Source organism: Carassius carassius, chromosome 1, assembly GCF_963082965.1.
Source record: "Carassius carassius chromosome 1, fCarCar2.1, whole genome shotgun sequence".
Taxonomy (NCBI): Eukaryota; Metazoa; Chordata; class Actinopteri; order Cypriniformes; family Cyprinidae; genus Carassius; species Carassius carassius.
The window spans coordinates 27,824,654-27,967,072 of record NC_081755.1 but is presented as its reverse complement, the minus strand read 5'-3'; the positions used below and the strand labels follow the sequence as shown (position 1 = coordinate 27,967,072).

Genomic DNA, 142,419 nt, shown 5'->3' with positions numbered 1-142,419 from the left:
ACGAATGTCTGAAGCCCTATACCATCCCGCCAATCCTATTGGCCAAATAGCGCGTGGCACCGCCCAGCATGCGTAGGCATATATATACCTGGTGCCGCGCGCCATTTACCTCAGATTTCATTCCTTCAGTACGAAGCGAATCTTCTGTGCCCTATTGTCTCGCGTTCTCAGCGATCGTCTACGAGCAGTATACTCCTCTCCGCGGACGCGATGAGTTTCAAGAAGTGCAAGGACCCGTGTACCAGGTACATCGTTCAGGGGGACACTCATGACAGGTGCGTAGTTTGCCTAGGCTTACACCACGCACAGGAGGCGCTTAGCGGCCTTTCTTCAGGCCCCCATTGCGATGGCCTGCGACTCAGGGTGCTTCGCTCTAGGGTAGATGTGTTCTCCGATGTTGCCGTGTCTAACCCCCGCCACACCACTTCTGCGACTGCCGAGGCACCGCACGAGGTGATAGCTTGGGGTGACACGTGTGACATGGAGTTCGAGGACAGTTCAGCGATGGAAAATTACTCTCCACATCGCTCGCTCTCCCCTACCCTAATACACAGGAAAACTTTTGAACCTGTCTTTTCCTGTGAGGATTTACGGCCCACACCGGGGGCATGTAGTGCCATCTCCTTCGGTTGTGACCGCCATGATGACGACGTTCTTTCCACTGCGGCCTCGGGGTCCGAGGACTTCGTGGCCGACACGAGCCCTCTCCCTCCTAGTGGACAGGAGAGGCGTGTTTCCCCCTCCTACAGTGAGCTGTTGGATGTGGTTTCCCGTGCAGTGGGTACATTGGGGCTGGAATGGGAGGTTGAGAAGGCCGAGGCCCAACCTTCTTCAAAGCTGGACGACCGTTTCCTAACTAGTCGGACACCTGCGCAGCCCCGGAGGCCTTTACCCTTTTTCCCGGACCTCCACCAGGAGGTTTCGAGGTCCTGGAAACAGCCGTTTGCGGCGCGCATCACGAACACTGCGGCCGCGGATTTCGCCACCATTTCGGGCATGGCGAGTCATGGCTATACAGTGATACCGCCGGTGGAAGAGACTCTCGCCGAACATCTTGCGCCTAATTCGGCCGCGGTGTGGAAGTCCCGCCCCCTCCTCCCCTCGAAGGCGTGTCGAGTCACGTCTAGTTTAGTGGGAAAATCCTATATGGCCGCTGGCCAAGCGGCTGCTTCGCTTCATTCTATGGCGGTCCTTCAGGCCTACCAAGCGGAGCTGTTAAAAGGATTGGACGAGGGGGACAGCATTACACCTGAGGCGGTCAAGGAACTACGGCGAGCAACTGATTTGGCGCTTCGTGCTACCAAACATACTGCTCGAGCAGTGGGCCGTTCCATGGCTGGATTAATTACGGTTGAGCGCCACCTCTGGCTTAATCTCACCGATATAAAGGAAAAGGATAAATCTTTCCTCATGGATGCCCCTGTGTCTAAGGACGGTTTATTTGGAGAGGCGGTCACTTCAGTGGTGGAGAAGTTCAGAGCAGCGAAACAGCAATCAGCCGCTTTCCGCCAGCTGATTCCCCGCAGACCCAGAGAGGTTGAACGCCGTCAGGCGCCCGCGCGTTCTCGCTCAACCTCCTCTCACCGCCAGCGAGTGCCTTCTCGGGAAGAGCCTTCACCTATGGCGCCCCCTCGCAAGGACTGGGGCCCTAGGGTTGTTCCACCAGCTCAACAACGCCAGCGAAAAAGGTTGAACCTGAGTTCGAAGTCCAATGCCTCTCGTTCTCGGGCACCTAACAGCAGCTCCTGATTTTTTTTGCTGCCTGCCAGGGACTGTGCCCTCCGCTAGAGAGCGCTGTTGGACCGCTTTCGCACATCCAACACTCTCATTGCAGTCCCCACGCTCAAACCCTGACTGTTTCGCCGCAAACAGCGCCTCGAACAGCATTGGAGCGAACTGTAACACCAATCGCTTCCTCAGACACTATGCACGATCCAGTTTTCAGAGCTCGAGGAGCGCTTCAAAGGGTCGTCATCGAACGGCCCGTCATGACGGCTCGCACAGCCGCCGCTGTTTCGCTAGCGGCAGAGCCCGATGCTCAATCTGTTGGCCTAATTCCTGCCGTGGACACGTTTCAGGATTACGTACAACGAGATGCAACGCCTGCTATGCATATACTTCCCCTGTGCACGAACACCGTGAATCTTTCGTGCCCGGACATTTCTATGTGTGCAACAGCGTTGCAGGAAACAAACATGTTGAAACCGCTAATATTGTTTCGGGCCGCGTGGGAACGCTTGCCCGGCATTTCTCAATGGGTGTTACGCACAATTTGTCACGGATACACCATTCAGTTTCGGAAAGGCCCGCCCCCTTTCCGCGGAATTCTCTCCACGGTGATGAAACCGATGGACATGGCGGTGCTGAGACAGGAAATGTTAGCTCTATTGAGCAAAGGGGCTATAGAAGAAGTACACCCCTCTCAGATGGAGTCAGGGATTTACAGCCGTTATTTTGTGGTACCAAAAAAGGACGGCGGATTACGACCCATACTGGATTTACGCCGTCTAAATCTTGCACTCAGGTCGAGCAAATTCAAGATGTTGACGATAAAATCTATTTTGTCTCAGATTCAACCAAACGACTGGTTTGTCACGATCGATCTGAAGGATGCTTATTTTCATATTCAGATCATCGAGAGACACCGGAAGTTCCTCAGATTCGCTTTGGAGGGCAAAACGTATCAGTACCGCGTTCTTCCCTTTGGCTTAGCGCTAGCTCCCCGTACATTCTCAAAATGCATGGACGCAGCTCTGGCCCCGTTGCGGCTCCGGGGCGTCCGTGTGTTAAACTATCTGGACGACTGGCTGGTGTTAGCGCAATCTCAGACTCAAGCACACTCTCATCGAGATATTGTGCTGAATCATTTACACAGCCTGGGTTTACGCACAAACTTCCAGAAAAGTGTATTAATCCCCTCTCAACGGATTACCTTTCTGGGAATAGAATTGGACTCTCGCGCGATGACAGCAAAGCTTTCTGTCCCGCGCGCTCAGTCGATTACGTCATGCGTTCAGCACTTCAGGGCGGGTCACACAGTGACAGTGAGACTGTGCCTCAGACTACTAGGTCTAATGGCGGCGGCGCTTCCCGTGATTCATCTGGGTTTGCTTTACATGCGCCCGTTTCAGTGGTGGACGAAACAACAGAATATTTCACCCCGTTGTTCTCCGCATCGAACGGTCTCGGTGACGCGGAGGTGTGTGATGTCGTTAAAACAATGGACATCAGCCGAATTTCTCCTCACCGGGGTTCGGCTGGGAATTTGTGCTTCCCGAGAGACTGTCACAACAGATGCGTCTTTGACCGGGTGGGGAGCTGTTTGTCAGGGGCGCCCAGCCCACGGAGTGTGGACAGCGGCACAACGCAGCTGGCACATAAACAAATTGGAATTACTGGCGGTTTTTCTGGCTCTCCAGTATTTTTCGAGTCTACTGACCGGCCGTCATGTGCTTCTCAGAACGGACAACACTGCGGTCGTGGCTTATCTGAACCATCAGGGAGGATTACGTTCTCGCCCTCTGTGCAGACTGGCGAGGCGTATTCTTCTTTGGTCTCACGACAGATTTCTGTCGATCCGGGCTGTTCACATCCCCGGACGACTGAACTTCGGAGCGGATTTATTATCCAGGCAGGCTCTGGAACAAGGGGAATGGAGATTACACCCCCAAACGGTGAATCACCTATGGCATATTTTCGGGGAAGCGAAAGTGGATTTATTCGCGTCGAGCACGACTACGCATTGCCCGCTATGGTTCTCCCTATGCCCTCCATCACCCCTGGGTCTGGATGCGCTAGCTCACAGCTGGCCCAGGACCAGTTTGTATGCGTTTCCTCCGATTCGGCTGGTCCCAGCGGTATTATGCAGAATACGGCGGGACAGAGTGGGACAGCTGTTGCTGGTGGCTCCGCGATGGCACACACAGCCGTGGTTTGCGGATCTCATCAATCTGTTAGTGGGCTCTCCGGTGGAGATTCCCCTCAGACGGGATTTATTATCGCAAGCACAGGGACGGATCTGGCATCCGAGGCCAGATCTGTGGAACCTGTGGGCGTGGCCTCTGAGCGGTGTGAGTTGATATGTCCCGGTCTTTCTGCTGAAACTACCGAGACTATACTGAACTCTAGAGCAGTTTCTACGAGACGCTTATATGCTTTCAAGTGGAAACTGTTTATGACATGGTGTGAAACTCATGATGTGGATCCAGTTTACTGCCCTGTGGCTTCAGTACTGGAGTTTCTTCAAGACCGTTTTTCGGAGGGATTGACACCAGCCACCCTGAAGGTTTATGTGGCAGCTATCTCAGCTCACCATGAGCATATAGGTGGTGTTTCAGTGGGTCGTCATCCACTGGTTTCTCGCTTTATACAGGGTGCGCGACGGTTGAGACCTTTCCGCCCTGTGCGAGTTCCTTCATGGGATTTATCCATTGTGTTACTGGGTTTGTCAGGGCATCCGTTTGAGCCCCTGGAAACTGTATCGGATAAGCTCCTGACTCTGAAGACACTTCTTCTCATGGCTTTATCCTCCCTCAAGAGAGTTGGGGATTTACAGGCTCTCTCTGTCTCACCCTCGTGCATGGAGTTTGCACCAGGCTCTGTGAAAGTGTTGTTGCGACCTAGGCCTAATTATGTTCCTAAGGTCGCGTCTAATCCTTTTCATTTTCAGCAGGTGGTCCTGGAGGCTTTTTCTCCTGCTGCGACAGAGTCTGGAGATCTAAGTCTTTGCCCTGTGAGGGCGTTGAAGACTTATGTGGATCGCACTGCCCCATGGCGTGAGTCTGACCAGCTGTTTGTCTGTTTTGGACATAAGAATAAGGGCCATGCAGTTACGAAACAGCGCATGTCCCATTGGCTGGTGGAGGCTATTTCCTTGGCCTATGAGGCGCGCGGGCTCGCTTCGCCCTTAGGAGTAAAAGGTCATTCCACAAGAGCAGTGGCTTCTTCTCAAGCCTTTCTCAGTGGATCTTCTTTGAATGATATCTGTGCTGCGGCAGGCTGGTCCTCACCGAGCACTTTTATCAGGTCTTACAGTCTGGATGTGAGGATGGCTCCTGGCTCCCGGGTTCTCTCCGCTTGAGCAGATGCTTCCTTGGATCCAAGCTATCAGGTACGTCAGGCGTGATGGTATAGCGTTCCCATACGTGGTGACGTCACCGCAGCATCGAAGTGACCTATGAAAGGGAACATCTCGGTTACGTATGTAACCTTGGTTCCCTGAATAGGGAACGAGATGCTGCGGTTCTGGCCGTGCCATACCTTGATAGCTTTCTTCTCTTCTTCGTCATGAAATCTGAGGTAAATGGCGTGCGGCACCAGGTATATATATGCCTACGCATGCTGGGCGGTGCCACGCGCTATTTGGCCAATAGGATTGGCGGGATGGTATAGGGCTTCAGACATTCGTCACACCGAAGGTGTTCCCATACGTGGTGACGTCACCCCAGCATCTCGTTCCCTATTCAGGGAACCAAGGTTACATACGTAACCGAGATGTTTTCAAAAATGTTCGGTTTCGGTGCCCTGAAACTGCGTTTTCATGTACGAAGGGCCGAACCGCGTAAAAAAAGTCACGGTTATAAAAATACCCGTGTCCGTGTGGACAGGGCCTTAGTATGACAATATTTACACAACCATCAATACTTTGTTGAGCAATTACCAAGCAATGCTTAATTTTTTTTTTAATCAATTTTACTGGTAGTAATGTTTGGGTATAATATGTCACAGTTTACTGTTTATTTTGCTATTCTCAGTTGCATAAATGAACTATAGTGTCTTGCACCCAATTATCAAACATTATGTCTAGTGTCTGAATGATTGTTGGTTTGACTGTTGATTCTTGTTAAAACTAAAAAAGTGATTAAGTTGAGAGCAGTGAGTGATTTTCTTTCTTTCATTTTCTTGGAATAACATAACAGCAGCTAGTAGCTAAATTAGGCGCATTCAATTAAGAGACAATGCATCATCCATTATAATGATATTTCTTAATCCACTGTTTACTTTCACTTAACCAAGTTTTTTTTGAGGATACTCTCCAAAACGGGGATTTTGGCATATTTTGTATGTATTTATCTGTACATGAGCAAGAGGCAACTTCGGTGTTGAAGCGTGCGTGCACCCTGAACACTAGGTGCTGAAGTGAGCTCATGCATATCTTTTTCTGTTTGCATGTTTAAACTGCGATTTTTGTATTTGTTCCCTCAGGTGCCGGAGGCTACGGCCCTGCATGGGGAGCAGGTGTTGGTGCCTGTCCTGCCTAAAAGGCCTAAACAACAGGCACAAAGAAAATGTTGCTGACATCTGAAGTGCTCAAGCTCAGTCAAGTGTTGCCCTCCAACACATATCTGCGCCTCCAAAAGTCTCCGGGCTTCCTCTCAGGGGAACACAGAGAAACACTTCCTCCTGCTGTGTTAGAGAGTTAGAGTCCTGATTGCAAATGTGATGTAGTTATTGAATGTAATCTAAATTCAACTTTCCCTGCTCTTCTTAGAAGTACTGAGCCCAAGCCCAGATCAGTATTTCTATTTATTTCAATCGGATACACTATGATACACATATTCCCATACAGGGTTATTGAAGTCTAAGTTGTACAAGAGAAACAAAATCCTGCAAAAAAAACCTCTCAGCATGTAATATATGTACAACATGTGTTTTCTGTTTTGAAAGGCACATTCTTTAACCCAAGAAAGCCTTTGAGAAGAGCATTTTCACTCATATAAAGATTAACTTGACTATACCTCTTTTTCAGTTGGTCCTTTGTCCTAAAGAAATGGTTACCAAAGTATCAAAATATCAAGAATGAACAAACATTCTCAGTCACATTCTCAGTTCTCAATGCATGTTGCACTATGCCATAAAATATATATATTTATTTTTTACTGTTTACTCTTTTTTTTTTTATTTTTTTTTTTTATGGTTGTCAGGATATCAAAGAGATCTTCCCTTTTTAACATGAAGCCATAAACTGTGATTTGCTAGCTGATACTCCTAGTCAATGGCACTTGGCGTATGTATTTGTGGGAGGGACATTTTTATTATAATAAATATGAATGTTTATATTATAATATTATTATATTATAATAAAAATAAATGTTGTCCACATTAAGAACTTACAGATGACTCAAAGCCATCAAATATAAACTAAATAGCAAAAATAAATAAATAAAACTTATTAAAGACACAAACTAGAATGGCATAAAACAATCAACTGACAAATCCAAGCATTCAAATAACATTTTTGTAACATTGTACATTAAACAGATAGTTTACACAAAAATGAAAATTCTGTCATTAATTACTCAGCCTCGTGTTGTTCTAAACCCATAAGACCTTTGTTCATCTTCTGAACACAAATTAAGATATTTTTGATGAAATCCGAGAGCTTTCTGCAACGCAGCTAGGTAGTAGTAGGTAGTAATGACATCATTAAAATAGTCCATGTGACATAAGTGGTTCAACCGTAATTTTATGAAGCTATGAGAATACTTTTTGTGCGCAAAGATAAGAAAAATAATGACTTTATTCAACGACTTCTTCTCTTCTCTGTCAGTCTTTGCATGTTCATGGAAGTACCTGACGCAGGAGCCGGTGTTCTACTGTAGAACCTGGCAAAAAAATATTCTCTTCATAAATTTAAGAATGAACCACTGATGTCACATGGACTATTTTAATTATGTCCCTACTACCTTTTTGGTCCTTGAATGTGTCAGCTGCTTTGCTGTCGATCGAGGCTCAGAAAGCTCCAGGATTTCATAAAAAATATCTTAATTTGTGTTCTGAAGATAAACAAAGGTCTTTGGGATTTGTAACGACATGAGGGTGAGTAATGAATGGCGGAAATAAAATTTTTGGGTGAACTGTCCCTTTAACTCTTTCCCCACCATTGACGAGTTATCTCGTCATTTAGAAAACAATGCTTCCCCGCCACTGATGAGTTTTTACGGCTTTTCATGTTTTCACTGTTATACACTTGGGGGCGCCATTACACCTATTCTGAACGAGTACAAAACCTCCCGAACAAAAACACACGTGAACAGGACAGAAAAACTAGCTTATCTCTTATGTAACAGATGCATTTCGTAAATAATGCGATCATCAGCAATAGACAGCATATAAATGAAAACTGCATAATGTTATGGAGTAAAATGATCCAGGAAGTGGTATATGGCTGTGCAAGCTTTGGAGGTGTTGATGGAAGCGATTTACTGGAATTATGCTTTGATAATCGTATTGAATATTATCCAGATGTAGTTCTTGATTAAGTGTGATTTTCTCACCTTTTTGCTCAAAATTATACATTTTATTATACAGATTTTTTTTGTTTAAAAGTAGAGGCTTTGATCTTTATTTTGGTTTATTGGATAATCAAATTTTCATACAGCAAAATATATGATAGGCCATCAAATTTTAGTGAAAATCATCAAAATCGCTGGTGGTGGCTGGCAACTTTTTTTTTAATGCTAGCGGGGAAAGAGTTAATGAGCACAATGTAAGAATCTTTATGTTTCATCTTCTCACTATAAAAAAGTTTTAAAGTAGATTCAGTAATTTTTTTCTTATTTACGTTACAACCAGGTGCTACGTGTCAGTGACTCCCCAGACCTGTCCTGCCTGTTTGGGAGAGACTTGAGATACGCTAGATGGCGGATGGCATCTTCTTGGTTGTGCCTTACATAGTACACTAAATAGGATATAACCATTGTAAACCAGCCAAACATTGTTACTAGCATAGCAAAGTCAGTGGTCCTCCGGAGTGTTGCGCAAAAGTCAAGATCAGTCGCTACCAGGATGAATGGCATACCTTGAGCTCCCAGCTCCTCGGGTTCAGAAGTGTTGCACACCACCTCAGCGAGGGAGGAGGGATCTAAGAGCAGCTGTGGCATAGCAAGCTGCAGACGGCAGTCACACAGCCAGGGGTTATGAGAGAGGTTAGTCTGGGCTCTGAGGTCACCAAACGCCTCGGGGTCCAGTGTCTCCAGCAGGTTAAAAGAAAGGTCCAAGCTGTTTAACGAGCCCGCTTGGTCTCGAAAGGCTCCAGGCTCCAGATGCACCAGTCTGTTGTGGGAAAGATCTAGTTTGAACAGCAATGGGAGCCCTATAAATGAATCAGATGGTATAGTAAAAAGCAGGTTGTTGTCTAGGTATAGATGTCTTGTGTTGTTCGGAAGGCCACGTGGCACCGCTATTAAGTGCATGTCTCTACAACGGACCATCAGCCCACCGTCGACACTCTCTGAGCAGACGCAGCTCTCTGGGCATTCTGACACACACACATCCAAGATGTGCAGAAGAAGCATGAAAGTGAGAGCAAGGCAGCTGGCCACAGCATGACCCTCCCAGAGGAAGCTTAACATCAGGAGGAGGAAAAGCACACCAGCTCAAGACTCCAAAAACAAACAGGAAACAGGAAGAAAACGAGTCATTACAACTGACACCCTGCTATCATTATGCTTGCGGATTGCAGAGTTATTTTGAGGATAAATGGGCACTTATCAAGCAACTACTGGTTTTCTTACAACACAGACTTGTCTGTATTTTTCAAATGTACAGGATGGATAAGAAATAATAGAAAACGATTGGTACACATCTAATTTGTATATTTGCTTGGTTCAGTTTATCATTCTTTCAGTCCATTGATGTCATCGTTCACTAATAGCCTATCTCTATACAAATACTAATATATATATATATATATATATATATATATATATATATATATATATATATATAGGGTATATATATATATTTACTATCTTTAATTTTTATATTCAATAAAAATGTTTGAATAAGTTTAGGAACTTAAAATGGAAAAAAAGGCGAAAATACTTACCAGACAAAAAAGGTGAAAACTCGCCTCATAAACGCTGGTGGTTTTAAGGGCACAAACACGTTTTGTTTACATTGATGAGATTTATTTCTTTCAATTTTTTCTTTGAAAATGTGCTCACCCTTGTCGTTTATTCACTTCTATCCTCCTAGTGTCGGAATGTGAACGTTTCTTCATTACCCAAACGGCGCATGATGTTTCCAAAATCTTCATTCACGTATTAAATGGGTACAAATTCAATCCTGTCGTGAGGACCGACTTCTTCGCACAGAAGCTTCTCAGGTCTGGTGTGATTTTGGGGCACTGAATCTTTCCTCTCATACACAACTCAAGATAAACTACAGATGGCGCTATGAGAACCGTTGATTTTTCTTGACGCAGCTCTATGCACCCTTCATATATCACTGAAGTGTAGAAGTTTTTTTGTCAATAACATATAATTTTCATAATAATTTAGTCTCCAAAACATTAAGATATTTTTTCCACAAACTAGTAAAATCTTGTTACTTTGTTGTTATTTTACAAATTCTATTATAAAAATGTATCACCAATGGTAATAACTAATTTTAAAAACACACACATTTTAGAATTTCTCTCTATGCTTTTATTTTATATTTTTTAAAGTGTCCTCCGACTTTTGGAAGCCATTGCATTCCACAAAAACACAACAACATTCCATGATTAGCCTGTACTATAATATATTTATTACATAAAGTTGACAGAATTACATTTTGACATTTTTCTTTTGCCTGCAACTTTACCATGAACGAAAGTACCATGAATCAGTCAATAAACACAAATCTGTAACACTACTGTGACTTCATGTGCTTTATTTCAGCACAAGTTCGACAGACTCGTCTCTGCTCTAGAAACTAGCAAAGGTTCGTGAAGCATCTGAGGATGAATGTTTGTGTTGGACAAAAAAGATTCAATATGTTTAGCAAGTGCATGTAATATTATTATCGTGAGATACCAGTTTCAAAATCATTCTGAAGGTACACTGATTTCTAATAAGTCAAAATAAATTATGTTTCTTTCTCACAGTCACCCGAAATGTCTGTTCTGGGAATAATATGTAATATTTTTGTTAAGCGGGTACGAAATTCTGCAAAAAGGGCAACAACAACAATTTCATTCACAACATTTGGGGGCTCCAAATTCTCATAATAGGCAAAACTGCATACAGTTGTTTTAAATGTAATCAAATCAGTTCAGTTCAGCACAGAGCCTGTTAGGCCAAGTTCATCGGCTGTAGTGAAACACACTGTAGTGTGCACACAGTAGTTGTGTGTTTACTGTGAAAAGCTTTCACTGAACCAACATCAGTCATCGACAGCAGTCTTATGATCTCTTCCACTTGTGGATATCATCAGCATCCTCCTCCAGCGCTGCATTCACATCTCCCAGTGCAATCATCAGCTGTGCCAGGTAGTATGTTGTCATAATAATGTGCTTTTTGTATTCGACATCAAAGACATTGAACTTTGTCAGTGCAATCGTGAGGTCAGAGGCCATGAAGACCAGGCTGCCCAGCAGGATGAGAGGCCGCCGGGTACGAGCAGCCAGTGTGGCCATGATGACAATGAGCAGCATGTAGCCCCCTATGGCTGGGACGAGAAGGTCAGCTTCTGGATCAAGACGTAGGAAGGGCACCAGGTAAACATACATGCCAATGCCGAACAACCACAGGATGAGGTAGAGGATAAAGAATGAGAAAGACGAAGATGTTGCAGAATATCGAGAGGACAGGAAGGAAATAGAGTAAAGCAAGTGGGCCAGTGCAAAACAGCCCATTCCTAAAAAAAGAAGAAGACAGAGATAAGACTGTAACGCAGAGCTATTATAGTTAACCAAAACTACAAACCATAAAAAAACTCAATGACCATAACACAATAAAATGATCAAAATTAAATTAAATTAAAACTATTAATACTACATCAACACTGCCATTAAGAAATTAGTAATTCATATAAAGTTATCAGTTGTTATATATTAAAATGGAAATGTAAAGAAAACCAAAATGAAAACATAATAACAAATGTGAATATACATTTTTGGGGCAAATCCCATTATTCTAAAAGGTGTTTCTCATTTTATTCTTATTACTGTTATATATGCACACACATAGGCTTGAAAAAAACAACAATGTGATACACAAATACTTCACAATTTAAATGATAATAAAAATAATATATTATTGTGCCTAATGGTCTTACAATAGTTTAAAAAAATTGTGAAAAGTAAGAAAAGTTTTTTCCCCTCTTGATTTCATAGTGAAATATGACCCTGGAAGTTTTGGTAGGCTTTGTATCTGTAACCCTGATCATCTTAAATAAAGACATGGGACAGGAAGAAATAATCTTTACCATGGATAAAAAGTTCTGGCCAAATAAGGCAACAGTCTCCGCCCGCTGAGAGCAGCAACCCTCCAGCCACGCCCACTAGACTCCGCCCCCCATTATAGCTGAGCACCAGAAGGACCAGACAGAGGATGGGAGTAGCCTTAAAGCCAGCAGCCAGAAGAGAGGGGGCGGAGTCTGGGATCCACAGGTAGAAGTATATCATACAGGATGCAAAAAAAGGGAGGAGATAAAGAAACAGTACACAGATCTGGAAAAGAATGAAAACAATACAGGTATGATTTTTATTAAAAAAAAATACACAGCTTGCACTTATTGTGCGCTAAACAGAATTCAATCAATATTACAACGCTTTCATTAAACATTAAATTCAAATATCTTATTATAAAAGAAAATCACATAGGATATGAGTGTAATTCTAAGCTAGAAAAATCCTTTTGTGGCTAAATGTGGATCTAAATGAGTAAACTGGGTGTGATAGAAGTTGACAAGTAAGCCCACAAGAGCAGAACACAGGTGTCTGTGTTTGTGCGCAGGTGTGTGTGTGTGTGTGTGTTTGCTGAGATTACCGTGTTCCTGTGTTGTCTGCGGTCGTAAGCATTTGTTTCCAGGATGTCCATCTCTGTCTTCTGGCCTAAACAGTCTCACACACACACACAGCCTTCTCAGATGTGGGCCACCTATTGCACAGCTGGGAGATCTGTAATGCCTCTGTAATACCAGTGTGTTTCACTGGCTGCGGTAGGTCTGGACTTTGGACCATTATGAGTGATGCGTTATCTGTCAGATTGTTCTGTCATAAACAACGTACACCCCTCACTCTCTCTCCCTGTTTTTGTGCCTGTCTCTCTCTCCGTCTATGTTTCTCTCTGCATTATGGCCTATTACCCCATAGTGACATCATCGCCAAGAGCAAAGGTTTGGTGATTGAGACACAAGTTCAGAGAGATAAACTTTTATTTTTATTTTTTTTATTAATGCTATAAAATTACCTTTTTTTTTTTTACACTTTATTGGCTTTTTTGATGTACATGTAGGTGTCAGTAAGGATAGACAGCACATAACATTTTTATATATATAATGTATATCTTTTACATTTCTCTGATAATTGCTATAATACTTATTCATTCTAACTCTTATTGATCATTAGCTTCTCAGTTGTTAGTGGTTTGAAAGGCAGCATGGTTGGAAAATCTGTTGCAATTCTGGAGATATTGCCATTTACCCCACTTGAGGGCGCTTGAATTATTTTCATACTTTTCTCATTTAAAATATACTGTAACATTTTTGTCATACATTTGTTAATAAGTGTGATTTGAGACGTGTATGTATTTAGATTTTTGTAACTTGAAATAAGCTTATGTAAACGTAAAAAAAAGTATTTAAACTTGATGCACTAAAATAACTAAATTAAAATGTAAACATTAAAATAATAACAATAGACATATATTTTAAAATAAAAATTATTTAACAAATTATAAAAACATTAAAATTACAGAACCATTAACAAAAATACAATAAAACGATAATGCAGAATATACAAATTAAAATGAATCAAACTCACAATAAAATTTAATAGTATCTCAAAGACACTAAAACAACTAAAACTAAAATATCCTGTTTGAAGATCACTGTTTTCATCATCAACAATACTATAGTGCTCCTTTAAAATATCCAAAGCCAATGGATTCACACTGAGTCTAATCATTAACAATCCTGGACAACATGCACTTTAACCTGCTCTGTCCCACTGCCTCTCAAGTTCAAACAGTGAAGAGAGAGTTCGACGGACATCGGGAAGAGAAAAGGCGAGGAATTAACAGGTAAGTGAAGGTTGTGAGGACAGATTGTATCGGTGTGATCACTGTGTTTGAGATAAAGGACAGTATATAGTTGACATAGAGGTGGAGAGAAAATGAAAAAGGGGAGGAGCCAAAGATTGAATCAAGAGCATGTGTGGGGCAACGTAAAGGCAAATCTAGTGCATGCTGGTTTGATGTTCTAGAGTTTACAGAATTACAGTTGTTATTGTGTAGATGTGGATAAGAATAATAATAATAAGCTCTCTTGATCTACTTTAGCAGACCAACCAGTGAGAAATCAGCTGGATCCCTTATCTCACTAGATATGACTGACAGAGCCTTAAAGGTTGGAATTGTGGGATATGGACATTTAGGTGAGTTGTCCAATGAACACTTCTGTTTCAAGAGTCGTAACTTTCTCTACTTTGATTAAATTTGCACTCAGAATCTAATATTGCATAATAGCATTGACAAAATAAGAACATCCCATACTGATAGTCAGAACCACGCATGGTTGCCTAGGAAGTATCAGGGAATTTTAAAATGTGTTTTCAAGGCATTTAAAATGTGTTTTCAAAAAGCATGGAAATTCACTGGTCAAGAAGAGCAGAAGAGCTTTAATCACTCTTATGTTCAGTATCAGTTCATGTTCTTCCAGACCATGAAGCTTGTATGTAATCCTTTCTCTTTTTCTCAGGCCAGTTTCTTGTTGAGAAGATCCAAAAGGAAGGGCCTGAGGCAGGACTGCAGTTAGCATTTGTTTGGAACCGAAATGCAGACAAATTTAGAGATTCATTGCCAAAAGAGCTGATTCTACATGACCTCTCAGATTTCACACGCAGGTAAATTTTGTATTTGTAGATATAAAGTTTGCATACACTTGTTGAATATTTGTTTGAATGGAAGAGAGACGGCAAAATGTAGTGTATTACTGTGGCACTTACAGCTGTTTTATGTGTGTGTGGTGTTTCAGAGACACAGATGTAATAGTGGAGGTGTGCCATCCAATGATAGTTAAAGAGTTTGGGGTCAGATTTCTGTCACATGCTCACTTCCTGGTAACTTAAGTCCATCCTTTAGATTTTCACCTGAAATCCTGTCTGCCATAGTACTTATGTTTATTTCATAGTAAACTGTTAAAACTGTATCTAATCGTGTTTTTCCCTTCCTCAGGTGGGCAGCCCTTCTGCCCTATCAGACCCCCAGCTGGAGCAAGATCTTCGCACTGCTACGAAACAACATGGGAAAACACTTTATGTGCCCAGTGGTGCATTATGGGGCGGCCAAGATATTCAAAAAATGAATGACAGTGGAACTTTACGGGTAAGACAATTACTTTTAAATACAAGGAATTCAAGCACTGTTTAAAATTAAATCTAACTGTCCATAAAAAAAAAGTTATCTCCAAGAGGTGGTCTGCCTGAATAAAAAATACTGAATATTATCCAAAACTTAAGTTCAACGAGTTTCATTGTCCCTGCCACATGAAAATATATGAAAGTAAATTACAAATGTCTCTCTTCTAGGCTCTCTCTGTCCGAATGTCTAAACATCCCTCTTGCTTTCGGCTGACTGGTGGTCTGCTCTCTGATTGGAGGGAGGGAGAAGGGAGGCGGGTCTTGTACCACGGCTCAGTAGCAGAGCTCTGCCCCATCGCCCCAAATAATGTGAACACTATGGCAGCTGCAGCCATAGCCGCATCAAAGCTGGGCTTCAATGGGGTTACCGGAGAAATCGTTTCAGACACTGCGTGAGTCGCAAACTGGACCTCAAAAAAATCTGACATTAACACTCAAAACCTTTCCTTTACACAGAAAACTGCCTTCATACATAGACTAGGCCACTTTTAAAGTTAGGATAATATTAAACCATTAATCTTACTATAAATGACTCATTCATGCATGTTTGTATTTTTCTTTTTTATTCGAGCTTATCTCTCTTTGCCCTTCTCTCCAGATTATCAGACTACCATATTGTGGAGGTTGAGGTAACTGGTCCAGATGGGTTCACAGTGAAAACAGTGAGACAAAACCCCGCCAAACTGGGAGCTGTAACAGGAAATGCCACATACAATTCCTTCTGGAGCAGCTTACTGGGTATGTATAAGAAAGACAGATGGAGTAAACTGATGCAGTGCATTGCCTTAAACCCCAGTCTGCACAGAACATCCTCAGCCAAATCTGGATTTACAGAGAGAATGCAGGCATAAAAAGACTTTTTTTGGAATGGTCCTTTTTGCTTTCTGTTCTGCTCAAATCTAACAAAAAGTGCAAAATGGTACATGAATACATGGTTACATATTTTTCGGTCTTATCTGAATTTCTGTTTGTCTTTTTTCAGTCTGCAAGGGTCATGGAGGGAGGGTATATCTCTGTTGATAACAGTGGACTGCTGCAGAAAGTGTACAAATTAACCGAAGAAAAACACACGATGAGGCACATGATGAATTAATAAAACAAGTGTAATAGTAATAATGTCGTAGACTTTAATTTCAGTTTTACAGCTGTGATAGACATGACAAAATCTAACAGTGCTGGTTTATACTTGTGTATTACAGTAACAATGATGTTCCAGTGTATTAGTTTAGCTGGTTTGCTTTAGCTACATCAACTGCTTGTCATTTAACTTACACTTATTTTTTTTTTAAAATAACCCTTGAAAATTTCTCGTTAGTCACCATATTTGTGAGAGTACATAATACTGTGAAGGGAAATCTATCCGTGAGTAAAGAACTGTAAGAAAGTTTTCATAACAGTACATTTATGCAATCCAAAGTCTTCTAAAAAGATTTTTGTTAAACACAAAGAAAAAGTTTAGCACTTTAAAATTAGCACAGTGAAAATGAAGAATTACTGACTGTCAAATCATTATTTAAAGGAAACGGCTTAAATTTAGGTCTGTCCTTTATATAAAGATACTGTAGGACTTTAGAAGACCCAAAGTGTCAGTTTTGAAGACTATTTTAGAATTTTTTTGACCATGATCACCCACGGTGTTATTTTCGTTATTTTATATATATATATATATATATATATATATATATATATATTTATTTATTTATACAGCCTTTTTAAAGAGTGTATAAATAATTATTTTTTTCTTAAACTATTATTGTAAAGAGTTTCTAATAAAGATCTATTTAAAGTGCCCCTATTTTGGTTAATGAAAGGTTCATATTTTTGTTTTGGGAGTCCCCAACCACAGGTTGACATGCATGCAAGGTCAAAAGACACTTTTATTGTCTTATAATATGCATTTATTTGTAACTTATTTTCTCAAATATTCCCAAACGATTCATATTTCCAAACCCCTCTTTTGCATGATGGTAATCTGCAATGATTTGGTCTGATTGGTCTCATTTTCATTTCATCATGAGCCTGTAATGCCTGATAAAGCAGTGTTTGTGAGCGCAGTGCTGCTTTGTGTACAGTGTTACCGGGGAAAACGCTATTTTTACTGCTCCAAAAGTGGCGTCTATTAGCAAAAAATGAATTAGCATTTTCATTCGGATCAACGTGAAAAGACCAACAAGTGTGCGGCAGTATGCTAATGTTTCATGTTGACATCTACACTAAACGGCTTGGGATTCATTTTAAAAACGACACGTTTCAATGATTGAGAGTCGACTCTTTCTTATGAGAGACAATAATTTATACACGGTGCACTTTCAGATTTAATCAATTGATTGTTTCAATCAATTAGAGCTGTGTTACACACTGCATGAAATGTCATTTTCAAAAATCCATAATAGGGCCACTTTAAAAAGAATGTTTGTAACATTTCGTTTTATCATTTCACATTTATTTGTATTGTCGTTTAACTGAATGTCAGTGGCACACAGCTAGATGACAATTTGGTATGAATCCATATGAATTGTCATATGCATAGCTCTAGCTACTATTTAATTTTTTGCCCTCTGTTGTTTTTTTTTACTAGGCTTCCTATGAAAGACACCAGAGAAATCTTTCAACAGAAAGTCTTAGAATCACATATGGCTCACCAAATACTGAAATATCTTATTTATTTCTCTTCAGAATACCAACATGCAGACAGACATACTGTTTGCAGGCTTTACTTTCACTTTTATGGGATTGTTGTGTGTGTGTGTGTGTGTGTGTCACACAGTGTATATAAGTGCCTTATAGTATAAGTTACAGAGTGTGTAGGTATGCATGTATGGGTGTTTTAGTTTTTCTCAGGAAGATCAACCGTCTGATTCTTGTTCCGGTTCGGCATGTTTAAAGGTTGGCGGATATTGACCCGGTCTTTCTCTGCCTCCAGATCTTCATCATATGGTTCCTCTTCTTCCTCACCCTCACTGTGATGAGGAGACGAGTGAAGCGAGTGGGCGGGAGACGGGGGCACTGAGGCGGGCCGTGGGTAACGGAAGCCTGTGGCCTGAATGATGTAAATGAAAGTATAAAACGTCAACAAATATTTACATCTAGTTTTTAGACAGCTGTCCAGAGCAGTCAGAGGTCCTCTTTTTTTGTGAGGTTTTTTTATTTTTTATTTTTTTTTTTTTTTACATCTTGGCATAATTAAATAAAAATTCCTTAAACACATTAAAATTAGCACTGAAATAAGACTTTATAAATTTAAATGTGATTAGATATCACATTTATAAAATCTCATATCCAGGGTTTTCAAAGGAAAAATACATTGAGGAGGTGAACTAAAACAAAGAATCTTGATTTATAGCTATTTTAGCTTATGGTAATGGTTGCGTTGTCTTGTTTTAAATAGCAGCTGTTACTACACAGAGCCGTTGTTAACTGAGAAGATGTGCAAATAAACACTGAAAATGAAGTGGATTTGCGCATCTTCTCAGTTAACAATGGCTCTGTGTAGTAACAGCTGCTCTATGTGAAATCACGCACCTGAGGGAATTTACCGCTGATTAGAGAACCGGCTTTACTGACGAGATGCGCATAACGATCGACCGATCGTGATCGGAGCAGCCCTAGTTTTAAATTATTTTAAGTCATGCTGAATCTAGTGGGCCCTGGCCCTCTGGTTGAGAATCACTGGTCTAGATCATTTAACTTCACACTTTATTACAATAAAAAATACATTTCAAACTATTTCATTTTCAGCCTTCATCATTTTAACTTACCGAAGTGGGTTCTTGAGGCTCATAGATGAATGTGTCCGGGAAAGCTTTCGCTAAAGCCATATGACGGGCAGATACGTAATACTAAGAAACAGAAATATGATATATTAGTTCATGAACAATAACCTCAACAACCTGTTTTGATACAGAAAGTAAACTGGACACAACTTGGTTCTTTGGTGGTCAGAAAAGCATTTCACTGTGTGTTTTGTGTGTGTGTGTGTGTGTGTGTGTGTGTATTATCTGACCCTGCCCAAATATCTCCAATCTAGCAGGTCACTGAGGCGCTCTGTTCGGTTCCTCTGAATGATCCTCTGTCTGCGGCTCTGCTGACAGAACTGAAACAGGAAAGATGTCAGCTGATTGCAGGACTCATCCACCCCACGGTACCGCCGATCCAGAATATAGATACCTGAAAAAGAGGAGTTGAGAAAAATGTACATTACGCAATGAAACTAAAGCAGATTCAAACTAAAAGAGAGAAAATCTTGTAACTGCTGTTCATTATTTCCAGTGTATATGTACAACTCTCACCATAAGCTGACGGGTCAGCAATGTGCTCCTCCATGAAACAGCCAAACCCAGACAGGTTAGTCGAGACCGAAGGGATACCCAATACTGTACACTCGGCTAAAAAAAAAAAAAAAAATGTACGCATTGTGTTGAGTGGATGTTTTTAATACAGAGCTCACAAACTATCATTCAAAAGTCTGGGGTCGGTAAGTCCGTTTAACGTTTTTGAAAAGAAGTCTCTTTATGCTCACCAAGGATGCATTTATTTTATTTAAATATACAGCAATACTGTAAAATAATATGTTTTTAAAATATCAAATGATCATTCAGAAATTATTCTTACATGCTGATTTGGTGCTCAAGAATTTTGATGCTCATTTCTTATTCTCAATGTCAAAACTATAAAACAAAAGTGATGTATTTGCTCTCACTTTGATAAATATAATGCATGAATTCTGAAAAAAAAAAAAACTATAACAAACTATATAATTTCTTGTTTGTATACCTTTTTTTTTACCACATTACTGACCAAACTTTAAAAAAATATATATATACACCGGGAGCATGAGTGTACATATATACATATACACATACACACATATACACACACACAAACATACAGGGAGTGTGGGTAGTTTTACCTGGTGTGTATCCCCAGGGCTCATAGTAGGATGGAAATACTCCAAGATGGCAGCCTCTCACAAACTCCTCGTAGTCCATCGGCAGGAGAGGAGAAGTGGAGGAGAGAAACTCTGGATGGAAGACCACCTAGCAGAAGAATATGAGGTATTAGAGGTGTATTAAGTATTTTTTTACATAACAAATGACCTGTGAAAACATCCATTATAGTGTATGGTTTGTGTGTGTATGCCTTGATTCTGTCCTGAGCGGTATTGAAGAGGCCGATACGGCGGATGCAGTTGAGGATGGGGTCACTGCTATCCTCCAGCATGTTGTGACTGCAGACGGGGGGCAGGCACTGGCGCTGGGTGGCGAAGATGGCACGTTTCATCATGGTTAAGTCCTCTTTATCTAACATCTTAGACACATCAGGCAGCTGCCCTCTAACATCGAGAAAGAGAGCACTGTCACTCCTCAGAAGAGATGACATAATACAGTTGAAACACAAAAACCAACTCACACTAAAAGTGATTCGTAGAGTCTCTTCCCAAAGCGCTCCTTCACAGTATGAGCAGTGTCCCTGACAATACGACAAAGATGCAATGTCACAACATCATTCATTCACTGCTTCAACAGTCCCTGAGACAAAGCAAAAATTTTGAGGGGAAATTTCAATCAGGTGAAATTATGAGTACTGTTTATTAAACAAAAATAAATAAATATGAATGAATGAATAAATAAACGAATAAAATTATTTTCTACATCATCACACATCCAGTGTTGTAACTATTAAGTAAAACTAAATAAATAAATGAATGTATGAAAAAATAACTAAATCACATATCCATCATTCACTGCAGAATGGCTAAAGAAAACAGGGAGTTGTGTTCGGATGCTCTAGGCCAGTGTTGTTATTGTTAATTAAACCTAAAACAAAAAAAAGATCAAAAATGGTTTTCCTTCATTTAATAATAAAAAAAAAAAAAAAACTGAAAATATTTATTAGAGGAGACACTTAAACTTTAAAACCTGGCAATTAACTGAAAATAATTTGACAAAAAAAAAATAATAAATTGTAAAATTACTCAAACTAAAACAAAACTGAATAATTTTCAATTTTCAATACTTTAACAGAACATAATTAACTGTAAAATAAATCTGCTTTCAACAGAACTTGATTGAACTTGGTTGTTTATATTAAGCGAGTAGGCCGAGCTAAACCGTGTCATTCAGGTTAGCAGTCCTCACAGTGCAGTTTTCATGGTTACCAGAGCTGTTTCCGTACGGCTTGGCCCTTCAGGGTCTCCACGTTGAAGTTGTTGGTACGAGCAGGCATGATGAAGAATGCTATTACGGTCACATCGCTGTGATTCACCTGGACATACAAGAATCTTGTTTCAAATCAACATCGAATTTAAACTTTCATCCTTACAACATTTGGTGTTCATATTGTGACTTATCGAATGCACATACATCCTAAAACACAAATACTGACCCTCAGCAGGTAATTAAGTCTGGCCAATGCCTCAAGAAAGATATCAGCCCCTTTATTTGAGAATTCATAGCGTCCAGCAATGAAGAGAAACACTGTCTTGTCAAGGTTAAAATCTAAATGCCTGCACACAAAACGAGAAGAGAAATTTGGATTCAGTAAGATTTTCAATCTTTTTAAAGAAGTCTCTTTTGCTCATATGAGATGTGTAGCTGGGTGTATGTGAGGTGTGCATCTGTGTGAGTTCGAGTGAATGCGTTTATTTATTATACTTATCTTTATTGGTGCTAACTGGTTTCTGGACATTTCATTGTATTCGCTGTAATTTTTTTTATTTTAATTTTTCCTTCCTCATTATCTTGACTGTTAAAAGCTCTTCTAGGGACAGGTGTTGCGAATTAGCCATGGCTATAAACACTGTGATACATGCATCAGATTGTTCTTTATGTAATAATCTATGTTTATTTTGTATCTGTCCCTATTCAAATAAACAACAAATAAATCAATGCTGCATTCATTTGATTAAAAATACAGAGGAAAAAAAATACTGTGGAATACTAATACAATATAAAATAACAGTTTTACTTTAAATATGTGACCTTGGCCCACAAAACCAGTCTTAAGTGTCAACTTTTCAAAATTGAGATTTAAACATCATCTGAGTTACAACTATTTAAAAATCTGGAATCTGAGGGTGCAAAAAAAATCTAAAGATTGAGAAAATCACCTTTAAACTTGTTAAAAATGTAATTCTTATCAAAGCATATTACTGATCAAAAATTAAGTGTTTATATATTTAGGGTAGGAAATATTTTCATGGAACATGATCTTTACTTAATATCCTAATGATTTTTGGCATAAAAGAAAAATTTATAATTTTGACCCATACAATGTTTTTTTGGGTATTGCTGCAAACATACCCCAGCGACTGTTTTTGTGGTCCAGGGTCACATATAATTTATTCCTGTGATGCAAAGCTGTATTTTCAGCATCATTAGTCCAGTCGTCAGTGTCACATGATCCTTCAGAAATCATTCTATATGCTGATTATAATCAATGTTGGAAATCGGTGATACTTTTTTTTAGGATTCTTTGATGAATAAAAAGTTCAAAAGAACAGCATTTATTCAAAATAGAAATCCTTCGTTACAATATACACCACCGTTCAACAGTCTGGGGTAAGGACTTTTTTTTTTTTTTCCCTTTTTTGAAAGTAACTAATATTTTTATTCAGCAAGGATGTGATAGTTAAAACTTATATTGTTAGAAAATATATACATTTCAAATAAATGCTGTTTTTTTTTGTTTGTTCGTTTTTTACTTTTTACTTATCAAAGAATCCTGAAAAAAGTATCACAGGTTCCAAAAAAAAATTAAGCAGCACAACAGTTTCCAATGCTGATATTAACGGATTAGCAAATCAACATATAAGAATGATTTCTGAAGGATCATGTGACACTTAAGACTGGATTAATGGCTGATGAAAATTCAGCTTTTAAATCACAGGATTAAATTCAAATTTAAAATAGAGAATTGCTATTTATACATTTGTTATAATATTTCACAATATTTTCTTCTGTTTATTTGATTAAACAAATGCAGCCCTGATGAGCAGAATAGACTATTGAAAATCTTATCCAAAACGTTTGAACAGCAGTGTATGGGAGAGTGTTTTGCAGATGGACACATGAATAGGATTGTCTTTTGAGCTCTGACCCGTAGAAATGGCCTCTGACAAACTCCTGGATGCGCGCTTTACTCTGAGCGTGGAGGTTCTGGAACTCGTGCATGGCTGAGAACTTCTTCACATTCAGGCCGTTCGGAGTCACAATATCTGACAGAGAAAGATGGACGTGGGTATCTTTAGCAAACAGACCAAACAACAAAAAAAGCAGCAGCTTCCTGGCAGAAGTCCAGTTCTGAACCAAATCAGGAAGCATGTAATAATGAAAAGAAACCAGAATCCCTTTCTAATACTAGATCAATCTCCAATGATGGCATTTTAAATTCTGTCATCTGACTGATTCATGACTGTATTTTGTTGCCATTAGGATGTAGAGAAAACAGTAAAAAGCAGGAACTTAAATCACCTGGTTTCCGCTTTAGTAAGTGCTCGGCCTCAATGGCGGTGATCTGAGAGACGGTGGTGAAGACGTGTGCACAGCGCACTGCTGCGCGCTCCAGACAGTACCGGTGATAGATCTGCCGGTCACCTGCCTCTTTATCCACATTAAACTACGCATGGAGAAATAACCACAGACACTTCAGGAAGCTTTCTTTAAATTAACTCCATGAACTGTTTATCCACTTAGAGCATCATCTGGGTGTCAAACCAAAATGTGCTTAAAAAACAGGTAAAGTTTTCTAAAGAAATCTGATTCTATCTGGCGAGGAGGTGTGGGATAATATACATCAAATATCTACATTCTCTCACACAAACCTTAGCAAGGTTGTTGTAGAAGTCAACATTCCCAGCACACAGGTATCGGCCAAGCAGTGTGGCATGTGTGGTGAAGATGGTTGCTACAGGTAACTGACGCTGCCTGCATAAGACGAGCCCCAAACCTGCCAGCCACTCGTGAAAATGAGCTACGATGTGAGGAGGTTCGTCACACTGAGCTGCAAACTGAAACGTATTCAAACATATGCAAATTATAATTCATAAGATTCCACAAGTTTGTGTGTATGTTGAGGGGGGGGTTCCAAGTTACAAGGTGATTTTTCTAATTTAATTCACCGGATAACCAAAATATAGGGAACATGCATTTAATATTTACTATTAAATAACTACAACTTTTTTTCCCCCATTGAGTTTTGTTGGAAAAATAACATGCACATTTACACATCCCATGTTGCCATTGTTAACTAAAATTAAAACTCTTAAAAAGTTGTTATAAATTAAAATAAAGCTGAGATAAAACCTGATATAAATTTTAAATGAACATCGTAAACTGAAATAAATAATTTTATGTTAAAGTACTAAAATTACTACAACTAAAAATCTATAAAAGCTTAATAGAAATATATAAAACAACAAAAAGGACAAAACAAAATAAAACAAACAACAATTACTGAAAATACAAAAATAAAAGCAATTTCAAAATATTAATAAATACTAGAACAGTATATACATAACACTAAAACAAAACTGCACACCTCTCCCAGTAGCCATGCAGTGAGGAAGCCAAAGAGAATGGCGTCGTTAGCCTCTCTATCGAACCAGGGCACACCAATACTGCAATTCTCCCAGAGTTCAGTCTTCCAGCGGTCCAGAGACCAAGCCGTGAAGCCCACATCTAGCAGAATCACATATGGAGAGCCTTCAATCAGCCATCGACCAAAATATACCTAGAGAAGAAAGCAGAGGAAGGAAGGAAATTAGAAACTTTTTCACTTTGCTAGAGATTTATCATGATAACATTAAACAGAAACATCATTCTGAAAACTGAGGTTGCACATATTGACACGACCTTCATACAGTTTCACCTAAATTTTTCAATGATCACAATTCAAACTATTGGGAATGCAACTCCTGGTTTGTTAGTCTGAAGACACCACAGTGTATCCACTACAGATGAAGCCACTTGACCAAGCTAGCAAATATTTTCAGTTAATACTTTAAGAAAAACCTGGATGTGTGGCTTTGATTTTTACAAACTCGTTTCTGTTCATGTTGACCACAAAGTGACTCTGCAATAACTCGGGCACCAATTTACACAGCGTCTCTCAGGGGAAATTTCCTCAAAGAACTGAAATAGACCTCAGTGTGGCTGTTGGACACTGACATAGCCTTTAATGCAGACACACACACACAAGAGAGATGTGATACAAACACTCTCCAGAATGAAGGTTTAGGGTTTCACTGTGGATAAGAGCAGATTAAATCAGGCTGTGTGTGTGTGTGTACGTTAGTGTGGATAAACGAGAGGTGAACAAACCTACAGCTAGAAACTGCCTTTCTTTTTCAATATTCATTGAAGTGTGTGAATGTATATACCTTGCACCCACTGCTGTTCATTTTATCAATGGTTCTCCTGAGTGCCGCATTGCAGGGTTCGATCAGCTCCACTTGCGTCCTGACACTGGACTCCATATACGGGCCCACCAGAAAGTAGTTCTCACCCCATTCCTCGCAGGTCAGACGCGCCTTGGTCTGGATCACTGTGTAAATGCCACCAACTGCAACCCAAAATGAGAGTGATTAGTTAACCTTTAAAAGATGTTTAGGTCCAGGAAAGAGAAGGCCACCCAGGCCTTCGAACTCGACCTTCCTGACCTTTAACTAATCTAACTGTCATGAATATATAATATTCACAGAGTGCAGCAAATACCAACACCAGAGTCACATGACTATTGCACCCCAGAGTATGTGGATACCGTATCGGTGAATGCTTGGCGGTTGAGTCATGTGGAGTATAGGTTTTTTTGTTGTGACAACAACAACAATGTCTCAGTTTCTCCTTTCCAAAACTGCAGATGATTGTAGACTGTGTTCAACTTAACTCTCATGAAGTCCTTCAAAATAATTAGGATTAATAATACATTGTTTTTATCATGTTTTTTTTAATACATTTTATTGTTGGTTAATACAACATAACAGGTGCATCTCAATAAATTAGAAAGTCGTGGAAAAGTTTATTTATTTCAGTAATTCAACTCAAATTGTGAAACTTGTGTATTAAATAAATTCAATGCACACAGACTGAAGTAGTTTAAGTCTTTGGTTCTTTTAATTGTGATGATTTTGGCTCACATTTAACAAAAAATTTAATATCTCAACAAATTAGAACACTTCATAAGACCAATAAAAATAAACAATTTTAGCGAATTGTTGGCCTGTCTCAATTACTGCCTCAATTCGGTGTGGCATAGAAGTGATCAGTTTGTGGCACTGCTGAGGTGCATTTTTTGCAGATGACCTGAAAGGCTATGTGTGTGGGCTATGAGCTTCTCCACCCTTCCTCCAGACTGTAGGACCTTGGTTTCCAAATGAAATACAAAACTTGCTCTCATCTGAAAAAAGGACTTCGGACCACTGGGCAACAGTCCAGTTCTTCTCCTTCGCCCAGGTAAGACGCCTCTGACGTTGTCTGTGGTTTAGCAAATTCCTCGACACATCTGTGTGTGGTGGCTCTTGGTGCCTTGAGCCTCAGTCCATTCCTTGTGAAGTTCACTCAAATTCTTGAATCGATTTTGCTTGGCAATTATCATAAGGCTGTGGTTCTCTCGGTTGGTTGTGCATCTTTTTCTTCCACACTTTTTCCTTCCACTCAACTCTCTGTTAACATGCTTGGATACAGCACTCTGTGAACAGCCAGCTTCTTTGGCAGTGAATGTTTGTGGCTTACCCTCTGTGTGAAGGGTGTCAATGATTGTCTTCAGGACAACTGTCAGATCAGCAGTCTTCCCCGTGATTGTGTAGCCTAGTGAACCAAACTGAGAGACCATTTTGAAGACTCAGGAAACCTTTGTATGTGTTTTGAGTTGATTAGCTGATTGGCATGTCACCATAATATAATTTGTTGAGATATTACATTTTTTTGTTAAATGTGAGCCAAAATCATCACAATTAAAAGAACCAAAGACTTAAACTACTTCAGTCTGTGTGCATTGAATTTAGTTAATACAGAAGTTTCACAATTTGAGTGAATTACTGAAATAAATTAACTTTTCCACAACATTCTAATTTATTGAGATGTGTATAAAAAAAAACCTGTATATAAAAAAAAAACTCTTTTCTCAAATATTTACGGAGTATATTGACACTTTCTGTGGAATATTCAGTAGGCTTTGTAAAATGCAGAATCAATTGTTTACTAGTCTGGCTCTGGTTACTGAAGCTTAAACCTTTAATCTTTCATGAAACAGAAGATAAACTGCAAACAGTCAAATATTACACCCTTAATGATTTTAAGTGCATTACTAACCTCTCTCTCAAGTGGACCATTGACACTCTATCTACAGTCTCAATTAGGAGTGTCGATGGTCCACTTGAGAGATAGGTGGCGGTAATGCCATTAAAATCATTTAAGGGTGTATAAGTCTGCGAACCGCTATAAAGCAAGAAGACGACAACGCCTCAGGAGGACACTAGTGGTGGAAATGTTGATTCTTTCAAGAGATTCGTTTATTTTCAGTTCATTCACCAAAATGATTAGTTCACCGATTCGTTCAGTGACCATTTCGTCATATTACACAAAAAATACGCCAGCAGGTGGCGAAAAAGAGTGTCTTATGTGTTATGTCTTAAGTCAACGAATGTATTTACTTGTTACAAAAAATGATTTGGCTTTATTAAAATGTGTGCATAATCGCATTAAATAGTCTAAATAAGTTGTTCATATGCTTGTTCATTGTTTTCTTGCATAATTAACATTTTAATTGTTTGGTCAGACAGTTCATATATATATAAATAAATAATATATTCACATTAATAAATAGGGGATTAAACGTGGAGTTATGTTCTGTATGCTAAATATGAAAACAAGCATACCTATAACTGCGCTTTGCATCTGCTGATTGTTGATAGAGATTTACATGCTAAATGGCCGACTGACCGTGTATACTCTCATTCATTTCGATCATGAATGAGATGTACCAGTTCCTTTAACTCATTCACGAACGAGAAGATCTCTCGATCTCGTTCAGACTCAAACGAAACTCATTCAGTGAAAGGCATATTCGTTCACTACATTTAACAAAATCACATGCTCCGTGAATATAAATCAGTGGATTACATGAACGAGAACAATTCGTTCATCTAAAAGATTCGTTCAAAAAGAACGATTCGTTCACCTAAAAGATTCGTTCAAAAAGAATGATTCATTCATGAATGAAACATCACTAGAGGACACTCTCAGGAGAGGGATATAAAAACATGGACGTAGTGTCCGTGATCTCACCCATATGTTTCCGAAGAGAGTTTTTGAAACCAAAAGTCACCATTTTAGCAGCGCGTCACCTCGCGTCACTCGGGTGTAATCAATAAGAGGCAAAAAGGCGGGAGCTGGTTGATGAAACCACGCCTACCTAACCCGACGGCAGTGACAGCAGCGGCAATCCACCTGTCACTCTAGTGGCCACGCCCTTAATTATGCAGAACTTTAAGGCTTAATATAATTGAAACGGATGAGTTATAAAAAAAATTCACCCCCCTCACAGTTGTCATGAAAGGTAAAATCAGCTATATAGACCAAAATAATTTTTTTAACCAGGCTGTAAACATGTTTTTTTCCTGCTGTAAAGTTGGGCATTTTAAAATGGGGAGTCTATGAGACTGATTCCCTTTTGCAGCCAGCCTCAATTGGCCAGTCGATGAATTACAGTTTTAGTCACTTCCTTGTTGGCTTCATGAGAGAGAGCGGGAGGTTGCCGCTCGCTTGAATCAGAGGTAAAAAAAAATATATAAATACTGTTCAGTTTCTTGCCCAGAACGATTGTTTTGTGTCTTCACAGTTCACACATCAATGTATCGTCACGAGCCGCAGGGTTTAATTTGGTTTTGTTTATGTTTTTTGTTTTGGTTTCATTGCATATTTTAGCTGTGATTCCCATCTAATTCCATTATAAGAGTGATAGACTGCAACGATTTGACTTAAAAATCTCTGTTTGTGTTCTACTGAAGAAACAAAGTCACCTACCTCTTGGATGCTGGGGGTAAGCAGATAAACATCAAATTTTCATTTTTGGGTGAACTATCCCTTTAAGCAACAGCACGACAGTTTTTAATACTGAGAATAATATTGCATGTTTCTTGAGCAGCAAATCATCATATCAGAATGATTTCAGAAGGATCATGTGACACTGAAGACTGGAGTAACGATGCCGAAAATACAGCTGTCCCATCACATAATTAAATTGCATTTTAAAATAGAACTCATTTATTGTTATGAACAGTTATGACATTCATTTCCCAATATTAAAACTTTAATGAAATAAATGCAGCCTCGATGATCATTCTCGAAGAGAATTCTTTGAAAAACATTTTTAAAATCTTACAAACCCCTAACATGAATGTTAGTGTAGGTATCTTTGAACGTGTGAGTGTAAATGTCTATGATGACACATTAGCAACGAAACATCATATCCAAGAAAAGAAACATGCCTTTATTACACACCTTTATTAGCGACCTCCCATGCGATCTCAAACAGGACTGCATCCTCCCGATCGAACTCTTCATCCCATTCATCCAGGCCGGACAGGGAGGTGACCGACAAACTGCGCGCCAGTGGCATGCTGGTAATAAAATAGAACTATGATATCAATCTCATTATCAAGTCTCATTTGTATTGAACTAATATGTAGGCCTAGCTTACATCCATCATAAAAGTGTGAACCTTACATGATGAACCACTGCCAAAAGCCATCTACATCAGTATATGACCTTCAAGCAAACACCTCACACACAAACACACTTCCTCATTCTCTCCTGACACAAAATTATTTCAAAAGAAATTCATCAAAGTGACTCATCTTCCAGTTTTACTCATTGGCTCTTCCTTTCTCGGATTTACACACAAACACATTAGATAAAGCTTATTTAGTACGATGAGCTAGTGCATGTCTAAATCATATCATGGGTTTAGATGTCTACAAATACATTGTCCCTTCACTTCAAGTTTGGGAATGACCTTGTTTACATCACAACATCATGTATTCATTCATACCATCACTTACACACCCTCCACTTACAACATACCTTGAGTAACATGAGGCCTGTTTTACGAGAAAGACAAAGTGATTGAGAGACGAGGCTTGAAACGTTAGTCCCTATAAACCCAGAGAGGCTTCATGAATGACATAACGGTAGGTTAAGGTCCTCCAGACAACACAAACTAACCTTCAAACAGTGCCTACGTGAATTATTGAGCCCCTGGGTTTTATTGTAGTGAGTTGTGAGTGTAAGTGAGCTGTCATTCATAATTGAGACGCAGTATATAATAGTGTCTCTCCCGCTTGCTCTCTCATACGCAGAAGCGCGTACGTGCGCGCCGACAGGAACAGTCAAACGCAGAACGTCACAGACACCATAACAACAGAACAAGTAAAGCGTTTCCTGGACATAATAATAAAAAAAGAGAAAAATACACGGGTGCACACGATCAAAAAAGCTTTTCCTCTGTAACGTTACGCTTGAGGAAGGACGAACTGGTCATTCGAGCGCAAAAGTGGGTTTGACCACCCAGTTTGACCGAAAAGCACTGCGCTTGCCAGGAATCACGGGCTTTGCAAATGGACGATAACGTTCCTCCACGGGTTTTAAAACACACAGACACGTAATTTCAGACTGACAGCACACACAAAAGCAGTAGGTTACGCACTCACCCTGCGGTAGCGTCTCTTCCTCGCTCAACGGCGCAATCCTCACATCTGCTGGAGTCAATCAACAGGAGGATGAACTGACAGTGGGCGGGGCTCCTGCGCAAATTAGCCTTGTATTATAGGACTGTTTGGTTGTCCGTCAGGGTGACAGGGTATGTAATAACGTGTGGGCATGTCTTATCGGACGTTGACTCCTCCTCCTTGATCTCTCGGTTAACGAATGAGCAGCGTCTTCTCCTCTATGGCGTGCGGTCCGGTCCAAAAATAAGGCTAAGGGAATTCACGATACAATTGCCAGTAGCCACTGAGTTTACCACTGATAGGCCGGCGGTGCATCAGTATATACACACTCACCACACGCAGCGAACGACTCAATTTCCTCGCGCAGCGAACGACTCACTTTCCTCAGCGAATGACTCACTTTCCTCGCGCAGCGAACGAATCACTTTCCTCACGCAGCGAACGACTCACTTTCCTCGCGCAGCGAACGACTCACTTTCCTCAGCGAACGAATCACTTTCCTCACGCAGCGAACGACTCACTTTCCTCAGCGAACGAATCACTTTCCTCACGCAGCGAACGACTCACTTTCCTCAGCGAACGACTCACTTTCCTCGCGCAGCGAACGAATCACTTTCCTCATGCAGCGAACGACTCACGCAGCTAACTACTCACTTTCCTCAGCGAACGACTCACTTTCCTCAGTGAACGAGTCAAGCAGCGAAAGACTCACGCTGAGTCCCAATTCGCCTACTTATACTACGACCTAAAACCATACTTTTGAGTGTGTAGCAAAAGAGTATGCAAGTTCTGGGACATACTTCGATGACGTCATGCAACGTGAATGACAACATGGTTGCCTAGTTACGCACACCACAATTGTTAACGTTTCATTCATTCTTGTATGTCCAATAAAATTTTATTTACTATTCCCATCTTTTTTCTCATCGTTTTTTTTCACAATACATTTTACAATGTGTTCTTCTACCAAGTTGAGGAGTGAAGAAGCAGGGCGGCGTCGTCGTAGAACCAAACGCAGTTCGTTTTTGAGGCGGCTGGTTCTGACGTTCATGTGCAATGTGTGTAACGAAAGCTACTTATTTTAAAGTTCAAATATTTAAAGTTTATAGTATAACTATTGTTTAACGTATTTTATACTTAATTTTATACTTATGTATATAACCCAAAAATACCCAGATGAAAATGAACCATGCTTTTAAAATATAACTTTAATTAGTCTTAAACATTTGAATTCTTACACTTAAAAGCTGAGGGCGCATCTCCGCTGCTGCATCCGGCTGCCATGTTTACATCACCGCAAAGCCATCGCAAAGCTCCTCCCTCCCGCACGCAATGGGTTGTGGGCAATATTAGCACTTAGAGTGTGCATTGATCTGCACTTCGAATTCTAACCGGAAATAGTAGACCTTTGGAATACTCTTTTCAACATACTACGATTTGGGACGTACTAATTCTAGTTTCGCATACTATTTAGGACGGATAGTATGCGAATTGGGACTCAGCGTCACTTTCCTCAGCGAATGACTCACGCAGCGAACGACTCACTTTCCTCAGCGAACGACTCACTTTCCTCAGTGAACGACTCACGCAGCGAAAGACTCACTTTCCTCAGCGAATGACTCACGCAGCGAACGACTCACTTCCCTCACGCAGCCGGCGACTCACTTTCTGCAGCTGGAGACTCAGCCGGAGCAGGGCCGGCTCTAGGTTATTTGGTGCCCAAGGCGAGAGAGCCCCCCACCCCCCGGGAAAAAGAAACTCCACAGTTATTCCATAGTTATACATTTTTTTATTTAAATGTTCACACAACAACTCTTTAAAAGCAACAACCTGAAGGATACAGTAAAAAACAATAGAGAAGCATTAAGATCTCACCTCAAGGAAAAGCAGTTATAGTGTTTTCCTTTTATTACGTGTTTTCATTTACCCCATCATTTAAAGCGCTAAAACCAGCTGTCAGATGTTTTCGCGCCACTCCCGGTTGCTGAGCAGCTGAGTTTGACAGCTGCCTGTCAGAGTGACTCAGTCGTTTTTTAGGATTGTAAATCTAGTAAAAGAAATGGACAAATACAAGCAGTGTGTGGACAGTGCACAGTAAGTGTACAGCGTGTGCGCAGCTTTCATAATACGATACATACATTTAATTAACATTTTTTTTTAATTCTGCAATTTTGCGCCCCGTCCAGCAGATGGCGCCCCAGGCGGCCGCCTGTGTCGCCTGTCGGCAAAGCCGGCCCTGAGGCGGAGACTCACTTTCCTCACACAGCAGACCACTGACTCTCTCTTCATGTAGGGACCGAATATTATAATTAAAGTGACTTCTATATTACATCCAAAAGAATATTTAGATATAATAATATTTAAATATTAAAAAATGTGTACATTTCAATAAAATGAAATAATTGCCTATTGCAAATTTATGAATGCATGGTTAACTTTTTTTTCTGTAGTCACTAGGCTATATGTACTGAGACATTTAAAAAAAAATCTATATTTTGTAAAAAATAATAAAAAAATAAACCTGAATTAAAATCTAAACATCTGTATTTTCATACAATTTCATAAATAAGTAGGCTAATAAATATATAATGTTTACAAAAATATGATATAAACTATTATAATATATAGTGAGAGCTAAGCTAAGCAATATGTAAATCTTTACTGGATTGTCTGTACTCAATCCTTATCCATCTTCAAGAATCAGCTTAAAACGCATCTTTATTTGATCCTCTTACTTTAACACTCACTATTCTAATTCTATTCTTTTAAAAAAACTAGCTTTCTAATCTTTTTGTATTCTATCGATTTAATTTATTATACAATTAACAAAGGCAAAAAAGACCTCTAACACTAGCTTGCTCTATTCTTTTTCTATTCAATCTGTTTTTTTTCCTTTATTATATTATTTAAAATCCTTTGTTATGTGTACTGCGTTTACGCTAACTGATACTTCTTATAGCACTTGTATATCATTGCTCTTTTGTTGTTTTTGATTGCGTCCATTGTCCCTCATATGCTGTTTGAGACGGATTGAGAGACGATAGAGCTGACATTTGGAGACACCGACTTCGCAAAAAAAAGAAAAAAACAAAAAACAAAAAACCCGTCCTGAGAATCCAAAAGCATTCACTCAATGAAGTCTGTTAGAATTAATAAATAAAGTTAGAATGTCCTTATAATTTAAGAAATGAAAAAAATGTTTTACGTTTTTATATTCATTGCACATTAAGCAATGCTTGAGTATCAGCACATCCGCGCGAGCACAAATGTGCTATTAATTTTATAGCTACAACAGTGCATAGTAAAACGGTGTTTCGTTCCTTGAATTCATCAGATTCAACAGTCCATTCAGATGCAATCACTTGTTTCCTTTCTAATGGAATCAGCCGTTTTGAACAAAAAGGTTGATTTGAACGATTCAATAAATACTTAAACCATGGATTTGCTGTCACCGTCTATGGCTGTCACCTACTGGCGGTTTTATTTGTCATCGTTATTTATCCATGAAAGGCCTAAACCAGACAAGGTGCCAGCACTAGCCTACCAGCTGTAAGGGAAACAGGTCAATTTAGCTCAAAGGGAATCATTTAAGATTTTAAAGGGAATTTGAACAGAATCACTGTTTCACGGCTGATCACTGAGACGCCCTGCGATTCACTGAACGAGCCGTTTAACATCAAATCTGCGCTGGATATTAATATCCAAAGTATAGTGAAAACACTATCAATTAGCACAGTAACAAGATCGGCAGTTTAAGACATTAACTTGTAAGCACAAAACACAAGATACTTCTCTTTTCAATATGAATAAGGCTTTAGTAGATAAATCTAAGACATATAAACTAATCTAACACATAAACGCACGCACTCATACATTCACACAAGTTGCAGAAAGATCGCAAGTTAGGGAAGGATGAGTTTAAGAGAATGAAAATGTGAAATCCCAAGTTTACAGCAATACGTTAAATTGCATAGACATGAACAACCATCAATCACTTAATTAGCCCTCGCATTGAGTTACTCAATGGGGTTAGAATTATATTAAATACACCGGTACAAATGTCTGGAGGTAGTACTTGTGTCTCCTGTGTTAAGTTGTCGTTGAAAGGGGGTTTTTCCCGATGTCGCTGATTGGCTGGAAGTTCAGTAGTCGTTGAAGTGACGTTTTGGGAAGCCCGTGGTTGGGCGTTGGCTGCAGACGCAGAGTTGTGTGGCTGGTTGAAGTTGAACGGGCAGTCGAGGTCCGACACGGCGTTACAAAACTTAACTCATAACACGAAACTCTCAAACGGAAAAGAAAAGAAGTTAAGTTTGATGAGACTAGGTGGTGTTTCTTCTCATCGTGGCTAAGTAGCAGCAGGCGTGCAGGCCGAAGCATGCTGAAACCGCGCTCAAAGAACAGTGATGACACACAGCATGGCTAAAAGCTAAAGCTAAGAAGCAAAGCTAAAAGCAAACTAAAAGCTGGCATGACTAATAGCAGAAGCTAAATGCATAGCTAAAAACTAAAAGCAAGATTTTATGGTGTCCTAAGTATTTAAACTGGCCTGTTGGCCACACCTCAAATGTTGTTTTGACCAATCAGATATTGTCTTGGCTCGGGCGTATCATAAATCATATGTTATCTTACCAAGCATGTGGTCCGAATTTTCCCGTTCTTGCAGGGTCTAATTTTGGACATGATTCCTATAACAAGAATATAATACATTTGACAAATAACTGATGGTCAGGACTATTTTAAGCAAGCAGATTCGATTACATAGATACTAGACATGAATATGTGTCCTTAAGCTATCCCATAGTTATTAAAAGACATACACAATAAGCCACAGCCCTGATCGACTCTTTAATTTGTCTGGTCAATTAGTCATTTCTGCTACACAGCACAAAAACACATTTAGCAAAATATTTACCAAAATTAATCAGTTTCATTTAATAAGTCAAAATTTTCAATAAAACGTTTTTAAAAATTATGATTTTTTAAATTTGTAATCATTATGTAAAATTAGCTACAGGACCAACCCCCCCCCCCCCCCCCCCCCCCATTTGAATATATAATATTAATATACATATAAATATAAATTAAATTACAGTAAAGATTAAAAGCTTAATAATTTATTTTTTAAGTAACGTTTCCTGTCGCCGATTAGTACTGGGGTTTTAGCTGTTTGCTGTACACCTCGACCTAACCTGTGCCTTTTTATTTTTTTTATTGCTTAGCTTAGCTCTCACTATATATTATAATAGTTTGTATCATATTTTTTTAAACATTATATATTTATTAGCCTACTTATTTATGAAATTGTATGAAAATACAGATGTTTAGATTATAATTCAGGTTTATTTTTAATTATTTTTTCAAAATATAGATTTTTAAAAATGTCTCAGTACATATAGCCTAGTGACTGCAGAAAAAAAAAAAGTTAACCATGCATTCATAAATTTGCAATAGGCAATTATTTCATTTTATTGAAATGTACACATTTTTGAATATTTAAATATATCTAAATATTCTTTTGGATGTAATATAGAAGTCAGTTTAATTATAACTAGGTAACTAGGATTTACACAAGCTCCAGTCTGGATCAAGAACACCTGAGAAGATGATGCTGACCCCTCAGAGGACCTCAGATGATGCTAACCCTGAATCAACAAACAGAACTAACAAATATTGCTACAAGTTTGCATGCTGCGTGAGTTGTTCGATGCGTGAGGAAAGTGATTAATTCACTGAGGAAAGTGAGTCGTTCGCTGCGTGAGGAAAGTGAGTCGTTCGCTGAGGAAAATGAGTCGTTCGCTGCGTGAGGAAAATGATTCGTTCACTGAGGAAAGTGAGTCGTTCGCTGCACGAGGAAAGTGATTGGTTCGCTGAGGAAAGTGAGTCGTTCGCTGCACGAGGAAAGTGATTCGTTCGCTGAGGAAAGTGAGTCGTTCGCTGCACGAGGAAAGTGATTCGTTCGCTGAGGAAAGTGAGTCGTTCGCTGCACGAGGAAAATGATTCGTTCGCTGAGGAAAGTGAGTCGTTCGCTGCACGAGGAAAGTGATTCGTTCGCTGAGGAAAGTGAGTCGTTCGCTGCACGAGGAAAATGATTCGTTCGCTGAGGAAAGTGAGTCGTTCGCTGCACGAGGAAAGTGATTCGTTCGCTGAGGAAAGTGAGTCGTTCGCTGCGCTAGGAAAGTGATTCGTTCGCTGAGGAAAGTGAGTCGTAAACTCAGTGTATCGAGTGAGAATCATGCCAGAACAAAATGCATTAGTTTGTGAGTGATGTTTTGTATTTGCAAACCACACTGAGTTTGTTTGTGAATCGTTGGGTGTGAGTAAAACACATTTTGTGTGTGTGTGTGTGAGGTTTTGGCATGATTCTCACTCCATATCAGTGGCTACTGGCAATTGTACGGACAAGTCAGTAGCCTTATTTTTGGACCAGTCCGCACGCCATACTCCTCACCCAAAAGAGATAGGCGTTACCTGTATGAAGAATTTGATTGGATAAACAGAATATTGGGGAAAACATTGCATGTCCGCTATTTTCCTCTTGCAGCTCGAAGGGAAACTAAGCCGCTGGCTTTTGCGGTTTTTGCGCATTTTACAATAGTGGCACACCCTCAGAAACCAACTACTTCATTAATCAGTATAACCACATACTATGCATGCACAGTACATATATTACATATTTTTAAGTTAGGTCTCGATGAAGATTTATTTTATATATATGTTTAAAGACGTGTGATCCTAGACCATAAAAACAGTCATTAGGGTCTTTGTTTATAGAGATTTATACATCATTATTATATCATTTATTCCATTGATGTATGGATTGTTAGGATACAACTATTTGAAAATCTGGGAGTTCAAAAAATCCAAATATTGAGAAAATCACCTTTAAAGTTGTCCAAAGGAAGTTCTTAGCAATGCCTATTACTAATTTAAAAAAAACGTTTTGACACTTCTAAATCAGCGAGAAGGGTATATAACTGCAGCCTGAAGATCTCCAAATAGGGGCGGGAACTCCAAAACTGGATGGGCGCTCCAAAATAGGGCGTGGCTTTCTCCGAATTTGAGACCGGTGCATGACACACATGCACAATATTTCCCCCAATCCACTTGAGTGCAAACTCCACCCCAAAGCTGATTCTGAAGTTTTTATTGTTGTGTCAGCTGAAGTGTTTCCTACACTATGCATACAAAATGCTTACCCCTAAACCTACCCCACACCTTACCTTAACCATTGAAATTGACTGAATGGGGGGATTGGCGCTGAAAAGTGTGGTAAAGAAAGTTGCAATTCAGGAGATAAACAGTTAATAAGATTATGCAATATGAGACTAACCGGACAATGGCACCTTTTTAGTTACACTACAAGCATCACTACCCTCTCCTAGCCTGCGAATTTTGTGCCCCGGGACAGCCCTGTTGCTTGGAATAACACGATAGAGTAAAATCTTTCCCCTCGACTCCTGAGTGATTCCCGTTTACATCATGAAGCAGAGGTTCAAACTTGGGTCCGAACAACACTGGCCATGAGCCTTGGGCTCTGCTCTCATGGAGAACATTTATATATAGCATATTTTATTTTAGATGAACTAGAAACCATGTTTAATTTATAAAGTTTTATTTTTAAATGTAAGTCAGTAACAATTAGCTAAAGCCACAGCCAATTGTGAAAGTCTTTGTAAAATGAGACTCCACCCCATTTTGGAGGTTCTGCCCAATTTTGGAGTTCACGCCCCATTTTGGAGAGCTCCGTTCTGCAGTTTTACCTTCTTGAAATCAGCTACTGGAAGTATGTTTTGCTACCTTAGAGGTTAGACAGATAAAGATTAATGCCCTGCCTCCTACATCAGTCCATCCTTCATTTATAAAAAGTGGGTTCATCCAAGAAGGTGTAAAGACAGCTAAAGCCCATATACCATGGGACATCAGCCAGTTTGCAGGGGCTTGGGATTGGAAGTTGGAGGCAGATCTGAACCAAGGCTCTGTTTCCCTTCAGAAATCACCATAACGAACCTCAGACCAGTCCTTGTGCTCTGGTCCTTCTTAATCCACATTGTGTACATCATAGAACTTACCGTTCCTTGGGAGGCTGCTGTAGAGGAAGCATTTGAGCGCAAGAGACTTAAGTACACCGAACTGGCAGCTGAGGCTGAGCAAGGCGGATGGATGCCCCAAGGTCAACCATCAGGCTGCTTAAGGAATTGGGAGTGAGAGGCCAAACTCTACGCCAAACCATCAAAGCATACTTGCCAACCTTGAGACCTCAGAATTAGGGAGATATTAAAAAGGACCGGGGGGGGGGGGGGGGGGGGGGGTTGTGTGTCGTCATATATATCACATACACAAACGATGTGTCGTCATATATAATATCACATACACAAACGCAACGAAAAATGTAATTCATTTATTTGACAAATTCAATTCCTTAAGGCCTCTCCTCAGGAGGTTAGACCCTAATTTGTTAGCTACTGTAAATTAAGAGATATGAATTAGCTAGATCTTATCAATAAACATTTATTAATTCATAGCCTAATGCAACAATTACATAAGTAAACTCTCAAAACATTATAATTATGACATTTCATTTTTAAATTTTCATGTAACAGTCTAAAGCTAAATAAATAGCTGTTCTTGCCTTTCATTTCAGACGTCTGCTTCTAGGGGCTGTTCACATATCGCATCTTTTTCGCGCTCAAGGTCGTTATTTCAACCGTAGGTGCGCGGCCGCGGTGAGCACGCTCATAATGGAAGCAACGTGGTGCGCTACTTTTTCCAGGCGGGTTTTTCCTTCTCATCTTCAGAAATATATCTAGTAGTAAAGCTAATGCGAGCCGAGGTGAGGCTAGAAATCAATTAATCCTTTGCTGATACTTCTTCGTCGTCATCATGGAGAGCGCAGTTTGGTTGCATAGCAACGACAGACGCCATGGGAGCGCAAGCGTTTGGTCTAAAACTCTAAAACGGCGCCCAGTGACGGATGGTGTAGCAATATTGTTGTCCGGGTGGAAATCGGGAGAAATTCGGAAGAAAGGTCGGTTCGGGAGGGGCTTTGAAATTCGGGAGTCTCCCGGAAAATTAGGGAGGGTTGGCATGTATGCATCAAAGCCCTCGCAGGTGCAGCAGAAGCAGCAAGTCGATGGCTATGGGTGAAAAGGAGACAATCATCAAAGTCTCTAATAACACTTGTAAGGGTGAAAGCAGAGGGGACACAGCTGGGATGCCAGGTGCTGCCGATGAGCCCTCTGGAGGTGTCGTGGGCTTATTATTGAAACACCAGAGAAGGAGGGTGCCCACCTGATGACCCCAATGAAGCTTAAAACCCACATCCCCTTTCTAATCTCACTCTACCAGACTGGCAGCCATTACAGCAAGGAAACCAATCAGAGGGATACATCGTTACCACTCATACCTCAGGTTTCATCTAGTCCTAAACATAATTGAAATTAAGTATTCGCTATTGACTGTTCAAATGCAGAGTTTTGCATGTTGTGTGTGTGTGTGTGTGTGTGTGAGAGAGAGAGAGAGACAGAGAAAATGTGTAATGCAAACACATACAAGCTTCATCACTGTGTCTATGACCTGACTCTGTTCCCCTTTTGGGCTTGAACCGATGGTCTTTACATTTACTTTGAAAGATAAAGCTCGCGATTGTAGAGAGGGGCGTAACATTTGCAACAAATGCTTGCAGTGTTCGGCCAATCACAATGCACTGGGTCAACTGGCCAATCAGAGCAGACTACGCTTGTTGGAAGGAGGGACTTTGTAGAAAACCACACACGTTTGAGAAAGGGGGTCATAGGGCCTACAATACTGTATAGTATTTGAAAAATAAGCGAAGCACGTCAACATATTCTGTTACACCAAATACACCACATAATGATCTTTAAAAAAAAGAATCATATGACCCATTAAATAAAAATTAAGACTCGTCCACGCCCTGCTAAAATGCCTCATTTAAACATGCCCCCATGTCTACGTTACAATGTGAAAGATTTGCATTAAGATTTGCATAACACAGATATTCAGATGTGCGCAGCTCATTTTAGCTGACTCTTTCCTGTTCCTGGGAGAGAAGACTACAATGATGGCTGTTCTGACTTACAATCTGTAAAGTTTTCATATTTAAAGGATTTGCCACCAAGTTTTGAGCAGTGTAGAATAGAGCTTGTTGTTTGTCATGCTAAATAAATATATATATTTAATGACTTCCATGGTATAAAAAAGAAGTAAATATTTGTAGTAATTATTATGTACGACATATTATTTATGTATTATTTTTTATAAAATGGAATGTAATATTCAACCATTTCATAATCAGGTATGAAAGCATCATCAAGTATTCCAATAAATATCTAGATAAATATGGGAAAAAGTACAAAGAGCTATTTGGCTGCATTAACATTTTAAGTTTATTTTGTAGCTTATAATTTTGACTCACATTCGATCTATTCATTTATTAAAACACTGTTTTTTTATTTCTTTATCGCGCTTCTCAAACACGACCTTCTCAACATGGCTATAATCGTCATCCATACACAAGCGATTCACTTCCTACATTTAGACCAATTGGAGTCCTTCGTGGGCCCTACGCAAAATTACCGGGAAAGCGGATGTTGCTCAGAACCGGTGGAAACTGACACTCAACACTGTGAAGTGGCGGGAGATTTTTGAAGTACATATGCGGAGTAATAGCGATCGAGCTGGAATAAAAGGTGAAAGATTATGCATTTGTTCAGTGGCTAGAGTTCACCATGATATATTGCATTGCCTGATGCAGCTCATTTTGCAGTGTAGCATGCGTTTTCTGCCTCTCTTTGTTGTTTTGCATGTTGCTAACATGTTTTTGTTAAGTTTCTTGTTTGTCCGGTTCTCTTAGTGTAGCATTTAATAATACTGCGGTGTGATCGTAAACATTATCAGCATAAATCTTGTTTATGCGATCGGTCCCTTGCTGAAGTAATGTTTATTTTGATTGCTGAATTATCCGTTGAGATTAATTATAAGTTAAAGTATAACGTTAACGTTACTTGTGTTCATAAGTTAAACTGTAACCTTACTCTGTGTATGTTGCTTGCTAAATAAAACATTGTTGATTGTGCACAATACAATAATGATGTTTGCCCAAACTAAAGATGCCCAGATCATTAAAAACATTAGTTTCTAAAAAGTTCCAAGTAGGACTAGTGAAAGCTTACAGATCACTACTGTTTTATACACCACGTGTCTGTCAAACTTAACAAACCTATGAAGAAACAATTAAGCAGCTAATTTTGAAATATCCTTTTATTTGTTTATACACCTATTTTCTTAAAGCTGCAGTCCGTTACTTTTTTGCGTTAAAATGATCCAAAATCAATATTTGAGCAAGTACATAACCAGCCAGTGTTGGAAACTATCTCATTACTTTTTTCCGATTCACAACAGTTATTTATAATAATGTTTCCTAATTTGAGTGGTTCGGGTAGGTTTTCGCGGGAAATTCGAGCATGGCACTGCGTCATTATGTCACATCTGTAAACATGAAGAGGTCCTGGCTACTAGGCTGAGGACCCTGCAGGTGACGGATCGTTTAATTAAAGCCTATTTCCACACCAGCTGGAATAATTAAATGTCAAAAGTCATTTTAATGGTGGATTGTAATCAAAAAAAGATTATATGAAACGCATGTGAATTAAATGTGCTTCTGATTACAGATAGCCTGGCTTTACAAAAGATGTGTATTTTAAAGACAACCTATGGAATGATATCGCGGACATTATTCAAAAGGCATTGCAAATTGTATTTGCAATTGCGTTTTCAATTTGTGGACGCATAAAATGTGACATAATCCAAACGCAAATGCAAATCGCGCATTACCGTTTTAATTTTCGATTAAGTGAACGCACAGTGTCTGCCAAATTTAAAATGTAAATGCAAAGTCCGTTTGCAATTGTGTTTTCCATATCTTACGAGCTATGAGCGTGTCATATTTAAATAGCAATATTAATTACCACATTTGCCTTTTCACTCTCTCTGCACTGTGCATGTAAACTGCCAAAACTCAAATGGAATCGCAATACCTTTTGCATTTGAATTTCCAACGTCTACATGGAAACCTGTCAATCAAGTGACAGGGGTGGGGCCATTTTATTGGGCGTGTTTGCATTGGGAAGTGACGATCGTACTAAAATGTACCATGTTTTTACTAGGGTAAATATGAGTTAACGATAGTGTTTATAATTAAGCCACAGTAGCCACAAATGTACAGTTGTCTGAGACGTTATGAAATGTTCTTTAATATAATGAACCATAAAATGTAGTCCGTGTTCTGCTATTGTTTGTAACCGGTTTTATTGATAACCGTGATAAAATGTGCTGAAGGTTAGTAATATCGTTTAAAAATGAATTATCATTAAAACCGTGTTTGATTATCGCGGTTTTAATAACTCACTATTAAATCATGTCCAGCCAGCAACAGTCTGACGCAAGCGCAGCGCACAATGTTTTTTTTGTTTTTTTTCGAGAAGGAATGGCAAAAGTCAGTGACTTTTCTATGCTTTTCTATGCTTCTACACTTTTCATTGTAAGGAAGGAAATGCCACAGAATTTAATCTTTCTTTAAATTAAGTGCATAGAGTTGCTTGTTTTATTAGTTGTTTGTTGATTATTAAATATAAAACTTGCTGAAATGTTTTCAGTGTGAGCATCAACTATTTTTGAACACTTTCATCTCGTTTCAACAAAACCGTGATAATATTGATAATCGTGATAATTTTAGTCACTATAATCGTGATATTAAATTTTCATACCGTCCCATCCCTAAGTCACGCAATGCTGATGTTTTTAACACTGAATAATTTGAGAATAAAGTACAACGATAATAATAATTTGCAGGGTTTGATGTGATATGAGCTAATCTATCGTTAGATTAAATTGGTTGAGCGATTTATTGGAATGACTTTTTTCCTCAGTTGGTCAGAACAAAGCGTGGCAGACTTATTACTTGTTCAGCTGGATCACAACCCACTCATGGAATATAATAACACAAGGAACTGGAATTGCAGGTTTTCAAACATAGATGGCGACAAAGAGGTAAAATTTAGGGACTGCAGCTTTAACCCCATACTGTGCTCAACACACATTCAGTTGGCAAGATCGAAGTGGGTGTTTGTAAGTGTTTGATTTGCTAATAAAAAGCTGATATTGTTTTTGCAGGGCTGCTTCAAAATGGAGTTTAAAAGGCGCATTGGAGGCCCTGCAGTGGGTGGGGCTTCACAGGCCAAGAAGGGGAAAATGAACACAGACTGGGAGGATAGTCCCTCCCAGTTTGAAGAAGAACTCGCTCTATTTGATGAAATGGAAATGGAGGCGGAGTCAGGCGAGGGGCAAGCAGGTCATGATGTTGTTCCAGTGGGTAAGTGTGTTTTGTGTTTCTTTGTAATCAATTAAATTGCATTTATTATTTCACGCACTAAAAAACAACGTTAATACAGTTATATATTAATATTAATCCAGTTACAGTACAAAACAAAAAAGAAAAATTAAGCAAATCCCATAATTATCTTAAAGAAAAAAAATCGAACAACTTTCTAACATATGCATACTTAAAAACATGCATACATGATCTGCCCTCTTTTGCTCAGGTGAATTATTCTCTACTGATCTTAATCCACGTTGGAAACGACCTCACGCACTTCCTCTACAACCAAACTCAGACACACTCATTTTCCAGCAGATAGACCTGGATTACTACTTGGGTGAGACACACATGCGCTGTCAAATGCACACATAGAAATCCATAATCTAGGCCTTTCCCTCAGTGTGTTGTTGTCCGGTGTTTAGGATCTGCAGTAGCAGGAATGCCCGGGCAGGTACAGGGCAAAGTGCCCATAGTGCGCATGTTTGGTGTGACAGACAGTGGAAATAGCGTGTGCTGCCATGTTCATGGATTCGCCCCGTATTTCTATGTTCCTGCCCCCAACGGTGAGCTGCCAATTACAGGAATCTGCTCAGTGTCATTGAGATGTATTAAACACATTTTTCATGATTTCAGTGGTTTGTCTGTGTCTCTTTTTCAGGTTTTACAAATGCACACTTGGCTGAGTTTCAGAGAGAGCTGAACTCTGCTGTATTAAAGGATATGCGGTCCAATAAAGACAATATAGCAGTCACTGTTCTGGCAGTGGACATCACCAAGAAGGAAAGTAAGTAATTTTAGTGTAATGTTTTGTGTGTATACACTATCATTCAAAAATTTGGGGTCAGTTATTTATTTATTTATTTATTTTTTTGTTGTTGTTACAATTCAAGTTATAATATTGTGAGAATTTAAAATAACTATTTTCTATTTTAATAACTTACTCAAGTGCAGTGTTGGAGAAAGTTACTTTTAAAAATAATGCATTACAATATTGTGTTACTCCCTAAAAAGTAACTAATTACGTTACTTCGTTACTTTTTATGGAAAGTAATGCGTTATGTTACATTTGCATTACTTTCGCATTACTTTTTAAATATGAGCAGAGCTTGATTGTTTTTTATATAATACGTTCTATTTATAGCAAATGTAAAGCCCTTTCACACCAAAAAGTGTAATGAATAAACCTCAGGCTGAAGGAAAAGTAAATTCACGTCTGTAGAGTAGAACACAGGATAACACTCACAGGTTCAACACTCTTCAGCAATAAAAAAAAACAAAACCATTTTTGCTTATTAGTTTGGTTGAACTGGATCATCAAAAGTCAGCAGCAAGGACATTAGTCCATAAAATGGGATTAAATACATTTGTGTTATTTAACATATATAATTATTGTAGGTTTGCAACATATTCTGAGTTTGCATTTTACTGTTTTAATTTATTTTGATGAATACTAAATCAGTTTTTTTTTTGAGAGTGGGATGAATTAATGCACATTCACATTTAGTCTAGAACTACATAATAATCACACAGCGCACACAACACCTCTGTACTTCTGATTTCTCCCAATATGTCGGTCAATAAATGGGGAAAAAGTAACTCCGATATTCTCTTGTAAATTAAAAAGTAATGCATTACTTTACTAGTTACTTGAAAATACGGTAATCTGATTATGTATCTCATGTTACTTGTAATGCGTAACCCCCAACACTGCTCAAGTGTTCATTGTCCCATGCTTCAGTAATTATTGTAATATGCTGGAAACAGTGTTGGAAACGGTCGTGCTGCTTTTTTTTTCTTCTTGAAACCATTTGGTTTTTCATTATTCTTTGATGAATAGAAAGTTCGAAAGAACAGCATTTATATGAAATATAAATATTTTTTACATTAGAAATGTCATTACTGTCACTTTTGATCAATTTAATGCATCCTGTTGAATAAAAGTATTTATATTTTAGTTAATAGTAATTTGGTTTTTTATGTTTCTTTCTTTCAAACTAACAATCTTAACTGGAAACTGCTTTTTAACTATTTCAAGTGGCTTTTCTCTATTTGTGCTAAGGCATGTATCACTATCATGGAAACAAACCTCTTGATTTCCTGCGCATCACCATGGCAATGCCGCGTCTGATTGCCCCGGCGAAGCGTCTTCTGGAGCAGGGTTTTAAATTTGCCACCTTCGCCACCCAGAGCTACCAGGCCTATGAAGCCAACATTGACTTTGAGATCAGGTGTGTGTTTGAATGTTTCTGAAACTGGTGATGTGTGGTGGACATTGTTTGCTCAACCCGATAAAGCATGTGAGATTTGCTGTGTGTGTGATGGCAGGTTCATGGTGGACAGTGATGTGGTCGGTTGCTGCTGGATTGAGCTTCCTAAAGGAAAGTACAGGCTGAGGGTGGAGAGGGGCGTAGGACAGACAGACTCAAAATATCCAGGAAAGGTATAAACATAAGAGCAGTCAATTACGGCATTAGAGTGATGGAAATGGGTACTGAACTGCCACACTCATGTGGTGTGTCTTTAATTGTGTTTCTCTCAGGTGTCGCTGTGTCAGTACGAGGTGGATGTGGCCTGGAATCACTTGATCAGTCATCCAGCTGAAGGAGAGTGGCAGAGGATCGCTCCTCTCAGAGTCCTGAGCTTTGATATTGAGTGTGCAGGAAGAAAAGGTGTGCAGATTTTTGTTTGGGCTCTTTTAGTTTAGCTTATTCTGCGTTTGATGTGTTTGTTTCAGTGGTAGCCCGTAAAACCATGTGGTAGAAAGTTGTGAATCTGAGACACTGATTGTGTTGGACCACAGTATTTCTGGTGGAAATTTTGGTATCCGTATCATCACCCTTTAGCAGGCCACAAGGTCACATTTTTATTGTTTTTAGAAAATATATAAATTTTAACAATCAAATATATTTTTTATATTTATTTACAAAAACATTTTAATACATTTTTGTTTTAAATAATAAAAAAAAGTTGCAATTGCTTTTTTTTCTGAATCAAATAATCTAAAAACTCATTTTATGCTATTGAAAATGTTATATAACTAATAAATATACTTTAGTATATTATTGTATAGTCAGAAAACTAATGTTATACTTTACACCCAACTATATTTCTACCAAACTGGGTTTTATGACTTTTTGAATTTGTCCTTCAGCCTTTTAGTTTTTATATATATATATATATATATACGCATTGCGTTAGCAGCGCAAGGTTGTGGGTTCGATTCCCAGGGAACAAATGTTGGGTAAAAAATGTTAGCCTGAATGCACTGTAAGTCGCTTTGGATAAAAGCGTCTGCTAAATGCATAAATTTATTCATTTTAATTTTATATATATTGCCAAATTAACTTAAGTAGTGAGTAGTAGCCACTGTGCCACTTATGTGCTTGCTCTTTTGTATTATAGCCGGCTGTGTAAATAACTGAACTGTTTGTGTGTGTTACAGGTGTGTTTCCGGAGCCAGAGATTGATCCTGTGATTCAGATCGCCTCTATGGTGCAGCGTCAGGGAGAGAAGGAGCCGTTTATCCGGACGGTCTTCACCTTGCAGAGCTGTGCCAGTATAGTGGGCTCCCAGATTCTCTGCTTTACTCAAGAGAAACTGCTACTGCAGGTACATAACGCACAGATTCTCACAACTATACTTGCACCCAAATGCTTACATGTGCATTTTTTTTTACATGTACATGGTGCAATAATAACGATGGAGTATATGTGTGATTGTCTCAGAGTTGGGCTGAGTTTGTAAGGACAGTGGATCCTGACATCATCACTGGCTATAATATCCAGAACTTTGACCTTCCGTACCTCCTCAACAGAGCTGCAACCTTAAAGGTAACCTGTTTTTTTTTACTAAGATTTATTTATTTTGATCTTTTTGTATGTGTGTGTTTTGTGATGGAAAGTGAACACAAACCCAGTAAAAAAAAGTGGTGGTGCATGTCAGAAGGTTTTATATTAGAATTCAGGCAAGTGAATGGTATTGTGAGCCACTGTTTTCTCTCCGTAGGTGAGTTTGTTCCCGTATCTGGGCCGTGTGTGGGGCAGTAAATCGGTCCTGAGAGACTCTACCTTCCAGAGCAAACAGATGGGCCGCAGAGAGAACAAAATAGTCAATATGGAGGGACGTGTGCAGTTTGACCTATTACAGGTACGCACACTTAAACTCTCAAACTGGCATTATATTGAAACATGACTGCACATGCTGTGACTCACCAAGTTTTCTCTGTGTTGTAGGTGTTGCTGAGGGATTATAAACTACGCTCTTACACACTGAACGCCGTTAGTTTCCATTTTCTACAGGAGCAGAAGGAGGATGTGCAGCATTCTATCATCACAGACCTACAGGTGCAGCCAATCAGAGCGCTGTCCTATTCTTATAGCCAATCAGATCTCTCAACTACATCTAAAAAAGATAAAACCTGTCTTTCCTTTCTCTTGTTTTATTTGTATTTTTTTTCCCGATTAGAATGGGAATGAGCAGACCCGAAGGCGTTTGGCTGTGTACTGTCTGAAGGATGCATATCTGCCCCTGCGCTTGCTGCAGAAGTTAATGTGCGTCATTAATTACATGGAAATGGCCAGAGTTACTGGGGTGCCCCTGACATACCTGCTCTCTCGTGGACAGCAGATTAAAGTGGTTTCACAGCTCCTGAGACAGGTCTGGTCTCTTTGTAACACGTGTTAATATAACAAAGCTAGCCAACATTATGCTTCAGTGAATTTTCAATGGCTTGCTTCTAGGCTATGAAGCAGGATCTGGTGATGCCAGTGGTGAGGACAGAGACCGGAGATGACTACACAGGAGCCACTGTCATAGAACCAGAGAAAGGGTTCGTACCCGCTTCCTTTGTGATCATATTTTCACTCTCAAATCAGAAAACATTGTGCATATTGAGGACAAAAATAAAAATTGGTCATCTAAAATAGTTTGATGTATGTGAATTGATAAAGTGATGGTCACACTGTTAAAAGACGTTTATAAAGTTTTTAAACGTTTTTATTTTGAACATTCCACAAAAATATCACACTATTTTCAATATTAATAATAAAAAAAAACGTTTCTTGAGAACCATATCATCATGTTAGAATGATTTATGAAGGATCATGTGACACTGAAGACAGAATATTGGTAAAGAAAATATTAAAATAGTAAATGGTTCTTTTAAATTTTTATTAATATTTTACAATATATTGTTTTATCCTCAGTTGGCATATGGAGTGTATTTCAAAAACATTACGAAAATCTTTCTAACGCCACAATCACTTGTGGTGTCAGTAAATGCAAGTGCTTAAGAGAGATTTATTTATTAATTCCAAAGACTTTCTAGTAGCGGTCTTTTCTTTCTGATAGCTAATAAAAAGACCTTAACTAGTATCTCGTTGTATTATGTAATGTAAAAGTGCGATAATAAGGTGGGAAAGTTGAAGCAACATTTAGATTTTGCAGATGATTTGCTTTGTAGTTGGTTCACAATGTGGAAACTGTGTGTGTTTCCAGGTATTACAGTATTCCTATAGCAACTCTGGATTTCTCCTCACTGTATCCCTCCATCATGATGGCTCATAATTTATGTTACACTACTCTCCTGCAGAAAAGCCAGGTGGAAAAACTCGGGTGAGAGAAGTTTATGTATGTGTGTGTGTGTGTTATATAAAATATTTATTTATTTATTTCACGTTTTTTTTTTTCCTCTATTTATTTTTAGTCTGGTTCCAGAAGATTTCATCAAGACCCCGACAGGTGATCTGTTTGTGAAGAGCTCTGTGAGGAAGGGCCTTCTCCCTGAGATCCTGGAAAACCTGCTGAGTGCCAGGAAAAGGTGAGTTCAACAATTAAAAAGAAATGGAGATTGATAAACTACTCACTCCTGAAGATAAATAGTCTACTGTAATTAAAAATTTAGTATTTTGGCTAAAATTTGTGTGTCTTCTGTATTTATATACTTTAATGGGATAGTTAACCCAAAAATGAAAATTGTGATTAATTACTCACTCATGTCGTTCCAAACCCGTAAGACCATCTTCAGAACACAAATTAAGATATTTTTGATCAAATTCGAGAGCTTTCTGATCCTCCATAGACAACAATGCAACTGACACATTCAAGGCACAGAAAGCTAGTAATGACATTGTTGAAATAGTCCATGTGACATCAGTGATTCAACCATAATGTTATGAAGCTACAAGAATACTTTTTGCATAATAGCGATTTTATTCAACGATTTCTTCTGTTCTGTGTCAGTCTCTGCCGCCTTTTAAAAGGCGCATGCGTGTAACGATGTCACATGGACTATTTTAATAATGTCCTCACTACCTTTCTGGGCCTTGAGCACATCAGTTGCATTGCTATCTATGCAGAGTTAGAAAGCTTTCAGATTTCATCAAAATTATCTTAATTTGTGTTCCGAAGATAAACGAAGGTCTTACGGGTTTGGAACGACATGAGACTTGAGTAATTTAATGACAGAATTCTCATTTTTGGGTGAACTAACCCTTTAATATAATATTCAAATGTTGACTCTTGATTGTTTGGTGTGCCTGTAGGGCGAAGGCAGAGCTGAAGAAAGAGACAGACCCCTTCAAAAAGCAGGTGCTGGACGGAAGGCAGTTGGCTTTGAAGATCAGTGCAAACTCCGTTTACGGGTTCACCGGGGCTCAGGTGGGCAAGCTGCCCTGTCTGGAGATCTCTCAGGTCAGTTTGAGCACTCACACATGGACAAATACCCTCAGATGGTTTCAAACAGAGATGCTTTAAGAGGCTGTGGTTTTGTCTTTATCTGCAGAGCGTCACTGGCTTTGGTAGGCAGATGATTGAACAGACCAAACAGCTTGTGGAATCAAGATACACGATCTCTAATGGTTACCAGGCAGATGCAAAGGTATTTAATCACATGAACGTGTTTCACCTTGGAATAAAACATGCAGTGATGCAAGTCAAATGTGTTTCAGGTGGTGTATGGAGACACTGACTCTGTGATGGTGAAACTAGGTGTGGCCACAGTGCAGGAAGCAATGAATCTGGGAAAGGAGGCTGCCGATTGGGTTTCCTCCCACTTCGTTCCACCAATCAAATTAGAGTTCGAGAAGGTACAGAAATAACTCCCAAGATTTCACAGCAGAATCCATCTGTGGAATCATTCCTAAGAAGCTTAATAATCTCTTTTTCGCACTTTTTCAGGTGTATTACCCATATCTGCTGATCAATAAGAAGCGTTACGCCGGCTTGTATTTCTCTTCTAATGCTGAACATCATGATAAGATGGACTGCAAAGGAATTGAGACCGTCAGACGAGACAACTGCCCTCTAGTGGCCAACCTTATCAACACATGCCTCCAAAACATCCTCATTGACAGGTACAAACATTGGCTACGTTCACACTGCAGGCTGAAACGACCCAATTCCGATTTTTTTGCCCCTATGCGACCTGTATCTGATCTTTTCATGACAGTCTGAATGACACAGATCCGATCTTTTCAAATGCGACCCAGGCCACTTGGGTATGTGGTCCTGAATCCGATACGTATCCGATCTTTTGAAATGCGACCTCCGTCTGAACGGCCAGGCCACATGTATCCGACCCGTACATCATTGATACGCTACAAACGTCATAATTCTGTGTTGAAGTAGGCGGGAACGAGAAGATAAACTGATGAATTATGTATTAGTGAAGCCATTCACATCAGTATCCCACCACTCCTGGCTGCGACTCCGCACCCACACGTTTCTCTGTACCGACGTTGCTAACACTGCTCCACAAAACGCCATGGCCAAAAACCTTGCTCTCCTCCTTTTTAATTTTCTTCTTAAAACGAGAAGATTGTAATTTGCTCCGTTGGGAAAATAACTTTAATATTGCAAAAAGAGCTCCGCTGTTGACTACACTGTTGTTGACATCCATGTTTAACGTTAGCTACTTCCGCAAACAACGAGTGACGTCGTTGATCGTTGAGTACTCTTCTGCGCATGCGGGTCACTTCTGGGTCATTTCACGTTCACACAGGAGATCACAAAAGGTTGCATTTAATTGGAAATGTGAACGGCCTTGCAAAAAAATCAAATTTTTTCAAAAAAGCGGAATTGAGCATTAAGCCCTGCAGTGTGAACGTAGCCATTGACACACTCAGAAATCCCCAGAGGCGGACAGAGTACACAGATTTATTACTTGAGTAAAAGTACAGGTACCCCTTGCTAAATTTTACTCAAGTAAAAGTACTACAGTCAGATGTCTACTTAAGTAAAAGTACTGAAGTACTTGTTTTAAAAGTACTTGAGTATCAAGAGTACAAGAGTACATTTGGACTGTTTTCCGTCGTTAAAATAGCAAACGTGGTTTTTTAAAGTCAGGAGTACTCCCCAAAAATGATACTCGAGTAAAGTACAGATCCCTCAAAATTGTACTCAAGTACTGTACTCAAGTAAATGTACTCCGTTACTGTGCGGCTCTGGAAAACCCCCATGTGCTCGGATACGCCATGGTGACGCACAGAGTGAAGACGTGACTACAAGCTTTAACAAAAGCCATCTTTGTTTATGTTGGCGTTGCAGCATACCTTAGATATATCCTATACACATATTAATACACATGGCTTGACAATGTGTTTTGTGTTTCAGAGACCCTGATGGAGCGGTAGCTCATGCTAAAGAGGTGATCTCTGACCTTCTGTGCAACCGCATTGACATCAGTCAGCTGGTCATAACTAAAGAGCTCACACGCACCGCACAGGAGTATGCCGGCAAACAGGCCCATGTCGAGCTAGCAGAGAGGTGCGTGTTTGTTTTTATTATCTGGACTGTTAGTTCGCAGAGTTTTTATTTGTGATAATCTGAAGGGAACTGCGTATAGAAAGATTTAGATTGAAAACCTCTGTGTGATGTTACAGCTGCTTTGTGCACAGGGATAATCATGGTAACCTGTGTGTTTTTGCTTTTCCATAAGCGCCACCTACTGTCAGAGAGGAATATTAGCATTTTCATTTAGATGGCCGTTTTTGTTCAGTGCAGGGTTCGTTGGCTAAAACTAAAACCATTAGAAAACAATTTGTCACTTGAAGCAAAACAAACATGAATCAAAATTAAATACAATTTAAATGTCAAAATAACTGTTTCCTTCAGCCAGCTGTTGAGGTAACATTTCTCATTTTTCAGTTTAACTAGAAATACTAGAATAACTAAAACTCAATTGATAAATAAGAACGGTTTATTTTGTTTATAATATAAGTTTATTATATAAAATACAGTTATAATATAATTTATTATATAAAAAAAATGATCAAAATGACACACAAAATTAACACTGGTTTATTTTGGTCAGAATTTGTATTATTTAAACTTTGTTTGAATCTTTTAATTCGTTTTTCTTGTCATTTTACAGTTTAGGATGTTATCGTAGACATTGGTGTGTTTTTAGGGCCCGAGCACTGCAGTGCGAGAACCCTATTGGAATTGCTCAGTTTATTCTTTTTTTTATTTTATTTTTTTTTCTTCAAATGAATGTTGCCACATTAATAACATGGGGTTTTATTCTAAAATGAGAACGTTTTGAAACGATTGCAGCTGCTTATTTCAAGTTTAGATGAAAAATACACTTGTGCACGTAAACACTTGTCACGAATGTTGGTTTTAAGGATGCGGAAGCGTGATGCCGGTAGCGCTCCAAACCTCGGAGATCGAGTCCCCTACGTCATCATCAAAGCAGCGAAGGGAGTGGCAGCATATATGAAGTCAGAGGTCGGTGTTGTGTATTGCATTGTTTTATGTGACGGATTTCCTGTACTGTAGTTGTTTATGTGGAGTTCTGTCTCTCAGGACCCCATCTATGTGCTGGAGAACAACATCCCTATAGACACACAGTACTACCTGGAGCAGCAGCTGTCCAAACCTTTACTGCGCATCTTTGAACCCATACTGGGCGAGAGCAAAGCTGAGAGTGTGTTGCTGAGTGAGTATCGTCTATTAAGCTTTGAAGTTGGTGTGAAATTAAAATGATCTTTATGTTATAGATCCTATTGTGAAATATGCTTTCATGTTTTATTTTGGTTCTTTTTTAACCTTATGTTTCATAAAGATGTCTTGTGAAACAATAAACTTCTCTCTGTTGATGTATGCCAGTAATAATACTGATCCACAGAACTTAAGTACACTGAGCAGTTCTTGCTTCATTTCAAGTTAGACATCACTCAAAGTAATGACAGTTTCATCAGAGGTGTTTTTCATTCAGGTAAAATTTTGTGTGCAAAAAGTTGTATTTGTTCTTTGTAAATAGTGTAGCAAAGAATAAAACAGGAGTCCCTTTCAAACAAAGCAGCTCTCTGTGTCCCACTTGAACCCGCTGTCTGGGAAAATGTTTGGCCTTCATACAAACTTTCCAGTCACATGGATTCCTATTGAAAGGACTGCAAAAAATTCCCCAAACAACAGTAAATGTGTGAGCTTACTTTAAGCGAGTCAGACATTAATGCAGTTCCCGTTCTGGCCAATCCAGTGATTTTGTTCGGTGAAGGATTTTTCAGTCTGATTCAAGCTCCAACTTCATAATAGAAAGATGTTTATATTGTTTTGTGTTCCAAATTCCAAAAAAACGGCAAACTATAGTAAAAAAGCTAATCCTTCTGCTTTTTCTGTGTCGTTTCAGAGGGCGATCACACGCGCTGTAAGACAGTCTTGACATCTAGAGTTGGTGGTCTCATGGCTTTTGCTCAGAAACGAAGCACATGCATTGGCTGCCGAGCTGTGCTCAAAACAGATGGTATGTATTAGGTGTGTGTGTGTGTGTGTGTTTAGGTCTCAGAAGTAGCACAAATCACAAAACTGACGTACGTACTGTTTTCCACCCTACAGTGGCTGTATGTGACTTCTGCAAAAAGAGAGAGTCGGAGCTTTATCAGAAAGAGGTGTGTTTTGTGTTTATATATGTACAAATCATGACAAACTTGTCTTCATAATTGGGGCTGAAGATTATTGGTCTGTGTCCTTTAGATCGCTCATCTGTCGACTCTGGAGGAGAAATTCTCTCGTCTGTGGACTCAGTGTCAGCGCTGTCAAGGTTCACTGCATGAAGAGGTGCTGTGTACCAGGTATTTACACACTAGAGCTAGACAATATATTAAATAATCTCTGTAGTAGAATTATTTTTGTTAGTGGTAGTGAATAATATACCAGTGAATAAAACCATTGTTTTGTTTCCTTTCTCTTTCAGTCGAGACTGCCCCATCTTTTACATGAGGAAGAAAGTGCAGAAGGATTTAGACGATCAGGAGAAGCTCGTCTCCCGTTTTGGTTGGTGATGGACGACGATCTTTTCTTTTGCCTTCAGCTTTACCTCGGTCTTACCTCAGTGTTTTGTAAAGAATCATCACTTTCTAGTCGCTGAATAAATAAATAAATAGTGCATTTTTTTGTAAAATGGGTGTCTTCTCTTGGCTGATTTAACATTATACTCAAAGCTGCAGTCAGTAACTTTTGCCGCTTTTGCGGTTAACAAACAACTTTCTTTAATCAAAACCTTTATTCATTACAGGTTTAAGTGTGAAATTAAGGCATAACTGCTGTTCCCATAGTTATGAAAAAATACATTTAATAATTCTAATGTCAATATTTTTTTAAAAATGCTATCATCAGATGGAAATGGATTGAAATTTCTTATTTTTTTATCAGAAAAAAAGTGCTTGTCTAGTAATCGTAATAATGGTGACCAGGTTGTGGGCTTTAAGTAAATATTTTTTTCCCAGATCAACAGGGTTCAGAAAACAAGGGGAAAGAGAGGGGAGGGGGGGGGGGGGATCAAACCTCACCCTAGGCAGTATTTTATATATCCCATATATTGCGTTCATGCATGTTTTGGTTTCTCTCATTGCATTCCTAAGTCCAAGCTATATTAAGGGCTTCACAAAGGATTCGAAAGCCCACATGGATAAAACCAGAACAAGAATCGTTCTCGGGCTACCTAGGTCATATGGTGAAATGATAGGAATAATGAAAAAAACAAAAAAAAAAAGAATATTTCTTGCTACCAGTTCCTTATTGTTTTAACTTAAGCAGCTGCTTTTGTCTCTTAAAGTTAAATGTGTATTACTCATGAGCTACTGAACATTTGGGCATTAATGGGTTTAAGATTTTGAGAATGATATTTAAAAAATACACAAAATACTTAAACTCGATCAGCTTTTCTGATTATATTAATAGAAACAGTTATGCCTGCTCTGGTATGACCATAATAGCACATTCTATACCTGACGTAACACTTCAAGCAGATTAATAACTGAAGTTATGTTTCAACAGTGGGAGGGTTGAATATTGAGGAAATCACACAGTCATCTAGCCAAAAGTCTCTTTATTCACAAAACATATAACTACAGTTATCAATGTGGCAAAGGCAATGCATCAATCACATGTTTAGCCTGAACCAAAACTATCACTTTCTCTCCTGTCAACCTTAAAAAAATAAAATAAACAATGTCTCGCCCTCCCAAGCAAGCCTCATCACAGGTGGGAACAACTGGCATTTTACACAATTCATCATAATACATGAAATGTTAATGTCCAATACAATGCTGCTATGTGTCCTGAAATTGTTCAATATTAACGGTTACAAAAATACAGGATTTTACCATAAAATACTGCTGGGAAAAATAAAGCTTGATTTTTTTTCTGAATCTCATAATTATAGAAGGGCTATATTAGGTGTAGGACAGCTAAGTTTTAGTCCAAGCCATGACAACAATAGTGACCTGGAAAGAAAAACAGGGCGACAACTACAGAAACCCTATTTGATAAAGGAAGCAAGTGCTAAAAATATTTTCGGAATTTATCCCACAATGCATGAGGTGGAAACACGTCTTAAGGTGTACGAAACGTTATATTAGTGGCTCTAATGTGCTTTCTCACGGGCCACAAAAACTTTAGGGGACTTCTGAGCTTCCTCTTTCCCGACCACCGTTAACAGAACCACACGGATGTGCTGACTGGCTCACAAAGTTTTGAAGAGATGAGACACAATCCAGCTTACTTAAAAACAGTTACCCATTACCGACATAAAGTATATCCCTTCACCACCTGATGAATTTATTATAAACAAGATTCCTTGCTGCTGTCACTCTAAAATACGACTGTAAAACTATGACACACATTGGGTCTTTTTAGCACAGAAGGGGCAGCAGCAGCTCAAAGTTGAAAAAGTCCACTTGAGACTAGACGAATTTGGACATATGTCTTTTCCAAAGCAATTCCACAGTTGCTCGATTCTCACTGAGGTCTCATGCACACATTCATACAAACACATACAACAGCCAGTCAGGTTCCTATTCCTCAAAGGCTGGTGGCGTAAGAGTGGTAAGAAAAGGAAATGGGGTGTGTATGTATGTGTAATGCTACAGTAGTGTGTGTGTGTGTGTGTGTGTGTGTGTGTGTGTGTGTGGCCTTGAGTGCATTGCGATCACGGGGGTGCAGTGCGAGGCTGTACGCGTGTAGCGCTATAAAAGAGTGCAGCGTCTCTGTGTGTGCTTTTTGCTCTTCTTATTGCTGCGGTTCGTCTCCTTGTATCTTCGGATCTCCCGCACGAGAGAGTAAAATGCCTCCTCAACTCCCTGCAGACAGAAAAAGACAAGACAGATCTAGAACTAAAGGTGCTAGGGAGAAATCACTAAAGTTTTGTTTTTGTCAAAAAGTCTTAATGCACATTACTGAATTACAAACGTGACCCTTTTACTCTGATTTGCCCCCAGAGAAAGAAACAAATGCACACTCGTCCTGTCATCACCGTCATTGTGTCTTCAGGTTTGCTGACATGTTTCTGGAGGGTTGGGTTTTGGAGAGGGCGTGTGACTGAACTCTAGTGTCAACTCTTTTAGAATCTCAAATCTGATCAAACTGCTGTGAAATATCCTGCTTGAAATAGTGTGCTCTGGTTCTCAGCCACTTTGTGTGATATTTCTTCATCTAATGCAGCCACATTCACTCATGGTTAAGAAACATTCACACAGAACATGTTTTTGCATTCCACTTCGCTGCTCTTCCATTGCTGTTGTTTTTTTTGTCAAATCTGCTAGATGTCTGATTGTTGCACTTGCTTCTCAAATCTTTTGCAGAGTTTCACGTGACAGTTTTCTAAAAGCAAGTAGTACAACTTTTCACAAGAGGGGGAAAGAACAAGAAAAAGTCTTTCATAGAAGCACATCAGCCTTATAAATTTATATTTTTGTTTTAACCTTATGTCGTTTCATTCTTACGTTGAAATGTATAAAATGTAATTGACTATGTCTGAGAAGAAGAAAAATCCCTGAATCTAATTGTATATAATCCAACATTTAGTTTCATTTTAGTAAACAGTTTGGGCATAGATCTAGCGTCCTTTTTCACTCCACTGTTTTGGGTCTCGTATTTTCAAAATGCAAAAATGTGTTCTGTGGCACTACGGGTGTCCCGAGTTCAAATCCCAGCCCCAGACAAGTGTGAGATGCTAGCCTGCTAATACCAAACTCTGCTACTTCGCTTTTTCTTCGTAGACAGAGTCTGGAAGGGCATAATTGAGAAGCGTTTTCTTTCTCATGGGGGGGGCGCTTGTCTGAAGTTTAAAATCATTGGTGTACCTGTAAGCCAATCTCATAATATTTGGTTATGACGTGTTATTCGCCGGCTCAGCTGCCTCACACTTCCTCTGTAAACACAGGAATGCTGCGAAAACAAAACCATCGAGTGAAATACCGGAGTGAACATGGCAGTTCACAATCACAATTATCGCCTTGCTGGACTCTGGCCTCACCAGTTTCTCGCTAACGATCGGTAACAGTTGATAAATATAACTTTTCCCAAACCCTGATGGGACTCAGGAGTAGGGCCACAACTTCACCTCCATTCAAAATGTGAAACAAACACTCTTCTTGTTCGGGCTTCAGTTGGCAAATGGCGAGAATATTCTCCACAACAGAGCGAATAGCATCCCGTGTCTCCATGTCCGTTTTCCCTAACCTAAACTACAATCCGATGATTGCGTCAAATTTCGACGCTTAGCGTCTACGTCACGGCTCTCGGCCCGCCCTCTGTTCGTTGATTGGCTAGCTGGTTCTGAGCTGGAGGAAAACTGGGAGATAGTTCGCTATCTCAGACAGAGTACAGAAGCGAACTGAAAAAGCAGAGCAGTGGAATGCAAAAAATTCTTTTAGTGTAACTTTAAAATCAGTGCCACGCACCTGTCGTGTCTTGGCAGATGTTTCGACAAATGGGACGCCGTAACTTCTGGCGAGCTCTTGGGCTTGACGCGTCTCTACAGTACGAGAGGCCAGGTCACTTTTGTTCCCCACCAGCACCATCGGGACATTGTCGCTGTCTTTGACACGGTTTATTTGCTCCCTGCACAGAAAACAAAAGCACAACACGGGTGATTTTTCCATTCAGAGTGATTTGAGAAATTCTACTAGGCCTTTCTCTAGTCCCAGTGTTTTCCTTACTCGTCAACTTTAAAATCACATAAAAAAGGAAGTTGGTATATTAATGCAGTTCAGTGATCGTCATCCTGCTGAATTGACATTACATTTTTTTAGCTTAAAATCAGTCTAGCAACATTTGATCATATTCTAAGTTTTTAGGAAGTAGAAAGCTTTATTTGTGGTTAGTCGACACAGACCCATCATGCAGTATAGATCCACAAATCCAAGATAGAATACAGAAGTATTAAAAGGACAGTCCACCAAAAAAGGATTCATTTTCATTGTATTTCTTTATTCATTTATTTTTTTGTCCATACAACAAGAGTGAATGGAAGCCGAAATGGTTGGGTTACCAGCATTCTTCCAGACATCTTTAATGTTCCACAGAGGAAAATAGGTCATCAATAGGTTTGAAATGACATGAGTGTGAGTAAATAATGACAATCTTCATTTTTAGATGGATTATCTTATCATCTAAAAGAATATTTATGGTAACCGATGCAGAATACTGTTTACACATATCAGTTTGTCCACATGTGTTTGGCTATGTACCTGTAAAGATGTACGTCCTCAAAGGACTTGGCGTTGTTGATGGCAAACACACACAGAAAGCCCTCTCCTGTCCTCATATACTGATCTCTCATAGCACTGTACTCCTCCTGACCTGCGGTGTCCAGGATGTCCAGCAAACACGTCTCTCCGTCAATCACAACCTGCTTTCTGTAAGAATCCTGCGTGGAACAGACATGAAAAGAACTTGAGCTCAATTATCATATCTGAGCTTTTACATATTGTGACGATCAACAACGTATTAACTGAATACACTAACAAAAACTAATAAAAATACTAAATTATCGACAGTCCACCCCAAAAATGTCATTTTTCATTATTTACTCCCCCTCATATCATTTCAAACCTTTATGCATTTATTTATTCTGTGAAACACAAAGCAAGATATTTTGGAGAATGTTAATGACCAAAAAGTTTTGGCTCCCATCATATTTCTGTCCATACTATGGAAGTGAACGGGAAACAAAACAGTTTGATTGCCAACATTCTTCAACATATCTTGTTTTGTGTTCCACAGTAGAAAGAAAGAAATTCATGCATGATTGAAATGAGTGGGAGTAACAGTTGACAGACTTCATTTTTGGTTTGTTTAACCTTTTAAAGAAGGTGAACTCTTACCTCAATTGTGGGGTCGTACTCGTCTACAAAGTGATTCTGAATGAGCTGGATGGTCAGAGCACTTTTCCCAACGCCACCAGCCCCGACGACTACCAGCTTGTATTCTGTCATTCTGGATGGAAGAGAGAGAAAGTGAATGGGGAGAGGGTTAGAAACAGCAAATAGCAGTTTCATTGGATTTAATCAGGAGCAACTTGGAAAAAAAAACATAACCTTTACAGATACAAGCTTCTCACTCTGACTGATAACACTTACACAAACTACAGCAGAGATAACAGACTGAACACAAAAAAAGATAAGTCACTCTTCACTTCCACTCTATGGAAAACAACTGCAGTGAAAGTGAATGGTGACCGAAGCTGTCATTCTGCGTAACATTTCCTTTTGCTGTTCCACAGAAGAAAGAAAATCATACGGGACGGATGACACAAATTTCGTTTTGAGTAAACCGATCCTTTAATAACCGAAAAAAGAAAATACATGTTACATAAGATAGTTGACTGAGATTTAAAGTTGCTGCATTATCAACAAATCATATTTAAAGATATTTTAGACAAGGTTTAATCAGTTCCTATCACGTTTACTTAGCCGGCAAGCTCTTTATATCTTTATCTCAACTTCTATCAACAGGTAAGAAGTTATTTAACGGCTTATTTTTGTATTTTACCTTGTGAGCGGTTGTTAAATCAGTTCGGCTCGCCCAGACGAAGCGCCTCGAGATGAATTAGTATTGAATGAAGTCCAAGGATTAGCCCCTGAGCCACATTACGATCGACCAGACAAACTAAACCCTCCTGAGGGTCGAAGACAGGCTGGAAGTATTCGGGCTGATGAAAATCCAACCGTAAAAACACCAAAATATATTCTTATCTTAACTATGTTTCTGTAGTCTGTTCAAATTTAACCAAAAAACCCACATAAATCCATTCGTAGAGACATTAGCTCGTCTCGGCTAAGACTCTCCCAGATTCACACTGAGGGCGAGGAGGGGGCGGGATCACTGGAGGAGATGACCAGTGAGATTCAAGAAGTCCGTTGGATTTTCAAATTCTATTGGCGAGGAATAAACGGAAGGAAGAATTGACCAATGGTAATGCAATGCCTCTTTCCAATTTCTCTTTCATGTCCCGCCCCGTGAATACGGACCAATCGGATTCGCTTTACATATTAAAACTCCAGAGATGCACGTCAAGACATCAAAGGTCTCCGCTAAAAGTTTCACCTAGGTATTAAATTTAAATGAAGGTAGATGGATTATTATTACATTAAAACAAGATAATTCAACTTTTATTATTTGCAATTTATATGGCTTTAACTCCCTCTCTGCTAACAAAATTTTATTTTCTCAAATTACTTGTAAATTGACTGAATTGCTGAGTAAATACCCGGGCTCCTTTCTAATTTTAGGCGGTGACTTTAATGAATGTTTAGATAACACACTGGGCAGATTTCCTCCTAGAAGCAATGAAGGTCTCAATATTAATAATAATTCTAATAATATTTTATCAATATGTTCCTCTCTCTCCCTCACAGATCCTTGGCGTTTTTTTCATCCTGACATAAAGGACTTTACTTGGTCAAATGGTAAAATGTCTATAAAATCTAGAATTGATTTCTTTTTAGTTTCATAATCAGCCCTGCAATTTGTTAAAAGTGTATCTCATTCCTTCGCTCCCCTTTCTGATCACAAGCAAATCATTTTAAAATTAGGTTGTAATGATGAAAGTCAGAAGTTACGTGGTTACTCGAAATTTAATAACTGTCTTTTAAATGATAATATCTTCAATGACAATATAAAAAAATTAATTAACTCTATGTTCTCTGATAAAATTCATGAATACAGAGCCAATTGGGATTTTTTTAAATACAGAGCTAGACAAATAGCTATAAAAAGAAGTAAAGATTTAAAAACATCAAAAAATAAACAATTTACTGAACAAATGGAAAGAATAAATTCTTTATCGATGGGTAATTTATCTCAGAAAGAGGAGTTAGAATTAAGGCAATTACATTTACAAATTAATCAAGCATATATTGCTAAAGGTGCCTTTGTTAGGTCCAGGGCTAAATGGCTGGAAGAAGGAGAGATGAATTCTAGTTAGTTTTTCGCTAGAGAAGAGGAACTGCAAACGAAATTCTCTGACTGTTCTTAATATTAATGGTGTCAACTGTATAGATCCTAATTTGATATCTAATTTTGTCACAGCCTTCTATAAAAACATTTAAACATCTGTGTTTGATAAACACAATTGCGATAATTTTATAAAGAAAGTGCAAGCTCATGTTCCAGTTATTGATCCTGACTTTAAAGCCTTATGTGACTCTGATTTGACTATTGAAGAAATTCGGATAGCACTTCACTCAATGAAGAGAAGAAAACCTCCAGGGAGTGATGGATTAACTGTTGAGTTTTATATTCATTTTTGGGAGTTAATCAAACATCCATTGCTTTTTATGTACAAAGAATGTATTGATTTAAAAGAAATGATGACATCAATGAAAAAAGGCATTATCTCCCTTGTTCCCAAACCAGTCAAGGACACTCTTTTAATAGATAATTGGCGTCCAATTACACTCCTGACTATTGATTATAAAATTTTAGCCTTGGTTTTTGCTAATAGACTAAAGGTAAAACTTAATCAGTTGATCGCAGAGACACAATCAGGTTTTTTAAAAGATAGGTATAAGACTTATTTTAGATCTTTTGGACTACAGATTTTATACTCTCTAAAGCTGTAATTCTTTTCTTAGATTTTTATAAAGCGTTTGACACCCTTGAGCATGAATTTCTTTTGCAGACTCTCAAGTTATTTGGTTTTGGTGACTTTTTTGTTAATATAATTGAAATGTTTTATAAAGATATTAGCAGCTCTGTCTTAATTAACTTGAACACTTCTAAGAGATTTTTCATTACCCGTGGTGTCAGACAGGGCTGTCCAATCTCCCCTTCTTTGTTTATTTTAGTTACAGAACTTTTATCATTGAGTATTATCCATGAAAAAAGCTTGGAAGGTATATCCATCTTTGATAGAGAAATTAAAATCTCCCAGTTGGCTGATGACACGACTCTTTTTTGAAAGATAAGAGTCAATTAACAAAGGCTATACATGTAATTGAGCAGTTTTCATGTGCTTCTGGATTGAAACTGAATATGTCCAAGTGTGAGATAATGACACTCTATAAAAGTGATTATTCTTCAGTTGATGGTATCTCTGTAAAAGAGACTGTAAGGTATCTTGGTATTATTTATTCAACAAAAAATTTAGCAGCTCGACAACAGCTACATTTTTCCAAAAACATCTTTAATCTTTGGCTCCAAAGAGACCTTTCCCTTTATGGGAGGGTTCTTCTGTCCAAAGCAGAAGGGTTATCTCGTTTTGTATATCCTTTGCTTTCTCTTTTTGTTAATGACTCTACTGCTGAAGGAATTAACAAAAATTTTCTAGACTTCATATGGAAAAACAAACCTCACAAGCTAAAAAAAACAGTTCTTTCAAATTGTCGAAAAAAAGGTGGACTTGAAGTGTTAGATTTTAGTGATACAGTGAATACCTTTCGGATAAATTGGATCAAAAAGTGCTTAACAAATCCTAATTCTATATGGTTTTTTATCCCGAATTATATATTTACCAAAATTGGTGGCCTTCCCTTTATATTGAAATGTAATTACTTGCCAGACAGATTGCCAGTTGCACTTTCTAAATTTCATCAGCAGGCCCTTCTTGCTTGGAAGTTATGCTACACCCACAATTTTTCACCTCATAAAACCTTTCTATGGAACATCTCCAATATAAGAATAAATCTGTTTTTCTCTCTTCTTGGTTTAACAGAAATATAATTGGAATTCTCTCAATTTTTGATAAATCTGGTAATTTTTTATCTTATGAAGAATTTATGTCTATTCATAATTTCCCTATACCATTTAAAGAATGTAATGCAGTTCTTAAAGCAATTCCTTCTGGTCTAAGTCAACTTGTTAAATGTCATCTAACCTTTACTAAGAGTATCACCAAAGAACCTGATTTTATTTTAGATGGTATAAATATACTTAGTAAGAAATGTTATAATAAGCATATTCGACATATTTTTCAGAGTAAAAAATATAATGTTGCTAAAGGCAAATTTTATTGGGCCTCTTTTATTGAACATATAGACTGGAAGGAAGCCTGGATGTTACCTCATAAGTATTGTATTTCAAATAAAACTAAGGAAGTTCATTTTAAAATCTTACATAAAATATACCCAGTGAATGATACTGTTGCAAAATATATGAATGTTGACAATTCTTGTTCATTTTGTGAGAATGAGGATGAAACACTGATTCATTTATTTTTCCAATGTGAAAAAACTAGTAACTTCTGGAATAGGTTATATCTTCATATTGGCAAGCACCTTGATTCTTCCAAATGCTTTCAATTAAAGGATATAATCTGTTACTATAAAGAAGATAAAGCTAGCACTTCAAATAGTTATATTGTTAATTTTTTTTATTTTGTTTGGGAAGTTTTTTATTCACAAGCAAAAAAAAATTAATTGAAATTGATGCATGTCTGAAGTCTCTAAGGTTAATTAAAAACAAGAAAAGTGACAGATTCCTGAAATATTATGACAATATTTTTGGTATTACCACTGATGCATAATGTTTCCTCCATGTATCCCTTTTCTTTGCATATATATATATATATATATATATATATTAGATTTGGTTTATATATGTGAAGCTTTACATATACTTGATATAATTTAATTCCTGTAGATGTTCTATTTTTTCTGTTCTTTATATGTCCTTGTTATCTAATGCATATTCAATTTAAAAAAAAGTTTCACCTATAGCCCTTAAAAGAACATAAAATATACCTCAGAAAATATATGTAGTGTTTTAATGTATCATTGCATTTACAAATAAAGCTAACAAATCAAGTTATTTAGTTGTTACTTAATGCAGTCAGCAGAGGGTTTACAGTGATTAAGGAATTAACAATGAAATAATACACGTCAATTGCTAAAGTCAAGTAATAAAGTAATAAATAATAATAAAATGATCCCAATAATAATAATTATAATAAAGTGTAAAGTGCATTTAAACAACTCATTGTGTAATGTTTTTGCCTTTTCCTTATTATTATACATTCTTATTTATTAATTTATATATATATGTGTAAATATGTATGTTTATAATTTGTTACCAATGGTTTGGCAATGTAAAGCCTTTTATCAAATTTAAAGCGCTATTATTTTAGCTTATTTTAGTTTACTAATTTTTACCACTAGATGTCACTGACAATACAACAAGAACAAAACCTCTCCAGTGCAAAGATGCTTTCTTTCTCTTTCTGAATGACAGATGGATGGAGGGATTATCTTGGTGATTTTAGGCAAAGATTAGAGGACAGCAGATGCCCTCTGTGGGTGGAGAGGAGCATTAGGGAGGGTGAAAAAAGGTATAAACTGAAAAAAAGGAATAAAACTGATAAGGTGCATGTGGGCAAGTAATCTGAGTGATGTTGGAAAAAATGGAATTTGGCTTGTATTGTTATGCATATTCATACAAACACACCACCCACCACACGTCTGCTGTCTCCAGCAGTTTCTTGTGCCTGTTTGATCGGTTATTAGTGCAAAGAATAAATAACACACAGTTTATACATTTAATTCGTTTTATTGTACACAGGGAATTTTCACGTATACAATTTGTACACATTTTTTAATTATATAATTATTACTATTATTATTATTATTATTATTTCAGTTTTTCCCCCAAAGGGAAATCATGTTTTTCTTGTTTTGTTTCTATTGTGCTGACAAGTCAAGTTACATTTAGGAAAACAAAATAAAGAAAGAAATTAAAGATTCAGGAAATAAGCGCAAAAAGTTACAAACACATGAAGCAGAATAACATCAAAATAAAGGGCAGAATCAATTGGTCAGTGCTTAATCATCTTCTTTCCATTCCCTAATGATGTTTTCTGGTTGATTCCCTAAGATCATACTGCTCTCTGACTGAATGGACCCTAAATGGATGCACATGATAAAATCTGCATATGCTGAGAATAGAACCCTTCAACTTCTCAGTATTTCGGCACTTATCCCTTGTAATTCACCTGGCATTTTCTGTGTTTGTGCGTGTCGATATATTTGGACTCATGGCATCAGCATCAGCAATGTCATAGTCATGGGTTAAGTTCCCAACTATACCTTTTGGATAAAAGTGTCAGCAAATGGAGAAATGTAAATGTAATGTATAAATGACTATGAGTTTGCCTGGCAGTAACATCAGTAAACCTTCATCGTGCGCAAAATAGATTCATCCACAGATTTACTGAATTTGTGTGCATTGTGTAAGCTTGTGAAAACCTGTATATGTGAATAATATAGTACAGCAAAGGATAAAAACACGCTTGTGCACTGACCCATGATGAGGATCTGGGTCGTTTAAGCTTGCACACACATTCAGTCATGTTTAAAGAATAGTTTAGGCCAAAATGAAAATGCCATCATTATATATTAAACCATATATTTAGAGCAACACTATGCAACATGTTTTCTGTGTTTAAAATTTTCAAAATGTATATAATAAGTGATTACATCATAAATTCATCTACCAAACTGTCTTTTTCATCGTATCCCAAATCAATACGGTACATTCATAATAAGTGATTATTTTTGGACTATTGTAGCCTGTTCGGGTCGTCACCGCTGCAGAGTAACACATACCTGCGTGAATCGCCATAGACATAAACATAAAGAAGTAGCTCCAGGTACAATGTTCTTCCGCGGGATGCGTGCATTTCTGTTTATTGACTGCTAGAGCGCCAACATTTACACAGTGTTGCTTTAAAATAATAAAGAGTAAATAATGACAGAATTTTTATTTTTGGTGACTGTCACTTTAAGGATATCATGTATAAGTGCACAAACTTATGATCAAATAAATGTCTACACGTCCATAGATTTGCTTGAACCCTTTTACAATTTAAAGCACTGGATAAAACAAAAGGAACTGAGCACAATATGGAAACTTGCACACACACACACACACACACACACAGAGAGAGAGAAACTCCTATACCGTATACTCCTACACCAGAACCATGAACATGTATAATATCATTGTGTCATTTTAAGTGCATTACAGTTAATTTGGCAGGAAGCCTAAATTACTGAACATATAAATCAAAGTGCACCACTCTATTCTCAATCTGAAACACAAATGACTCACATCAACACACACACACACACACACACACACACACACTACGGTGTGTATGTTTACAGAACAATCTTCACGTAATCTGATCATCAGTTTGGAAACTCATTTGCTCTGTTGCTTATTCACACATTCACTTACTCACTCACTCACTCACTCACTCACTCACTCACTCACTCTCTCTCTCTATTTATTTACTCCGCATTGATTGTTATTCCTTTAACTCTTAGATATAGACTCACTATGTGAACTCTCTCTCTCCCTCTCCGCCATATAAATAGCTGTTTGTCCCGACCGGTTGAACATATTCTTCTGTTTTATCCCAATCTGATACCCATCCTACCCCAGCACCTCCTCCGTTGGGACCACCAGAATGGGGATTGTTTATAGCCCCATACTGTCCTCCAGTCCTGTACAGCTCTTCTGTTTCATTGGCCAGTTCGTCCTCTCCCAGAATGCCACACTTCTCCTCACTGGTATTCTCAGCATCCGCCCATGGCTGCTTCTCACCTGATGCAAAGATCCCTGAGAACATATTCAAATCCAGCATTTCAGGAGAGAAATTATAAATTTAAAAGTAATTCCCAATATTCATTATATGTGGAATAAAAAGAGATGTAACATGTTCGCATGTTGAAATTATGATTTGCTGAACACAACATACCATAAAAGATCACACCCCCATAATGCACCAGTGATGCGATGAGGAAGACATACTGCCACTCTTCACGTGTCTACAGGCAAAAATAAATAAATAAAGCCAATTAACAACAATATAAACTATAGAAATCAATTATTTGGCATGTGAAGGTTGTGTGGTATTAGTATGTACCTTATGTTTGGTCATGGCTCCAACTATGATAGGACACACCATTCCTGACAAAGTTCCCACTCCATTGGAGATTCCCATCAGGATGCTGGCATAACGTGGAGCAATGTCAAGATGATTCACATTAAACCCTGAAAGGGGAAGAGAAAGGTATTGTTCATACTGTACATGCATCTTAACCAGTATCTAAAACTGCAAATTCATATCTTGCCTAAACTGCGACTTTAATTCTCATAACTGTGACCTTATATCCCACAATCACACTTTATTTCTTTTAATGAGACTTTCAATTTTGTAATTGTGAATTTGTCTCACAGTGTAACTTCATATTTCAAATTTCATTATCCTAAAATTACTTGGGGTCATTAAGTTTTATTTTTCAAAAGTTTGGGATATATATATATATATATATATATATATATATTAGAAATTAATACTTTTCTTCTGCAAAGATGCATAAAATTAATAAGAAGAAACAGTAAATACATTTACAATATTCTGAAAGATTTATAAATGTTGTTCTTCCAAACTCTCTATTCAAGAATCCTGAAACAAAAAGTATAATTGTTTACACAGAAATATTAAGGAGCACAACTGTTTCCAATATTGATAGTAAGAAGATAATGTTTCTTGAGCATAAAATCAGCATTTTGAAGGATCATGTGACACTGATGGCTGAAAATGCACTTTTTTAAATTCATTTTAGTTAAAAAAAAATTTAAATTGTAATAATATTTCACAATATGACTGTTTTATTTGTATTTTTGATCACATGAATGCAGCCCTGGTGAGCATAAGAAGTTCAAAACATGAAAAAATCTTATTGAGCCCAGACTTTTGAATGGTAGTGTGTACAAAAGCAAGGGAATTCTTAAGTGTGTTCAGTCTTTAATCTTTTCTTTTACTAACCTGAAATAGCAAATCCACTGAAACCAACCGCCAGTACAAGGAAAGAAATAGCTATTACTTTGGTATGTGAGAAACCAACAACCAAGAGTAGAGTGGCTTCCATTCCAAACCCTAAAACACACACAGACACACACAACAGTAGTCTCTTGGATACATCATACAAGGTTTACCGTGGGTCATAGTTTAACTGTGCATCCAATTCCTGCATGCATCTGTCTCTGTGTTGTGTATGTTTGTATGTATGTACAGATGATTGTGAGAGACTGAGTGTGTCATGCATTGATGCATCAATAATTACTGCCCCAGCTGCCATTGCAGGACCAGACAGAGCAAAAATAGGGAGATAATCTGACTTGCATCTCACACACATGTACAGTTTCTGATTCTGCATGCGCTCTGTTGATTAAAACACACCTTGTGTGCTGGATTCTACATATATGACATTTATTAAAGGGGAAGTTTACCCAAAAACAAAAAAACAAATAAATAAATAATTCTGTCATATTATGGGTATTTAATCCTATGCTATTGCTAAAAGATAAACAAAGAAAACTTAAGGGTGAGTAAATAATGACAGATTGTTTTATTTTGGGGGTAAAATTAGTAATTTAATTTATTTTTTCTATATCTCACCTCCACAGTTCATGAGTTTACGGACATTCGTTGTGGTCATTAAATTATGTGTTCTCAGGTAGTCAGCAAGTTGTCCTCCAATTGGCACGATAATGGTCATCACTAAATGAGGAAGTGCAGACACCATCCCCACCTGAACAACAGAAGGAACAAAAAGATTACTTATTGAACAAAACATCTTCATCCACCTGCACAATACTGCACTATATGTGTGCATACTGTGTTCCTCAACTGGTTTTGTTTTAGCACAAACATTTTACATATAAACTCTATAAGGTTACTACAAATTATTTACAAATTATTATATGCTGTTGCATTTTATTGTTTATATTTATCATAGCTTTTTTTCTAGCAGTCTGCAACCCTTCATAAAAGACACGTGATTTATTTTGGGGTTGTGGCCCACCAGTTAAGAAGCACTGTTGTAGAGCATCATGAATACTCATTTAAGTTTGTGCGTGCGTGTGTGTGTGTTTCACCTTGCTGATTTCAAAGCCAAACACCTCCTCGAAGTAAGCGGGCTGGCTGATGAGGAGCAGGTAGAAGGTCCAGCTTCTGCAGAAGTTGGCCACGATGATGGCATACACCGGCATGGAGGTAAAGAAGTGCCGCCAGGGAGTTTTAAATTTCTGCAGGGTGGCGAAAAAAACAGAGGTCGAACATATCCAGAACAGTGCAGCAAGCAGCAGTTAGAGAGATGAGAAATGAGAGAAGATTCAGTGTGTTTGTGTGTGTGTGTGTGACAGAGGGAGGGGGAATGTGTGGAAGAGTGATTAGGAAAGAAAAATAATGGCTGTGTTTGTACCTGCAGAGGGTTGACCAGGCCGGCAGTTTCCCCGATGGCGTCCTCTATGTACTTCCTCTCCTCTGGTGAGATGGTTGGGTGAGCAGCTGGACTCTCATAGGAAACTAAAATCCAGAAGAGATACCAAAATATCCCAACACTCCCTGTGAGGAGAGAAAAGGATAACTATGAAAATTATTAAATATAGTGAAAATGATATATTATAAATAAACTGAAGTATAAGCTTTTGGTCTGTTTTTGGGGTCAATGGCATGATTTTTCAAATGAATTTTTTTTTTTTAAGATGTTTCTTACAATCACCAAGTGTGAATTTATTTGATAAAAAATACAGTAAAATCCATAATATTGTGAAATATTTTTTACAAATTAAAATAACTGTTTTCAATTTCAATATATATGTAATTTATGAAATATATAATTATGAAATATATAATTTATTATATATTTTAATATTAAAATAAAATCAAACAAACGTCTGAGTGATACTGTGTGTATATTGTATATTATAGTGTTCAGTATTACGTGGTTCATTAAATAAACAGAAGTTTTATATCAAATATTATTGTATATAATTCAAATGATGTGTATATGCTACTTACCATACACATAAAACACTGAGGACCATCCGGTGTACTGGACCAAGACTCCAGCCAAAGGCATTGCAACAACAGCTCCGGCATATGAACCTATAACATACAGTCTCTTATTAGTGCTATTCACTAACATTATCATCAATGTCAGCTTTTTACTAAATCAAAACTTAATTCAAGGTTCAAATAATCCCAGATAGACATCTTACCACAGAATGCTGTTGTTGCCAATCGACTTCTTTCAAGGGGCGGAGCCCATTTGGCCCAGATGCCATGACATGCAGGATATGACACACCCTTCCAGAAGAAAAATAATCTGATTTTATATATATGTAACCATGACAGAAACAAAACAATTAATAAAATAATAATCTTTAGTGCGATACTATGCATTTGGACTACTTCAGAACCACACAAATCCACGTATGCACACAGATGGCATACCTCCACAAGTCCCTGGCAAATCCTGACCATGATAACACAGCCATAGTGAGCTCTAGCTGCTGCTGGGATCAGCATATTCAGCGTCGACGTGGCCACAATGGCAAAGCCAAACACCCTGAGACCAAACACACATACGGTACAGTCAACTGAGGCCTAATCCCAATGAAATGCCATGCTAATATCTCATCACATGGGGATGGCTGCCATGTTTCAATGAACATTTATCAGGGTTGGTTTTCATTTATGAAAGTCAATCTCTGTATATATAAGCAAACCTTAAGGTCCACCAGGGTCAAAAAAAAGTTAATTTTTGGCATTTGCTGAACACACACTGTCATTATATGATTTTATTAGAATTATATATATTTTTTCATTATATATAGGGGTAGGTTGTCACAATGCAACAACAGCCAGATCAAAAGACAACACGTTTTTATAACTGGATATTTGACTCAATTGGACCCCCTTCCACTTACCAAATTTTAATTCATAAAACTCTTCAGTAAAAGAAAACTTGAGAGAACATAAATTCACTGATCAGATTACCTGTTGGCGGCAAACTTTTGACAGATGAATCCCCCAGGTATCTGTGTGACGATGTAACCCCAGAAGAATGAGCCGTGTATCATCCCTACTGTCTCAGGGTCCCATGTGAACTGAGCAGCCTGGGTGGGAAAAGAGAGAGTCAAACTCCTTGCATCTAACTTCTATTCAAAAGCTTTCCGTGCAAAATCTGAGAATACGTCAGTCAGTTCAGGTTTTAATCAATAAAAAATGATCACGCACTATTCTTCAAAGCATCTAATAACCTGAATTAACCTCAGTCACTTTTCTGTGTTATGTTATATTTGTAAAATGGGGAGGGGGAATGTGAGAAAGAAGTAAAATAAAACATATAAAACCAAATATATAAGTAAGACAAAGTAGCCCAATAATAATAATAATAACAGATCATAAAATACATTGATCAAAATGGGTATAACAATAATACATATTTTTAAAATAATAGCATTATAAAAAAAATCTTATTTTCTGTCAATTTTATTTTCTTAGTCTATTTGTGGGGTAATTGCATTGCTGTGTGAAATTCTACAGGGAAACCTGACAGTGCACACTGTGTGGAGACAAAAATCTAAGTGGTTAATGCTAGTAAACTGGAATTTGAAGTCAGCTTGCATGTATTTATTTATGTATGTATTTAGATATTGATGTTTTTGACATTATTTCGACATATTGACATAGCATATCAAAATGACAGTAGGCTCTATGTTGTTGTACCTTCATTTCTTATGAACATATCCATGCTTAATGAATCTCATTTTTATCTTAAATTTTAAATATGCCTCTTAATAAGCTGAAATGCACAATTTCTTCATTCATCTGTTTCCATTAATTTTCTTAAACTGGAATGGATGTTGAATTCCAGCAGTGACACTGACCACTATGACAGGTTTCTTTCCGTAATAAACGGTGTGGTCATTGACCATGCTGACGATGGCCACACCCAGGTTACAGCGGATGCCGAACGAGATGCAGAAGCCCAGGCCTGACAGGATGGCGATGATGTAACGACGTGGCAACCCAAAACACGTGCAGTCCACGATGGGAAGCTCCTTCTCTTCCACCAGCTCCGGGCGGCCCTCCGCTGACAGCTCGATAGTCTCGCCATTCTCCTGCCGTTTCTCCAGGAGTCTGCATGTGGCCACAGAAAGCAAAGGCCAATGTAAGTTAAGTTCAAATAAATAGCATAACAGTGTTTGAAGATTTTCTCAATTCATACAAAAACATTAAACACTGCACTTTACCCCAGGTGAAGGAACGCTTCACATTGTAATTTATAAGCAGGGCTAGCACCACTTTTTACACCTGTTCCAGGTGAGGCTTAGAGCTGCTTTTGCAGCATAGACAAACATGTAAAGGGTTACAGCTAGATGCTGAGGCACCACAAAGAGGTATAAGGGGGGTATGCAAGACAGAAATTTGGGCCGCTTTCTATTTTATTTCAAGTAACCAAAATTAATACTAAAATTACAACTTAAAAAAATAAAAAAGTATGTGTGTATATATATATATATATATATATATATATATATATATATATATATATATATATATATATATATATATATATATATATATATACATATATACATCTGCTTGGAGCTGCTTCTGTGTACAACTGTTGGCGCAAGCTACATTAAAGTGATTAGTCGTTTGAATATGGATATTTTTCTTACAAATGCATTGATTCACTACAGGAAGCCTTTGTTCACCCCCTGGTGTCGTGTGAGACACTTTTTATTATGGATGGGCGCTTTTTATTTAACTTCTTTTGGACTGATGCATGCAACACCAGCTGAGTGACATTAAACAGCTTGAAAGACCAAAGACAATTTTTTAAAATAACTCTGACTGGATTTGTCTGAAAGAAGAAAGTCATATACACCTAGAATGCCTCTGGGGTAAGTAAGACACTGTCTAACATTTTTGGGTGAACTAACCCTTTAAGTAAGTGATAATGTTCTTACACAATGTAAATGTTCTTTGCTCTCTTTTCTGTACAATGAAAGTTTTATAATTAGTAAAACTGCAAGTTTTTATTAACTTCACCTACATTGCCCATTGCCCCTTATAGATCCGCTAACATGACCAATAAAGTAGCAAAATGCATTATTTACTTACACATATTGGAGAATCGAGATATTTCATTATACTGTATAATTAACCTGTTTGGGAATATTTCAAATAAAAAAAGAAAAATTTAATAAAATCAGTAAGCCTACATCAGTTATACAGTGCTATCATGCCTGCTGACAAGGCCCTCACATGCCAAGGTCTCCTCAAAAATAACATGTGTATGACACCCCTGCACCACACTTTCTATAATTCAAACATTTAAATGTTATTTTACAACAATATTATTATTTAATGTGGCTGTGTATGTAATAAAAAAAATTTCTAAAAAAATTTTTGATTGCATCCTAGGGCCATATGCTTGGCATACTCTGCACCCCTGTAACGGTGCCCCTGGCTGGATGCCCAGCAATAAATTGACATGAAAGTTTGGACATTCATAGAAACACAGCGTGTTGTATAAACAGTCATTTCAGCAGCGTTTGAAGGGTTTATTATCAAATTGTGAAGAAAAAAAATAGTAAAGTAAATTGGAATGAAGAAGACACCACAAATATGCAAATAAGAACGTTAACCCAGGGTTGATAAATTTGTAGTGTGGAATGTCAGATTATGAATTTGAATACACCTTACCCAGGATTTTAGACTGACACAATGTTAACTATTTCAGGTGTGAAAAGCCCTTTAGCGGGTCAATGGTCAAAAATACTTTAATCCAAAGCAACTCTTAGGCCACATACTACAGGGATAGTCCTGGATTAATCTGAGGTTAAGTGTCTTAATCAAGGACACAATGGTACTAGTTTATGTCTCGCTCCTTTTGAGGTCAAAGTAGATTAATTTTGGTTAACATTCACCCACTACTGAAAAATGTTGCAGCTATTTTAAATGTTATTGCACCATGTGCTTAGCTTTTTTATATTAAAATATTTTATGAATAGTCAGGTTTTTACCAACTGTTTTATTACACTTAACAGGTATGAAGCTAGGCTGTGAAGTCACATCCACTAGGGAACCCTCATAAATCAAAAAAACCACATCACAAACACACCTAAAAGCAGGTGGGATGCAGAGGGAGGACACAGAGGGAGAGAGGAGGACATGGAACAAGGATGAGGCGTCTCTCGGATAGCAGTACATGGGAGTCCAGCAGAGACCTAAAGAGAGACCATCTGGGTATGCAACCTGTCTGCAACATTTACAGCCAGTAAAACACGCTTACATAGAAGCACATGAGCAGACATATGCTCTGAAGCTTACAATATGTATATGATTTTAATGAGCAGAGAAAATGTTCACCATTAAATCTGTCCTTTACACACAGACACTCTCAGTGTGACTAGGCCTATATAATGTCAAAATGTGTCATTCTCACAAATCACACTAAGAATGTAAGAAAAAAAAATCAATGATTTCTGTTTCCAATAATGTTTGTCTTTCTCTCTCTATGCATCTTTCTCTCTGTTTCTCTCATTTCGTCACTATTCCTACAAAAGCAGATCCCTTATAATCCCCTCAACCTCAAACAACACACAATCAGAGACAAGAGAAGAGAAATGAGAGGGAGAGGATTGCACATGTGTGCTGGTATGTTGAGGAGCAGATTCTTTCTGCAGCCATGTACAGAAACTCAAAAGGTGTCTCGTGGACATTAGAAAACAGCAATGTGTTTCAATTATAACTCCCACGACTCATGCATGTCCCTCCTCTTCCATCTCTTATCCACCGATAATCTGTGGCCCCACCCTCAGATTAGGATTACAGAAATTATAGACTTCCGGAGATAAATATGAGTGGGGAAAAAACGAGTGATTAAGTGGAACGAGAGAGAGATGGAGAAAGAGAAGAGAGAAGTGAGTGTTTGTCTCCAGTGGAACGCAGACACATTCACTCTGGAAGATATGTAATTAAGGTTAAAGCTAGTTAAAAACAGATTGCTGCCAACAGCAGCACATATGCTACCTACTAATGAGAATGACTGTTGGCTGTAATTAATATTTATTTCACTCTGTATTTTACATCTTTGAACCATGTGACCATTGCAAAAAAAAAAAATCCGGGATTACAGATCATGCACTCATGCATCTCATTCCATGGTTCATGACGCACCCGCTGACCTGTATGTGTATATGTGTGTGTGTTTAGACCATCTAATAAGAGACAGGTGTAGCGCAGAATGGGGGGGGGGGTGTATGAGGACCTTGACAAACACTTTATATGGATAAAAGACACGCTGATAGAATCCTGTCCAATGGCATCGATTTCTATGTCAGCATATTATAAATATCTCACACAGTTACCAAAGCTGGATCAGATACAAACATATCTGCATACTCATTATAACAGCACCATATCAGCAAATGAGTAATCGTTTTTATTGATCTCATTTGCATATTATAGATTCATCAAATGACTGTTTCAAGGCCAGCATTGCTCAGGTGTACAATTCCCAATTATACACACATCTCTTTCACTTTCTCATCAGCATTGACTGCTTTGATTTTGCTTTGAATGTTCAGAGGCTATTATTAACGAAAACTTAAATTAAAACAAGTAAAAAACATGCTTGTTACTTGAAATGAATAAACGTTAACTGCTAATAAATAAAAATAAAATAAAATATAAAAATATTAGCTGTTTGCCAAAGGAGCATTTCTCATTTCTATGATTTTTTTTCTGCAAAAGTAATACATTATCCAGGGATAATATGGATATTGGCTTTACAATATATATATATATATATATATATATATATATATATATATATATATATATATATATATATATATATATATATATATATATATTGGATGTACTATATATGTAGTACATCCAGATTGCCTTCATACTACACACATTCATACTATAGTACTAACATAAGTGCTTTCAAACTAAAGTACTTATTCAAAAGAGAGTATGATTTCAGACATATTTTAGCCTACATAATTTTCAACAATGAACAATGACAGTTTTACAATATTTACATGCAGCAAGACAGCATTATTTATGATTATTTATGATGAACATGTATTACACCATGTGGGGCCATCACAGATAAATATATATATATATATATATATATATATATATATATATATATATATATATATATATATATATATATATATATATATACATAATTACAAATCGGGCTCTATTGTAATCTCATATTCTAGTGCAAGTTCATGTTACATGGTTCATTACTGTTGCAAAACTATTTATTATTTAATGTATTTAAGAGGTAAGACATGTAGATCTCTGTTGACACCAAAGGTCTTTTACGCACACAAACGCATCAAACATACATTGACACACATGCACTCTTTCCCATTTAATCTTGCTGTAAGAGGATGAAGGCACAACAGTAAAAAATAAATTACATAATCCTACAGTTCTCTCTCCCAGCCCCCCATCCCCCACCCTCTGACAATCACTTCATCTATGTTCTGTTCATCCTTTTATCATCTTGTCTCACTACTCTGCTGTTGTTTCATGTACAGAGAGGTGTTCTGAATCTACTCGCCACTCTGACCTTGTTTTGTTAATTTCATGAAAAATTCTGATGATATTGTATAAAGGTAACAGATTAAAGCTCATCCACAAATCTCTTTTGCCCCTCCCCTACACATTTCTTTCAGTCCTACCATCAGTGTTGTTCTATGATTTCTATGCCAAACTCCTCTGACCCTCCCCTGCATCTATTGAACAGATTGGGTCTCAGTGGGACCATGTCACCTGGGGAGATACTTCCCCACACCTAACACACACACACACACACATATGCAAACTTATACACATCCCAGCTGTCTGACCTTCACATGCTTTTTAGATAAGCAGTAGTAAACACAAAAAAACAGGAACGACAAACAAGAATAAAAATCTGCGCAAAATAGTGCCTGGTACAGTTAAGAAACATTATCTTACACATATTATAATTGTAGATGCAAGTTTTAATTACATTTTTAGTTAAGACCTATATGTTTCTCTTGGAATCAGAACTAGTCAGAAATCTGAACAAAAATTGAATTCATTATGGAACAACACATTATGGAATTCAATAAAGGCTCTTCACGATGCCATAGAGAACGCTTTTTGGTCTAAACAGTTCCATGAAGAACCTTTAACATCTGAAGAACCTTTCTGCTTCACAAAAGGTTCTTTGTGGTGAAAGAAGGTTCTTCAGATTATAAAAAGGTAAGAAAGAGATGGTTCTTTAAAGAACCTTTGACTGAATGGTTCTTTGTGGAACCAAAAATGGTTCTTCTATGGCATCGCTGTGAAGAACCTTTTAAAGCTCCTTTATTTTGAAAGTGAAAGATATTAACGAGTACAAGATAATGAATTCTCAGCATGAAACTCATATGTCACGAATCATTCTCATGAGCTCCCAAATAAACAGAATAGCTATAATGTATCAAACTTTAAGTTTGTCAAATTATTTACAATGTGTGAAAAGCTATGAAACTATCCCTTGCAAAACAAGAGTCTTAATTTTTTTTACAATGTATACAGACCGATATAAACACAAGATGTTAATGATTTTTAGGAAAAATTTGTATTTACCTGTGAGCCATATGTTGGCTATTGTCAACAAACAGTGAAAAGTGAGTTTTAAGAGAATTAACTTTATTAAAAAAAACAAAACAAATTTGAAAGGTCTGAAAAAGCGGGGAATGACTGAATGTGCAGAGTGAGGTGGAGAGATGGAGTAGGGATGACAGAGGGAAAACTGCACGTGTGAGGTGTGTGCTTGCTGGCCTGTGAGGCAAACAGTAGGAGAAGGAGACGCATTGCTGAGCTTTAAATGATTAATCAGCTGCTGATGATTTCTCTAAAATATTATCAGGGACACGGAGTCACAGCTAAAGATGAGAGGCAGAAATCCAGATCAGCAGTTTACTTTAAACACAAACTTTTCCACAGATACAGCACCTTTAGTTTCACACCACACTTAAAGGCACAGGTGATCAGATAAAAGACTATCTATTATGTGGACAAAAGTACGAATTATCCGAAAAGTTCTATTAGGCTAAATTCACTCACTGAAGGAATCTACTGTGCTGTGCAGCTCCGCTAAAAAAACGGGAGGCGTGTGCCGTCCTTCACTTAATCCAGCGAGATCACAAAGACAAGGAAGTGATGGGGAGGGGGCGTGCAGGGATTTGTAGGGCTGACAGCTGTGTGTGGGTGTCTATGTGTTTCTCATGGGCTATTTTCGAGCTGGATTTAAAGGGGTTATATGACGTTGCTAAAAAAGAACATTATTTTGTGTATTTGGTGTAATACAATGTGTTTATACGGTTTAAGGTTCAAAAAACACATTCTTTTCCACATGATTTAGATTATTGTTTCCCCTCTATGCCCCGTCTTTCTGAAATGCGTTGATTTTTACAAAGTTCATTGTTCTAAAAAAAAAAAGTGTGTGCTGATGGCCGAATGCCTCAAGCGAGTGACAGAAATGTTACACCCCTTACCATACTGTGATGCCGTGTGTCTTGGTGCAACGAGACAAAAAAGAAATCCCATTACAAACCAAGGAATTTATTGCATCTAGTGGGGACATAATTACTGATTATAATGACTTATACTGTCTCTTTACCCGTTGCGTTGCGTATTGTGCCGCGTAAACATAAAACCATGTCCGCATTTGTGATCAGAGAAACACCAACAACTAGCTCTACTCTACACTGCTCAAAACTCACGTTTGAATCGTCATCATGGCAAATCCTCGAAAACGTACTTACAGACTGTGAGTCAGAAGTGCTAGACTGTCCTTGCAAAGTTGGAATTGCCTCACTTTATAGAAACAGGCACTGGCATTCAGAGGTGTAAAATACTTGAGTAATTTTACTTGATTACTGTACTTAAGTATTATTTTGGGGGATTTGTACTTTACACAAGTACAATTTAAAGTGACTACTTGTACTTTTACTTAATCCAAAAAACAGTACTCCTTTTTACTCACTTTTTACTCCTTACAATTTTTTTGTCATCTTGAAAAGTACATTATATTTTTTTTTAATCTTATGCACATTAAATATGGTAAACAGAAGCTCAAACGTGTGTGCCTGACGTGAGAACTAATGATCATTGCTTTCATGCATCAAACACACACATTTCTACTTCAACTATGACTTTCATCAGGTAAATATGTCTGGCTTTGAAAGTTCACCATCAAATCTGAGGAAGCATATTGAGGTAGCAAAGTTGTTAATTATTTATCAATATTTGCTAAGAAAAAAACTCTAAATATCCCAAATAAACATTTAAAAGATTAATTATGACAGTGATGTTGAATAGACAACACAAATAAAGTGGCCTTTAAAAACGTTAACGTTGTATGTTTTAATTCTATGACTCTCCTCATTAATTCAACACATTCTTGTATTCTGTCTGGAATATATTTCTAGCCTCTCCATCATATCTTGCTCTTCAAAGGGATAGTTCACCCAAAAATGAAAATTCTCTCACCATTAAACCAGATCATCCCAGATGTTTATGACTTTCTTTCTTCACATGAACACAGGCAAAGATTTTTAGTCCATATAATGCAAGGGGACAGGACCAGTTCAGAAACCACACAAAGTGAACAAGACAGTCAAAATTAAAATATTTGTGTTTATATTTTTCTAACATATGCCCATCGTTCCACTAAAGAAGACAGTGCTTCATTACCAGGGGTTGCATGAGTTACTGTCATATTCTCTTTGTGTATAGTTTTTGAAGTGTCATTTTTGGATGTCCCATACACTTTCATTCCAGTATATAATGATTTTTTTTTTCTAAAACTGATGGAGTTTCCTTTTAATCCCTTTCCCTGTATTTTTTTGTTTGTTTCATTTTAATTGTTGTTGTTGTTGTTGAACTAAATATACATGTTTGACCTGTGCCATTGCATTTTTTCATTCTGTCCTTTTAACCATTCTTCTGTATGTCTGTCAGAAAAAAAGTACTTCTACTTTTTTAAATACTTGAGTACAATTTAAAGTTGTACTTTTTTTACTTTTACTCAAGTATGTTTTTGACCAGATACTTGTACTTTTAACTGAGTAAAATTTTTTACTGAGCACTTGTACTTCCACTTGAGTAAAAAATTTTTTGAGTACTTTTTACACCTCTGCTGGCATTGTAGTCTACTCTTCCAGGTTTAGGATACAGACCTCGTCCTCTGTAAAATGCGTTGCACACATCTGAATATTTGGGTTGGACTGTTCTGGAACAGTGTTGTAAATACAACTTAACCACTGATTTCTAGTCATGTCCTCTTTTGGAAGACTAAACAAAGTAGTTTCGCTTACACAACGAAACACAGCGACTCCACGACATGGCGCCGGCGGCAACAGCGAGAATAAGGGTTATACCTTCTTTCTTAGCGTGAACATTTGGGAGGCATTATGCAAACCTTCCCACATTGTGACGTAGAGATGTGGGGGCATATTAGAACGAGCCATTTTAGGTAGACTCTTAACTTTTATAAAGAATATCTCTTCGGATTTGTGACTTTAATTTTTGAAACTTTACAGATCTTCTTTATGCACCAAGAGCTTGTAACACACCAAAGAGAAAGGAATACTTGAAATTGCATCACCCTTTAAAAATGTTTTGTTGCTACCTGTAAAATCCATAGGAAGCTTAGGCTACACGAAAAAGCACATACTTATGCAAAATGCCACCATTGGATGTGACTGTGATTGTTGTATACTTATTTTAAATACATTTTTAATCAAAAAGAACATTGATGTTAGTGGTTATCAAACATTTTCCTAAACATTAGATGAACTTTTTCTCGAAAGGGACGTAGGCTTCTTTGACCTTTGATTAGTTCATTCTGATATCAAAATAACAAGGTATTTAAAATGCTCCCCCTCCAGCCAAATGTGCTCAAACACCAGATCTGTAAAGACAAACTTCCTTCCTTCTTAATTAGATGTAAAACATAATACGGTTGAGTTGTTGAAGTAATGACTTTATTTAGCTACCATTCATTCTTATTACTAATAGATAAAATAGCCTACTTGTTCTTTTTGTAGGCTATGGAACGTTTGTATTATGTTTAGTACTAAGTAGGCTACTCATGTCGTATTAAGACCAAATTTGGCCTTTGACATCCTGTTCTCTGAGAGCGGTCCGCTTTATCAACTAGTGCGTGGAATCAGAACTCGCAAATGTTCTGAGCGCGAGCTGTGCGGTGATGCGCAACGCTACCTGACGCTCAGGTGGTATAAAAGGGTTCATTTGAAATATGAACTCACTCACGCGCACTGTGCACAGATACTAGAGAGAGCAAGCCAGCAACGCCATGCGTCGGATGTCTGTGGCAGCGGGTTAGCCGCGAACTAATCTGATCCATCTGGACAATCTCCTCAATCGGACAGAGTGGACGCATTACGCGCAAACAGATTACATACGATCACCTTTGACTGAGAGTCAATCACGACAAGGGTTTGCCCCTGACATCTTGAGGCAGGACACACATGCACAGAGAAGGGGACACAGCACTTTTTGGGTACAGTGAACTTGATATAGTACGGTTCCACCAGCATCTCTCATCAGTAAAGGTGCAGTCAGATCAGGTCACTGACATAAACTCAACGCCTTGCAAAATGATCCAGAAGTTCTCTCAACACCTCAGTTTCGACGTACATCACTTTTGAACACTATGTTTCGTTTTTAAACAATAATAGGCTCCACAGAAACCAAGAGAAAAATATAAAAACAATTAAAGGAACATTTCTTACAGTACAAAAATGCTTTGAGGATAGTAAGATACTTCCAAGAGACTTCCTCACCTGTGTATTTTTCCCAAAGTTTTTCCTGCCTGAGCCTTAAAGCGGTCCGGACGGATCTCCATCCTCGCGACTTCCGAGTCCGACCGGTGTGCCCCTGTCCCGTGCACCTCTCTCTCTCTCTCTCTCTCTCTCTCAGATTTCCCTTACTATCTGTTATCCCTCGAACATCCCCCTTTCTCTCTCTCTCTCTCTCTCTCTCTCTCTCTGTCCGTGGTCCAGATTATATTATAGCCTTATATATATATATATATATATATATGATTTATGCTTTTTGAACTTGTGAACAACACACAATAATATTTACACAACTGCATATTAAATAAAATAAAATAATTGCGTTATAAAATAACACACACACACACACACATAAAAAATGCTAAAACAATAGATGTCTCATAAAGCATAAAGACATTGACATATTTTTTATAAAATCTTTTAGTTTAGCTGCTACATTCATCACGTAACTAACCTTTTTTAGTCTATAGTAGGCCCTCACACAGTCTGTCACCTGCAAATAAAAGTTGTGTTTGTTTCTCAGCATCATGTGATGAAAGTTTATGTGCAGTCTGTCGCCACCTTGCGTTTACTACAGTGATGTAATGTATTTGCAGATGTAAATAATACTGATCATTTTGCAATTCTTTAATAATGCAGTTATATAATAATTATAACTGCTTGTCAGATTCGATTTTTAGTCAATATTTCATATAGCCCAACATCTAAATCAACCGGTATCACAGGGTGTAACTATAAAGAACATTTTAGAAGAAAATAGTTAAATTGTTTAATTTTATGTGTTATTTAAGGTCCTGTCATTCAGTTATTGTTTGTCGGGTCTACCATGTTGTGTTCATGTGTCTTCTCCATTTCTCTGTGTGGCTATACCCTGTGTTTTTGGAGTTTATTAAAGACTATTTAGACTATCAATGGCTCCGTTTTCCCTCCATCAGAAATCGTGACAGCTCTCACATCCAAATAACTTTTTATTTGATACAGACTATATACAGTGAATCTTCAGCACTGCACAAATCGTGATGGTAATTACAAAATATTGTTTCTGACACACATACACAAACACTTACTCTAAAGTATCCAAACTATTCTGTATGTACTGTCATACAGCATTACAACAGAAGTGAACGAATAAAAAGAATACTCACAAATGAAGTAAACATGCGAACACCCCCTATATAATGTATACACACAAACCCAAGCACGATCAACAGCATAAACGTTAAAAAAGCTTTCATGTTCAGTCTAATGACTAAAACCTCTCTTGATCAGTCTAAAATGTAGACTAAAATCTTTCTGGTCTGAGACGGACCAAAAGCTGAGCCTTCCCACCCCTAATAACCATCAAAGGACCATGCAATTAATCTGTAATCTGTAGTAATTGTGTTCACACACCTGATTCAAGCTGAGGATCCGCATAGCAGTCATTTATTAACTCTTCTGCACTGTTCTTTTGATCTCACAGTACAATTCATTGATACTGTAAACTGTGCACTATGAATGTAAAGCCCTTTCTTCCTGTGCAGTCAAAGTTTGGCATCATGGAGTCATGGCTTTAATTGCATTGTATTACATGTACCAGTGGAGCTGTACAAACCAGAAAATGAAAACACATATATAGATATTCGGAGTGGGTGGGTGATGCTCAACCATGAGCTGTGTTTTCTGTTTGACAAAGGAGCTTTAACCTAATATTTGTGCAATCTGTGGCATACTAAATAATTTGTGTACTTAACTTGTGAAACTTAACTTTCATGTAACTCTATTAATAATATATAACACAATTTTCTCTTGATATTATAACCATTTAAAGTTAACGACTAATAGTTCATACTCAAAGAAACTTTGAACCTCTAATTACCATTTCCTTGCAGAAAAGTATAAAAAAATATTAGTATTCTTGTAACATTGATCATTCTGATATATTTTTTTTTAAACTGCCTCCAGCAGCTATATTCTGTATGATATGAGAGTAATTTCATGATATCCTTTGGAGAAGCTGTAATTTGATATTAATAATTCTAAGTGTGCATATTTCTTAGCGGAACAGTTCACCTAAAAATGAATATTTGCTGAAAATGTACTCACACTCAGGACACCATCCAAGATCTATCCGAACAGATTTGGAGAAATGTATCATTACATCACTTGCTCATAAATGGATCATCTGTAGTGAATGGGTGCCGTCAGAATAAGAGTCCAAACAGCTGATAAAAACAAAACAATAATCCACAAGTTCAGTCCTAGAGAGCCGCAGTCCTGCAGAGTTCAGCTTCAACCCTAATCAAACACACATGAACAAGCTCATCAATGTCTTCAGGATTAATAAGTCTACAGGGAGGTGAGGGTTTTTTTAGGGTTGGAGCTGAACTCTGCAGGACTGCGTCTCTCCAGGTCCTAACTTGTCTACCCCTGAATTAATGTTTTCTGAAGTGAAAAGCTGCGTGTTTATGAAAAAGAAATGAATGAAGATGGTTTTAACTTCAAATCTGTTCCAAATTCATCTACATATTGAATGGCCTGAGAGTGAGAATATAAATCTTTGAAAATAAAAGTGCCCTCATTTTGAAAATTTTAGGTGAACTATCCCTTTAAGAGGCACTTTTGGCATAGAGCACATCACTATGTTCATTTAGGGATTCAAGAACAAAGCAATTCAGCGATTGGTGCATTTGCAAAATGCATCCCTCTCAAATAGGGCCTTGACTGACTAATATGTTTCATGAATGTTCATTAGCATAATGAGAATAAATGGAGTCCGCCTCCCTCCACTCCATTAAAAAAAACTCCAATACTGATCAATAAATAGTCTTTTAGTTTTCTGCTCAAACACCTGTTGAATTTATATTTGTCCCTGCATTTCCTTACAGCCCAGTGTCTTCCTCTTCCTCTCCCTCTTCCTCTCCCTCTTCCTGTTGTGGGAGCAGCCTGTAGTGTTCAGCACCCAGTGGAAGGAAGGTGGAGCGAGGCCGGTTCCTGTCTTCGTCCAGTGGGGAGTGGTGGTTATTCGGCTCTGGCTCAGCAGAATTGCATTTGGAGTATCGTTCTCTTGGAGGCTCAGTCTCGCCCTCCTCCACTGGTAGGCTCCGTCCACCGAGGAAGGAGAACAGGAAGCCAATGGGCACAGGGAGGGATGCTACGATGATTAGCATGGAGAGCATGACCAGAGCCCATCCAGGATACTCCAGGCTAGTTTCAGATCCCTGAAAGAGAGACGTACTGTCACCACACTTGAGTAGATAATCTATAGCAATATCACAAATGTTTTTGTTCATACAATAAAAGTCAGTTGGGGTACAAAACAGCATTGTAGACACTTGACTTTTATTGTACACCACCACGCAATGTTTTTAAAGAAACTAATACATTTTTATCTATTCATCAAAGAATACTGAAAAATAAAAGGTATCAAGGTTTCCACAAAACCATTTTGTTTTCAACACTGATAATAAGAAGTAATTTTTTTTGAGCAGCCAAAAAAACATACTAGGATCACGTGAGAGTGGAGACTGCAGTAATGACTGCTGAATATTCAGCTTTGAAGCACAGGAATAAATTACATTTTACAAACTTATTAACATAGATAAAGGCTATTGTTAATGGTAATAATATTAATTATTTGTAATAATAATTATAATTATTAATAATACAAATTATTTATTTTTATTTGTACGATTATTTGTAATTATAATTAAATATTATTATATTTATTAAATATATAAAGTCATACAGGTCTGAAAAAAGATTAAAGTGAATTAGGACTGCACAATTAATCAAATTTCTAATCACGTTTACAATTATGGATGCCACAATTACATAATCATTCAAAGTAGCAATAAATCGTTCAGCGTCCACTTGTTATTCTGCGTGCTTAACATTTTTCTTTCTACATGTTATCTTAAGGGTTTTTCCATTGTTTTAATTTTAACATTATAATAACATTCATATTGTTACTTCTTTTATAATTTAAAGAAGAAACCAATCCGATGTATTGTTGACATTTAAGGCTTAAGATATTACAGAAAAGCACTAAAACTCTTTCAGTTAGAATGTTTTCAGCTTGTTTATTCATATAAAAATATGGCATGCAGTTTAATCAAACAATGGTATAAACATCATTTAATGTAAACTGTGATAATTATAATTAATAATCGCAAATGACATTTTCAAGGGAATAATTGACCATTACGATTTTTGTCATAATCGTGCAGCCCTAAGGTGAGTAAATGATGACATATTTCTTTTTCTTTTTTTGGCTTTAAAGGATTAGTTTACCCAAAAATACAAATTCTGTCATTAATTACACAGCCTCTTGTCGTTCGAAACCCGTAAGAACTTCATTCATTCATTTCTGGACCTTGAACATGGTAGTTGCACTGCTGTCTATGCAGGGTCAGAAAGCTCTAGGATTTCATTAAAAATATCTTAATTTGTGTTCTGAAGATGAATGAAGGACTAACAGGTTTTATAATGACATGAGGGCAAGTAATTACTGACATAATTTTTAGGTGAAGTATTCCTTTAAAGGTATCTACAGTTATTTATTTATTTATTTTACATGGAAGTTAGTTTATAATGGTCCATCTCCTTTGAGAGTGTATAATACCGTGGTGTGGTTCCAAGCTGTGTAAGTGGGCCGTTTGAAGACCATGCGGAGAAGACTAGCAGCCAGCAGTCCCACCATGCCGAACAGACACACATACTTCCACAAATAGCGATAAATCACTGGAGGACGCCAGTGCAGCATCACCTCCACATCATCCAAGAAACTGGAGAACAGCAAATACAACGAGGATCAAAAAACTACACACGCCCGATCACACAAACCATATTAACCCCAAGATAATCATCTTAGAAATCTTTCATCTCACCGATCAGCACCGTAAATCCACGCCACGCTGACGGTTTCAAAAACCACAACGATGATCAGTGGCATTGTGGCAGAATAGTCATCAAACATCGTTACGAAATAGTTGCCACTTCTCTGAGTGAACAGCAGGCCAATGAAGAAGCCCAGGACACAGCTACACACTGCAAATTATACAAATGATGTAGCCAAGTTATGTGACATTTACAGCCACGGCACAATATCCTTTAGTATATTTAGATATACTAAAGGGTATATACTAGGGTCTCTCACGCCTTTGGTGTGAGAGACCCGGGTTCGAATCCACTGTGAGACAACAATGTGTCCCTGAGCAAGACACTTAACCCCTAGTTGCTCCAGAGGCGTGCGACCTCTGACATGTATAGCAATTGTAAGTCGCTTTGGATAAAAGCGTCAGCTAAATGAATAAATGTAAAAGTAAATGTAGTATTAGTGTGTCTGTTTGTGTGTACCCGTCAACATGGTCTTGTGGCGCCCCAGCACTCGGAAGTTGTCCATGAGTGGGGTAAGAATCCCCTGCATGGTGCCAAACATGGTGGAGAGGCCCAAATTCAGCAGCATGAAGAAGAACAAAGTCGACCAAAATGGACTTGCAGGAAACAATGCCATCGCCTCCGTAAATGCTATAAATGCCAAACCCGTGCCCTCCACGCCCTAAGAGAAACAGAAACCTTATGATAGTGAGACATTCATTATGATAGTGAGACGAATATACACTGAAGCACATACATATATGCGAATCTCACCTCGCTCATTTCTCTCTCCGGGTCACAGTCAGTGAGGTTTGACCCTAGCAGGCTTCCATAGTGGCTGTACCATTCTCTGTAGTCTTGAAGAGTCACTGACTTGGGGTCTGAAATGTTGAACCATGGCCACCAATGCTCCGACGAACCTGTAGTTGCTATTCCTGCCATCCTGGCCACATTACTACAGAGTGGTATTAACATTACATGTAATGTCAATATAAAGAAATTACAAAATCATTTTTAGTAACATAGAAAAACTATTTTCTGGATCTATTGTATATAATATTGGCACCCTTGGTAAATATGAGCGATGGGGGCTGTGAAAATAAATCTGCATCTTTATCCTTCTGATCTTTCACTCAAAAAAAATCTACAGTTCTAGCTTATCATTGAAGTAAAACAATGGGAAGTGGGGGGGGGGATCTCATTATGAAATAAATGTTATGAATCATTTCAAGGGCGCCAATAATTGTGGCTAACAGTGGCGGTTTCTCCATTCTAGCGATTGGAAAAGGTTATTTTAAATTCTAATAATATTTCACAGTATTACTGTTTTTGTTCAGATGTGGCTTTGGTAAGACTTTAAAATTGTTTTTTAAATATTTCTGATTGAAAACTTTTGAACAGTGTTGTGTGTCCCTTTTATTACACTTTCATAAATTAAGGTGAGAGATCGAATACAATTGTATTTCTAGCAAAAAAGGAGGGAAATGAACACAGATTCTCACTTACGCTGCAACACAATCCAAGGCAATGTTCTTAGCTCTGAAACCGAGGACCACGAAGACAACCAGAGAGGCCAGTACTGAGGTCATGAAGTTGATGCCTGAGACCATGATGGCGTCCCGGTGGCAGTTGTTATGCACGGGATTGTAGGACGAGTAAGCGATCACAGAGCCGTAACCCAGACCCAGAGCGAAGAAAACCTGTGTAGCAGCCTGACGCCACACCTGCACTTCCCCCCAGATCTCCAGCTAATAAAGACAGGGACGAATGATTACACAATCGCATTTAGATATTTGACGTGCCTTTCAAATGCATTTGATAGGAGTAGTGTGATCTTGTTGTCACCTTGGGATAAAACATATATTTGATGCCCTCTATAGCGCCGTCCAACATGAGCCCTCTGATTAGAAAACAGATCAACACAGCGTAAGGGAACACAGAGGAGAAATACATCACCTAAAGAAAAGAAGAGGCAGATCATTATCTTTTTATGTTTTAATTTCACTAAGAAACAACTGCTGATTCCATTCATTTACAAGTTTTGGCAACAATTCTAAACACACTGGGAACTGAATTTCCCTTCAAGGGTACTAAAACCTCCCAAAAATGGCAAAACACCAACATTGCGAGGAAAATGGCTCGATAAAGTTCTTGATTTTTTACAATGTATAAGCTTTATCTGAGGTTAGGGGATACAAAAATATCATTCGCTCAGTAACAAACAATAGATTTACAAGAAAAGTCTCCACCACGGTAGAGAAACAAACATGTGTGCATGTTGTACCTTGGCAGAAGACTTGATGCCCTTGATCATCGCGAGACACACTATAGTCCAGGCTGCAAGCAGGCAACCGGTCATGATGGGGTTAAACTCTCCTGACTGATCTATGGAGTCTGAGATATCCAGAGCCTTTCTGAACCAGAAATACGAGGTAGGAGAGCTTGAAGCACATTCCTTCACTAAGACAGGAAGATGAGATGAGTTACAACACAGCCGTACAAAAACCCTTCATATCAAAGTCATGCAATATTCAAAGAGTATAATTATCAGGGATGTATGCGAGTAACTGACTAGTGAAGTGCTCATTAGTGGACTGCAGGGGCGAGGCTACATAAGGGCCAGGGTGGCACTGGCCCACTCAAACTGACGGCTGGCCCACCCAATCAGAACAGACAAAAAAAAAAAAGAAATGTGGGAAAGCCGAAAAAAAAAATCATGCATATGTGACATACTTGACACTTAAACACGTACATGAAGTTTCATAAAAAAATAACTACTGTAGAGCGAAAACCTTTTCATATAATTGCCTTACTGCCACAGGCAATCAATAAGCTTATTAGTACTGTTTAGCCAATCGCGTATTGTTGGGGGGTGGGGTGGGAAGATGAGTTTACGTCTGCTAGTGAAGTAAACTTTAAACACGCATGACACAAGACGAGCATGTCGAAACAGACATCTTTAATTAAATATATATAAAAAAAACAAGAACATAACCTGAAACATCAACATCAACCCGGGCTAATCGTCGAGAAAAGCAACATACCAGCTGATTTATCCACACTTGATGAACCACCTGCTCTGCCCTATTTACGGAGTAATATTGCATTTACGCCAGTTTTCGCGAAAAATAAACGGCAAATCTAGTCTTTTTGCTGCTAAGTGGTACACAAAGTCTTGACGTGTCCCCCACACTTTTAATATCATGGAAATTCGTCCCCCGCACCTTTTCAGAAGGCGAAATGAACATCACCGAGAGCTAAGCTCTCCTGCAATGTGTGTTTCATTCATACTCGAAGCTGGAGCGCGCTCTCGCGCTGAAAGTCATAACGGGAAACTCCTAATATGGACAACAGCGTCCAGCTATCGCTGTATGAAAACAGTTGTTTTCACTGAAAAACAGACACTTTTGGAAACACGAAGACATTTAACATACGACTGCAACAATATATGTTTTTTCAACACATCTCCAGCAGGTGATAAAGTATATGAACAATGCAGTGCTAATTGACATAGCATTTATTACAGTATAGAAACTATTATAACTTATGTGAAAAAAAGTGTTTGTAGTATATAAAAAATCATTATTATTTGTTATTGTCCAGTAGTTATAGATTTCTAAGCCAATTATCAATGCGCATATCCACTACCTGTCAAGTCTCTTCTGTTCACCAAGCCTGTATTTATTTGATCAAAAGTACAGCAAAACAGTATAATTGTGAAATATTTTTACTAGACTATTTAAAAAACTGTTTTCTATTTGAATATATTTCAAAATGTAATTTATTGAGATTTCAAAGCTGATTTTTTTTAGCATCATTACTCCAGTCACACGATCCTTCAGAAATAATTCTGATATTCTGATTTGCTACTCAAAAAAATAAAATAATAATAATGATAATGTTGAAAACAGCTGGGTAGATTTTTTTTTCAGGTTTCTTTGATGAATAGAAAGTTCAGAAGAACAGCATTTATCTGAAATATAATAATTTTGTAAAATGATGTCTTTATCATCACTTTTGATCAATTTAAAGAATCCTTCCTAAATAAAAGTATTCATTTCTATAATATCTTTTCCAAAAAATATAAATTATGCTGACTCTAAGATTTTGAATGATACACTGTATAATGTTGCAAAGTCTTTTTATTTCACATAAATGCTGATCTTTGGATCCTTCTATTCATCAAAGAACACTGAAAAAAATGTACTCAAACTGTTTTAAATCTTGGTAATCAGCATATTAGAATGATTTGATTTCTGAAGGATGTGACACAGAAAACTGGAGTAATGATGCTGAAAATTCACCTTTGATCACAGGAAAAATTGTAAAATATATTCAAATAGAAAAGTTATTTTAAATAGTAAAAATATTTCACAATATTACCTTTTTTTTAGATGTACTTTGGATCAAATAAATGCAGGCTTGGTGAGCAGATGAGACTTCTATAAAAACATAAAAAATCGTACTCTTCAAAAACTGTTGACTAGTAGGCTATATAGATTACAGAAATGTTATATTGTAATGTTTTATATATATATGTAATTTCTGTCCCCCTCACGTTTGAAAAGATGGTTACGCCCAGGGGCGGACTGGGACCAAAAAGTGGCCCTGGACTTTCTGGCCCACAGCAGCCCACCACATCAAAACGCAAACGCCCCTGTTTTGATGTAATTTATTTATTTGATATTTAAGTATACTGTTTGGGGATTTTAACCAATAGGGCAACTGATCCTCCATTGAAAAAAAAAAAAAAAAAAAGATAACCTGCGTGCTGCAGCTGTTCATTTAGCGACTCCTAGTGAGCGATACATGTTCATCACGAGACAAACATTCTCCTAGAACTCACACTTTGCATTCAATTAACCAGTGTTGGGGAGTAACTAGTTACATGTAACTTAATTACGTAATTTAATTACAAAATAAATGTAACTGCAATCAGTTACAGTTACTAAGAAAAAATGAGTAATTAAATTACAGTTACTTCTGAAAATTTTTAAGATTACAAAGGGGATTACATTTGAATATTTACACACATCCACATACAGATGTAATTGATTTCTTTCCCAAATTGAACTGACTATTCTGAGACGTACGGCCCTATAATTTCCGCGATGCAGAAACACAGTCTGGTTAGTAGAATCCAGTCATAAAAACGGAATTGCTATTGCCTAACACGGACGGAATATGCCACATTTTGGACAAATATATCAAAAGTACACTTGAATCAAAGCATATGCAAAGTTTTAATATTTGCTATAAATTCAGAGACAAAGTTTACTGTTGTTAAACCATGCCACAAATTTACATATTTATTTATTTAAAAATAAATACAAATGGTAATCCATTTGCAATAATAATAATTAAAAAAAACATGGTTACTGTACTTTTACGTGATAAAAGCAGTTAATTTTTGTGAGGGAAAAACATGACTCATGTTCAGTATTAGGATTTTATATTGTAGTGATGCACTCAATTTGACATGTAGGCAATTTAGAAAGTATAGTTTTGTTAAATCTTGAGTGTTAAAGTCATGAGGTAGATGGATAACAGGGCAAAATAAAGAGACTGAAAAGAAAAAAGAAATGAAGTGAAGGTGAACTTCAGGAGAGAACTTTTAATTATTTTGCATGTCCCCAAACTAAAGATTTAAACCTTTTTTTATATCAGGTCCATACAAAAATAGTGTTGTCCATGAATTTGTTTGTATGAGTTTGAGATTTCCTGGTCTGAAATTTTATCCCAGTCCGCCCCATGTGGAAATTAATGAAGCAGACATGCAGACATGTGTTCAAATTTGATCATCTTAATTCAAGTGATGAAGGATTGTAAAAGTCTGACAGTATTGAGCACTGCTGTAAGGTTAAACCTGAATGGTGTAAATGTTTGAAGATGATTAACAGTTGCAAATAAACATTTATTGGAGATTTTGAAAAGTAATCAAAAAGTAATCAAAAGTAATTAGTTACATTACTTTAATAAAGTAATTGAAAAAGTTACACTACTATTACATTTTAAATAGGGTAACTTGTAATCTGTAACCTATTACATTTCCAAAGTAACCTTCCCAACACTGCAATTAACAGATGCATGAATATGCGGTAATATAAGTTTGTGATCCGATTCGTGAACAGATTATTCTCTTGAGTAAATCTTTTAAAATAATCATTTATTTTGTTTAACGAAAACATTGTGGAAACCAGTGGTTCACAAACTGGATAGATCTGAGGTGCAGGGCTCGCAAAATCGCTAGCCCGACGTCCAGGGGCTATTGTGTTTTGCAGTCGGGCTCCAAAATGTATCACTGCTCTTCCCGACGGGCTATCATGAATAGTGATTTAAAATTCGCGTTGTTCACTCGCTTGGAGGGGTGAAATGTATCGTAGTTGATCGTTTTCACTTGTTTCTAAATCTTGCTGATTCAACTTTTTTAAACAATTTGCGCGCGTTCGAAGCTTGCGCGCACTCGTTCAAAGCACGCGCTGTGAGCAGCATTTCAGACAATGCACGTACAAAGAATTAATTCATCTTTTGGGTATCCTAACTTCTGAATGAACAAATACACACACAATTATTTCAAAATAATTGTCTCTGCAAGTATTCTCGTAAACACAGTCGGTTATGTTTTAAGTGAATGTATACAGTGGTCTGCTGCTCAGAGAAATTCGCTGTACCAGATGAATCTGTCTCTCTCTAAATTAGACGAAAACGCGCTTGTTGGCTGCGCGATCGACTCACTCATCCATTTGCGTAGAAAAGAGATGTAATATTATGATTTCCGTCAATTAAAAAAAAAAAAAAAAAAAAAAAATTATATATATATATATATATTTGTGTACCGGCCCACATTGGCTAGCGGCCCACCGGGAAAAGTCCCGGTGCTCCAGATGGCCAGTCCGCCCCTGGTTACGCCCCTGAATGTAAGCAACATCTGATCGCTCTCAAAGTATAATGCTGTCAGAAATTTGGCCGTGGCACAGTAAGTTAGTGAACCAGGTTATTCCGGTTTAAAATGAACACAATTACTGAACACTGATGTCTTGCTACAGTGGTCATATAGCAGTACAATATCTATATTTGTCTTCCTTGTAGCTGCTTGTTATAAATATATTTTGTTGTATATTCATGAATTTGTTGGCTAACAACAATCAATCACATTTAACTTATCTGAACTGTATAGTGATTTTATCCTATATTGTAAAATTTGTGTAATTTGAGAGTAGTCATTCAGGTCCACCCTATTCCACCAAGGTCCACTCAGTTTAAAATTTCTGACCTCGCCACTGGTGGACTACTAACAAAATTCAATTTTTTTCCATATTTGAAATCAAAAAACTGATTTTCCTTTGTGCCTTTGCCTAAGGCAACAACAAAATCTATTCTTCTATTGAACCCTTGACCTAAACTCTGAATGCAGTGGGTTTTACTGTTATTTAAAAAAAAAAAAGTTTATCACTGCATACTGTGTGTTTAATTTTCCAAAAAAAAAAGTTTCCTCTCTATTTTTTTTTTATTATTATTTATTTATTTATTTTTGTTTGTTCATTTTTGTTTTTTGGAAACCGTTATTGCTTATAATACTTTAAAATAAAACAAAATATAAATGATATCATGCTAGTATTCAAGAGTTCAAGAGTTTGGCATAAGTAAGGTTTTTAAACGTTTTATTTATTTATTTTAATTCTTTAAGTCTTATGCTCACCAGAGCTACATTTATTTGATCAAGAATACAGCAGTGCAATAGAATTTAAAACAACTTTTTTTCTATTTCTATTTTAATATATTTTTTATGTTTTTTAGCAACCACTGTCCCATGATCCTTTAGAAATCATTCAAATATGCAGATTTGCTGCTCGAGAAACATTTCTTATTTTTATCAGTGTTTAAAACAGTTGTGATGCTTTACATATTTGGGAAAAAAAAAAACGTATTACTTATATTCAGGACAGCATGAACTTAACAACTTTTGTATTATAAACATCTTTACTGTCACTTTTGATCAATTTAATGCATCCTTGCTGAATAAAAGTATTAATTTCTTTAAAAAAATAAAAAAAATAAAGACTTATTGAATAGTACCATGGTAAGAAATGAATTACTCATTTTATGTGTATATGACTACAAAATGAGTCGAAATGGTGTTCGTGAGCAACACACCTGTCTGGTTTGAGATCATATCTACAGGACACTGCTCCCATGGCAATGGATACTGGAATGAATTCCCCATATAGAACAGAGCCCAGGCAATGATCACATTATAGTACAGGGCCACGAAGAAACAAACCTGAGAAAAACAAGAGCAGCATGAAAACGCCTGTGTCGATGTATAGTTTTAAACTGAACAGAATAGTCTTTACTGCTTATGTTACCGAAAGACAAACTCAGATAACCTCACATTTCGTGTAAGATACCAACACTATGGAACTTAAGGTCTTACTGAGAATCTGATACTGTTATCACACAAGCACACATATGCAAAAGCACACAGGAAATCCTCTTATATTCTCATACAGAGAGGACAACTCCCACTCCTCACATATACAAACACAGAATATATATCAACATGCATGTATGGATTGCAGCTATTTTAGAAACACTTCTCATAACAGTGAACTAAAGCTGGCTGCGTTTTTTTTTTAAAGCCTCAGAATAAAACGGACACTGTTGTTTTGACAGCTCTACCCAGTATGATACTTTCTCTAAATTTTCTAATTTTATTGCATCAGCCACAAAATATTTGTGGTGTTTTGGCCTGTATACAGACACATTTCCTGTTGCAACTAATCTAGGGATTTCTAAAAGCTAAAGCCCATAAATCAAGTTTAAAAAATCCCATGTCATGTAACCACCAGACGAAACATGACACCTTTCAGCTTGTTTTAAATTACACTCGCCAATAATATCTCAGAGAAAATGTCTACACACTATTTTTGTCAGTCTTTGTTATAATGTCTATGCACTGGAAAATATATATACAACGTGTAACACACACGTCTATATGTATATTTCTATGCATACGAATACATAAGCTCAGTGTTATAATACAATCAAGTAATTTTCTTCAAGTACTAAAATATGAGTTATTCTCCTATAGAGAGTGTTTTACCATGCAGCTGGAGTAACCGATGCCGACGAGGCGAGGCGAGATGTGCTTCCAGACCCCAATGCTGCCCTGACGGATGCTCTGCCCAGCGGCCAGCTCCATGAAGAACAGAGGAACCCCGATAATGAGCAACAGCATCACATACAGTAACATAAAGGCACCTGAAGACAGAGAGTGTGTGGTTACGTTAACTAACAGCTCAATTTCACAAACACATTCAATGAACAAAAGTACCCACCTCCTCCATTTTGGTGGCAGAGATAGGGGAACCTCCAGACATTGCCCAGACCAACGCTAAAGCCCACCTGAGCGAGCACATACTGCAGCTTGCTGTCCCACGCTGGCCTGTCGTCCTCTGGCACACCAGCACCCGCAGACCCTGCTTCATCAGCCACCACCAGAGCCATGTCTGATCGACTCTCAGCCAAAACACTGCCATCCTCATCACTGGGCAACGGCAGCTTCTCCATCTGCAGAGGACACAACATCCCTCACTAAATGTTGGAGAACACGAACGACTATTTTAGTATGATTCACATACTAAAATTTCGAATTAGACGTTATTTTTCTGTTTTTATTTTGTGCTATGTGCTCATTGTCACTTTTATTTCTCTTTATCTCTTTAGCAATTTGACTACTTCAACTTACTTATTGTTGTATTGAACTTTTGGGGGTATTTTATTTCAGCTTTTTTTCTATCAATGAAATCGATTTTGAACAGTTTTAGTAACCGATCGTTGATAAAAATGGTGAAGCGATTCATTTCTATAATGTTCCTTTCAGGTTCTCAGCAATTATATTGTCAACAGAAGGTCTAAAATGGTGACATATAAGAGAAAAGAATATGTTTATGATGTTCACAGTACATAAGACACCTTCATGGAGAAGTACAGCCGTTTCGCAGAAAACCACGGGGAACCGCTAACCCTCTATTTCTCTTTCTCTATCTCTCCACTTCGCTGTATTTACCTCTCTCATTTTTTCTTGGACTCTCTCCCTCTTCCCTGGAGGGAAGTGAAAGGATTCATTGTGTTCTTTATGTAAGTTGGAGTGAGTAAAGTCAAAAAGTCAAGACCAACTTGCCATCTCCCTGTTTCCCACCAGCTATCACTTTTCTTCCACTTCAAGGTAAACAGAAGATCATGGTGTAGAATTTACAACACTGAGAGCAGAAAACCAGAGAAGAAGAGAGTGTAGAAATGCTACATTAGTTGCTTTATATTATGTATAGATCCATGTATTTGTTTTATTCAAAATAATGCATTTAAAAAAGAAAAGAAAAGAATAATTATTGAAATAATCCAGACATTCTCCAGAGGAGATAAAGAACTCAGCTGAACACAAGTGAATGACAAACACAGAAATGTGGATTTCAAAATGCTGGCTTAAAGTCTTATTAATTTTACAAATAAGAAATGTTTGCATACAGATCCGGCCAAATATTTAAAAGTACTCAGAAGGCAACCACAACTACAGCCCGCGAACACAATTCCAGCATCAGACTCCCATTGGTTCAAAACTAATTTGGTCTAAAACTGTATTTCACATGATTTCCATCATACAGAGGCCCTCCTTGTGATTGTGAAACACACAACCAGGAGTGTACAGGAAAATGTAAGCTGTTTATTTAAGGCTCCAGAGAGATGGGATCTTACTTAATGTTTGGAAATAAATCACAGTATGTGAAGCACCAATACAGTATGACACTGATGTAATTAAACAGCTGTAAAAAAAAAAAAAAAAAAAAAGTATTCTATATAATATAACCAACGTGGAAAGATGTCATACTGTAGCACCATACAAAAAACACTATTATATATTAATTTATATTCAAATATATTTTACTGGCAGTGCTATAGTAACTGATTTAGTTGGGTCATTCAAAGTGAAAAGCACTTCAAGTACTGTATAAACTGTAAAATGTTTGTGTAACCTCTAGTCCAGCGAGTGAAGTTATTCTACCTAACAAGATTAGTATTTTGTGAGCAAGTAGTACTAGGGATACATAGCTACTCTTATAAAATGTCTCTATTATCTCCCCTTTCTTACAATGTACGTATGTCTTGTTAATTATAGGACACTATGTTCACTTTGATACAATTCATCATGAAAAGTGCTATATAATACAAAGCATTTGGAAAATGAAATTATTTTGTCTTCAGGATTGAGGACATACATAACTGGTAACAATTATGCATCAGTGTTCTTGAATTCTTTTTAAAACTAATGCCTACGTTGGTTATTGTATGTGTTTTTCTTGTGTTATTAACAATGAACAAATAGAAATTAAAAAAAGAAAGAAAGAAAGAAAAAATTGTTATGAAATAATTTTTTTAATGAAAATAAATCTCTTTTCAACATAAGTGCAATGATAAATGACAGACTTGTCTTTATAACCCAATGCTTTCCAAAGTATAAATGGGTCTGTATGCATGAAAATGCACGTCACGTATATAGTTGCCTTTATATTTTATGAAAGGGGATCATCATATTTGAAGGTATTAAAAGGGTTTAAAAAGGTTGAAAACCCCTGAACTGGGGCATGACATAAAGTCATGGGTCTGCATATAGTTTCACAGCTAAAGAGGCCATATGGGCAAACCTTGACTTGAAAGAGTCGGGTCGAGCACTGTTTACCCGCCTCATGAAGAAGGGCCCGGCTCGGGGATCTAGTAGTAGCAGTAGTAGTATAGATTTGAATGCCATGTCAGGATCTGAGGCTACAAAGTGACAAAAATACAAGGATTGCATAAGTATAATCAAATAAACTAACTAAAAGAAAAACCTACAAGATGTTTTACATTGATATATAATAAAAATCTAAAACTGATCTGGTAAAATCTCACTAAATTAGTCCTTAAGTGAGCTTAATACATTTTTTTTTTTACTTGCATTAAAAAGTAGGACAGTCCAATAAAATATGTTTAATGGATAGAGGGGTCTTGCAAAACATACATAGAGTTGGGTCTTTCTCTGGGATCTATGCGCTCTCCACTGTGAGAGTGGAAAAGTACTGATGTCCAGATCCCTCTCTTTAGCAAAGACAGAGTGAGAGAGCACGTGAGAGAAGGAGAAAGAGGTGTGTTACTGCGTCAGAGCTGACTTTGTGAGGTGGAAAGTTTTCAAGGTGTCCGATGCCTCTATGATGATCTTGTGACAGGTGAAAAGTAAACATCTCATCTCTCTCTTGTCTCTGTGCCCTTGCATGTCTAGGTAACTGTTTGGCATGACTACTCTGCCAAATAAAGATAGACAAAGGCTAACTGAACATATAGTGTGATAGTGAACAGATTTTCTTTGCCTCTTTGTTATTCCTCTGAGTGCCTTTTCTACAAGTGCCTGTGACCTTCCCACTCAACCAGTTATTTGATTGGCTGTGCTATTTTTCTGTGCCAGTCTCACTTGATTTAATTTATTCAACTGTTTATGAGATAACATGACTATGTATATAGACAGCATCAACACCACTGACTGAAATATTGAAATGTACACCCTCTTCTTTGCGCTCACTGTCCATGTGGGTATCCACACTGTTTATATCTGTCAGCTTAAAAGAAGCTAAATTTGACTTGTGTTTCAGGTTAAGAAAAGAACAGAATCAACTTCACGTAAAAAAAAAACAAAACAAAAAAAAAAAACACTTCACATATTACAACAACTATCCACAACTCCAATGTTACGATAAACAAAACAGTCTTTGTTTTTCAAATATGATTAATGTTTCTGAAACTGTTACAATTATAACTTATTATTTGGTATTTTAATGAAGATTTCTATAAATATTCTATAGAATTTTCTAAATTGTGCAGCACTCTGTGTCAACTTCTGTTGCTTTTATTGAGCTATATAATCACATTTTGACCTGAAGTTTAAATTAATATACACATGGTATATTTTTGGCTGAAATTTTCCGCAACATCACCAGCTTGGTGCAAATCTGGCAGCTGAATGGTATTTTAGGAACATACCATCCAACCAACCAGAAATATAATACATCACACACCACCAATGCATTTACTCTTGTTTCAGCCTGTAAATAAACTTTAAATACGGATAAAAGACAGAATTAATCATTGAACCAAATCAAAGTATTAAAGACCAGAACCAGGGTTAAAACTTTTATGCAAAGTCTCAAATGCAACTGGAAACTATTTGATAGTTTCTTACTCGTTTGTTGGTAGAAACTATAAGAAAATAAGAACTTTTAAGATACTCCTATCCAGACGTGTACATACTGTATGTTAAGGAAACTGTTGCAATTTAGTTGAAGAGTTCTCGCTTGCACCTTTTGAGAAAACTTAAAGCAGTTCTTTGACTCTTACCTTGTAGCCCGTTTCAGGGGGAGTTGCCCTGTAGTACTTTTTATGGTATTTTTCTACTTAAACCGCTAATCTTCGACTGGAAGCCTCTATGTTAGTGATTCAGCAGAAAATCCAGTGGTTCAGACCCACTGCAGTATTTTTACCCCGCTCTTGGGTTGGTTGGCTGGCTGGCTGGCTGGATTGGGGGGATCGCCACGTTGGAGGGCTCGGCTCCGAATGTACAACTTTGGCAAATGTAACGCCAGACCCTGACGTTGTGTCGGGTGCTCTGTCATTGGAGAACAACTCATGAGCTTTTTTACCTATGTTGTAACGTGCCCTCCCCCCTTCTGACAGCTCTTTGTGTCACATTACAGAACACGCGGAGCTCCCCTTTTGGGGTCTGCGTTCTCTTTATCAAAACACCCAATAATATAACAAAATATCTACCTATATAGCAATGCCTACAACGTAGTAAGTGTATACAGTCCCTTAAACTGATATTGTATCACGTAGGGAGCTGCTGTGGAAAGTAATGCACGAGCGCTAAGCTCCACCTCGCGCCACGCCTCTTGTTTATATTTTGAATAAGCACATTGTTGTTCATATGCGTAGAACATCAGAGCCCAAAGTAAGTCTGTTAGTTCGCATACTACATCTGCAACAAGAGCAGGGGTGAAGAAGTTAGTTCTTGTAAGAAGAGGCACGTTGTCAGGCGTTACATAAGATCACTCATTCTTGCCAAGAAGGCCCATTGCACTTTTTGACACCCGAGGGCGCCATTGCCTTACTTGAGGCTTTCTAAAAGTATTCTGAGGATTATCAGTGTTATGATCATGTTTCTTTACTGAAAGGAGTTATACGGATATGGGAATTATTCTGTATTACTTTGGGACGGGAGATGATAGGCTTAACATCATGTCTGGGATGAAATTGTGAAAGGCTGAAACAGTGCTGGAGATTCAAATTGAACCAAGTGAGTCGAATCTTTTGAATCCTTCAGAGATTCGTTCAGTGTTTCTGCAAGTACTGCATTCCGCTGACTTGCATTCATTTGCGTCGTGTGTGACTTCGGGAGACCAGAAACAAGTGCATTAGAAAACACGTAGTTTGAACCTTGTATGTGGTGTATTTATGTTGTTTCGTGTGCTTTTTTGTTAAACAAAAGTTTAGGGAATATCGCTTGATATAATTCGTATGAGAGGACGAAGTCGCAAACAAAGATGCAGGTTTGCAGTGTTGTAAAAAATGGACAGAGCTGGGTAGATTACTTACAAATTGTAGTCCCTTACTGACTTCAAATTACTTGACAAAAAAAATTACTTAGTAACGTATTCCATTACATTAAACATTTTAGGTAATAAAATCAGACTACTTTTTAAAGTCAGATTACGTTTAGGCTACTTTTGATTTAACTTGTTTATCACAGATTATAGGATAAGTGCATTAGCACATTGCATCATATGTTTCACATGAGGTTCGTAAGTGAACTGTAGTTTTTTTTTAAATGATAATATGATATTGATGATAATAATTAATTCAGTCATTTAAATAAGTCGTTTTAAAATAACATCAATCAAAATGCAACACTTACTAGAAAAATAAATATTTGACACAAACATGCAAATGTGATTTGTATAAATATTTATTTGAAACCTCAGGGGTACTTAAAGGGATAGTTCACCCAAAAATCTAAATTATGTCATTAAAAACTCACCCTCATGTTGTTCCAAACCCGTGAGACCTCTGTTAATCTTCAGAACACAGTTTAAGATATTATAGATTTAGTCCGAGAGCTCTCAGTCCCTCCATTGAAGCTGTGTGTACGGTCTACTGTCCATGCCCAGAAAGGTAAGAAAAACATCATCAAAGTAGTCCATGTGACATCAGAGGGTCAGTTAGAATTTTTTGAAGCATCGAAAATACATTTTGGTCCAAAAATAGCAAAAACGACGACTTGATTCAGTATTGTGTTCTCTTCCGTGTCTGTTGTGAGCGCGTTCAAAACAAAGCAGTTTGTCATATCCGGTTCGCAAACGAATCATTCGATGTAACCGGATCTTCTTGAACCAGTTCACCAAATCAAACTGAATCGTTTTAAACGTGGCTGACACCCCCTCTGACTTAAAACAAACCAATATCCCGGAGTAATTCATTTACTCAAACAGTACACATGCTCAGTGTACTGTTTGAGTACATGAATTACTCCAGGATACTGGTTTATTCTGACTCAGAGGGAGTGTCAGCCACATTAAAAAAGTTAACAGCTTAAGTCATTTGTGAATTAATGCGTATTGGAGACGCGAACCGTTTAAAACGATTCAGTTCTATTTGGTGAACTGTTTCAAAAAGATCTGGTTACATCGAATGATTCGTTCGTGAACCGGATATGACAAACTGCTTTGTTTTGAACGCGCTCACAACAGACACGGAAGAGAAGACAATGCTGAATAAAGTCGTCGTTTTTGCTCTTTTTGGACCAAAATGTATTTTCGATGCTTCAAAAAATTCTAACTGACTCTCTGATGTCACATGGACTACTTTGATAATGTTTTTCTTACCTTTCTGGACATGGACAGTATACCGTACACACAGCTTCAATGGAGGGACTGAGAGCTCTTGGACTAAATCTCTAAATATCTTAAACTGTGTTTCAAAGATAAACGGAGGTCTTACGGGTTTGAAACAACATGAGGGTAAGTTATTAATGACATAATTTAGATTTTTGGGTGAACTAACCCTTTGAAGTTAAATATATTAGGTGAAAGATGTTTAGAGGACATGCCTGAATAATGTAAGAAATATTGTGAATTTGTGCATTTTAATGTATTTGAAAGACAAAAGCCTTCCAAAGCTATAGTGGTTAAATAACCCACTGAAAGATCAATTAGTTAAAAATGTATGTGTTCATCAGTAGTTGATTTAATGTTAAAACACTTCTTAAACCTGGAATCATTTTTGTAAATCCAGTGGTCAAATGCTGTGAATGTGCACAAAACAGTATATGGGGTAGGCTGTTTTAGAAAAAAAAGGAAAAGATGAAAAAGAGAAATTAGGAAGAATAAATAAATTATGGATACTTTATTGTTATTGTGTGAATAATATGTAATCAACAACAACTTTTTTGAAGCTTTGATTGTGTTTACAGTGTGCAATATAACATGTGTTCATGTTTCGCGTGTAAAAATACAAAGTATTTTTCACACAATTCACCTATCTGTATACCGCTGTTTTCACTGTCATAAAAACGGGCTGATGACCTTATTGTTCTATAAAGCTCCTCCTTCAGAAATATGTAACGAGTTCTGATTGCGCCAGCGGTTCCTGTGTTGTGATTCTACAGCAGCTGAGCGCAGGCTGCCCTCCTGGTAACACGATTGGACTAGTTCTGAGAAGCAAGTGGGCAGGATTTGTTTTGAAAACCTGGCAATCCTGATCTGAACGCACGTGCTGGAGATGTACTTATAATCACAGGAGCGTTTTTACTGACGAGATGCGCATGAAAATCGCATTCGATTTTTTTGCACAGCCCTAACATCTAGTTAACAAAGCTAAACAGAGTTGCCCTTTGTGCAATAAGTTACAGAAACTGTTAAACGCACCAACTTAAGTAATAAAATACAATTACCGGTTGTGGTCCATAACGCCTTCTCCAGACAAAGAGGGAACTGCTCCATCTTTCAGGAATAATCTTTGTGCAAATCCGGCATTAAACTGATTGAGATTGAGGAAGCTCGCTGTCCTCAGCAAAATGTGCTGCACATAGTTTTACATGTGGATTATAGTTTTCGGGAACCAAGTTAAACATGAATTGTAACCATTGATCTCTAAGTACAGCGTCCCTGGGAAGCCCAAACAAAGATGATTGGACTCCGAGATGAAAATAACAGCGTTTCGACGACATGGCGACAAACACAAACGCAGCTCTTCCTCCTTCTCAGTTGGAGCGCAACAAGGCCACACCCCCTTTTTTGTGTATTCATGTGGGCGGAGGTTAGTGAAAAAACTGTTTTAGTGACGTCATTACTGCAGGAACTAGATGGATGTTGTCCAAACGAGTCGTTCGTTGTAGGCGAATTCTGTTAAATAAAATATCTCGCTTGGCATTGAACTTTGAGCTTTAGAATTTTACAGATATTATTTATACTCTAACAAGAACATTACACACTAACTAAAGTTTAAAACATGGGATCACGAAGAACGGGACCTTTAAAATGTAATTTACTCTAATTACAAGTACTTAATTTTTATAATCTGATTATGTAATCCAGATTACATGTAATAAATTACTACCCAGCTCTGAAAATGGACTTACATTTACATTTAAATTTTGTCAATTTAGCAGAGGCTTTTATCCAAAGCGACTTACAAATGAGGACAATGGAAGCAATCAAAATCAACAAAAGAGCAATGATATACGTGCTATAACAAGTTTTAGTTAGGTTAACGCAGTAAACATAATAAGAGTTTTAAATAATATAATAAATAAAAAGAAAACAGATAGAATTGAAAAAGAATAGAGCAAGCTAGTGTTATGTCTTTTTTGTTAATTGTATAATAAATTAAAAGAAAACAGATAGAATACAAAAAGATTAGAAAGCTAGTTAGATATTTTTTTTTCAAGAATAGGATTAGATTGAAAAAATGTGTTTTAAGCCGATTCTTGAAGGTGGCTAAGGACTCAGCTGCTCGGATTGAGTTGGGGAGGTCATTCCACCAGGAGGGAACATTTAATTTAAAAGTCTGTAAAAGTGACTTTGTGCTTCTTTGGGATGGCACAATCAAGCGATGTTCACTTGCAGAATGCAAGCTTCTAGAGGACACATAAGTCTGAAGTAATACATTTAGGTAAATGGGCGCAGAGCCAATGGTGGTTTTGTAGGCAAACATCAATGTCTTGCATTTTTTGCGAGCAGCTATTGGTTGCCAGTGCAAATTGATAAACAGAGGTGTGACGTGTATTCTTTTCGGCTCATTAAAAATTAATCTTGCTGCCGCATTCTGGATTAATTATAAAGGTTTGATAGAACTGGCTGGAAGACCTGCCAAGAGAGCATTGCAATAGTCCAGCCTGGACAGAACAAGAGCTTGAACAAGAAGTTGTGCAGCATGTTGCGAAAGAAAGGGCCTGATCTTCTTAATGTTGAATAAAGCAAATCTGCAGGACTGGACAGTTTTAGCAATGTGGTCTGAGAGAGTCTGCTGATCATTAATCATGACTCCAAGGTTTCTGGCTTTTTTTGAAGGAGTTATGTTTGATGTGCCTAACTGGATGGTGAAATTGTGATGAAACGATGGGTTTGCTGGAACCACAAGCAGTTCTGTCTTTGCAAGGTTGAATTGAAGGTGATGGTCCTTCATCAGGCAAGAAATGTCTGTTAGACAGGCTGAGATGCGAATAGCTACCGTCGGATCATCAGGATGGAAGGAGAGGTAGAGTTGAGTGTCTTCAGCATAGCAGTGATATTATAAGCCATGTTTCTGAATGACAGAACCTAATGATGCCGTGTAGACAGAGAAGAGAAGTGGTCCAAGAACTGAGCCCTGAGGCACCCCAGTAGTTAGATGTTGCGACTTGGACACCTCACCTCTCCGAGATACTTTGAAGGACCTATCTGAGAGATAAGACTTAAACCACTGGAGTGCGGTTCCTGAGATGCCCTATGCCAGTAGGGCTGACAGGAGGATCTGGTGGTTAACCATGTCAAAAGCAACGGATAGATCAAGCAAGATTGGTTGCTGTCAAGGAGGTTGTTCTTTGTGAGAAAGGCAGAGACTTGGTTGAACACAGCTCGTTAAAGTGTTTTTGCCAATGAAAAGAAGAAAAGAAACTGGTCTGTAGTTCTCTAAAAGAAATGGGTTGAGGGTGGGTTTCTTAAGTAGTCTAAATAAATGTTGAGGGAAAAACACCAGTGTGGAGGGATATGTTAATGATGTGAGTGAGTGCAGTAGTAGGGTGATTAGAAAGGATGAGTTTGGAGACTTCTGCAATTCGAATGAGAGGAAAGAGGAAATGTATGTAAAAAAAAGTGTCATGTGAAACTCGATTCGCAGATCCTGGTAGGATGAACAGCATTTGGGCTTCTTGGCAAAGGTGTCTGAGGCAACAGACAGAATTCATATCAAAATGACACAGTCACTGCAAGTGTGGGAGTGTATATTAATTATTTACTTTATGTGTTTTGAGAAATTCTGCTATATGCCTTCTAAACCTCTTCTATACATAATATCTAATCATAGATGTCCTCATTTTTAGCAGGAATAATAAATATAGTTTTGCACAATTTCCAACAACTGAGCAAGATACAGAGTTTCTTAAGAAAAATATATACTTAATAACAATTCTATATGATTGCTTAAAAAAAAACAATACATTGCTAATACAATTTATGCATCAAAAGCTTTGCAGTAAGATAATATCACTCTAAATGTATTGGGTGCTGACAGCAAACATCACATAAATTGACCTAGACTCACAAAAGTGCTTAAAATAGCTTAAACACTGAGGTAACAGCATGTCTTCACACCTGTGGGTGACAGTTACAGTGGAAGAGAAAAAAAATGAAGACAGAGGGAGGGCATGAAAAGAATGTCAGATCTAGACAAACAAGCTTAGCCTTAACACAATGCACTGAAGCATTGACCGATGCACTGCTGAAGACTCTGAGGCTCTGTGAGTATTTTATTTATGTGTCGATATGTTTATGTGGTGTTTTAATATTTTCTATAATCTAGTTTGGGCTTCTCAAAGTTTTTTTTATTTCTGTTTCTGTGAATATCTGTGAAGATCTTGTGTTTATTGTCTCTCAGAGGAATGTAAGAGGAATGCAGTCATCAGAATGTACTGTAGTAACACACTTCCACCCAGGTTTCTATGCTCTTCATATCCTGAAACTCAGGAGAGAGAGAGAGAGAGAGAGAGTCCATGCTTTCTTCAAGTTAAACAGATCAACTTGTTTTTCTTGTTCTTGCATTTCTCTATTAGGTGTAAACAGAAGATGTGACAGAAAGAGGCGCACACACCTCACACACGGTAAGACTTTTAAACCAGTCATTTAAATCTTTATAATAATGGCATGGAAATTGACACTTTATATTAATACTAGCAATTTAGGCAACAGGTGTATATTATGATTGTATAGTCACATGGAGATGCTAGTTGCGATGCACATTGCTAATGAATGTTGTCCCCTGAAGAATTGGAAAGTATTCACTCATCTGTAGCAATGTTCAGTGCATTGTAATCTCATATCTAAGAGCTATATTTTGTGTCTTGTACCTATTCTTTGGCGATACAATGCCATGAGAGTGTGAATTCATACAAGTCATTGAATAGATCTCTTCTTATAATAGCATCTGTGTTCTGGGCATAGCTGCTGCCACTCCTCCTAAACAACACAAGAGTGTTTAGTCAATGCAGTGATTTTGTAGGGTTCCTTGAAATGTCTAGCAATATATAGACAGACATTGGAAACCAGGGATTAAAAAGATTTTGAAACATTCAATTAGGAATTATTAAGACATAAAATGGAGAACAAATTATTTAGATTCTACACTTTTTCTAGGTCACTAATCAAATAACTACATTTGTGACATTGATCAATACTTCTTGATCATGCCAATTTGTCTAGACAGTAAGATGTTCTTGCCTCCAGTGAAGCATACAGTGTTTTAACCAGTGCACAAAGCTTTTTTTTTTTGCGGTCTACACTCTTAAAAATAAAGGTGCTTCACGATGCCATAGAAAACCCTTTTTGTCTTAAGCGGTTCCATAAAGAACCTTTAACATCTGAAGAACCCTTCTGTTTCACAAAAGGTTTCTTTGTGGCGATTATTAAAAGGTAAGAAAGACATGGTTCTTTAAAGAACTTTTGACTGAATGTTTTTTTGTGGAACCAAAAATGGTTCTTCTATGGCATCACTGTGAAGAACCTTTTGAAGCTCCTTTATTTTAAGAGTATTTTGTCTATATTATTTAATTAATTTATTTCCATCCATACATTTTGCAAACTGTTTATCCTGTATAAAACTGTGGAGATGCTGAAGACTGGCATTTATTTATTTATTTAAAACTGGAAAATACATACAAAAAAAAGTGTTTTTAACAAGTAATCTCGAGCTTTGGAAGCCATCTGTAAAAGCTGAAATATACATTTTAATGACTATTATTATTATTATTTAAACTGTTAACATCCTGAAAAGAAATACTCAGAGACTGTTAACCCCACAACCAAGAAGCTAATTGATCATAAAGATCTGACTAACGTTTATTGGTTTCTGCTTGTTGGAGGCCACAGCTGTGACTGAGCTAATGTGCAGTGATGTATTGGTTATGTGTGGAATGTCAACCTTCTTTATCCCAGAGTCTTAAACAATGAAGGAGTGAAACTCTCAAGCAATCCTGCCAAGACCAGATTCACAAAATAGCTATTCATTGAGTTGGTTTGGCAGAAGAAGTAAAAAATCTGAACAGGCTTGTCTTAATTATAGGGTGTCCTAAAGTTTATTTTATTAAACCATATAAAGAGATTCTCTCAGGCTCTTTGGCATAGTTGTTAATTTTTTTTGTCTGCCTGCCAGCTCATTTGAATGAAATTCTGTCTTCACTTTCTGATGCTTTCTACTAATAGTCCACCAATCAATAATCCACTTTGATAATAGCATAATGCTATTTAACTGAAAGTTTAGTCCCATGTAAAGTGGTGACCAAGGAACTGCGGTTATAATTTAAGTAGATTAAAAAAATCATACATTATTTGTTCTCTTAAATGCATTTAAAAAGCCACATACCTGTCAAAGCTTTACATGGTTTAGTTGATATTGTGACTCATCAGTGTACAGTTGAACAAAACCAGTATTGACATTGACTGTGAGTAAGCAGGTGACCAGGTAAAGCTGTCAATTGGATGACAGGAATTTTTTTTTATCACTGTCTATATAACTTTCTTTGTTTTTTGTCTTTTCCACGTTCATTATTTCGCCCTGTAAGATGGCTGCACCCCCAGTTATCCCCAGGAGACAGTCTAAGTCTACAAACAACACAGCTGCTAACTCACATCCCATAGGTGTAAATGCATGTGTGTATATGTCTATTTTCTGTTTGTGCGATGACGATACATATTTTTAATTAAATTTACACACACACACATGTTGGTATTGGTGGTTTATGGGGACTCTATGTAGCATAATGATTTTTATACTGTAACCCTACACCAAAGTTATACCCCTTAAAGAAAACATTTTGCATTTTTAGATATTCAAAAACAGTTATTTAGTATGTTTTTAAGCCTTTTGAATTACGGGGACATAGGCAGTGTCTTCATAAACCACCTTCAAATTGTAATATCTCTGTCATATCCATGTATATGTACAACCCGAATTCCGGAAAAGTTGGGACGTTTTTTAAATTTTAATAAAATGAAAACTAAAGGAATTTCAAATCACATGAGCCAATATTCTATTCACAATAGAACATAGATAATGTAGCAAATGTTTAAACTGAGAAAGTTTACACTTTTATCCACTTTATTAGCTCATTTAAAATTTAATGCCTGCTACAGGTCTCAAAAAAGTTGGCACGGGGGCAACAAATGGCTAAAAAAGCAAGCAGTTTTGAAAAGATTCAGCTGGGAGAACATCTAGTGATTAATTAAGTTAATTGATATCAGGTCTGTAACATGATTAGCTATAAAAGCTTTGTCTTAGAGAAGCAGAGTCTCTCAGAAGTAAAGATGGGCAGAGGCTCTCCAATCTGTGAAAGACTGCGTAAAAACATTGTGGAAAACTTTAAAAACAATGTTCCTCAACGTCAAATTGCAAAGGCTTTGCAAATCTCATCATCTACAGTGCATAACATCATCAAAAGATTCAGAGAAACTGGAGAAATCTCTGTGCGTAAGGGACAAGGCCGGAGACCTTTATTGGATGTCCGTGGTCTTCGGGCTCTCAGACGACACTGCATCACTCATCGGCATGATTGTGTCAATGACATTACTAAATGGGCCCAGGAATACTTTCAAGGCCAAGGCTCATTTAAAATGGTCTATTTCAAAGTGGAATAGTGTTTTATGGTCAGACGAGTCCAAATTTGACATTCTTGTTGGAAATCACGGACGCCGTGTCCTCCGGGCTAAAGAGGAGGGAGACCTTCCAGCATGTTATCAGCGTTCAGTTCAAAAGCCAACATCTCTGATGGTATGGGGGTGCATAAGTGCATACGGTATGGGCAGCTTGCATGTTTTGGAAGGCTCTGTGAATGCTGAAAGGTATATAAAGGTTTTAGAGCAACATATGCTTCCCTCCAAACAACGTCTATTTCAGGGAAGGCCTTGTTTATTTCAGCAGGACAATGCAAAACCACATACTGCAGCTATAACAACAGCATGGCTTCGTCGTAGAAGAGTCCGGGTGCTAACCTGGCCTGCCTGCAGTCCAGATCTTTCACCTAATAGAGAACATTTGGCGCATCATTAAACGAAAAATACGTCAAAGACGACCACGAACTCTTCAGCAGCTGGAAATCTATATAAGGCAAGAATGGGACCAAATTCCAACAGCAAAACTCCAGCAACTCATAGCCTCAATGCCCAGACGTCTTCAAACTGTTTTGAAAAGAAAAGGAGATGCTACACCATGGTAAACATGCCCCGTCCCAACTATTTTGAGACCTTTAGCAGAAATCAAAATTGAAATGAGCTCATTTTGTGCATAAAATTGTAAACTTTCTCAGTTTAAACATTTGCTATGTTATCTATGTTCTATTGTGAATAAAATATTGGCTCATGTGATTTGAAAGTCTTTTAGTTTTCATTTTATTAAAATTTAAAAAACGTCCCAACTTTTCCGGAATTCGGGTTGTATATATATTTATATATACATACTATATTTCATTGCTCTATATTTGCTTATCTTAGTAAATGGAGGAGACAGAGTGATAACACATCTGATGCATGCACAGAGAGAAGTTGTAAGTATAACTGTTAAATAGGACACATACTGTTACTGAATAGAATGCAGACCTGAAAAATTAAAATTTAGTTTTGTAATAGAGGAGACCAAGGCTAGTGGTCACACTTGTTACACCCATGAATATTTCTGAAGGTTATTTCTTTTATTTCTTTTTTTTTTTAAGAGACTAAAATAGTTTAAAATTTAAACACACCCTAAAATATTTTGCAATCATTTTCAACATTATTGCTCTGAAAAAAAAAAGTTGAATGTTTTCACATTAAAAGCTGCCATTAAACATATACTATATTATAATTAGTAAAACAACAAAAATTAAAAGATAAAGCGATTCATAAAAGAAATCTAAAACATAATGTTAAAAATAAGAAACTATTATTCTACAGTAGTTGTAATTAAGAAACTGTATGAAATTTCCAACTGCAAAACAACACAACGACTTACCTCAGTAAAACAGACAGCTTGCCTTGACCTGAAAACGATGATGTAACTGGTATTTTAGTTTTAGTGAAAATACTAATGTAATGAAAAACTGTGTTTTTGTAACTGGACGTGTTACTTAAAACTTTAAAGTTTACTCTTTTTTTTCATATCCTGCTCTTGCAGGACTTGGTGAATCACTGTTTTGCTGATGTGGAGCGTTTCATGGCCCGTCTTCAGGAGACAGCAGAGGCTAGGAACTTTCTAGAGCAACAGAGCATTAAAAAGAACAGCAAAAAGAAAGAAAAGAAGAAAACCAAGAAGAAGAAAGAGCAGGATGGTGAGAGAGATGCCCCCAATGATCTGCATTATTCACAAGCCTATCTGAGACCATCAGAAACATAGTAAGTCCTAAAGCATCTATATTTGTAGATGGCCCTCTCACACAAAGATTGACGCCGCCATCAGAACAAGAGTTTGTGGATATTTTTCAGAAGATTAAATATTCTCTCTGTCTTCTGGTAAGGTGCCAAATTCTACAAATCTTACTAAATCTTACCCCCCAAACCTGGAGAATATTTTATCCAGTTATTGTTTTGTGGTTTTGTTTGGGTAGTAGAGCAGAAATGACATATTTAAGAACTTCATAAAACTGCTGTGCTTGACCCGTGTGGGTGTGTGTGTCTGTGTTGTAGGATCGCCTGAAGATGAAAATCTACGAGCCAACCTCAGAAGAACTCTTGCACCATGTTTTCATCCCTTTGCACTTGGTAAGAGTATTAAACACACACAGCAGACATATAGAGAAAACACCCGAACTCTAACATTCATTTGCCTTATTCAAAAAATATATTAGATCTTAGAATTGGCAACATAGGTATAACGTTCTCTAACTTTAATTTAGAAGAGAACTGAAGTTACTTTTTTCCACAAAGGAATGAATTTGTAATTGTTATATGGTGAATATGGTTTGTTGTATGTTCGCCAGATGGTAAAGACCACAGGTGGTCCTGAGTTGGCAGCAACAGTCACCAGCCCCGCTATGACCAGTGGAGCAATCTCCCTACTACAGCAGAACCTTAATGAACAAGAGAAAACACTGTGGAAGTCACTCGGCACCAACTGGACCGTGCCATAGTCTGTAACAAAACTGTTGGATTTACATTTGAATGGAAATTATACTATTAGAATAAATGACCAAATAGAGATCTGTGTGAGTTTGAACCTCACTTATGAATGGATAGTTCACCCAAAAATGGTGAACTATCCATTTATACTATCCATAAAGACAGCACGTTCTGTCATTATTTACTTCCGAACCTGAAAACTTTCTTTTTTCATTGCACACAAAAAAGAACACAGCATAAGTTGCTTTTGTCTATAACACAGCCCTGCATCTTTAAAAAAAATTCGGATTTACAAAAAAGGCTTTATGTTACCTAATTTGATTATGCGTTCAAAAATAACAATAAAAACTTCTATATTAAAAACTAAAAACTATATATATATATATATATATATATATATATATATATATAAATTATGTTTAGAATATTAATTAAATAATGTAAATACATATCAGCCTTAATGCACTTATTTATTTAGTATTCAAAATATATAATTTAACTTACAATCTGCAGATGAGTGGAAAAATATGTTAAAATACATAATCAAATAAGATGTTTTCACGAAATATGTAATTTTCTGTTTCTGTCACAGGCCATAATTCTAAAATCATAATTAGGCATAAAGTAGTGTGTTCATAATCGTTCATCAGGGCTGTGCACAGACCTTTTGAGGGGCATGTGCTGAAACTGAAAAAGGGCACCCCCCTCCCTTTTTTTATATCAAGATTATTTAGTAATCTGGAGGTAATTCCCCCGCACCGGTCTCCATCACATTCTCTTGATCTACACTAGCAGTTCCATACTGGCTTTCTTCTCTTGCATCTCCTTCTGGTAACTCTCCTGCAGAGGCTCCTGTATCTTGTTCACCAGCAAATTCTTGTACATCATCTATCGCTTCTCTCTCTACATCTGAATTACTACTTCCTTCCTTTTCTTCTTCCCTGCTACAAACTGGCCTAATCCATGAAGTAAGTGAGCTGCTACCCTTGGCTGCCTGCTGTCGCTCCCTCTCCTTCTTTTTCTTATTTCTCTCTTTACGGTGCATTGCACTGCAACCACCAAGTAATCAAAATTTATGTAAGTGCAAAAAAAGTTTTTTGTCTGTATCATTTGTAGGGTCCTGTGTTTGTGAATTGCTCTTGTGTACTCCCTCTTTTTTTAAATTGCATTTATAGAGAGAAAAAAATTCACTACACTTTCCCTAAAATAAGCCAGCAATGAAAGGCAGCGAAAAGCATTTCTGAAGGATCACGTGACACTGAAGAGTAATGATGCTGAAAATTCAGCTTTGATCACAAAAATAAATTACATTTTAAAATATATTCAAATAGAAAACTTATTTAAAATTGTAAAAATATTACACAATATTACTGTTTTTGCTGTAATTTGGATCAAATAAATGAAGCCTTGGAATGAATCATGAATTACATTCTGCATGATAAAATATAAAGATTTCACAGTGATCTTCTGTAATTTTTTTTAGTTACTACTACATTACTGTATTAAAACCATGTTTTACTACATTTTATACATGTGAGGACGAGGGGAGAGTATACCATAACATGATTAGCCTAAATGTTAATAAATTAAATGTATCAGCAATCATAAATCAAAGAGGAAATTTCTTAGAAATATGTTATCTAGGTGACGAGGATCACTCGTCGCTTTATGTAAGTTCCAGTACGAAACAGCGCGGGGGCGCACCTGTTATGATTTTCCGATGGTAAAAACAAATTATATGTTGTTGTATTACTTATCAATATATAGTTTTTGACCAGCGAATGTGTGCAAATGTGAATTTTTTTTTTTTTGTCCGTCATCCGGCATCACATTACATTTTCATCTACAGGTTACAAACTAGGGCCTAGTCCACACGGACACGGGTATTTTTATAACCGGAGTTTTTCCTCCTGCGTTTAAAAAAAAAATCCCGTCCACATGAAAACGCCAAAACATGCTATCAAGCGCTGTCAAGAGCATGCCACACCAGCAGGCGGCGATATAACCCAAATTGTAAAGTCACCTTGGCCAATCAGAAGCAGTCAGCAGCGCACAATCTGACGTCAAACCGCGTCAAACACAGCGGATAACGACGCACACTCTGACGTCGCAAGGCAAAAACCCCGGTTATACTGTCCACACGACAACACTGCAACCGGCGTTTCTGAAAATGCTCACCCTGGCCGTAGTTTTCAAAAATGTTCGGTTTCGGTGCCCTGAAACTTCGTTTTCGTGTGGACGAAAGGCCGAACCGCGTAAAAAAAGTCACGGTTATAAAAATACCCGTGTCCGTGTGGACAGGGCCTAGGTTTTGTAGCTATATAGACGGAGCGCTCAGTTTTTCCTGTGGCAAAATGCATTTGGCCAAAATCGCATTTTATAAAAGATGAAATGCTACTATATGCACAGGCTATTTAAGTGTTGGCTATGTATTGGCTATGACTAGATGGCAAATGCTAGCCCTCTCTCTCAGGCGACGTCCCACATGTCTCAGTCAGTGAGTCAGTCAGACATCAAATAAATAAAATATGAGCCTTTATAGACATAGTGTTTAGTAGTACTTATTCAAACAACAAGATATTTATTTACCCTTCGCAAAACTTTGTTCAGCTCAGCTGTTGTCTACTGTTCGGCTGCTGTGGAACTTCAGTTGATTCAATGAATATAGAGGGGGCGGGGTTATCAGCTTACTGACAGCTTGAGGATCGAATAAGATTTACACAAGCTCGTTTTAAGAACTTTCATTTGCTAAATATTTGTAAAACAGACAGACCGACGTGAAGGGTGACCAATAGCATTGATTAAAAAAAAAAAAAAAAAAAAAAAACACCACCAAAAAAAGGGCACTTCGGAGTGTAAGGGCAAAAAGGGCATGTGCTCTGCACAGGTTGAGCCCTACCTGTGCACGTGCCTGTCGTTCATACATGTCAAAATCGGCTGGGAATTGAACACATAGTTACAACATGGCTCAGAAGAAGATAGGAATCATGTCTGGTTATAATAGGCTAAGACTTATTCAACTTACAAATTGCTTCTGACAGCAAAATGATATGAAAAGCTCAGATTTTTTGAGAAACTGTGACATTCTAGAGCAAAACGGACACTGTTTTTGGGATCAGCACCCGTAAAATTAGTACAAAAAAAGTATTATAGCAAATATGATGCAGTGTGGTGTTATATTTAATGGGAAAGGAGTGTTTGAGCTTCAAAAAGAAAGGAAAAGTAGATCATAAAAAGTGTAAAGTCTGTATTAAGGCTATAACTAATAAAAAGATTAGTTAGTTAACTCCAGTGTGTGTTTATCAGCTCTCAACTCAGCGAGTCTGTGCCTCAATACACACCTGTCTTTCTGGATGGTTGGCAGCCGATGGCCATAGATGCACATGGACAGCCCATCGAGGACCCCTTAGTGTCCCAGCACAAACATGAAACCCAACAGGTATAAAACCTCTCACTCACTGATATAAACACAGCCACAATACAAACACACCTTCAGCTCCTCCCTTTCTCTGTCCACAGGTCATTGATCAGGCACATCTAACTGTATACCAGGAACGAGATGGGTTAGTATTGACCAGTCAACTGTGTGTGTGTGCGCACAATGTCTTTGTGATGTCATTCTGTGTGTGTGATTCTGATTTAGGATGGAAGACCCCCTGCCTCCTCATGGAGAAAGGCTGTACCGCTGCAGTTATGACTTTGTGGCAAGAAACAGTAGTGAACTCTCAGTATTACATGGAGAATCTCTGGAGGTATTGTGCATAGACACACACACAAGCAACGGTTTCCCTTTCCATTTTGATTTATATTTTGTACTTATTTCAAACATACACTACTATTCAAAATTTGGGTTCAGTATTATTTAGTTTAAATGAAATGTTTCTTGAGCAACAAATACTATAAAATGAGAAATGTTTTCTTTATAAAAAGCCGCTTTCCTTGTCTTTTACCCTTACTTTGTCTCTCTGTGTCTCTGATCCTCTCTGTCTTAGGTGTTAGAGTCATCAAAGCGATGGTGGAAATGTAAAAATGAATACGGCCAGATTGGTTTTGTTCCACATAATATCCTCGAGCCAGTTAATCATGCAGAAGTTGACTCTTCCAACATAGTATTGCACAACCAGTCAATGGTAAAGGCATCATGCATTGCACACACATATGTAATCAGCAACAAACCCACAAGCTAATTCACAAAGTAATTCCTATCATATTTTCATAGAAAGCTCCTATTCCTCCCCCGGGAGGAGGGAGGGTCTCCTGTGTTCTGCCCAGTTCTACAGGCAAAAATGCTTTCCACCCTGATCCACGCCCTCACAGTATGCCACCAATGGGAGACGATGGAGATAAAGGTATTGTTTCTTACAACATTATTTCTAAATGAGTCACTTCTAACTATTTAATAAATACCTTTTGTTCAAAGTATGATTACAAAGACAATGCTTCTGGAGTAAAAGTCAAACACCTCAAGGTTATGGAGGATGGTGAAGTCATTATTTATCAGTATTGTATGCAAGCAAATAAACAGCTTAGTGTCCTTCTGAAAATTATTTAGCATTTTATTTTTAAAATAAATATTATTAATAATTACAAATTATCTTAATTATTAATTATTCTCTTCATATAAATTTTATTCAAATATGAGTATTTATGATATAGTAAGCAGTAATAAATATTGATTTTAAATTATAGGTATTATTTATATGTATGCATTTATTCATTTGGAAAAAGGTTGTTTTAAGACACAACTGATCAGTATCATAAAATAAACCCTTTCAGAATTATACTAGTTTTATTTTAATATATATATATATATATATATATATATATATATATATATTATAGTTTTTATTCATATTTTTTATTTAGCTTTTATGATTAGATTTTCCTTTTTTTATTAAAAAAAATTTGTTGTGAGTTTTTGTCATTTTAACATTTTTTAACTATTTATATATAGCTTTAATTAATTGTTATTTCTGTTTTAAATTTGAAATTTTAGTACTTCAACTTAAACATATTTATTGCAGTTAGGTGCCAAGGCAACAGTGTTTTAAGTTTACAATTTTCATCTAATGTATATATTTATTTTAATTACCAAAAACTATATTTCATAGTTCTAGTGAAAAATAACAACGAAGAGTGATATTAGACCCCTCTGGAATTTTTTTTCATAAAGACTGACCGACTGTACATTATCCCTCATATGTAATCCTGGAGCACAAAACCAATCTTAAGTTGCACAGTTATAATAATAAAACGGTTCAAATTTATCGATTTTTCTTTTATGCCAAAAAAAAAAAATCATTAGGATATTAAGTAAAGATCATTTTCCATGAAGATATTTTGTAAATTACCTACCGTGAATATATCAAAACTTAATTTTTGATTAGTAGTATACATTAATAAGAACTTAATTCGGTCAACTTCAAAGTTGATTTTCTCAGTATTTGGGGTTTTTCTGCACCCTCAGATTCCAGATTTTCGAATAGTTGTATCTCGGCCAAATATTGACCTATCCTAACAAAGCTTATTTATTCAGCTTTCAGATGATGTATAAATTAAAAAATGGACCCTTATGATTGGTTCTGTGGTCCAGGTTCACACACACTGTATATCATATCAGAGAATGCCCTAAATGTTCACTTTTAAAATGTATATTTTATTTGATTTCTCACTGTAATATTTACTTGTGTTAGCAGTATTTTTGAATGATGAGCTCTTGCAGCGATTGGCCAATGGTAAATCAGCATCAATACGCCCTGTGGTAATTAACAAAGCAAATGAGACAACCGCACCGCTGGACTATCACTCCCCTCCGGCTGAGGTTCAGGGGTGGCTCAGGGCCAAAGGCTTCAATGATTAGTGAGTAAAATACACACATCACAATCTGGAGCTGAAACCTTTGCTCATGTAGTAATCTCTATCTGTGTCTCAGCACTGTACAGGGTCTGGGTGTCCTAACGGCAGCTCAGCTCTTCTCTCTGAATAAAGAGGAGCTGCGTGCCGTTTGTCCAGAAGAGGGAACCAGAGTCTACAGCCAGATCATGGTGCAGACAGCACTGCTGGAGGTAAATCTCCCAGTCCCAGACACACTCTCACAAAATACCTCTCATTCCTTCTCATTGTCAGCTGTCAGACCTCAATTAATAGAAAAAGGCTCTTCTGACAGTCAGCTTTGACTGGGTATAGTAACTGTGGTCTGAGACATTAAAAATGTATTGGGGAAAAAATATCAAAAGTTCTCTTTCTCTCTTTATCTAATATTTAAAATAAATAGCTTTATGATAAAAAACAACAACAATATGACTTCAAATAAAGAACTTTTCAATTAAATCTTTATCTAGGCCATTCAAGCAAACGCATTTTAAAATGCTGCATGTCAGTAGATAAATAATCACAATATAGTGAAATAGAAGCACTTTCACTATTAACAGTATAAAAGTCATTTGTCAGAACACTTCGATGGTGATTTGTCTCAAGTGAACGTTTGAGGGGACTGAAATCAGTGGAACAAACAGGAGGGAGATTAGCAGAAATAAATCTTAATTGTCTTCATATCTGTCTTCTCATCGCTCTGTTTCAGGATGTGCGGAAGGCCACTGAGTTGGAGGCCATAATGAAGAAACAGAAGATGAAAGTTGATCTGAAAGCAGAGGGTGGGGATTTTTAATGGATATCCCTCTCACTCACACATTGAGACAAGCATTTATGCTGAGGCTTTAACAGACATCTGGGGCATGAATTAAGATCTTTTTAACCATAATGATCTTTGTTGGTTATATATATAATATATATAATATATATAATATAATAGATATATTTCATCATTACCACTCATCATACTGAAATCAAACCTGTATATTCCTTTATGTATTGTATTTTAACTATGAATAAAATGTATTAAAATACTAATGGTATACATATTTTATTAATCATATTCATTTTTTCTTACATGTACAACTGCTCACAACCTGACCTTTCTAGTGTTAGCTTGATGATCTGAAAGTGATTTTATTGTCTTTTTTATTTATTGCTTGATTACTACAAGTTCAGGGCATTTTCATGAAAAAAGAAAATATTAACCGGACATGATTTCAAATAAATGTAAAATGTAACGAGGTCAAGTGGCAGCATACTACACTGTATAAAAATTTAAAGTTTGAAAACATTAAACTACCCGCTTAGGTCAAAGCAAAAAGATATGCACTTAGGCTATAAGAAGGCAGACGTATTATTTTTACATAAAAGTAAAAGAAAGTGTATTTCTACAGGGTTTTATACATTTCAGTACCCACAAAAGTTAGATTGCAGCACCTGAACGAATCTGAATAAATCTTTCTAGTGAACAGGTTCAAAAGAATCGAATCACTGGTATGAATCAAAATCCCTTCCTAGAAAGCACTAGTTAGTTAGCACAGTACAGCTAGGTGATGCCATTTACAACCGCGCGCGCTCAGTGGTTTGTTTCGACGTTTGTTTTTAAAATAGCTGAGCTCTCCATCATATGTTAATATTGCTTTGAGATTGTTTTTAGACTATAACAATCAGTGAAATGACTGAAAGACAGAAAGATAATACACATGAACGGCACGGACACCATTAATAAATGAAGACGACGAGAAACCATGTCAAATCATACACGTGCAAGAGGGATACGTCATCAACACACTGTACATTTTCATGAAATTAAAATGATGTTAGATTACTTTTATGACAAAAATAAAGACTCAAAAGATAGATAATTTTTTTTTATATATATAAAAAATGTAACGTATTATTTAAAAGAAAAGAAAAATAATTTTTATGCTGACACCACATCCCAAATTTACAGTCATTAATAATAATAATAATTATTATTATTATTATTTCTTATTTTTGTTTGCTTTAGATGCTTGTGCTTAACCAATAACCAATTTTGTGAAGAAAAATAAAATTATAAATAAAAAATATGATATCCAGTTATCCAATAATTTTTCAAATCTTTTTATGACACCACATCCCCAAAAAACAGTGGCATACACTTCAAATAAATAAAATAAAAGCACAAACTACAGTTATAAGGATATATTTTTTGGATTTGTACTGGATTTAATTAATGCTTGTTATAAAAAACATTACATTGCCAACGATGCCAACGTCTACTAATCATATATAATATATATATTACATTAAAGAAATATATATATATATAATTTTTCTCTGAATTAAAATTTTCACTCAGATATTTCTTTAAATTTTTTTTTAATTATTACAAACAAATGGCTAGTACCTCACTGAATTTTTTATGGAATTGGAGTTGTATTACCTTGATGTTTCTTGTGAGATTCCTTTCACAGCATTCACTAAATTAACCATGCAATTTTCTTGCATAATCAGAAAAAAAGTATGCAGATTCCATAATTAGGATATATAAATATAGCACACAGAGTGATATGATCTCAGAGAAGATTCTCACCCCGTGAGTCAGGCAGGGACTCCCTCACCTTTCGCACATTCCTACATGCTGTAAGACACACCGCCAGACAGGCAGTCCAGAATGTAACCCAAAACGAAATGCTTTCTTCTTTCACACAGTGAATGGTGACACAGATTGCTCTAAACCAGCTGACCTTACACCTACAACCAGAATCCACGTATTGCTGTCTAATTGTGGTGAAAACCCTGCCACGTGTGCACGAGCCAGAAAATCAGAACGAGTCCCAGTACATATTCACCCTATTTAACATCCATATCAGGTATCTGGATCACAAGATGTCATGCAAGATTACCTGGTGTTAACATGGGTCTCAAATGCTTGCAGTTTAATGACTCTATGCATCTACATTCTTGCATTTGGCAGATGTGCAATTACAGAGTGACTTTTGATCTAGCCAGGTACATTGCCCCAAGGAAGTGTAAATATGTCCCAATGCTGTGAGGTTCATCTCAAACTGGCTTCCAGACCTGTCTGAGGTGGTGCTTCACTGACAGAGACTACTTCATCCGAACAGAGAGCACAGACAGCTTCAGCATCAGTAGGTAATACACTCACTGAACTATGGTGTGAACTTGGCCACACATAACACCTATTTTGTCAGTAGTTATTGTTTTATTCCAGTTGATATACATTATAGTATACAATCATATGTTGGGATGTAATGGAACAAAAGAGGTGAATTCAAGTTAATCAATTTCTTGTTTTGTGCCAAAATCTCAGCTCTGTTCACTAGTTCAGCTGAAATCTTCTCTTTCTCTCTGTCTTCAGTCTCATCCCTCTGTTTCTACTTAAGTGTTATAAGTCGCTAAATCTCAGCAAGGTTGATCTAATCCCTTAAGAGTGTAATAAAAGGTGTCAAGGAGTCTTGGATTAGTGTGTGTGTGTGTGTGTGTTTCATTCTGTGTTGAGAACACCAGCTTTAGAACGGTTTCTTTTTGGATTGTTCAGGGTTGTTCTTTTATTTCTTGTAATAATCTGTTTCCTTGCAACTGGAGGTTTTTAGTCTTGAATCGTGATGTCCAGAAAGCAGAAGTAAGAGAAATCTGAAAGCTTGTTTGAGTTTGCACATTCATGCAGTTTCCAGCCTGGGTCATTTTTGGGGTCTGCTGTGTGTTTGAATTAAAGGTTGTTTGTTTCATTTAGGTGGCAGGAAAATCTGATTGTTTACCCTAAAGCTGTTAAATCAAATCAGAAGAAGAAGGGGAAGGATCCGGCTCACCCACCGCAAGTGAGTCTCATTCATATTTAATGCTATTTCATACAATCATGTTCTGTGACAGACAATCCCAGTCTTTCCAGCATATTTTCTTTGGTAAAAGATGAATAAATGGAACATTTAGTGTAGTATCCTTAGTAAAAAATTTTTAATAATATATAAAATATATTTATTTCATATAGTTCAAATCTATTAATGTATTCACTAGCATATCACTTGAGACTTACTGATATAAAAATTGTAATTAAACTTAATTTGAAGTACTACTTGATCACAATGCACATTTAATATTAGGCCTTAAATGTCATTGTTGATGAGGATTGTATGATCATTGCGTACTATCAATGTATTTAGTCTTATAATACAAGATATTTAAAGTGTACCTGACGTATACTTGCAATAGTTCCACTTTAGCACAATCAAATATACTTCAGTATATCTTTAGTTGGACTTCAGCACTACTTCTGCACAATTAAAGTGCGTTAAGCACAAAATGAGTTGTTCCAATTTAGCAGATTTTAAGTACAACAGTTTAGTGTACTAAAATTACAATTGCAGAGTATTTGTATTAAGCACGTAAATATGTAAATGTATTTGTAGTATACTTAGCATGAAATAAATGTATTTGAAATACTTTTTAGTTTATTTGTTTTTATTTAGGGATTCCTGTGGGTTTTAAGTCGTTTCTTCAGTGGTTTATCCCAGAATTATATTTCAAAAAGATTTAGAATCATAAGATTTGTCTAATTTCCAGTTTGCACATTTTTTTGTCTTCTGATATGTCAGTATTTAATTTGTGATCTGCAAGCTTTAGATGCACTAAACATACAGCAAGATTTAGTACTAATTGTTCAGCGTTAAATGGATTAGTTATCCAGATTTGGAGATCACAATATCTCAGACCACACTTAGAATACCAAATGATACCAAGATACATTTGTATTATCTAATCGATTTATCAATTTATATAATGAAGCTATCACGTAAATGATTTGTTACAGATTAGTAGGCTTAAATAAGTGCAAAAAGGCTAGTTAGTTTGTTTTAGATTATCACAGTAACGTTGAAGGAACAGTGCTGTTTTAGGGTACTGCTCCTTTAAATTTGCTCCTCCTCCTCTTCCTCCTCCTCCACCTCCATTCTTTACTTTAATTACATTTCTAAGTGCTGTGCCCATCTTTCTGTCCGGTTGATTTACTAATCCCTCTCTATCTCCCTTCTGCATATTCTTTCTGCTGACGACAGAGTAAATTGATCTAGTGCAACAATTAACAGCATGCACATGAAATGCTGTGTTCCTGTATTTTGTGTGTTTGTTTTTGTGTATTTTGAAGCATTAGTCAGTTAGAAGTTTAACAGAATTAGCTTAAGTGATCTGGACAGGATTATTGAGCATCCCCCCCGGGGAGGGTAAAGAGTTTGTAAAGTGGGAGCAGAGTGCAAAAGACATGTGTGCTTGTTTTTCAGGCAGGTTGTACAGTATATAGAAAGAGAGGCTATTCCTATAACACCCGTGCCAATTGGATTTCGCTGGCCGAGCGCTTGTGTGCATCCTGTCAGTCTCTGATTTACTCCCCTATATTCTCTGCTTCTCTTTCTCTCTCAGCAGACAGCAGAAAACCAAAGTGGTGGTGGTGCTGCTAAAAGAAGTAGCACTTCTGGAAATAGTTTCACCAGCAGCGTTAAAAGACAAGGCAGCATCGGTTCTAATAATAACAACGGTGCTAAAGTGTCCATCAATGAGAATGCCAGCACTAGTACCAGCGGTGCCACTAAATGCCGTAGCAGAAGTAGCATCAGTAATACTAAAGGGGCCACCAAAAATGACAGAAGAGTTAGCGTGGTGAGCACGGTGGAGGAGGTCTTGATGCTCTCCTCAGAGAAGGAGCTGGAGGAGGAGTCTTCCAGCACTGGTAATGCTTCATCACTCGATGCCAAGCTTGGGTCCTCTCTCTCTTCATCGCTCAGTCAGTCCTCGGGCTGCTCTGACACAGACGGTATGACCTCAGACTGGCCTTTGTGTGTGGACTTGTGACTAACTGGATGTACTTGTTCATGGTTGTAGTAGTTACTGATTTGTCAGCTTAGGAAATAAAGGTAGGTAGCTAAGAATATTGTAAATTTTACTAGTAAAGAATTTGGTGTAGTTTGCACGAAAATGTCAAATCTGTCATCACTCTAAAGCTGTGAAACATGTGATCAGCTCATTCTTTTGAGTGATACTTTTAACGAATTTGTCGATCAGGTTTACGAAACCAGCTCAAATGATTCTTTTATAAATGTAACATCTGATGACTTCTGTTTGAAGGACAATGAGGGCAGATTTCAATCTGTTTCTCACCCAAAGCTTTATTCATACAAATCCATAAAGTTCATTATGGCATCTGCTCTTTAGAAGGTTTTGTTTCCATGGAAAAAAGTCATAAGAAGAAAAGAGTAAATGATGACAAAACTTCATTTTTGTGTGAAATGTCAAACAATGTTTATATTTATGCTATTCTGCACATTACAGTTTTTACTAGGCATGACAAATATATATATATTACTGCTTAAGTGCCCCCTCCCCCCAGGTTCAGCCCATTACTTTGCTTTTATTTGCTCTCCCAGGAACTAAGAATCGATTGGGCACTGAAAGCGGCTATTCGTCTCTGGAGAAGACAAGTCCAAGTCTTGTGGATGCACAAGCACACACTGACTCCAGGTGTGACTGTGTTTCTGTTTCTTCATCTTCCAAACATCTGTGTATGTTTCCTGCCTCAATGTCCCTTAGCCCCTCCCCCTTCCCTCCACCTACTAATCACAATTCACAGAGGGCACGTGGGTTTGATCCTGAAGATGTGGTAGGTTTCTCTTGGGAGAGAAGTTTGGAGTCCAATGTAAAAAGGCAATCACACACATCCATGACACACACACTCAGACATGAATCACCCAGCCCAAGAAGAAAAGTACACCGGCTGTTTGGAAATCGGCACAGGTGAGACAGGTTCATTTTGCTTCTGATTCACTGATTACACCAATTGTACAGAGTTGGATTTTATGTGTAATGTCTGTGGCTCCCTCTAGTGTTCATCATGTTTTTGCCATTCCTTCGACAGCATGTCAAAAGCACTTTTCTCTGCTTGTCTTTCAGGAGACGTCATTCCATCTCCATCAGTCAAATCAAACCGTGCTCTTTGCATTCCCATTCGCCATTTTCCTCCATATGTATTTATATTATGTTTGTTAAAGTCTTTAAATGTTTCAAAGATTGACAGCACTACATTGATGCTCCTCAAACAGATGTTTGCAGTTTGTTTAAACAGTTTTGTAGATTTAGGTGTTCTGTGTATTTTCTGTATATATCTTGACATTGATGATAAAACCAGTATGATGTGTGCATACTGAATTCCAAATGGCCTGTGTTGCATATTACCCTCTGTTTCGGTCTTACCCTTTCCTGTCTCTTCCTGAACTTTTAATTGTTTGAGATTTTGTAGAGCTCAAAGTTGAATCTAAATCTGTCTTTTATATGTTTGCGTGGTTGTTTCTAGGAGATCTCCGGAAGCTGTTCAACAAGAGGGTTCATGTCTGGATACCGAGCTTCCCCCCTCAACCTTCACTTCTTCCTCTACTGAACAAAATGACCATAAGACAACTGTCAATACATCTCAGGATTCCTTCCCTAATGATATTACTGATCACTCACAGCATTTGATGTCATGTAGTCTCCGCTCCAAATCGCTGGAGCGCAGACCGCTTGATTCCACGCCCACAGTAAGTTCAGTACAACCAATACAAATAAGAAAGATTCTAATGTAGATTTTTATTATGGCTTTAAATTGATTATTAATTTAAATCAAATAAATTGGGATGTGGGAAAATGGGATGTAGCGTCAAATTAATTGTAACTGATTATTCCTATCACATATGTCATTGCTACAGTAATGCTCTTTTCCTCTCAGCCTGACCTCCTTAATTTCAAAAAGGGATGGATGTCTAGACTGGGAGAAGATGGAAAGGTGATTTTGAGATTTGAGTGCATGATCTCAGTATACTTGTTCATGATTTTTTCCATGTGAAGTGGTCTGATGTTCTCTGTCTCTAGTGGCGGAAACACTGGTTTGTTCTTACTGACCAGACTTTGAGATTCTATCGTGACTCTGCAGCAGAAGAGGTGAAGTGATTAGTGATGTTCAGTCTATAAAATTGATTTGTCATTTTGAGTTAAGAGGTCTGTCTGTGTTTTGTGTCTTAGGCAGCTGATGTGGATGGTGAGATCAACTTGTCTACTTGCTATGATGTTACAGATTTCCCTGTACAAAGGAACTATGGCTTTCAGATTCATGTGAGTGTACATTAACTAAACATTAAGTTTATGTATTTGTCTGTTGCATTGACTTTGTTCATCACTCTTTTCATATAGACAAAGAATGGAGTCTTTACCCTCTGTGCAATGACTTATGGGATACGACGCAACTGGGTCCAGGCAGTAATAAAAAACATTCATCCCACCGTTGCCCCTGATGTCACATGGTACAACATCGAATCTAGCTGCCATTCCCAAAAATTTTTATCCACTACGCTTATTTCATAAATTGATATCAAAGTCCAATACATTTATTGCTGTATTTTTCTCACAAAACAGCATCACATGTTAGTGGGTTGACTCTTTCACTCTGCTTTTTATATTTTTCCCTTATGCTATACAAGGAAAAATCCTTCTATAAAACCCAGGTTTGACTGTGTTTTCATTTCATGATTGTTTCTTTTAATTTAAATAAAGTCTATGGTAAAACGCACACAACTAACTTATCAGAAATATAATTTTAATATCTTAATCATAGCCACTTCTGTTCTTCCTTTAGTTCAATACCTCAAAAGGTGCCGATGACTAGTGCACATGCTCGTATAAGCTCCTGCCAATGCAGTACAGTTCCCCAGGATGCAGAGCAAAGGAGTCGCATCCGTGAGCGCCGTAGAGAGGGGCGTTACAAAACCTTTGATTGGGCAGAATTAAGTTGTAAACAGAACAAAGAAGAGTTGTCAAATGATCCATCCGGAAGGCAGTGGAACCATAACATTGAGCGCTCGGTGCCTCCTGCACCTGCATCCTCCCCTGAAGAGCAGATAACACGTTCAGCCGCTGAGGCATCAGAGAATGAATATCTTCATAAAAAAAGAATCTCTCAGAGGCAAAGCTTAAATATCATGTCAGCTGATATACCATCGAACTTATCACTTATGGCAGTGTCCAGTCGCACGTCCCCAGAATCAATCAGCCCAGACAGCTTAGAGGTTGATGCAGGAACCGTACATGTCCACTGTGACAGCCGTGGTGAACTACTGGAAGCTAAACCCAAAGAGGAAAAGCAGGTAACATAAAACAAGTAAATATGGTTGTTGTGTTCCATTGCACTTTTTACATATAATTTGTCATGGTTGTAAACATAGTCTCACAATTCATTACAGGTTGATCGCTCCACATCTCCATTGCCAGTCACCTTCTCTTCATCTTCAGCGCAGACAGAATGGCAATGGGATGTGGAGCTTCAGAGTCTTCGTAGAGAATTGAAGGCTGAGCACGAGAGGAATCAGACTCAAGAAAGGGAGTTAAGAATCAGTGATGCCCAACTCCAAGCTGAGCTTAATGACAGCAAGGAATGTCTTCAGAGGACAGAGTTAAAGATTGAAGAGGCAGAAACTCTTCTGAAGGAGCGTGAGGAGGTGCTTGAGAGTCTGCGTGGACGGTTGGAGGATGTAACAGGTCGTCTTAAAGCAACCGAAGAGGCGCAAGCCTTGAAAGAAGTCAGGCTACAGAGACACCTGCGCCTCCTGCAAGAGAGCCAGGAACGAGAAAGGAGGAGCTTCAGTGACAGCCTTGACCAATCAGAACAGCGATCGAAGGAACTGGAGGAGCGTCTGAGGCAGAAAGAGGCTGAGCTGCAGAAATGCCCAACAGGGGATGTTATTGATGAACTTCTGCGAAGGTGCCAGGAGTTACAAAACCAGCTGGAAGAGTCAGACAGTGAGGTCTGTCGTCTGCAAGCACGCCTCCAAACCGAAGAGACACTTTATTATGACATGGAGCATGATTATGAAAAAGCTTGTGAGGAGATACAGAGTTTGCGAGGTACTCTGCTGGACTGTGAGAGGGTAAGTGAAGAGCGCTTTCAAACCCAGTTGGTGCATCAACAGCAAGAGTTAGACAGGAAGGAACGAGAACTACAGGAAGTGCTTCTTAAGATGGCCATCCTGGGCAGTAGTTTAGAGGAGACAGAACAAAGGCTCAAGGAAGCTCAAACCCATTCTTCTGAAGCTAATGTTCTCTGTGAGGCATTGATTAAGCCACAACAATGCAGACAGAAAGGGCAGAGTGATTCGGAGATGCAACCGACTACTCAGGGAGACGAGTCACATAGAGTGATCTCCGTGATCCAGGCACTAGAGTGCAAGTTGTGTGACACTGAAGAGCGACTCCGGGAGCTTACCATGCATCTTCAACAACAGCAACAACTTTATGATGATGGAAAATCTGCCAGCTGGAGGTTGGCTGGTGAGAGTTCAGGGAGAAATCAAGCTCTGGAGATGGCCAGCAGAGTTTTGTCACTGGAGGCACTGATTATCCAGAGGATTGCCTCTGCACTTGAGCATCCCAGCTCAAAGTTGCTTAATAAATTGTCAGAGGTGCATATCCAGGTGCTTAGGATGGCTCAAGGAAGCAGTCATAATGGGGCTGTAGAACCTAGTTACACCCAGATCTTCTTGGACACTCTTGAGCAAGATCTGATAGACAGTACGCTGAGTGAAAGTGCAATCCATAGAATGTGTGTAAGAGCAGAGATAACATACGTCATACATGCTCTCTGTACTCATCCCTCACAGGAGCAAAAGGGATCTGACCTTTTTTATGTCTTGCCTTGGCCAGAGAGTACCTCACCTGGAACCAAAATGGAAAACTGTTCAAAGCAGGGGTCCAGACTTGCTGACATCAGCCCACCAGAACTTGCACCTTACAGTGAACAAATGGATGACGAACTGGCAACGGATCTTTTACTTGAGGGCTCGGAGGTACAGCTTGCTTGCAGAAAGGTTCTGGTGGAAGAGCTCCGTGCTCAGGCCCAGTCACTGCAGAACCTCGCAACACAGCTACAGTCTAATGTTAGAGAGGTCGACCTTCCTGGTGAACTACCCTCAGCCATCTTGAGGGCAGCAATTTGTCAAGCCACTTTGGCATTCATGGCCTGTCGTCTCCGTTCGGCCCTGAAGCAAGAGATTAGTGGCCTACACAAACAGAGAGAGCAGGCTGAGTGCGAGTGCCGTGCCATGTGTCGTAGCATGGAGACACTTTTCCAGGAACAGATGGAGCGTTACGAAGAGAAGCTGCGTGAGGAACGTGGTGTTGTCGAAAAGGCAAAGCAAGAGCAGGTTTCAGCAGAGACCAATGCTCAGTTGAGGAGGGAAGAAGTTGAAAAATTGCATTTGGAGTTTGAGGAGAAGCTCCAAGAGCTTCAGAAAATCCATGAAGAGGAGATGAGCCGTCTTCACGAATATTACACTCAAAACTTGTCAAGGGCAAAAGCGGCAACTCTCCCAGAACTAGAGGAGAATGAAGAGACTGAGGAGATGACTGCTCTGCAAGACCGAATCAGAGAGCTTGAGACAGAGGTGACTTGTCTGAGGGCGGATCTAAGTAACCAGGATGTCAAAGCCTTCCACCTTGACCTGGAAACTATCAAGGTATGCACAGTCTTCTTGTTACTGTGTGATATTAACATGTAATTAGACAAAGATGAAGGTACTTTGTGAAGGTGAAGGTGTCTTCGTGTGTCTTAGGCCACGTATGAGCATGGTTTCAGTATTATGGAAGACAGCCACCAGCGAGTGATTGAGGAGATGCAGAGGCAGCATCAGAAAGAGGTGGAGAGACTGACTGAGGAGCGAGAAAGAGTACTGCAGGAAGAGACGAATGCCACTATTGCAGGTGCTACTCTCAACACAAGCTCCCGTTCACAAAACCATGCAAATACTTCATTCTAAATAAAGGGGGAAGTCGTGGTTTAATGGTTAGAGATTCGGACTCGTAATCCAAAGGTTGCAAGTTTGACTCTCAGGGTGGCAGGAATTGTAGGTGGGCGAGTCAATGTACAGTGCTCTCTCCACCCTCAATCCCACAACTTAGGTGCCCTTGAGCAAAGCATCGAACCCCCAACTGCTCCCCGGGGGCCACAGCATAAATGGCTGCCCACTGCTCTGGGTGTGTGTTCACGGTGTGTGTTCACTGCTGTGTGTGTGTGCACTTTGGATGGGTCAAATGCAGAGCATGAATTCTGAGTATGGGTCACCTTGGCTCTATGTCACTTTTTTTTACTTTTCATTGTAAACCTATAAAATGTACACTCTTGGTCTTTTGCGATGCTGTGAAATCACTTAGGAAACAGTGACAGCTGTGGTCACCATTAACTGTTATTGTGAGAAAAAGAGCAGCATGGACATTTTGCTAAGTAACTACGTATGAGTTCCTCGTAAGAAGTCAAATAGATTTGTAAGTCATGGGGTTGAGAAAACTATGACAATTTTTATTTTTGTGTGAACTCTCCCTTTAAGCACTCATACAGTACATTGGGTTTGTTCCAAATCTGTACTACTCTTTTGTATTTAACTATGGAAAAAAGTATCTGCTAAATGAATACATGTTAATTTGTTCTCTGCATGCTTAGACATACAAATGATGATCTAGTATCTCTCCTTCTTGGTCTTCATAGATCTGTCTGAACAATTTGTAATAATATTTATTGTTTTCCAGCCATTGAGGCTATGAGGAAAGCTCATAAAGACGAAATGGACAAGACACTGAAAGCCCTGCAAAATGGAACCAGTGTAGACATCCGCCAGGTTCATGCACAATACAAGTGCGTGTGATATGTCTGTCAGTACTCTTGAGAACTGACAGCTACAACATCAAAAATTCATTTATGGTTGCAGAACTATATATTAACCATATACCTCTATGTGCATTTTCTGTAGTGAGGAGCTGGAAACATTGCACAGGGAGCTGGAAGTGTTGTCAGAGCAGTATTCTCAGAAATGCCTGGAAAATACTCATTTGAATCACACTGTAGAAACAGAAAGGGAAGCATTGAGTACAACACAGAGAGAGAACCAGGAACTTCGCATTCACAACCAGGTACGTGCATGTGCACACAAAAATGTGCATATTCACATAGCCATTGCTTTACTGCTTATCTTACATATGTATCACATATTTTTCTAAGGAATTAAATGAGTTTTTGGCTGCTGAATTATCCATGATGCATTCACACTTGAATGGGGAAGTTAAACATTCCCAATCTTCCCAGGAAAAAGATATGTATCAGCTGGAGGTAAATCTTGACACCCTTTCATATGGCAAAGTGCCCAAATTTGACTTGTACTACTAAAATTAGCAGGGGATGGTTGTCTGAACGCAGATTAAAGTTATCTGCATTCTCGGTTGAGTACATTTAATCGGCTTCCATAAAAGAAGCCTTCATGGGTTTTATTACTACTCAGATGAGATTATGTCAGAGTACATTCCATCAAAGGTGCTGTAAAGTATGCATGTGTAAAAACAGATGTGCTCTGGCTCATTCTTTGATGCTGTAGGTAAATCTCAGAGTAAAGGAATCAGAGATTAAGTGTCTGAAACAGGAGATCAACTCACTTAAACTGGGACTGCAGGCAGGAAATACGGTAACACATTTTTAATTAAAACATATTAATAGTTGAATATTGAGTAATTTTGTAGTCAATTAATCTAAAAAAAATGTTTAAAAAATTTATAAATGTGACACATTTATGTAAATTACATTGTTTTATTCACAAATGATATCCATAACAGTTTCCAAAAAAGCTAATTCAACCAATGTTCACATAGAGAATTCACTTCCACTTCAAAGTTACATTTTTTCATTAGTTTTGTATTTTGTATTTCTATTTTACATTTTATTTTTTAGTATTTTAAAGAGCTAGACTCTGAGTTGATTTCTTCAGAAGTCAAAACTCAAAGTGACTTCACCAAACCGAGGATGGTGCCAGCAAGACAACAGAGTTTAAAATATGGTAAGCAAATCTACAAGAACAGACATGTTACTTTGAAGGCAAACTGATAAGTGCAAAAGCAAGCACTTATTCAGAATTTGTAAATGTCTGTTGCAGATCTGATGAAATCCAGGAGCAACCTTGACTTCCCAAAGGACCATGCCACACTTACACAACCTGTCAGATCCAAGGTGGGATCATCTGTGCCTTTACATGATACAAAATACTGATGTTCCCTAAAATGTAAGCTTTCTCACTATCACTCATTTTATTCTCAGAGTCTTAAGGATGGACTCACTGTTTTGGAGAGGATGAAGCTTTTTGAATTAACCAGCCAGCAAAAGATTTGAGTGTGTGTGTATGTCTGTGTGATAGAGAGAGAGAAAGATAAGCATTTTAATGTCTAATGTGGGTTAAATTATTTAAATGTATATCTATATAACACAATGAATTCTAACTATACCTTAAGTCATGTGTGTGTGTGTGTGTACATCAGTCATTTAATCGTTGTTTCGTTACTACTTTAGACAGCAGAATTGATTTTTGATATGACATTGCCTCTCTAAATCTTAAACTGTCTTTCTTTATATTTACATGTTTATGCCTGATTGAGCATCAGTTCGATTTGCTTCATCTCTGATTATGAATAAAGTCAAGCTTTTTCAATCTTCACATTTTTGTTTGTGTGACTTTTCATCCCTTATATGCAGATTTTAAATACTGCATACTGGATTAACAATTGTATCATTATGTATCCGTTGTCAAAAAATCCTGAAGGATTCCAATAAGAAAATTGTACAGAATTCTAATTAGAATTTCTATCGTATCTTTGAACCATTCCTTTAAGATTCCTATCTAGGACTTTATGTACAAAGGGTTTTATTATTATCCTGTTAAAAGTATTTATTTAGTTTTTGCAGTAGCTTGTTTGCTGACACAATTTTCATTAAAGAAAATGATTAAATTGTGATGCCAGTGGATCCCAGGGGGGGAAAAAGTCCTGTAAGAATCTCATTAAATGGTTCCAAATTATAATAAAAATTCTAATTAGAACAATATTCTTATTGGAAGCCTTTAGTATTTTTTGGTAAAGCAGATTATTTTACATTTTTAAGGTATCTAACAAATAGTTATAAACTGTAAATGACACTGCTTCTTCCTTTACCAAGCTTTTCCTGACTTTTTTTCACAGCACTTATAAAAACTCATTTATTTAGTGTGAAACTTAAAAAGTGCTACTTCACATTTGCTTCTTACTAAAATCAATGTGATTTCAATCAATTGGCTGTTACAAATCTCTGAATTGCCTTTTTAACCACTAGATGTCGTGCATCGTCTGGAGACCAGCAGGCCCTCCTCAGCACAAAGTTGCTTGCCTGTGCAAAAATTCTTAACCTGCTTCTTTTCTGCTTAATGTTAATAACGAGATGCCACTATTTATATTTTCGTACGTTTTGTTGAAGATTTAAAGAGTCCTGTCTGAACCATGTATTTAATACGTTTCGCTATGTGCTACTGAGTCTGCAAAAACGTCGAAAGCATTTAGCCAAAAAACCAATTAACCGATAGCATCTGAACATGAGGACGGGTAGCTCTGTTTCCCTCATTTAATACGGGCTCAATATCGTTTCACATCCTTTATGAGTCTTGAAATGTTTAGCTAGCTTACGCGTCTCAGTAAAGCAGTGTTTTCATGTCTGGGGTCTGTGTATACTCCACAGAGAGGAAGAGGGGAGCACGGCAGGTGTGCGCGCTTGCTAATTACATTTCTGATGGCTTCTTTGTCAGTAATTACTTATGAAGAATAATGCATGTTGCTTTGAAACGATGATCTCTTCATTATGTTACATTTTCAAAACACTGATTAATTTTAAAATTGACCGTCCCTTAATTCTCCCTTTCCCTTCTCTAACCAAAAGTGTGTACGAGTGTTTATCCTATTAAGCTCGTTTCAGAGCATTTTTGTTACCTTGGAAACATATTTACATATGCAGCTAAGCTCTCAGCTCCTCCACCTGAACCATGTTTACATCGTTTTGCAGGAAGTGTTCTTTATGTGGGTTTCTTTCAGTCTTTGTGGGCTAATCAGTTCACTGCAGACAGGCTCCTGCAAATCATGTGTCTTGTTTAAACTTGACATCCACTCCATTCAAATGATCATTCACATACCATGCTTTATATAATCCTGTCCCACTGATGTGTCTGAATTTATGCGCAGGACTGTGCCAATGTGGAGCATGTCAATGTCAATATCATTCTCAATGTTGTCAACAGTTCTTGCTTTTAACAGGCCCCTCGACATAAACATTTTTGGCATAATGATTATTTCTTCCGCATTTGTGAGATTCTGCCCCATATGCTGGACATCGTCTGAATTCATGTAGCTGTCCACATCTTCTACATTCATTTGCAGCTTGATTCTTATTTTTCTCTTTACTTTTACCTTTACTTTACATTTTTCCAGAGTATCTTTTTGACTTTTTATTCATTTGAATTGCCGCTTCTGAATTAATTTGTCCAATTTATCCACGGACAATCCATCGGCCAACTTGTGTGAACAAAATTGATGTCGTTCAAACACAATATTTTTCTGCGGGCTATACTCTTTAAAAGCTTGCAAAATCTCTTGTATAGTATATGATTTTCCCTGTCCCTGGGATTTCCCTGTCTGGCCCACAAACATCGAAAGAGACCCACATAAAGGACGAATTTGACAGGATGAGTAAGAAAAGTCCTGTTTTTATAACAGGGGAATTGATATTTTGGATAAAATAAAATGGATACTTTTTCAAGTACTGACATATTACAAATATACCTTTTAAACTGTAGACAATGAATATATAATGCAATAGTGGGTTGGTTATGTAATATCGCAGCGTACAGTATAAGACCAAAATATCTTCACAAGCTTATGAGACTTTAAGTTCTATTACAATAATCTAAATTAAATGCTAAGTGCTAATAAATAGAAATAAGGTGTATATATTTAAAATGTAATTTAAAAAAAGTTATATTATTATTACTTTTATTATAAACTTTTTTTTCCGAAGTCTACAGTTCTTAAAACTTATAGAGTAATTAATTCATATATTGACATTCCAAGTTTATGTTAATAAACAGTTTTAGAAAACAAGCATATTTAGAGCAAAATATACCAGTGGAAATATTATAACCTAGTCTATATGAGATCTCTATTATGAAAGGAAAAATGATCGTGTTTGGTGTCTGTGCTGGGTTTAAAGCAAAGAGGGAGGCTCATGAAATGGAGAATTAGGTTTCTGTATCAGTAGCATGTCAGTAAACATCACACAACACACATATATATACACACATACAGGAATCCCATAATTTAATACTTCATAAGTTAAGACTTCATGCAGCTGAAGGTGAGAGTTGATACAGATCACTGGTTGTAAAATGCACCATTTTCCTGGAACTCATTGGTGTATATATCCTCATGCTTTCACACTCTTCCATCCACCTACACAAAGTGACATAACTACTCCGATTCAATACTTTTCCTGTTTCATTTCAGAATGTAAATCCCCTGATTGTGCAGTCCTGACTGATTAAGGTGCACTTCAGGATTCTGTTGCTGAGAAGAAATCTTGTCTGCGTCTTTTTTGTGTGATGTGCATGTTGATCGTTTTGTCTTCCCAAAACTCTTGGGCTCGATATCAAAAACGTAATCCTCACATTAAGTATTTTTAAAGCAATAATGTCAAAATGTCAAACCATGAGCACTCAGAGCTAGATTTGAAATCCCTACATTGTTGCCATTTTCACGGATTGCGTAAGGAGTGCTCAAGTAGAGGTGTAAATGCTGAACCCGCGGTTCCATGTTCCCCTCCTGGCTTTATGTTATATTTGGCATTAATTACCAGCCTTCTCAGAAGAGGCAAATGTAGATGATCTCTTTGACCTTTGTATGTGACAAGTATTCTCAAAGCTTTTAGGCTTGAACCTATAGGGCACACATGCTTCTGGTTCCCATAGTTATAATGTACTGAAAGAGAGAGAGAGAGCAATTAGAGACATTCCCTGAGGTGGAACACAAAGCACAGACGTTGACTGGTGATACTGGGGCAGGCGTGTGGACTTCCTCTTCCTCCCACTGGCCATAGGCACAGAGTGTGTAGCCTATACTGGATGTTCCCTTAATTCATTCTTAGTCTTTAAAATTGCAATCCATAATTCTTATGGTGTTTAAAGATCAAATGTTGATTGTCAATTGGCATTTCCTTTGTATTGAATGGATTTTTTTTTAAGTCTGAATTTTGAATTTACATTATAAGTCAGTTGTATTCATGTTAATGAAACACTGTTGCACAGTGAATGCGTGTAATTTTAAGGTGCATGGTGCAACAGTGGAACACCAGAGAAACAAATCTATAGATAGGCCTATACGTTCAGTAATTATAGACAGACTGTTTCCGTGGTTACATTTGTCACCATGGTTATGTGTTATGATTCTCTTCTGATGACAGACAGCAGGATACCCGTAGCTCAATAGCAAGATTTGTTATAAAACAGCATTTGAGTATTTTACAATTGTGAAGTCATATATGAGCATTACCTATTGCTCAGGTTTCACTTTTCTTTCCGTCTTTAGTTATTTTTGTGCTTAAATACAGTTGAATTAAATAGAGTGTCAAGATATTAATCATTGAATACTCACACTTCACTCCCTCGCATTACAATGCCATTTGTTTCATGCTAGATTACACAGCTTCTGATAGAAAATCAATCATATGTATGCTTTTTGTACTTAAACTGTTGTTTGATCAGTTTGTTCCCTTAGTTGTACCCTCACGCCATGCCAGTGTTGAATTATTTTCCTAATTCTATCTCTGTGTTTAGATTATGTATTTAATTACTTCATGCAGCTGGAGGTGAGATGCTTTATGGTTATACGTTGCACACCTGGAAACCATTGCTGCAGACATCCTCAAATCTCCTTCACTCTTACATACATCTGCACAAGTTACACATCTCTACTCGGGTTTATTATTTCGGTTCGATATTAGAAAATATAAATCCTGTCAGTAGTTCTGATTCAGTAAGGTACACTTCTGGATCCTATTGCTGAGAAGAACATTTTTATTGAGTTTCAGATTTTCACAGACTTTCTGTGTTGTCTTTATCTGTCTCACCACTTCCCCCCTCTCTGCTGGAAAACCACATCTTGTCGTAGGTGTCTTTATATGCTATCCGGCCCAGGCTGATCCTTAATGGTTATTAACTCACTCAGAAGCTGCTTGGATGATCAGCTGGAAAACTTGCTGGTCTTGGTTATAATATGTTGTCAAGCTGGTTAGAGCAGGGGCCCGTTCTTCATGGCTTGCTTAAAACATCTGAGATGATATGAAAGATGCCAGATCTTCCAATAGTGATAACTGATCTCTGGCTAATTTGGTTCTTCAAATGAATTTGCGTATTTTATTAAAATATCTGGATTAAGTTGTCTAAGATTAATGTGCATTCTTGTGTTCCCTTGTAAAGGGCAGATGCATCGATACTCAAAAGCAAGATCAGCAGGGCAGCGATTGGCTGGCGGCAAGACAGCAACATAATGACATCATATAATTCAAAAAGACACCTGATGAAAAGCTTTACAAATTTCTGGATCTTTATAAGGAAACAGACAAGTGAACAAAACTACATGTATTATAACTAAAAATGTTATAAATAGATCAATGAAATGTGCAGTTTAAATTTTTTGTTTATTTATTTATTTATTAATTAATTATTTATATTCACGATTACTAGTATTTTTACAGGCTTAACATTTTTAGTTCAGTATTGTAATTAGCAATTCATGTAATTTTATATCTGAAGTTGAAGCTGAAATTTCAAGTTATCTGCATCTCCTGCGCTCCATCAAGCCACTCCCAAAATTAATGCATGGCTCATATCAACTCAACAGTAGGCGTGTAAAACACTAATACAATTATAAAGATATTATTTTATCAAGGATAAATCTTTCAATGAGTAAAACTGGCCATGTCTATAGTATTATAGATTACGCAACATTATAATATTTATTTTTTTATTGTTTTTATTTTAAATGATTGTCCCTGAATAAGTAGAGTACTCTTATAATAGAATAGCAGTGGCTGGAATAGTTTTTAAATATCAGTTACACTTTAAAAGATGCGGTCTAATCCTGTTTACATGAAATAAGCCTGCTCCTGAGGACCTGTTGCTATGACAGCAAGTCCAGGATGAGCTTTGATGAACCAAATAATCCAAGATCATGCCAAATCATCAACAGTCAAATCCAGCAGACTGAGTTAGCGACGTACGAAGAACGGGCCCCTGGTATATCTCTCTAGACCAGCTAGCATAATCCAAAAATCAGCTTGAGCACCTTAAACTGGTATGACCTGGTTTTTCCTGCAGCGCTAAGCTCATTTGCTGTAAAGTACCTCACTGTTTTATATCTATCTTGCCGCTTTTTCTGAAGAGCTGAAATCACCATGAGCTGACTCACTTTCACCCTCAGAAACCCAGCTGAAGAGGTTATGAGGACGTGACCTGAAAACAGCATGCGGCTGCATAAAATGGGGTGAATAATGACTCCCATTTTTCTTTTATAACCAGACGGACTTTTAAAAACAATAAACTGTGCGACTCTGTCAATTATGTGATGGTTTCATGACGTAGTTTAGTGTGGTACTGTATTTTTTGGAGAGGATGATGTCGAGAGGATCATCTTTTTTTTTCCCTCTTCTCTGCGAAAGAGGATGACTTTGGCTATAATTTACCTTGATGAAACGTTTAATTTATTTAAATGATCTTATATAATGGCTTCTTTATTTAATGAGGCACGCTTATTTGCCCCCACAGAGCAAAGTGATGGATGAGGTGAGTGGGTGAACACTCTCTCCTTTGTTCCTTCTTTGTCTCTGGCTCTCGTTCTCACCTCTCCCATTCACTTTGCTCTGATTTTGAAAAGGAGAGAGACTGTCATGGTCACTAATTATGACGTAAGATACCAGAAGTGGGTGGTTGGTGTTGCTCTGGTGTTAGTTGCATGTTGAAATTCATTTCTAAATGCTCTTAGGTTAGTTTCATAGTAAAATAAACTACTTGCATAATAAATTAAATTAAATATGTTGTATTATGCTGAATGTTTAAAAAACAATTTAAGCTGTGAAAACATTGCATGGCTGATTGCTTATAAAAAATACTACTGAGGTAATAAAAATAAACGTATTTAAATATATTTAATATATATGTTATGCAATTTTTCTTTTTATTTAAAATTATATTTTTTTCCTTTACAAGGTGAATTTATTTATTTATTTATTTATTTTGCAGTGTGCCCTTAATCCAATACTGACTTTTCATTCTTTAACATCTAGCATAGAAGTAGCTTTTAGTATCGATCATTTCCTTTCACATTCGCAAGTGGGCAGCTGTTTTGATACTGAGGAAAGAAACACCAATAAAGAAAGGTCAAACTGAAGTTCATACCTCATAAAACACACACACACTAGCACAATGTAACTGTTGCTTTGGCAAAACATGTAATGTTGTAAATATCTTGTTTTAGAGCTTCAAAATTTGGCTGCAACACATAGAAATCCATAAGTTATGAGTTTAATATGGCACTGAAGCAACATGAAACAACATGTTGTTTTTCCTCTGGCGGTCATTGTTAGTATACAAGTGGTTTTACTCGAGTGTGTCTTGCCTGAGCATGAATGTTAAATGGTGGTTTGTTATGAAAAAAGAAATTCTAACTGTATCCTATCATGCCTTATCTTTCACTCCTCCACTCATACAGTAAATATTTTCTACTCACTTTCTAATACTGAATAAATAGCTTTGTGTTGCTATTTGCTAGCCTGGGAACCATTTTTGTCATTGTCAGTTAGCAGTAAATCAGCGTCTGTGTAGGTTTTAATTATCTTTCACACACCTCTAAAGTAGTACCTCATTACACAGTAAATATAAAACTATAAGATATTGCA

At 37.6% G+C, this 142,419-nt stretch overlaps 10 protein-coding genes across 15 annotated transcripts; 4 read left to right on the top strand and 6 right to left on the bottom strand.

Annotated features, from left to right (window-relative positions):
• Positions 1 to 8,357: 8,357 nt before the first annotated feature.
• Positions 8,358 to 10,120, bottom strand: lrrc3cb (leucine rich repeat containing 3Cb). 2 transcript variants are annotated; one of them, XM_059524788.1, is made up of 3 exons: positions 9,830 to 10,120; positions 9,221 to 9,383; positions 8,358 to 9,094 (listed from the first exon to the last, which is right to left on the bottom strand). In XM_059524788.1, the coding sequence occupies exons 2-3, from the start codon at positions 9,351 to 9,353 to the stop codon at positions 8,565 to 8,567; spliced, it is 663 nt and encodes a 220-aa protein (XP_059380771.1). In that variant the 5' UTR covers positions 9,354 to 9,383; positions 9,830 to 10,120; the 3' UTR covers positions 8,358 to 8,564. The 2 variants fall into 2 exon arrangements, with proteins under 2 accessions (XP_059380771.1, XP_059380688.1); XM_059524705.1 differs by having other exon boundaries at positions 8,361 to 9,383.
• A 982-nt stretch (positions 10,121 to 11,102) lies between these two features.
• tmem86b (transmembrane protein 86B) lies at positions 11,103 to 13,025 on the bottom strand. Its single transcript, XM_059524577.1, has 3 exons — positions 12,756 to 13,025; positions 12,193 to 12,436; positions 11,103 to 11,622 (listed from the first exon to the last, which is right to left on the bottom strand). The coding sequence occupies exons 1-3, from the start codon at positions 12,804 to 12,806 to the stop codon at positions 11,168 to 11,170; spliced, it is 750 nt and encodes a 249-aa protein (XP_059380560.1). The 5' UTR covers positions 12,807 to 13,025; the 3' UTR covers positions 11,103 to 11,167.
• A 1,147-nt stretch (positions 13,026 to 14,172) lies between these two features.
• Positions 14,173 to 16,622, top strand: aspdh (aspartate dehydrogenase domain containing). Its single transcript, XM_059524449.1, has 7 exons — positions 14,173 to 14,362; positions 14,686 to 14,830; positions 14,962 to 15,046; positions 15,162 to 15,311; positions 15,515 to 15,738; positions 15,945 to 16,084; positions 16,329 to 16,622. Exons 1-7 carry the CDS (start codon positions 14,314 to 14,316, stop codon positions 16,364 to 16,366), a joined length of 831 nt encoding a protein of 276 aa, XP_059380432.1. The 5' UTR covers positions 14,173 to 14,313; the 3' UTR covers positions 16,367 to 16,622.
• Positions 16,623 to 17,907: 1,285 nt separating this feature from the next.
• gys1 (glycogen synthase 1 (muscle)) lies at positions 17,908 to 31,194 on the bottom strand. The gene is made up of 16 exons (XM_059554538.1): positions 31,053 to 31,194; positions 29,845 to 29,963; positions 25,725 to 25,906; positions 24,884 to 25,075; positions 24,168 to 24,353; positions 23,818 to 23,962; positions 23,444 to 23,561; positions 21,731 to 21,851; positions 21,504 to 21,610; positions 20,756 to 20,815; positions 20,486 to 20,678; positions 20,256 to 20,382; positions 19,636 to 19,731; positions 19,350 to 19,513; positions 19,105 to 19,185; positions 17,908 to 18,386 (listed from the first exon to the last, which is right to left on the bottom strand). Exons 2-16 carry the CDS (start codon positions 29,960 to 29,962, stop codon positions 18,174 to 18,176), a joined length of 2,103 nt encoding a protein of 700 aa, XP_059410521.1. The 5' UTR covers position 29,963; positions 31,053 to 31,194; the 3' UTR covers positions 17,908 to 18,173.
• Positions 31,195 to 41,637: 10,443 nt separating this feature from the next.
• On the top strand, positions 41,638 to 55,864 carry pold1 (polymerase (DNA directed), delta 1, catalytic subunit). Of its 2 annotated transcripts, XM_059554517.1 has the most exons (27): positions 41,638 to 41,776; positions 44,259 to 44,457; positions 44,687 to 44,800; positions 44,886 to 45,026; positions 45,122 to 45,247; positions 46,523 to 46,691; positions 46,789 to 46,903; positions 47,003 to 47,132; positions 47,906 to 48,072; positions 48,189 to 48,293; positions 48,469 to 48,609; positions 48,696 to 48,806; positions 48,928 to 49,119; positions 49,203 to 49,291; positions 49,960 to 50,076; positions 50,168 to 50,281; positions 51,006 to 51,153; positions 51,245 to 51,340; positions 51,411 to 51,548; positions 51,640 to 51,815; positions 53,074 to 53,226; positions 54,087 to 54,189; positions 54,268 to 54,400; positions 55,094 to 55,207; positions 55,300 to 55,352; positions 55,438 to 55,535; positions 55,658 to 55,864. In XM_059554517.1, the coding sequence occupies exons 2-27, from the start codon at positions 44,271 to 44,273 to the stop codon at positions 55,743 to 55,745; spliced, it is 3,318 nt and encodes a 1,105-aa protein (XP_059410500.1). In that variant the 5' UTR covers positions 41,638 to 41,776; positions 44,259 to 44,270; the 3' UTR covers positions 55,746 to 55,864. The 2 variants fall into 2 exon arrangements, with proteins under 2 accessions (XP_059410500.1, XP_059410509.1); XM_059554526.1 differs by lacking the exon at positions 48,696 to 48,806.
• Positions 55,865 to 56,776: 912 nt separating this feature from the next.
• Positions 56,777 to 83,242, bottom strand: zgc:55558 (GTPase KRas). Of its 3 annotated transcripts, XM_059554504.1 has the most exons (6): positions 61,738 to 62,082; positions 61,071 to 61,182; positions 60,435 to 60,613; positions 59,646 to 59,805; positions 57,907 to 58,043; positions 56,777 to 57,861 (listed from the first exon to the last, which is right to left on the bottom strand). In XM_059554504.1, exons 2-5 carry the CDS (start codon positions 61,179 to 61,181, stop codon positions 57,930 to 57,932), a joined length of 564 nt encoding a protein of 187 aa, XP_059410487.1. In that variant the 5' UTR covers position 61,182; positions 61,738 to 62,082; the 3' UTR covers positions 56,777 to 57,861; positions 57,907 to 57,929. The 3 variants fall into 3 exon arrangements, with proteins under 3 accessions (XP_059410487.1, XP_059410481.1, XP_059410474.1); XM_059554498.1 differs by lacking the exon at positions 61,738 to 62,082 and adding an exon at positions 83,239 to 83,242 and having other exon boundaries at positions 56,777 to 58,043; positions 61,071 to 61,184; XM_059554491.1 differs by having other exon boundaries at positions 56,777 to 58,043; positions 61,738 to 62,081.
• On the bottom strand, positions 68,515 to 84,038 carry slc17a7a (solute carrier family 17 member 7a). Its single transcript, XM_059554477.1, has 13 exons — positions 83,911 to 84,038; positions 73,927 to 74,179; positions 73,034 to 73,152; positions 72,488 to 72,602; positions 72,253 to 72,340; positions 72,053 to 72,139; positions 71,454 to 71,596; positions 71,128 to 71,277; positions 70,649 to 70,781; positions 70,016 to 70,126; positions 69,110 to 69,237; positions 68,942 to 69,011; positions 68,515 to 68,802 (listed from the first exon to the last, which is right to left on the bottom strand). Exons 1-13 carry the CDS (start codon positions 83,970 to 83,972, stop codon positions 68,519 to 68,521), a joined length of 1,743 nt encoding a protein of 580 aa, XP_059410460.1. The 5' UTR covers positions 83,973 to 84,038; the 3' UTR covers positions 68,515 to 68,518.
• Positions 84,039 to 86,160: 2,122 nt separating this feature from the next.
• slc6a16a (solute carrier family 6 member 16a) lies at positions 86,161 to 102,493 on the bottom strand. The gene is made up of 12 exons (XM_059554465.1): positions 102,205 to 102,493; positions 98,121 to 98,352; positions 97,886 to 98,043; positions 96,937 to 97,063; positions 91,067 to 91,242; positions 90,628 to 90,738; positions 90,289 to 90,530; positions 89,557 to 89,737; positions 89,263 to 89,464; positions 88,794 to 88,953; positions 88,529 to 88,691; positions 86,161 to 87,125 (listed from the first exon to the last, which is right to left on the bottom strand). The coding sequence occupies exons 2-12, from the start codon at positions 98,350 to 98,352 to the stop codon at positions 86,787 to 86,789; spliced, it is 2,091 nt and encodes a 696-aa protein (XP_059410448.1). The 5' UTR covers positions 102,205 to 102,493; the 3' UTR covers positions 86,161 to 86,786.
• A 6,161-nt stretch (positions 102,494 to 108,654) lies between these two features.
• On the top strand, positions 108,655 to 121,493 carry eps8l1a (eps8 like 1a). Its single transcript, XM_059554453.1, has 16 exons — positions 108,655 to 108,856; positions 109,169 to 109,216; positions 111,173 to 111,260; positions 113,097 to 113,149; positions 113,755 to 113,908; positions 114,001 to 114,089; positions 114,264 to 114,338; positions 114,557 to 114,705; positions 118,002 to 118,134; positions 118,215 to 118,258; positions 118,339 to 118,447; positions 118,688 to 118,825; positions 118,915 to 119,044; positions 120,392 to 120,554; positions 120,628 to 120,760; positions 121,276 to 121,493. Exons 3-16 carry the CDS (start codon positions 111,173 to 111,175, stop codon positions 121,360 to 121,362), a joined length of 1,545 nt encoding a protein of 514 aa, XP_059410436.1. The 5' UTR covers positions 108,655 to 108,856; positions 109,169 to 109,216; the 3' UTR covers positions 121,363 to 121,493.
• A 2,582-nt stretch (positions 121,494 to 124,075) lies between these two features.
• Positions 124,076 to 135,112, top strand: LOC132143846 (myosin phosphatase Rho-interacting protein). 2 transcript variants are annotated; one of them, XM_059554431.1, is made up of 19 exons: positions 124,076 to 124,200; positions 124,312 to 124,396; positions 125,991 to 126,381; positions 126,992 to 127,085; positions 127,915 to 128,137; positions 128,326 to 128,382; positions 128,469 to 128,537; positions 128,619 to 128,708; positions 128,787 to 128,896; positions 129,229 to 129,736; positions 129,833 to 132,100; positions 132,197 to 132,344; positions 133,167 to 133,272; positions 133,388 to 133,547; positions 133,636 to 133,743; positions 134,006 to 134,092; positions 134,356 to 134,461; positions 134,558 to 134,631; positions 134,719 to 135,112. In XM_059554431.1, exons 1-19 carry the CDS (start codon positions 124,184 to 124,186, stop codon positions 134,788 to 134,790), a joined length of 4,773 nt encoding a protein of 1,590 aa, XP_059410414.1. In that variant the 5' UTR covers positions 124,076 to 124,183; the 3' UTR covers positions 134,791 to 135,112. The 2 variants fall into 2 exon arrangements, with proteins under 2 accessions (XP_059410414.1, XP_059410423.1); XM_059554440.1 differs by lacking the exons at positions 124,076 to 124,200; positions 124,312 to 124,396; positions 125,991 to 126,381; positions 126,992 to 127,085 and adding exons at positions 127,117 to 127,358; positions 127,515 to 127,588.
• The last annotated feature ends 7,307 nt before the right edge of the window (positions 135,113 to 142,419 follow it).

What these genes read in the sequence shown, in the direction of transcription:
- gys1 (XM_059554538.1), bottom strand. Translation starts at nt 29,962, where the DNA reads ATGCCACTGGCGCGCAGTTTGTCGGTCACCTCCCTGTCCGGCCTGGAT. An exon ending in TGAACAGCAGTGGGTGCAAG is followed by an intron (nt 25,076 to 25,724) that starts GTATATACATTC and finishes TTTCTTCTCTAG; the next exon opens with GTATATTTTGGTCGATGGCT. An exon ending in ATTGGAGATATTTGGGCAGG is followed by an intron (nt 19,186 to 19,349) that starts GTCAGATAATAC and finishes TCTGTTTCTTAG; the next exon opens with TATTACGTATCTGCCCGTCA.
- zgc:55558 (XM_059554498.1), bottom strand. Translation starts at nt 61,181, where the DNA reads ATGACAGAATACAAGCTGGTAGTCGTCGGGGCTGGTGGCGTTGGGAAA. An exon ending in AGTACGACCCCACAATTGAG is followed by an intron (nt 60,614 to 61,070) that starts GTAAGAGTTCAC and finishes TGTTCCACGCAG; the next exon opens with GATTCTTACAGAAAGCAGGT. An exon ending in CATCTGCCAAGACACGACAG is followed by an intron (nt 58,044 to 59,645) that starts GTGCGTGGCACT and finishes TTCTGTCTGCAG; the next exon opens with GGAGTTGAGGAGGCATTTTA.
- LOC132143846 (XM_059554431.1), top strand. An exon ending in AACTTCGCATTCACAACCAG is followed by an intron (nt 133,548 to 133,635) that starts GTACGTGCATGT and finishes TATTTTTCTAAG; the next exon opens with GAATTAAATGAGTTTTTGGC. An exon ending in AAGATATGTATCAGCTGGAG is followed by an intron (nt 133,744 to 134,005) that starts GTAAATCTTGAC and finishes TTGATGCTGTAG; the next exon opens with GTAAATCTCAGAGTAAAGGA.
- aspdh (XM_059524449.1), top strand. Translation starts at nt 14,314, where the DNA reads ATGACTGACAGAGCCTTAAAGGTTGGAATTGTGGGATATGGACATTTA. An exon ending in GAAATCGTTTCAGACACTGC is followed by an intron (nt 15,739 to 15,944) that starts GTGAGTCGCAAA and finishes CCTTCTCTCCAG; the next exon opens with ATTATCAGACTACCATATTG. An exon ending in CTTCTGGAGCAGCTTACTGG is followed by an intron (nt 16,085 to 16,328) that starts GTATGTATAAGA and finishes GTCTTTTTTCAG; the next exon opens with TCTGCAAGGGTCATGGAGGG.
- lrrc3cb (XM_059524705.1), bottom strand. Translation starts at nt 9,353, where the DNA reads ATGTTAAGCTTCCTCTGGGAGGGTCATGCTGTGGCCAGCTGCCTTGCT.
- eps8l1a (XM_059554453.1), top strand. Translation starts at nt 111,173, where the DNA reads ATGGCTGCACCCCCAGTTATCCCCAGGAGACAGTCTAAGTCTACAAAC. An exon ending in TATTGCACAACCAGTCAATG is followed by an intron (nt 118,826 to 118,914) that starts GTAAAGGCATCA and finishes ATATTTTCATAG; the next exon opens with AAAGCTCCTATTCCTCCCCC. An exon ending in GCCAAAGGCTTCAATGATTA is followed by an intron (nt 120,555 to 120,627) that starts GTGAGTAAAATA and finishes TCTGTGTCTCAG; the next exon opens with CACTGTACAGGGTCTGGGTG.
- pold1 (XM_059554517.1), top strand. Translation starts at nt 44,271, where the DNA reads ATGGAGTTTAAAAGGCGCATTGGAGGCCCTGCAGTGGGTGGGGCTTCA. An exon ending in GGACATCACCAAGAAGGAAA is followed by an intron (nt 45,248 to 46,522) that starts GTAAGTAATTTT and finishes ATTTGTGCTAAG; the next exon opens with GCATGTATCACTATCATGGA. An exon ending in CCTGTCTGGAGATCTCTCAG is followed by an intron (nt 51,154 to 51,244) that starts GTCAGTTTGAGC and finishes CTTTATCTGCAG; the next exon opens with AGCGTCACTGGCTTTGGTAG.
- slc6a16a (XM_059554465.1), bottom strand. Translation starts at nt 98,352, where the DNA reads ATGGAGAAGCTGCCGTTGCCCAGTGATGAGGATGGCAGTGTTTTGGCT. An exon ending in GCCTTGGATTGTGTTGCAGC is followed by an intron (nt 89,738 to 90,288) that starts GTAAGTGAGAAT and finishes ACCACTCTGTAG; the next exon opens with TAATGTGGCCAGGATGGCAG. An exon ending in CCACAAGACCATGTTGACGG is followed by an intron (nt 88,954 to 89,262) that starts GTACACACAAAC and finishes TATAATTTGCAG; the next exon opens with TGTGTAGCTGTGTCCTGGGC.
- slc17a7a (XM_059554477.1), bottom strand. Translation starts at nt 83,972, where the DNA reads ATGGAGATCCGTCCGGACCGCTTTAAGGCTCAGGCAGGAAAAACTTTG. An exon ending in TTTGCCAGGGACTTGTGGAG is followed by an intron (nt 72,341 to 72,487) that starts GTATGCCATCTG and finishes TTCTTCTGGAAG; the next exon opens with GGTGTGTCATATCCTGCATG. An exon ending in TAAACTCATGAACTGTGGAG is followed by an intron (nt 70,127 to 70,648) that starts GTGAGATATAGA and finishes TGTGTGTTTTAG; the next exon opens with GGTTTGGAATGGAAGCCACT.
- tmem86b (XM_059524577.1), bottom strand. Translation starts at nt 12,806, where the DNA reads ATGGACATCCTGGAAACAAATGCTTACGACCGCAGACAACACAGGAAC. An exon ending in GCAGACAACACAGGAACACG is followed by an intron (nt 12,437 to 12,755) that starts GTAATCTCAGCA and finishes ATTCTTTTCCAG; the next exon opens with ATCTGTGTACTGTTTCTTTA. An exon ending in GCCAGAACTTTTTATCCATG is followed by an intron (nt 11,623 to 12,192) that starts GTAAAGATTATT and finishes TTCTTTTTTTAG; the next exon opens with GAATGGGCTGTTTTGCACTG.